Source organism: Podarcis gaigeae, assembly GCF_964106915.1.
Source record: "Podarcis gaigeae genome assembly, chromosome: 6".
Lineage (NCBI taxonomy): Eukaryota > Metazoa > Chordata > Lepidosauria > Squamata > Lacertidae > Podarcis > Podarcis gaigeae.
The window spans coordinates 10883117-11015664 of NC_139682.1; the positions used below are offsets into that span (position 1 = coordinate 10883117).

A 132548-nucleotide genomic window follows, 5' to 3' on the forward strand; every position below is an offset into this window, starting at 1 on the left:
CCTGCACCTCTGCCAATCTGAGGAAGGAGAGCACAGAGATCTTCACAGGCAGCTTTACGCTGCAGGCCAACCACACTATGACAAGGGCGGCACAAACAAATGTGACTTTGCAATGCAAAAGGACCACTATAGGAAGCTTCGGTGAGTTGTTTTGACCAAGAAACACACACCAATATCTGATTACAACTGACTTTAATCCATGTAAAGGTGTGTGTGGGGGGACAGAGATGTAAACAACATTAAGGATAGCATTGTGGCGGGTTGGACTAGATGGCCCTTGGGAGTCCCTTCCAGCTCTACAATTCTATGAAGTGACACCGAAAGAGGAATTGTACCCACCCCCAGATTTGGGGGTGAGGTACATTCCTTCAGTCTCTGCACTTTAAAGCCTATCTGCTACCCTTCTCCTTTCAACTTACTTTAGAAACAGGAGTTGTCTCCTTCAGAGAAATTCTTTACATGCAAAGTGGAGATCTTTCTCTCTCTAATAGCAACTTAAAAACTGGAAGGTATGACGACATGGCTGCGAGGTGAGCAGCCAGCTGCTCTCAGGACAGCATGAAATAAGGGGAAAAAAAACGTCTGCGAGGATCAATTATACTAGAGAACTTCCTAAATGGAAAGGCGGCGGCTTGACGTGGTGGGGGAAAAAAAGATTTCTTGCCGGCCTCGCAGAGAGAGTTAAGGAAGCGATTTGAAAAATAAAGGCGGGAGAGGAGGAGGGCGCTGATTTTGACACTGAAGAGGACTCTTTAAAAATATTTTTAACAATAGGGAGGGGGCGCATTTCAACTGGGGCGGGGAAGCCTATGCGTGTGTCTGCAAAACGGGGAGCCCCATGACAAGGATTGGGGGGTGTCGAGAGGATGTAAAGGCGCCGGGGGGGGGGGGAGAAGGTTCTCCCTCCCAGGTTGCCGTGTGAGAGATCTCAAACTCTGTTAGAAACCAAGGCTGAGGGAAAGAAAGAGCCGGCATGGCCAGGAAGCGAGCGCGGGCCCTTCTTCCCCCAAGGCCGAGACCTTCCGTCTCCTCAGCTAAGAGGCGAGGCGGGCGGGCTTCCCCGGCGGGACGAGGCCCTTCTCACCCACAGGCAGGCAGGCGGGCCGCCGCCGGGTCGAGCCCGGCCCTCGTCCTCTCCCCTCACCGCCGCCCCTTCCCGCGGGTGTATCGGTTACAGCAGCTGGCACAGGTGCGGCGGGGTTGCCCTTCAGACCCGCTCCGCCGAGGGAAACCTCAGGGGCGCAGGCAGGGAGGGAGGAAGAGCGGGAGCCGCCGCCGCCGCGGAACATGCAGCCATTTTGGGCTTCGCCAGACAAAGAACTGCGACGGCGGCTGCTCGCCTCTGAGGCGGCGGCGGCTGTCAACAGTGCCACCTCCGCCACGCTCGCAAACCCCTCTCCGCCAACCGCGCGCGCACCCGGCGCTCCTCCCTTCCCCCTCCTCCTACTCCTTCCCCCCAACCCCCTTCGCTAGGCCGCAGCCGGGCCCGCCGCCGCCCGTCCCCTTACTAAGCGCTCGCAGCCATTTGCCCGAGCTTTTATAGCGACCGGCCGTCCAATCGGGAGCCAGCGGAATCCCTCTCCGGCCGCTGATGTGATGCCTCGGCTGCCGGCCCGCCCCTCCCCTCTTCCCCCCTCCCTCGCGCGCATGCCCAGTGCGGGAAGGCCGGGGCGGGAGGGGAGCTGGGTGTATGTGTAAAATGAGTGAGTGAGGGAGAGAGGGGAGGGGTGGCGAGCGCGAGGAGGGCGGGGGGAGGGAGGAGTGAGCGAGGAGGAGGAGGAGGAGGAGGGGGGCCGGCAGGCGGTCGGTCGGGCGGGAGCCTCTCACAGGAACCCTCCAAAAAAAAGATGGCGGCGGGCTCGGATCTGCTGGATGAGGTTTTCCTGAACCCTGATGTGGACGAGAAGGTGGTGAGCGACCTGGTGGGCTCCCTGGAGTCTCAGCTGGCGGCCTCGAGCCACCACCACCAGCACCACAGGGCGCAGGAGCCCCTCAGGGCCGCTGGGGGGCTGCTGGGGAACCATGTTGTGAGCAGCAGCAGCAGTAGCAGCAGCCCGAGCCCGAGCCCTGGAGGAGTAGGAGGAGGTGGCGGCGGCGGAGGAGGAGGCGGAGGAGGAGGAGGAGGCGGCAGCAGCAGTGCTCATGTCCACACCGAGAGCCCCGGCAGCGGCACCGGCACCACCACCGGCGGAGGCAGCGGCAGCAGCAGCGCCGCCGCCGCCACCAGCGCCGCCAAGATGGGACTCAGTGGCCCCGAGATCACCAAGCCAGGTAACCTGGCGAGGCGACGGGGGGTGGGGGTGGGAAGGGGCTGCCCTCTTTCCTCAGGGGGCAGAGGGGGCTCCCCTTCTCCCCTCCCCTCTGCTGCCCCCCGTCCCCCCTACTCCTGCCTCTTCCCCCCTAAACCGGGACTGCTGGCTCCCCTCCTTGCTCTTTTCTCTTTCCTTTTCCTCTTTCCCATTCTCTCTCTTCTCCCCCCCCCCCCCAGTTGTTGTTATGATAGGAATTGGAGTGTGCAAGGGGGTGGCTGGGTGGAGAGGGTCGGGGGCGAGGGAGGCCTTCCTAGAATGCCAACCTCTCACCCTCCAACCCCCCCCCCCTCGCTCCCCTCCCCGCAACATACTATTTTTGGCTGGGACTGGCCTCCCCTCCCCCCCTTCCTACTACATCTAGAGTGGAAATGGATTATTAAGGGGTTTTGTTGTGGTTGTATATGTGTGTATGTATGGCAGTTCTCCTCTTTAACACCGTCTCCACCCCCCTCCTTTTTAATTATGTCATCCCTTCCCCCCCCCCACTTCAATCTACTGGTAGCTGGGGTATTTGGGGTGCTCCTGATTGATCATGAGGGGAGACCCTTGGCATTTGACTTCTGCGCCTCCCCCCTCCCCCCTACCCACTGCCTTGTCAAAGAAATAAGAAATTGTGTTGTTTACAGGGGAGATTCTCCCGTCCTCTCTCTCCCTCTCCCTCTGTATATATATATATATAATGCTCTTCTGGAGCTGTCTGAATTCTTCCTTGCCCTCCCCACTCTCTGTAGCTGAAGTGCAAGGATTTTTGTGTGGAGGGGGGGCATTGTTATTAATCATGACACCAGCTTCCCCTGAGAAGAGGAAGTGATGGGGGGACGTCGGGGTCAGGAACCCTTTTTAAATATACCTCTTTGCAAAGGCCGGTCTGTTTGGCTGCTTCTCCTTCCGTTGTCGTCGGGGTTATACCTCAACCTTTTGAGTCTCTTCTTTCTCCTTAAACAATATGCCAGGCTGTGTGGTTTGCTTCGAATCTGAGGACAAGCCCCTCTTGCCCGTGGGGTTGGGAGAGATGACAGCCCATCTGTGAATGTTTTCCCCTTTATAGCAAGACAGTGGACTGTGAGGGGTATCATAACATTTGGTCCTGTCTTTCACTGCATGGCTAGAGGAGCATTGTAAGGGAAAGAAAACAGTGCTTCTCTCCCCCTCCACCACCATGATTTACACTCCCCTCCCCCTCTATATATTTTTCCCTCGCTTTTGTGTGACTGAAATATTACAGGGATGCTGTTGCACGTAGGACTCCAGGTTAGTAAAGGGGGATCTTGGAGGAACAACCCTCTGGTAGCCCTGATTTGTGTGACGTTATCTATCTGATTACAGTCCTCCTACTTGTGTCTTTTAAATACGGGGCCTGTAAAGTCAGGGATGGTGTAACACATAATGCCAGACTTTGCTAGGGTCAGTGGGTTTTCTGGGTGCAAAAGAAGCATCTTTGCTAGTATTTGTTTTCCTTTGTAGGAACAGCAATCAAAGCAGCAGGGTTTAATGTGTGTATGTTTAAGAGGGAGGGTGAAGTCCTCTAACACTGCCTTGCAACCTATTGCCTTCTATCATCTCTCTGACAGCTGCTGTTCAGTCCCACTTTTCCACGTTGTTCCATTCAACAGGAAACATTTAGCCACTAGGTTTTCCTATAGCAGATGAGGGGATTGTATGGAGGGGGTTGAATCCTCTGGGCTGCCCCCTATTTACTTTTCTCTTTTTTCCTCCCTGCAACAGCTAGAGCAGGCTTGCAATAGAGTATTATCAAACACAGTGCTATAGTGTCCAGAGAAGGAAAAAGAAACACATAATCAATCCCCTTAGGAGCTGATTTCTTATTGTGTGTGTCATATATATATATGGCTTTGGTTAATTATTAAGTTTACCGTTTGTGGGGGGATGGGAACAGTGAGATGATTTTTTTTATTTTCCGCTCTGGAAATATTTTCACCTTTTTCATGTCATTCAATATAGAGAGTTTAAGACAAAGGAGAAGAGTCCCACTGTTTTAGCAGAGTTTGGCAGATGTTTTCTTCTTGGCTTCTCTAGTCAAAAGACTTCTTGGCTTCTCTCTTATTTTTGTATGTTCTTGTCATTTAATCGCCTTTGTTTTATTTGCAGGAGCTGGTGGAGTGCAAGGGAGTGTTATCAATCATAACGCCAGGTCCCAGGGTTCTACTTTGGACGGGACCACCACAACCAGCACCAGCACCACTGCACCTGTCCAAGGCGGATCTGAAGCTGCTGTCACCCCAGGGACCCTTAGCCAGGGTAAATCAGTGGTAATCAGCACCATGGCAACAGCTTTATCTACCAGGAATGGTAAAATTGGGACCACGACAGTGCAGACCTTGAATGGGAGTAACGTAGTGATGAATTCTCACGCTGCTTTCTCGGCCACGCCTGTAACGGCAAACCCTACCGTAATCCCTGCTGTCACCCCTCTTGTTAACAATGGACCTGGAAATGTGGGGAAAGTCAGTACCGTTAACGCCGTCTTGCCATCCGCTTCAAATACCGTCATCCAGACTTCTTTCCTTGGCACTGGGGTGTCCTCCGCCTCTTCGCCCTCCCCAACGGTGATCTCCTCACAGCAGCCCCCAAGTATTGGAGCTGGGGGACCAACTGTAGCATTGGTGAGGCCACCCATTCACACGGCGGGACCCTCTGTGGCTGCAGCCACCCAGAACGGGAGCAATACTGTGATCAATTCGACCATCAACGTGGGGAGTTTTCCTCCCGCGGCTGTCGCTACAGCCACCGTGGGGTCTGGTGTTTCCCTCCAGACCACCCTCGTGAACAGCCAGCCAGGTTCTGGGGTACCGGCTGCACCCACCACGCAGGTCATCAAATCGGAGTCTCCTAAAACTATTGTGCAGACGGTAACTCAACAGCAGACTCTGGCTGCTGGTGGCCAGCCCAGTACTACAGGGGGTAATATGATTATCGGGCAAACTATGCAAGCTGGCCTGCCCAATGTGGCCCCTAATCCTGGTGGGGTTCCTCCTGCGCCTCCAGGCACCCCCACAGGCCTAGCTAAGGGTGCTGCCAACACGGTGGCGCAGAGCCTACCAAGGACTCCGACGGCAACTACAAGCGGAATCAGAGCAACTTTGACTCCCACTGTTTTAGCACCTCGTCTGCCTCAGCCTCCTCAGAATCCAACAAATATTCAGAACTTTCAGTTGCCACCAGGTAAGGAAAGGCTTGAAGGAGTCCCCCCTCTTTCTTTTTCTGCGCTATTGGTGCCTATTGCTTAAAACGAACCAAATGTTCCGGATTTTACTGTAAATGCAGGGTTGGACAGATTGTACTGTGAAGGTCTCTTTGGACATTGAGTTACATGTTCTCTGTTCTGCATATTCCAATTAGTTGTTATTGGCATTATGCAGGTAGCTGTTCAGGAACCAGTTGATGGACATTTTGCAGCATCTGTGAAATAGAAATTTTTCTGGGTAGATTGCGCTGCTCTGATTGTATCTAGTCTGTTAGCAGCTTTTCTTTCAGGCTTTCCTCTGCCACCATGAGGGCTAGAAACACAACTTTGCTAAAAGAAGCAAAATCTGAGATTCTTTGGATTCCAGTAGAAGGCTTATGAGTTGCACAGCTTTAAATCATATTGATGTTTTCCCCAGAGTAGTACATTACATCCACATGGAGTTTGGTGTTTCAAAGGACCAGAGCATGCTGGTATTGAACCCTAGGAGAGAATCCACTGCTAGGTAAATTTTTACTTGAGCGTTAAGTGAGCAAAGCAGTAAACATGCAGTACAGCAAAGTGCTTTACTACTGTGCTAAGCGAAGGAGATATGTCCTAGCACCTTCCTACTTCTTCTCCTCTGTTTCAGCCTGCCACTGTTGTCACAGAAGCAGCAAAAAGCAAGTACAATTTGGGAGCAGATCTGCTTTCTTTTTTCTCTTGATTAAAATGACACAAAAATGCTGTGCTTATGGCCCTTGATGGTTTTTAAAACTGGCATGTCTGGAATAGCATTCCAGCCTCATTCTGTCCTCACATCACCCTGTTGTGAGTAGCGCTGAAGCACATGTAGTAGTTAAGATCATGTTTTGGTACTAAGAGGCAACGTGGGAAGGAGCTTCTCTGGTCCAAGACCTAATGCAAGGCTGGATTAATTTCATTCTGCTTTTCCTTCCTTATGATCCCAAAGTAGTATATCCTAAGGCTTCAATATCTTCAGTTTGTGACTTTAGTTGAGATGTTTTAAATAATTAGTAAAAATGGTGTGTCTAGCTTTCTCTTCTTACTGAGTATTACATGGGCAACATTCTCTTCCAGTTGTTGCCAGCCTTTCATAGTGATGCACCTTTTCCCTGACATTCTTTTGTGGTGTAGAAATATGACAGCAGTAATCTGAACTGGCTCTTTCAGACCTTTACACCTGTCAATTCCACCTGAATTCCACTTGCCTATGAGAATATGCAGATCTAATTGACACTTATAGTTGAATATTCGTATTCCCCCCCAAAAAGAATTTCTTATTGCAAGGTTGCCTTGCTACTGCACAAAGCACATCTAATTATTCCCCCCCCCCCTTATTGCTACCTAATGAAATCAATGCGGTCATGTGTTCTGTGTGCTTCATTTCAGTGGATCTCTGAGTAGCAAAGCCAATATGTTGGTTGAAACATACTTGGCGAACTGCTTAGATTGATATGTTTATCACATAAGAGAGACCAGCAGCCCTATTATATTGCTGTAGTGTACTTTTCTTCTACAGTAGCATTTTGTATGCAGCAGCTGATGCTCTTGCTCAGTTTACTGAAGGCTGCCTGTTAGATCCTCTATAGAGGCTGGCTAGATATTCAGAAAACTTAGGGTATTTGCATTGGACAGAAAGATACTGCATAGTAAGCTTAATTATGTCCACGGTTCAAGGCAGTCTTGAACTGTGCAAGAAAGCTTTCCACACCATGTAATTGCTGTTCTTCATTGCATTCTTAATTTGAAAGGGGGTGGGGGAGTATTCACTCTGCCTCTCCAAAAGTTCTGTCTTCGTTTTCTTTCACATTATAAATGGCTTGTATAGAACAAGGGTGCTTAGCTGCTAAAACAAGCAAAGTTCCATTCTGATAACAGAATTGCTGAGGTACAGTTTAGAAGGTAGGGAACATAGGAAGCTGCCTAGTACAGAGTCAGACCATTGGTCCATCTAGCTGAGTGTGGTCTACACTGACTGGCAGCAGCTCCAGGATTTCAGACAGGTGACGCTTGCAGCCCTACCTAGAGATTCAGGGGATCAATCCTGGGATACTCTCTATGTGAAGCAGACACTGTACCATGGTGCTATGGCCTGTCCCTGTTCCAGTCTTCCCAGTCAATGTGTTCCAGACCAAATGTATCCCTATATTTCTGGCCCCACACAAAACCAGATAAACCTGGGCCTTTGTATTGGGGATGAACAATGCATCATGAATGTATTGATTTTACTGCCACAAGATGTGAAGACGGCCACTAGGTTTCATAAGGCAGGTTTCATATACACAGGTTTTAGCCACGTGGTTCTGAATCTATATTCATTTTCATTTGTTTTACCTAGCCACTTTGATTAGTGCCTTTCAGAGGGGAAAAACAAGATATTTTTTTTTGGTACTGTATAAATTAAAAAACATGGGGACAAGAAACAGGGGGTGACTGCTATCTTCATCCCCAGCTCTGGGGGTGGAATCTAACTGACCACTGTTGGAAACAGATTGCTAGACTAAGTGGACCTTGGTGTGATCCAGTTGTGCTGCTATTATGTTCTCATGCCTGCTAAAGGCACAAACCCATTTTTCCTAAAAAGAGGGCGACTCTTTGAACATCACTTCATTTGACGTCATTTTCCTAGTTAGGAGTTGCAAACATATTGCAACAAATGCCCTCAAAACACAACAGCTTTTTCTTAACTGAAATCTTCAAGGGCAGGCCTTTGAAGCTTTGCTGAGGACTTTGCTGCCACTCTTTTTAGTTGCCTATTGAAATGTGAAAAGCTGCCACCGTGGGGCTAGTAGTGTTGCAGAAAGAAAATCTTATCTAAAAACAACTGTTGTGAATGATCACATGTACCTTTTCGATACATCCGTTTTGCGATTTTAAAAAGGCTGTCCATTTGCAAAAAATACACGTGCTCCAGATCATGACAAGTGTGGCTTGCTCTCTAGAAGATTTGGACTTGTGGTTACAGCAAAATCCAAAAGTGCCACGCCACGCCTGTCTTGTGGGAGGAAAATTATGACTTCAGTTCTATGCACGCTTACTTGGAAGTAAGCTCTATTGTACTCAATGGGTTTACTGCTGTATAAACACCCACAGGACCAGGCTGCAAATCACTGAGATGCAGTTCTTATACTGTACTCATGATTTTTATAGTGTAAAAAAATACTTTGTACGCATACCGTACAAAGAGGCAGTCAGTTTCATTGCTTAAATTATTTACAATATTTAATCATCACTTTTTAATGAAAATGCCCAAAGTGACATATAACCAAAGATTAGAATACAACAGTATGCGAGCACTTAAAAAGATAGAACCATTAAAAAGTTGCAATAAAACACAATTGCTGCTAAAAGTCAGATGGAATTAAGAAACCAAAATGTTTTTCAGCAACTGCCAAGAAGCATATTAACCCCAAACCCTACTCTGCTAAGCAAGAAGGCCCTAAAGTTTGGGGGCTTGCCCATAGCTCAGTGTCAGAGAGCATATGCTTTTCATGCCTAAGGTCCCAGGTTAAATTCTTTGTACTAACAGTTAAAATGTCTCAGGTGGAAGGGCTTTGAGTTTAGAAACTAATGTCGGAAATGGGTAATGGTGTTTTTTCTTCTTTGGTGCTTGTGCATGTGCAATCATGAAGGGGTATCCTGTTGTCTTTTAGAACCATAAGGGCTGATGTACTGAGAGAAAGAGAGAGAGAGGGGGGGGGATATGTAATGCAAGTTGCAGTATCAAGAGTCTATAGCAAGTTTGCTCCCAGGTAGAGGAATCTTCAGTATTTTATATATTTATTTGTTGCATTTAAATCCCACCTTTTCATCCAAGGAGCTCAAGGTGGTGTACTCTGTCCTTGTTTAATCGCCACAACAGCCCTGTGAGGTAGGTAAGGCTGAGGGGCAATGACTGGCCCAAGGCCGATTAGCAAGCAGTGTTAGAAACTCAGATATATCAGCTAGGCTCCAAAATAGCCCTTAAACCAAGGTTACGGTTGCCTAAGACGGCTCTAAAGTCTTATTTTTCAAATGATGGACTGATTGCGATTGATTATCTGTTAAGCATCTAGCTAGTTCAGATGACAACCTTGAGCTAGGTAAAGGGCTTTGAGAACTTAAAAAAAAAAAGAAAGGTCACTTGATCCAGGGACAGTCCACATATATATTGGCCTTTTCCTGCCTCTTTTTTCTTAATAGTGATAGCTGCTGCTCAGGCTGCACAGAAGGCATTTTGGTTCCTGAAATTCATTCCAATTATGCAGATAAAACATAATGGGGAGAAATCTACAGGATGCGGTATTTGTGTGTGAAAACACTCCTGATCCAGTGATCCCAAGGCATGCACCTCCAGATGATGGAACTGTCAGGAATCATCCTGGCATGTGGGCATCTTCACTTGGTCGCAAGTGGTTGATATCCAGGTGCAGAACATGCCTGGCTAATTTCGAACACTGCAAGTGAGGATTTGAACCCAGATCTCACATGTCCTAGTCTGATTCTCTGCTACCATTATAACATACTGTCTCTGGGGCATCTTCTGACATGGCAGTTTAGTGTGCTGAAAACAGAATTCCTTAGCCAGGTGCTCTTTTGATGTTTTGGACTACAATTCCCATCAGCCCCAGCCAGCATGAGCGGAGTTGTGGTTCAAATCCTTGGGAGGGGTACCAGGTTGAGGATGGCTAACCTGAAATCATAAATGGCATTTTAGATATGTGCATATTACCAAGCGGAGAGGCCCTCTTTAATGAGAACATGAATTATTACTAAGTTCCATATTGTGAAGCACCTGCTCCCAAGGAAGGCACTGAAAATCTAGCTGGAGTGGGATTCAGAAAAGGGGGAAATGTAGCTGTTTTGCCTACTTGCCTACTACAAGGTGCTTGCTAAGTGTAGCAGTGCTCGTTGATGTGGGAGATAATGGGCCCAGAACTACTTGGAGCTGAGTAGAGTGCATTGCAGGGTAGGTGGCACACTTCTTTTCCCCAAATGGAACAGGTACTTAAACATCCTGAAGAAATTATGGGCTGGGAAAACAACAATGCTGAGAACTTTTTTCACTAGTTGTCCAGAAAAACTGCATACTTAGGGTCCATGCACCCCCTCCCAAGGGCACGTCAAGCTAAGGGATACTAGCTACTAAGCACCAATAAATCTAAAAGGCAAATTGGAAGCTATTTCTGGAGGCTAGAAATTTTAAACTCCTAGAATACTATCCCTAGAGTAGATCCAGGTAGACAGAGATAAATCATACATATATAGAATAGTTCGTTTGTTTTCAAATGGCACCTCCCCTTTTGCTTGGAAAGATTCCCCCCCAACCCCCCCAGCTTTGTATATTTTTATCTTTACTACATCTTGAACTGTTGGATAGAATAGGCTTGTAGCTGAGATATTGTTTTCTTGGCGAGGTTGGGAGGTTTCATTTTGCTTTATATGGTACCTAAACTGGTCATGAGATCAGAACTGTCAGTTAGTGTGTGGTTTGTTTGAAGTCTCGCCTGGACCAGAGGATTTAGCTGATTGGCTCATGCTATTTGCATTTTGATTTATCAGAGCCTGGTGTGAAGTCTTGGTTCCTGTACATTGTGTGGTACACAATGTGGGTTCTGGGTTAATATTTGGAGTGGGCGGGATGGCTCTGTTTTGCAGATGAATTTTTATCTAATTCTGAATCTTGTAGGGGGTTGGACTTTCATTCTTTGCTGAGTTTTTGTGAAGTGCAAAACCGCAAGATACTTGGGGTGGCACATAATACTATAAATCTCTGGAGCTTCTGCATAATGCCTCACTTATGCAAGATATAGCCATAAATCTGCACAAAGCAGCGTTAAGGTTTTCTTTCTGAAAAAGCTGTCACTCACTTCTAGGGCTGTCTTTTGAGTGTCCTCTAGTCTCTTCTGAAAGTACAATAAGTTTAGGGACTTAAGTTCATTATTAACATAACAACTAACATTGCGCATATTCCACTGAAGAAAGCATTTCTTGAACTTCTTGAAGTAGCAAGAAATTCTGAAGGATTGGACCCTGAAATATTTTAACATGGGTCAGTGAAGTTAGCAGAATGTTTGTTTGTTCATTTTTATCAGGAGCGCTCATCTCCTACAGTAGTTGCCCCATGCAATTATATTTTCCCATCTTTCTGTCCCCGTTTATCACCATACCCTTGCCTCCTCCAATACTTATCATACCTAGGCCTCATTTAAAAGTGATTCCCAAAATAATAATGCAATCAGGGCACCAGCTGCTATGTATGCAGATTTGGCCTACAGGTGTTATTCCTGTCCGGATTGTGGATTCCTCTTGTGCTAGCACAGGGCATGTGTAGGTAAGGATGTGATGATCAACCCCACATTTCTTCCACGAAGCCTTTGACTTAACCCTCTTAGCCCATATTTAACCCCCAGTTGAAAAAATACCTACTGGTAAGTACATGTAATTGAATTTGTAGGTATTAATTTCTGTTTATTTTCTCTCTGTTCTTCCCTTCCCTCTCTGGTCTTAATCATTGTCAACACTGTAAGCTATATAGTTTCAAATTTGCCTTTTCCTCCCATTTATTCTGTAAAACATTGTTTGTGACTTTGTATATTATTATTAGCAGTCATTCTCTTCCCCGCCCCCCATAACGAATTAACAATCTTTAGCTCTTTTCTCCAAAAGAATTGGGGTTAGTTTTTAATATCAAATGCAGGTGTACGGAGAGATTAAGTACCTGGTCCCTTGGGCTGCAAGAGGTTTCATGCTATGGTCTAGCAGTTGTTAATATTTTAATCAACTCAGTGAAGCATTGGCTCCTAAAAAGTGGCTGCTATGTATTGAAGATATGTTTTCAGCCCCGAACAAAGAATGATTGTGAATATAATGGCTTTGGGGAGTTAGAGAAGAAAAGATTGTTAAAAGATTTGTCAGGTTACGCCAAGTAGAAACCCATTGTCTCATTTAGATGGCTTAAGTTGCATGGTGGAGTTCTGATGCACAAAAGGTATCGTGTTAAACAATGGTCCCAAACTGGAACATGCAAGAGAAAGTTCAGACTTTTTGTGAGAGAGGATTCTATGTGAACTGGGCACTTTCTATGGCTTCCTCAGCAGCACCTGTCTGTCTGTCTGTCTGTCTGTCTGTCTGTCTGTCTCTCTCCACCTAGCCAGGTCTTCCAACAGTCCTTGCCTCAACTGAATCACCAAACTGCTTCCACAGATTCTTCGATGTAAAGAACAATTTGTGTGTGCTTGGTATGGCAAGGGAAGCTATAAATATGGGCAAGGAAGTTATATTTTGTTTCTAGCAAACTGCAAGCAGCATCTCACTTGGTGAACCTTTTTAGTGGTTTCTCTTACACTCATTGCTCCCCACTCCCCAAGTCTTGCCACTTCCCTGAGAAATTAGATGATTGCTCCAGTACTGTATGCTATTTCTTGGACACTGTACTTAACATGTGCTTATGGGTGACACTGCCCTGGTTGCTGTTCATGCTATTCCTGGGTCACATGGAGGCTTCTGACCACGTGGTTCTTTCTAATGGCGTGTTAAGCAATATACAGGCGAGAATCTTTGTTCACACTGGACTCTGCAGGGGCACAACCATTAAAGAGATGCTGATCATGGTGTACCGTGCAGGAATGCATAAAGTGAGTCTAAGGTGCCCCTGCTGCATTTGTCTCTTGATAGTAGGAAGTCTATGACAGACTAGTGGTTGAATTAAATGAGAAATTGCAGGCCGTCAGCTGCCTGCCTCTAGCTTAAAGAGGGATCTGCAAGAAACACTTTGAGGTCAAATTAATATACCCCAAGCAGGAAATGCTATGCAAATAATTTGCATAAAAGTCCTTGTAGTTGGTTCTCTGGTAAGGTAAAGCTAAAGGGACCCCTGACTGTTAGGTCCAGTTTCGGACGACTGGAGTTGTGACACTCATCTTGATTTACTGGCCAAGGAAGCCAGCGTACAGTTTCCGGGTCATGTGGCCAGCATGGCTAAGCTGCTTCTGGCGAACCAGAGCAGCGCACAGAAATGCCATTTACCGTCCCGCCAGAGTGGTACCTATTTATCTACTTGCACTTTGATGTGCTTTCAAACTGCTAAGTTGGCAGGAGCAGGGACCGAGCAATGGGAGCTCACCCCATTGCGGGGATTCGAACCGCTGACCTTCTGATCGGCAAGCCCTAGGCTCTGTGGTTTAACCCACAGTTCCACCCGCATCCCTTTGGTTCTCTGGTAGATTTTACTTAAACCTCATGGTAGTAGTAGGCCTGGTTTGTAAAAGGTGTGGATCAAACAAGAGTGTGTGGGGGATAGCAATTTTCTCGACTCTATATTGAAGAGTTTAATTTTACACCACAGCTCATTGATTTCTGAAATGATGAGGCATGGTAATGTTTAAAGTGTAGCATGTTGGGTTTTGAAATTATTCCTATGATGCATGTTATTGGATCAATTGTCTTGGACGGAATGAGTGATGAGTTGTCAAGTTGCATAGAACTCTGCTTTTCTGATGTGCAGGAATATGTTGCTGTTCAGCTTCAGAAAAAGTGTGTCTCAGACAAGCAGTATAAAAGGTATTAGAACTCCTTTGAACCCTATTTGCTTTTCTGTGGGTACCATTCAGCAGTCATACTTATAATTGCCGTGTTTGGTTTGGTTAGCAAGCTGATACTTCAATCCCACATTTTCCTCAAGAGTGTTCAAAGTGGCATAGGTGATCTTCCCCTTTAATCTTGACAACAGCCCTGTGAGGTAGTTCAGGTCGAGAAAGTGACTGACCCTATGCCACTCAGAGTTTGGTGGTTGGGTAGGGGTTTGGGACTCGGTACCTTCCCAGTCCGAGCCTGATACTCTAACCACTGTGTGACACTGGCTCTCATCTTAAAAAAAGCAAAGCAAAGCAAATTGAGGTATTAAATTGTTGTTTCTAGAGGCCTGGAATTTGCTTAGTAAAATAATCTTTTTTAGTACTAGATTCACACTCTGAAAGACATGCAGATACACAAATTTACAAGCCAATCATTACCTCAGCAATATGGGGACTAGCATCCTTGTTGTGAGTATCCCACCTGCTGGCTATAACCTGAGGCAAAACTCAGTTGTGAGTTTGAGATCATTATAGAAGGACTTTTCCCAGTTCTGATCCAGCTAGGAGTGATCATCAATAGGGGCAGGGAAAAATCAAAAGGTGCGAAATCTGCTTCATGAAGATTCATCTTGTATCAAGCCCCCCCCCCCCCCCCCATTTCTAGGTTCTAAGTAATCGTTAGCTCTTCTGGAACTTATATACCAGAGGCGAACAACTTTTTCAGCATTCAGGCTTCTCAGAATTGTGCCTTAAGAGGATTGCAATTTGAGTATTTGCCAAACATTAGACTTTGCAAATCATTTTTATGATTGGATGTGTCAAGTTTTAGACATATTGCCCATATCATGAGCTATATTTGTTTAAGTGGGGCATAAATGGGAGGGCAGGAGAGAACCCTACCTGAGTAAAAATAATAATAATAGTGAGGTGTGGAAGGATTCAGAATGGCTTTGATGTGGCAGCTGTTATGCGAATTGCCTTTAAAACATTGTTGTGGTAGAAATTACAAGGTGTGAGAAGGGCAGCTTGTTTGTCTTGCCTGTCTGATACTTGGTACTTAACTCATGATGCTAAATAGTGCAGGACACTCTTTGGTTAAAGTGGAAGCTGGGCATACCTCTTGCAGGCAGGAGATTCTGCAGCACCTTGATGAGCATTCCTTGAAGAGGGTACAGGAAACCACCCATGCGATGCCCCTGACAGATGCTCCAGATCATCATCTGCCTGCAAGGAGCTACCCAGGTAGTGGAAAGACCACCAGCATTCCTAAGAGAGTGGCCACCTTTGGATGATCAAATCTCTGCTTATAAGTGCGAACATAATACACCTTTCACTCCCCACCTTGTTGTGTGAGTGGTTTTGCCTTTGAAGCAGGAAACTGTGATGATGAATGGTTTCTAAACAAGCCAGATTATACGAAGCCAAAAGGTTTAGAGTTGCTTTTAAGAAGCCGGCTTGTTTGGAAGCCATTAACTATTGCTCCTTTTTCAGATACGATGGGAAGCTATGGTCGATGGCAGCTTCCTGACATGTTTGCTTGTTCGTGCAAAGGGAAGAGTGAGGTGGGAGCAAAGGAGCTGGATTTTTATTAAGATGAGCTTTGATTGTCAGAACGTGGTCATTGCATCAGGTGTGGAGGTGCCCAGGGGGGAAAGAGGTTGGTAGCTAAAAGTCAGTATAATCCCAGGCATGCACCTGAAAATCCTGGTAATTTACCCTGACCTTTGCAGGATATTATTTACATTCATTGCTGTTCAGTGGTTTTGGTTCAGAAGTTGTCATCCTTTCTCAGAAAGAGATGCAGTACTGTATTAGCTGCATGAGTAAAAGGGCCACTAGGTGGTATTGTGAAGAGAATAGGAGAGGAGTTAACTTAATAGAAGTGGGTGTTTAAGTGAAATAAATTGCATGCGGGAGCAGGATCTTTGTGACATTATCATTAATTTCCCTAGGCCAGGGGTGCCCTCCAATGTGGTCAGGAGTAGTGTTAGAAACTCGGATATAAAAGCTAATTGCCAAATGGCACCTTTAACCTAAGTTACAGTAACCACAAGAGAATGTTTCGGTGCCTTTTTTTTTTTTTACAGTGAAATTTATTATTATTTCATTTCTATACTGCTTTATATTTTAAAGGGGAAAAAATCTCACAGCAGTTTACAACACATTAAAACATCAAATAAAACAATCTAGAATAAAACAAATTCAAGCTTCAAGGAAAATATTTCAGATCCTTCTCTAAGTGATATTTTGCTTTCCCCATATTTATTTACCTACCGTATTTTTTGCTCTATAAGACTCACTTTTTCCCTCCTAAAAAGTAAGGGGAAATGTGTGTGCGTCTTATGGAGAGAATGCAGGCTGCGCAGCTATCCCAGAAGCCAGAACAGCAAGAGGGATTGCTGCTTTCACTGCGCAGCGATCCCTCTTGCTGTTCTGGCTTCTGAGATTCAGAATATTTTTTTTCTTGTTTTCCTCCTCCAAAAACTAGGTGCATCTTGTGGTCTGGTGCGTCTTATAGAGTGAAAAATACGGTACTTAATTTTTATAGCTGGCCCCACAGCAGAAGTACTCAAGCCAGTGTGGTTGGATTGTCTGATTTAGGACCTGGTAGATCACAGTCCCCATTCAGTCATGAAGCTCACAGGGTGACCTTGGAGTCAGCTGCAGCCTTTTAACCTACCTTACAGGGTTGTTGTAGGGATTAACTGAGGAGTGGGGGGTGGTGAACCATGTACTCTTTGGAGAAAAAGGTGAGAAATAAATGCAATAAATAAGCTCTTCTGCTTACCTGCTTAAGAAAGCTGGAGGAGCAAGCCAGATGGAGATGTCAGTTGCCAACCTGACATTCAGAGATCTCCATGTGGTCGCAGTTGGACCTGTGCCAGTCGCAAAACGCACCTGACTAGTTTCTAACACTGGTACCACATTGTGTACCCCTGCTGTTTAGGTTATTTTGGCTGGGCAGGGAGGGCAAAATAGGCTTTATAGTATTCGGCTGTTTATGTAAATAACTACATTGGGCTCTTACAAACAGAATGGAAGTTATCTCTTTAGCCATGGTTAATATGCTTTTTATCATCTGCTGTCTTTGATACAAGTTTTCTCCACTTACAAAGACTCTCCTGAAGATCTCAGATATCGGGCAGGGATATAATTGATCAGGTGGTCCTTGAGATATCACGGACCCAAGTTGTTAAGGGCCCTTTAAATTAATGCAAAGAACGTTTAATCTGGCCTGGTGACATGTGCAGCCAGTGCAAAATTTTAAGCATCAGCATTTGCTTTTTAACTATAGTTAACAGAGGTGGAAGTGACACTTAAGGTGAGTAGGGAGAATTTGCCCTAGGTAGAAAGTATGCTGTACCGAGGACTACTCCCAGTCTCGTACCCAAAATGAAGAGATCAACTCTGTCATATAAAGGAAATGCATTTTAGGTTCATTAAAAATATGTCTTGATCACCACATATATTTTCAGAGTTACTGGAAGCTTAAACTAGCTGGTGTTTATGGTGTTTCCTGTTGCCCACCATAGAGAATCATAGAATTGTAGAGTTGGAAGGGACTCCAAGGGTCATCTAGTCCAACCCCCTGCAATGCAAGGATTTTGCCCACCGCCATCCCTGAGTGGGCTCGAACCGCCAACCTTCTGGCTAACAGCCACGCCAACACATTGCGCCACAGGAGGGCTGGATCAGATTTGCCTCCTTCTTGGTAAAACTATGCTAAAGTGCTTGACTTCCCTACCTGCAGGTTAAGTATGAAGTCTCTGTTTATATCAGATTCAGGTCTGGCAAGCTTTGTTCACAACAGCAGAATGGAAAATTTCAGTGTTAAGTGAAAGCTTTAACGTCTAAACAACTTGATGGCTCTAATCTGAGACTCCTGAGGGTTTTCAAAAAGGAAGGGCATCCCTCCCCCCCCCCCGCAAGCTTTGCTCATAGAGACTACAGCTTAAGATAGCACTTGAGTATCTGCTTAAACCCCCCTTTTAAGCAGCAGTACTGTGGGCATGTCACTTCTTAAAAGATGTATATGAATTCCTTTGTATACATATTAAGGATATACTATATTTGTTCCCATAAGTTTTCAATCGAGCTGGAAATGCCACTGATACATAATTTTTCTGCTTTGAAATATTTGTGAGCAAAGTTGCACCTATGCTGTGGATTTGCCTAATATGGATAAATAAAAGAGGGGTAAACAAATTACCAGCCTTTTATATTACCAATCCTTGGAGGTGCAAGCCGGGTGATGGTGGTGGGCAGGTGCAGGTGTTTTGCAGAGGGCGGCTTGCCTGCGAAGAAGATTCACCTTGGACTTTAATCCCACACACCACTTCCTGCATGCTGCCTGGGGTGCACAGGGCCTTCACCTAAGAGATAGAATCATAGCATTATAGAGTTGGAAGAGACCTTGAGGATCATCTAGTTAGTACAAGCCCCCGCAATGCAGGACTATGCAGCTGCGATCTTGTTGTTATCAGCACCACACTCTAACCAAGATGAGCTTACCTTTCCTGAATCATGAAGCATGAAGAAAGAGCACAGGATAAAAAAATTCAGCGCCCCCCAATTCATCCAAGACTTTATTTATCCAGGGGTGGGAGAGGGTTCAGCTCTTTATCAGGGGTCAGCAAACTTTTTCAGCAGAGGGCTGGTCCACTGTCCCTCAGACCTTGTGGGGGGGGCGGACTATATATATATATATATTTGGGGGGGAAATGAACGAATTCCTATGCCCCATAAATAACCCAGAGATGCATGTTAAATAAAAGCACACATTCTACTCATGTAAAAACACTAGGCAGGTCCTACAAATAACCCAGAGATGCCTTTTAAATAAAAGGACACATTCTACTCATGTAAAAACACACTGGTTCCCGGACTGTCTGCGGGCCGGATTGAGAAGGTGATTGGGCTGGATCTGGCCCCCGTGCCTTAGTTTGCCTAACCATGCTCTTTATTAATGATTGTATTTCCCTTCCTGCAGTGTGCATATACAGTGGTACCTCGGGTTAAGTACTTAATTCGTTCCGGAGGTTCATACTTAACCTGAAACTGTTTTTAACTTGAGGCACCACTTTAGCTAATGGGGCCTCCTGCTGCTGCTGCTGCTGCGCTGCCGGAGCACGATTTCTGAAGAAAAGTTCTAAACGTGAAGCACTATTTCTGGGTTAGCAGAGTCTGTAACCTGAAGCGTATGTAACCCAAGGTACCACTGTACTGGCAGTTTAAATAATCTGTCTCTTTGATGACTTGGTTGCACCTGCTTAATTACATTCATAGTCTAACTAAGACACATTCATGTACCCATTCATAGAGTTGTAGAGTTGGAAGGGAGGGACTAGCTAGGCACTCCTAGATGACCCCACGTGGGGTCATCTAGTCCAACCTCCTGCAATTCAGGAATCTTTTGTTCAATGTGGGGCTCGAACCCACAACCTTGAGATTAAGAGTCTCATTCTTTAGCGACTGAGATATCCTGAGTTCTTGCTTGCAAGTTCAAAACTACTAGTCTGCTGCCGGTGTCATTCTGGAAAGTTGCCTAGTTGTGTGTGGGTTACAAGTAGGGCTGTGGTGTACAAAATTTGCTATCTAATAAAACCTCAGCTTGTATTTTGAGGAATAGTGGTGGTTGAAGTCAAGTTTCTATGTCTTACGTGGTTGCACATAATACTTTCAAGTGTGAGTGGTATATTGTTATTATTACATTTATATTCCCCTTTTCCTCCAAGGAACTTAAGGTGGTTCACAATAACCCTGGGAGGTAACTAAAGATTGCAAGGCAGTGATTGGCTGAAAGTCACAGCCTTATCTTGCCAGGTAGTATGTGTATTGGTAAGCAGCTTTTGAGGGATTCAGACAAGGACTTTCCAGCCCATGAGCAGAGATCCCTTTTTAAGTGGAGATGAAAGTGCTCCACAGCTCTACCACTGAGTTTTGGACTTTCCCCCAACTTCCCATCTAGTCATGCGTGGACAGTATCCATATCGTCCAATGCCAACTAGAGATGTGAATACTCAGGGACACTTCATACTGCAATGTTTGGTTACAGCTCTGATGTGCCCTATTTTAAATACCAAGATTGAAAAATGACAACACGTTTCCCTGATTGTGATGATGATGATTATTATTCCACACTTCAGCTGAACATCACAGGGTGGTTTACAATATAAAAACACAAAAGTACGCAACACGATAACAACCAAAAACAATTACCCCCCCCCCCCCCAGTTTGAAAGGCCATAAATTGTTTTATTTAGCCAAAGGCCTGGGGGAAGAGGAATGTTTTTGCCTGGCACGTAAATATGTCGTAAGTACCTACAAGTAGAAATCCTCCGTTCTGTCATTCATGGGCTTCACTTCCAGTCCCCTAGTTCATTCTGCCTTTTTCCTTTTGCATCTTACATTCTTTCCCACCATGTTGTTAGTGTCCCAGATCTATGCAGCTGCGAGAGGGCTTTTTTAGTTCCACCTGTGCTGCTGTGTCAAGGAAACAGTAGTGCAACGAGATAGCAGTTCCTCCACCAACCTGAAAAGGTGATTGGAGGACGAGAGAGAAGCTGTGCAACTGCCACTGCAGTTTTCCCAGACAGTAGAATGAGCAGCTCTGTTCCTTGACTTTAAGGGCTGAAAGGAAGCTTTACATAGCATATAGGGACCATGGAGGTGAGGGAAAGGAAGGATAGAGGGGGAGAAAGAAGCAGCTCTCTGGGACTCTGGCAGTGCAGTCTCAGGCCTCTTCCAAGGAACTACTTGTGCCACTTTGTAGACAGGACAGTGGAAAGTTTTAGACATATGCTGAATTTATCTTTAAAAATCCCCTCTCTTCTCTGCATAGCTGTGGCTTGTCCCCAATGTATAGTCAAGGTCTCTCTTGCCCCATTTTCACGCAAGACATCAGAACACACTTGCTGTTCTCCAAGAAATGTGGCTTTTGTAAAGCCATATAGCGAGTGCCCTTGAAGCGCTTAGCTATTGACCTGAGTGCGCTGTAAGGAATTTGTTTATCTCTCTAGATGTAAATGGTATGCAAAATATTAATAGAACACTGAATATTGAAATGGCATTGCACTCCTAATATTCACCTACCAAAGTTTATTCTTCTTTAGACTCCACAGCTGCTCAGTGCTACTTGTGTCTCTGTCAAGTGTAATTGCTTTGAAAATAGCTTGCCCCATATTTTAAAGGCTTGACAGCTATGAAAGCAGCTCATTGCCATACAGTTCACCAGAAAGGTGTACTCCAGACATTAATCCTTCATTACAACAACCATAGTCCAGATTGTGTTAATTTAACTTAAAACCAACAACATTATAGTGGCAGCAAAATAAAAATAAACCACACAGTATAGTGGACAGAATGTATGATTTGGATACCAGAACTGGGAGACTTGGGTTCAAATCCCTGCTCAACCATGATGTTTGGCGGGTGATTTGAGGACAATCACTCTCTTTTGACATCCTTCACAGCGCTGTTGTGAAGATCATGGGATGATATTTGTGTAAGGTAACATGAGCTGCTTGAAAGAAAGAATACAAATATGAAATGTATATTGCAATTGACAATGTGAATTTGGGAGCCACAAGGCGACTTCTCTTTGGTACAACCAGTGGTCTTAATCCAGCAGGTTTGTACCTGGCTGCACCTGCATGTGTTGGGCAAGACCTTTCCATTTGGTTTCTGTACACCAAAACCACGCACCCACCTACCACCTTCCCCAAGTTTTTGGGAGTTTCTTTTAAAACTTGAGGAGGCAGAAGCAATTGCTTCTCATGCTGCTCAGAAAGGAAGGCTGCTGTTTAGAAACAATTAAAAAATGCTCCCCATGCAACACACCTGTAACTCTTTCTGCAGATTTTTTTAGTTGAGGCCAGGAAATTGAGGAGATTTCTTCCTAGTCCAAACAGGAATGATCCTCGTATGGTTCCTGTATTATGCGCAGAAGGTTGCTGCTGGAGCTGGAGAGGGAGGGCTGTTGTATTCAGCAGAAAGCATGTGCTGCAGGGTGGGTTCTGATCCAGGCATCACTCTGTGATGGGGGGTGAAATCGGATGTAGATATTTCTGTACATCTCTGGATTAGGGGTTGTTACCGAAGCACAGTTGTTGTCCAGCCTCAGCTGTTGTCTGGTGCCGTCAGCTGTTGCACTGTGAACACACGCAGGGTAAAAGTGAAACAACTGTGGTCAGCTAATCCAGAATATTGTGCTGGCATGTGTTGCAGCAGGAGCAGCAGCCACCATTGCAAGACACGTGCAGTTGTGTTATGCAGAACTGTCATGTATAGGTCTGAACTGACTGAACAGAGGCATGTTTCAGCATCCAAGAAGCACTTCTGCCAGCATAGCCCTGATTTACAGTTGTGCAACTGTACGCATTGTCAGATCTGACTCCTTTGCTTTCAAGGGCAGGATGAAGTAAAGGCCTGATTTGCATCTTGGCAAGAGCAGATCTCCTAGTTGTTCAGATGAATGAGCAAGTTTGATCCAGTAGCTTTATAGAGGTCAGTTGTATTGGTGCAAAGAGATTTCCTTGGTTGGTGTGGCTGGTCTCTGTAGGGCTAGAATCTCTGCTTGACAGCCCTCACGTCTTCCAAGAGTTGCTGTGGTCTTGAGTCCTGACAGCACCTAATATTTTGCAGCAGTCCTTCACAATATTTTTACAAGTAAATTTAAAGACCCCTGGACAGTTAAGTCCAGTCAAAGGCCTTTTTGATTGTCCTTAGTGTTAAACCCCAAATCTCGGAGAGGCTCCGGCCCAACAGGATCCATGTTTCTTCCAGCCAGACCTCCATATTTAAGAATAAAGCCTATGGGGTACTCCAAATCTTGTTTCATGTTCCTTTCAAGTCCAAATGTCCAAAAAGACCGGCAGAGAGGAATTGAGAGAGAATTAAGGGCCTCGGACGTGAGATCTCCAGGCTAAACAGAATATTTGAGAAATAAACGTTAAATTAACAAGTTACCTTTGTGTGTGTGTGTGTGTTCTTCACTCCCCTTCAAAACAGTGACCAGCATACATGCACCCTTTCAATGCAGTGACCAGCGTACATGCCCCTTACAATGTAGCGAGCGGGCGGGCGGGAAGGTGACATCGGGACGGTGTGTGACTAACGCACGCACCGCCCCCATGCGACGTCACAGCCAGTACAGCGCCCGCCACAGTGGGGAGTGTCGGGGCGCACAATGCGCCTCCTCCCCTCGCTAGTATCCGCCCCGGAGCCGCAGCAAAGGTGTAAAAGAGCCACATGCGGCTCCGGAGCCGCGGGTTGCAGACCCCTGCTCCAGGGGAAGGAGTTTCTGTGTTTTTCTGTCTGAGTCAACTGAAACTAGAAAGCTGCATGATGTAAATATTATTTAAGCTAGTTGAGGTCTGATGTAGAAATGTAGCTACAGTAAAGTCTGCAATCCTGTACCCACTTACTTATTTGGATGTTACTGCTGAGTTGACGTTTATCAGATTGTCCTGTGAGAGACTTGCTATGGTTTCACCTGTGAGAAGTAGTGTCTGCACTAATTCAGATTAATTAAATCTTAAACCAAGCACCCATTTTTTCCATGGAGGTTAGGCACTGAGTTCAAAAAGTCGAGAGGTATAGGGACAGCTTGTTTTATGTAATAAGATATAAACTGATATTATTCATTGGCCATGCTGAAACAATGTGGAAAAAGCATACTGTGTTAGAGACTGAATTTGTGGATGTTCATAATTACAAACTGGGAACTTGGAATAGTCATGTATCCAGCAAGGTCCATAGTTTGGTGATTGGGGCATGTGGTTAGAATGCAGAAGGTCCCGGGATCATTTGCATGCTTAAACGATCTTTGATAGCAAGACTGGGGAAGGAGTTAGTACTGGATGGAGGAAGATGAACCAGTGTGCCGACTTGGTATAAGAGAGTTTGTCTGCTCATATAAACACAGTTAGTCTTGCCCTAGGCAGACCTGCCAGGGATTCCATAACTTCTTGTTGGGCAACAACTTGTGTGGGATGGAAGCTGCATTTACACAAAAAGAGGAAAGGAGGGCACTGTTTACATATGCTTTTAACTTGGTGGTACTTTTTCTCTTGAAAGAGGGTCATTCTCATTGACATCAACTGAAGGTACCTCCAGTGAGCGAGCAGGGTCTCTGTACTGCAAACGGGTGCCTTTGGAAGAGACACTCTCATGTGACATTTACACGGACTAACAGTTCACATAGAAATATCCTGTTCCCACATACTCCTCTTTCAAGTGAGGCCAGGACAGGAGTTAAAACACACTAAAAGATTTTGTGACTAGGGCTTGAGTGTTATTTTAGCTGTAGAAGCTGTTTTCACAGCTGTGGAAGCCTTAAGTAGTGCTAATAAAGGCAAGACTACGAGATATGCATACCGTTGTCAGGAATTGACCCAGGCACCTGTAGTTTTTTAATAAGATTTAATAAGAGTATTATGTACTGTAGGCCTCCCCCACCGCACTATCTGCACTCTCTCTCAGGTTGCTGAATTTTTGGTCTACAATATAGAGAAGTGCCAACCTTAGTGAAGGCTCTAGTCCAGTGTTTCCCAACCTTGTGCCTCCAGATGTTTTTGGCCTACAACTCCCATCATCCCTAGCTAGCAAGACCAGTGGTCAGGGATGATGGGAGTTGTAGGCCAAAAACATCTGGAGGCACAAGGTTGGGAAACACTGCGTCTAGTGCGTGAGATTTGGGAACAGAAGAACATCGCTGGAAAAATGAAAAATACATCCACTTTATAGAGAATACATTTTCTGTTGTCATGTTACAATTATAATAGAAGTCTGAAAGTCTAAATACGTTTATGTTCAAAGAGAGTGTAGTGGGTTGTGTTTTTTGTTTTGTTTTTTACCACTTTCCATTGTAAAGTTGGCCTTGAACAATTATTTTGATGGCGATGATTTACTCACTTTAATTTTGAGGAGCATTCAAGTGCTTCTGGTCAGAACTGCTGCTTAGCAGCCATGCAGACTGGCGGCTTTGTTTTCTGCTAGTTTTTCATCTTGTGAAAGGCATTATTTTCATGACCTAGCATGGCTGTCCTATGCACAAGAAACAGGCTCCTTCTTTCAAAAGTGTGTATTGGACTTTGGAATGCCATCCCTGCCCTCTGCTAGTTGCTGACCAGGAACTTAGATCTTTTTGTGGACTGTTTGACCCAATAAAAGCAATTGGCATTCACTTTTAATAGATGACTTAGGGGTCTTTGCTAAAGTTAGCATGGGTTTTTTTTGTACCATTGCATCCCCACTCCCCAAAACCATACAACAGAAAAATTCCACTGCAGACCTAAAAGGAGAAGGATGATATGAAACAGAAACCAAATGACTGTGCAGTGAAATGTAATGTAATGTAATGTGCAATATTTCCAACTTCTTTAAAAGTCTGCAGTAAATATTATCATGAAAGAGAGCTTCATTTTCAGGTTAAAAACAAGAGGGGAAGAAGAGAGGGCCTTCATGGAAACATATGGAGCCAAGTGGAAGCAGCTAAAAAATTTAGAGGCTGAAGGAAGCCTAAAGTGAATAGGTATTATTCACAAATTGAACACATTACTGGTATATTTAATTGCTTTTTTTAAAAAAACTGTTTTGCAACTTGAGGAAGTAGAGTCTTGATTTTGGCACACACTTGCCACTTAGACTTAAATTGTCCAAAAATGTAAGCTGAAAACCTGCCCAAAGCTATGTGCTCTGCAGGTTCATTTTGAAACTTAAAGAATTACACATGCATAACCGTGCCTAGGATTTTAGCCATGGCAACCATGCAGAGTAACTGTTGGTCACCAGGAAAATTCTGCACCAGGATAAAGTAAAGGTGCCCGTACGGGCCAGTCTTGACAGACTCTAGGGTTGTGCACTCATCTCACTCTATAGGCCGGGGGCCAGCGCTGTCCGCAGACACTTCCGGGTCACATGGCCAGCGTGACAAGCTTGCATCTGGCGAGTCAGCGCAGCACACGGAATGCCGTTTACCTTCCCGCTGGTAAGCGGTCCCTATTTATCTACTTGCACCCGGAGGTGCTTTTGAACTGCTAGGCTGGCAGGCGCTGGGACCGAACGAAGGGAGCGCACCCTGCCGCGGGGATTCGAACCGCCGACCATGCGATCGGCAAGTCCTAGGCGTTGAGGTTTTACCCACAGCGCCACCCGTACCAGGATATTCATACTAAATAGGCCATAAGCAGCTAACTCATTCCACAGCCTGTGACTATCTTCAACCTGTCAAATTGTTGAACAGTCTTTTCCTGAGTAATTACATACATTTATTTGATGGACCACCATATACTTTATGTATCCAGTAGTTCACTGCTGTCTGCAGGACAGCTCCTCCTTCCATTCACAAGGATACCAGAAGTCTGCTCCACAGTAACTCAAAGCAGGACTTCCAGTGTGGCTGCCCATGTTCTGTGGAACAGCATTCATGTCTAGATACGACAAATGCCCACCACCCAGGAACAATATAATACATTTTTGTTCAGGCAAGCTTTCCGAGTAGAATTTGCCATGGTTGTCCGATTTATATTGCTTTGTAGTTAATTTTCTGGGTTTATTCCCCCCGCTTTAAACTGTTTTTAGCTGTTTCTATGTGGCAGGCAGTGTTAGAAACTCAGATACAGTGGTACCTCGGGTTAAGTACTTAATTCGTTCCAGAGGTCCGTACTTAACCTGAAACTGTTCTTAACCTGAAGCACCACTTTAGCTAATGGGGCCTCCCGCTGCCGCCGCACCGATTTCTCTTCTCACCCTGAAGCAAAGTTCTTAACCTGAAGCACTATTTCTTGGTTAGTAACCTGAAGCGTATGTTACCTGAGGTACCACTGTATAAGTTAGGCGCCAAATGTCTCCTTAAACCAAGGTTGCAGTCGCCAAAACGGAATACCTACTTGCCATTTTTGACTAAGACATCTTTAGGACATAATTTTCAAATAATGGACTGATCGGGGTGGATTATCTGTTAAGCATCTGGCTAGTTCAGAGGACAACCTTGAGCTAGGTCAAGAGATCTGAGAACTTAAAGAAGAAAAGTCACTTGATCCAGGGACAGTCCACATATATATTGGCTTCTTCCGACCTCTTTTTCTTAATGGCGACTGCTCCTTCTCAGGCTGCACAGAAAAATAAGATAAAATGTGTGAGAAAAGAACCACCCACTCTTCCCTCCTTTCCTCGGAGAAATGGCAGGATAGAAATTTTGTAAATATATACATAAATAATAAAATATGTGCACTGAAGCTCCCTCATCAAGACTGGTAGGTATATTGTTGTGGAGCTGAAGAATGCTGTGAATGCTAACTACCTTGAAAATATACCTCTAATGGAGAAACAGAAAACGATTAGGCTTGGGATAAATTGCTAAAATGTACAAGGCTTAAAATTGGTGGCAGGGAGATTGCTGCTTTTAGAAAAGTGCCCCCCCTTTCTCTTTACGTACATTTGGTTATACCAGTATAGGAAATCATGGTATGCTTATATACTTAAGTTTTGATCTCTACCCTCCCAACAGTCTTCTAATCTTCATCTCCATGGTGTATTGCAACCCACAGAAATTCAGAAGCTTAACATATTCATTATTCAATCGTGATGTTACTGAGACATGGTCAGAATCTTTCTGTTATTTGGGACTAGTATATGAGCATCAAACCACCATGAAAGCTAATATTTTAATGGCCAGCCTGCTCAAATGAAAATCACATCCACAGGGAAGTGGGAAAGGAGTTACGTTTTTATTGATGATGACAATCCTTGCTTTTTTTTCTGGCTTGAAACTTGGTATAAATAATTACGTTGGCTAGGATCCAAAGAATTGCACAACTAGTTCTGTGCGCTCAATGGGGGCTTGGGCTTGAATTTCTTGAATGGCAGTCTCCCCCTCTACCTCCCATGCCACAGAACGGGCCACTTTTGGAATCGAGGGGACTTTCCAAAGCCCCATGTGACCTGGAATTGAGGGCTGCAGATCCAAGAAAAAGTCAATATTACTCGGCATATCAAAGCCTATAGGGAGTTCTCCCCTTGCTCAGCTCTTGGCTTCTCGGGCCAACGTTGTTACAATGGGGCAGTATAGGTCCCTTCCTCCAGATTGAGTCTTCAGGTATCTTGTAGCTGAATATAAAAGTGCAATCTTGCCTGCGTTATTCAGAGTTTGTTCTCCTTCATGTGACTGCTGCTTGCCTTCAGGTAAGAGGCCTCTCTGGATATGGCATTGTAGACTAGGGATTGTGGGCCAGCAGGCTTGCCACCCTTACCCAAGGTAAGAGCCTGGGAGTGGGAAAGTTTGTTTTGGTGGTGGTCCTCCGAGCAAGCGACAGTGTTATAGTGAGACTACAGTCTTCCGTTCGACAGTGTGGGATGTGCTTACTTTTGGCTTATTATCCATGGCCCTAATCTCCCATCTGTATATTGTGATATTGAGCGATGGTGCTAGTTTGGGTGGGTAGCAGAGAGTTACGAAGATATAGTGTGCCAGTTTCAATGGCGTTGCGCAGATTCTAGGTGTTTTCTACTGCCAATCGGATTCAGTCAAATGTTATGGTGAAACAGAGCTGAGTGCTGCCCATGTTCTAATGACACCTTGCCCAAAATAAATAGCATTGAGGGTAAAATAGTGCCCTGCAGCGGGCCATAGCATAATTGTCAGGAGGCCAAAAAGCACTTTCCCAGTGACACTCTCTGGGCTCTGTCCTGTTGGTGGGAACAGCACAGAACCCCAATCCTCATTTCATGGAGCCAGTCTAGGAGGATAATAATAATAATAATATTAAATATTATTTATATTCCGCCCTCCCCAGCCGAAGCCGGGCTTAGAGTGGCTAAATCGCATACCATTCACAGCATTGGTGGAGATATAAGAATTTGGCGTTTAGAGAGTTTTAATTTTTTTAAAAAATGGAGAATACAAATTGAGCTAATTTTGTTTGTATTGTTGCCTAAATATTTCTTTTTGGTCTCTTCCCACCCTCATAGCAACAGCAAATACGAGGGAGTTTTGTTTACCACATAGATATCCAGCCTTTCTTTTGAGGAGCTCAGAGTAGTGCACATGGTTTATCCCCACAGCAACCCTGAGGTTGGACTGAGAGAAGGTGATTGGCCTAAGGCAGGGGTCTGCAACCTTTAAGACAAAAAGAGCCACTTGGACCCGTTTCCGAAGGGAAAAAAACTGGGAGCTGCAAAACTCGTCATTATAAAAATAACTTTTTTGTCACTTTTTTATTATTTCTTTGTTTGACCCCTCAGAATTACTCCTCCTCATAGAAATAAACGTTAAATTAACAAGTTACCTTTTTTTGTGCGTGTGTTCTTCACTCCCCTTCAAAACAGTGACCAGCGTACATGTCCCTTACAATGTAGCGGGCGGGCGGGAAGGTGACGTCGGGACGGTGCGTGACTAACGCATGCACCGCCCCCATGCGACGTCACAGCCAGTACAGCGCCCGCCACAGTGGGGAGTGTCGGGGCGCACAATGCGCCTCCTCCCCTTGCTAGTATCCGCCCCGGAGCCGCAGCAAAGGTGTAAAAGAGCCACATGCGGCTCCGGAGCCACGGGTTGCAGACCCCGGGCCTAAGGTCACCCAGATTGCCCCATGTCTGAAAAGGCATTTAAAACTGCTTCTCCCAGGTCCAGGATGATAGTCATTTGTCTACTTACCGAGGAGGAAGACTGTCCTTGTAGGTGTCTAATACTGAGGAAATTTTACAGTGCAATGAGGCATTTTCATCTTACCAGAAGCATTTGATAAGTGCAAACCATCGTTCCAACAATTGAGAGAAGCTGAAGAAGAAGAAAAGAAAAAGGAAGAACAAAAGGAAGTTATGCCACAGAGAAGTCATCAGGCATTGCAGACTCAAATTTGAGAGGACTGAGGAGCCATCCAATATTTTGGAAAGGGGGTGGGTTCTCCCCCCTCCCCCCTTTACCACTTCCTCCTGTAATTCTGATCTGGCTTGAGGTAAATATATGAACACTCTTGCATTGTCGTAAATGGCTTTTTGTTATTGTATTGTACTTATGTGCCACAAATGGTTTATGGTGATATGTATGGGCATTCGAGCTAGTACAAATTGCTGATGGCTAGTCATTTTTGTGAACTTGTAATTGGTTGCAGAAACAGGAATGAGTGGGGTGTGTGTGTAATAATCTATAGTTGCAGTACATTGGTGTTGTTGCCCAGCAAACTAAGATGCTGTGTGGACTGTTCTGGCATGTTTGATCACAGTGGGAATATGCTCAGAGACTTCAGTGTACTGCTGATGGACTTACAATGTCGAAAAGGCAAGTCTTCTTTTTCTAAGTCTAGCTTTGAACCTGATTGGCAGTGGAAAACGTTGAGCCAGGAGGGTATAACTTGGACTCTTTATTCACGAATCAGATCCCATAATAATGCACACTGTACATTGGACACCTCATCTGGGTCTGTCATAACCATGCTGTCCCGACTGTCACAAAGACAAGTGACTTTGTCCTCAGAGTGCCTTGCAGGCTTCTGAGAGAGAGGTCCAACATTGCTTTTGGCTGGGGTGAATGTTAGAAAAATCCTGTACCATTCAGAAAAACTGCTTGGTGGCTATTTGGGGACGGAATGGAGGCAAAAAAGTACAATTTCTTGTCATCTTTCTTAGGAGTTTGATTCCGTCTGTGTTCCAGATGTCCTCTGGCTTGTTTCATTATCCACAGCTCTCCAGAAAACCAAGGAGCAATGCAGGCTCCTCTGTGTTAGAGAGGGCCCTCAGGAGCAAAGATGTTCATAGCACAATACATCTTTCCAATCTGTTGATTCCAAAATTATATTTTGCTGTCATTTTTGGTTTCAGGCTTTCTGTTCTCCCAGGCATTTTAAAACTAGCAGTGTTCAAAGTTTTTAGTTCTTTTAAGCTGCCATGAATTCTCATTGGTTGGTGTTTTAGTCCTGTACTGCAGTTTTGTCATTTATTTATTTATCTAATTAATCTGTATGATGCCCTGCATCCAAAGATCTCAGGGCGGTTCACAGCATATTGGTTAATTGTCATATTTGTATTTTGGGAGCACAGCCGTGGGATATGATTTTTAGAAATAATACTAATAAATAAGAACATTTTGGCAAGGAGATAAAGCTTCTGGCTTGAAAGGCTATGCAAGATAAAGGGAGGCAGTCTTGTTTTGTGTTAGTAAATGTGCTTGTTGCGGGGGGGGGGGGGGAGAACTGTCAGAGGGTCAGAAATAGTACCTGGCCTCCTTTTCCTCAGCATTCGTTTTATGCAGTTTTTCTTCACTTACAGGAAGTGGCAGGTGTGTGACTGTCTTTCCAGGTGACATGGCATATTCTGTATTTCAGCTGTGCATCTAAAAATGTAACAAGGGAAGGTTGCAAGTGCCTGTTTACCAGTGTGTATATCATGAAGCTGAATAACCAGGGAACAATTTGTTTTAGAAAGTTGGGTTAACAAGTGGCCTCATCATTTATTTCATGTATTGCACATATTTTTCACTTTAGAGCAGGGGTTGAAAACCTGGTCCCTACCGCCCGCTAGTGGTGGGCGGTAGGGGATTCTATGGCACAAGCTGAATCCTCCTTCCATCGAGCACTGGTGGGCGGTAAGGAAACTTTACCATCAAGAAAAATGCATTAGTGGGCTGTAGGTATAAAACCTACATGCGGGTGTAGGACTTGCCGATCAGAAGGTCGGCTGTTCGAATCCCCGTGACAGGGTGAGCTCCCGTTGCTCGGTCCCTGCTCCTGCCAACCTAGCAGCTTGAAAGCACGTCAAAGTGCAAGTAGATAAATAGGTACCGCTCCGGTGGGAAGGTAAACGGCATTTCCGTGCGCTGCTCTGGTTCGCCAGAAGCGGCTTAGTCATGCTGGCCACATGACCCGGAAGCTGTCTGCGGACAAACACCGGCTCCCTTGGCCTATAGAGTGAGATGAGCACACAACCCCAGAGTTGGTCACGACTGGACCTAATGGTCAGGGGTACCTTTACCGTTACCTTTTAAGTATAAAAAGGTTGACTACCCCTGCTTTAGAGTGTTCAAAGTGCTTCACATATGAAGTATTGGTACATAAGTATTGACAAGTTGTTCAGCATCCAATCTGCTGGTTTTTCAATGCTCACTTTCCTCCCCATTAGCAGAGACCAGCTAGGCATAGTATGCAAAACTCTATGGCAACACTATCTGAGGTTTGTAGGTTCTCCTGTGTGGTCCATACCAACAGTCGCCACACCACACACAAATTGCTGAACCATCTTCAGCCTGACAAAGCAGTGCCCCAAGCGAAGCAAAGGGGCTTACCCGTGACTGCTGTTGTGAGTCACAGCATCAGCCCCTCTCCATTCCATTTAAATTAGCAGCTCAGTGCCCCCAGCTCCCAGCCCCTCTAGACAGTCCAGAAGGATGTTATGGTCGATGATGTCAAAAGCCTCTGAGATATCCAGCAGAACTAGGAAATAGCTCTCACCTTTGTCCCTAGCCCACCGGAGATCATCAACCAGCGCGACCAAGGCAGTTTCAGTCCCATGGTGAGGCCTGAATCCCGATTGGAAGGGATCCAAATGGTCCGTTTCCTCCAGGCGTCCCTGGAGTTGTTCAGCAACCACTCACTCAATCACCTTGCCCAAGAATGGAAGATTTGAGAACGGGCAATAGTTGGCCATATTGGCCGCATCTAAAGATGGTTTTTTAAGAAGCAGTTTGATAATTCATTTTCCCAGACTGTGTACTGCATTGCGGTGCTTCTGATAGCCACAGAAGCATATTTTTCTTCCTTCTGCTCTTCCCCTAATAAAAAGTATTAATCAGTATTGCAATTGTAGCATTTATCCTCTGGTTTGCCTGTCATTCTTCTCAGAACTTCCTGAGAAGTGGCTGTTGGGGAGGCTGCTGGGTATCAAATGGGCTGAGCTAAAGCTGCTGTTATTTATTTATTTATTTATTTATTTATTTATTTATTTATTTATTTCTCTGCAGCACTACCCTGCTTTGAGTTTACTTTCCGTTCTAAAATAAATCTTTGTTTTGTCACTTGGCTTGAGTTGCTTGGCTCATCGACGATCCTGATGTTCTATAACTGTGGGTGATCTCACGTACAAAAGTTGTCACAAGCCATAGAGATGGAAGTGGCTGTAGACTGCCAAATATTTTGGAAATGAATGTATATCCCCACACCCCTGAAAAATAATCAGCTTACTTGGGAAAAATAAGGGGGAAATACGAAGGAAAACACCATGAATGTTGGGTACAGAACTGGTAACCATCAGTTCACAAGTATGTTTCTCAGAGTCTTAAGAGACCTACCTTGCTGTTGTTGTTTCTTAGCAAGTCATAGTACAGTGGTACCTCGCAAGACGAATGCCTCGTAAGACGAAAAATGCGCAGGACGAAAGGGTTTTTTGTTTTTTGAGTTGCTTCGCAAGACGATTTTCCCTATGGGCTTGCTTTGCAAGACGAAAACGTCTTGCGAGTTTGTTTCCTTTTTCTTACAACCGTTAATACCCAGGGAATCCGCGCTCCGCAAGACGAAAAAATCGCAAGACGAAACAACTCGCAGAACGAATTAATTTCGTCTTGCGAGGCACCACTGTATCATAGGATTGTAAAGTTGGAAAGGGACCTGAGACTCTTCTAGCCTGCAATGCAGGAATCTCAACTAAAGCATCAATGACAGAGGGACACCCAACATTTGCTTCAAAACTTCCAAGGCAGGAAAGTTCGCAGCCTTCCGAGGGAGTCCGTTCCAATGTCAAACATGGAAAAATATGTATCTCTTAGAGGCCTTTCTGATGATGATCCTTGAGCCTAGCGCTGACCTTGTATGTGTAGATATGAGAACCAATTATCTCTTCTTTGTAATGAACGGTGGGCCATACATTGTAAATAAAACGAAAATAAGTAGCCAGTGATGGCTGAGTAAAACACTTGTTTTCGCAACTTTGTTTCTTTTTCAGATGTTGCTCTTGTAACATATTTTGGGGGAAATGATGAATGGAGGTGTTTGAGATATTGTCACAAGTGGCCTACAGCAAGTAAAATATGAGAATTGTGACAGAATGCAAACGTCTATAATTAAAATGAAGGACCATTCCTGACCAATTTGGGTAATTCTTTTTTAACGGTGAGGCTATAAATTGGCATTAATTCAGACTAAAGAACTAGGCTTTTAAAGTCTCCACTGTGTCTGCTTCATTCTAATGGAAAGAATCAATTTGATAACTAATTAAAAACGTTTTCTCTCTCTTATGCTTGCTTTAAAATGGAGCTGGGGTAGAAAGCTACTTTAGTGCTCACATCTTAAATTCAACAAATTTGTGACACGCATGGACATTACCTGAGACTTGGTTAAATGTGTTGCATTTTAAGCAATTACTAAATAGAACAAGCACTAAGTATGTCTCCTGGATGTTTCTTATTCAGAGTTAATAGGAACAAAAATGGATTTTTTTATTTGTTAGGGGGTGATATGTCTGGAAATTATTTTTGAGAATGGGGTGAACAGAGAAAACATTTGGGAACGGCAGCCTTAACGTTTTGATCTTACAACTGCATACTCAGAAGTCAGTTTTATTTGATTCCAGTGGCACTTGCTCCAAAGAAAGGTGTGGCCTAATATGCCTCAAACTGGATTCATAAATTTTATGACCCAGTCCTAAATATGTAAACTGAGACTTACGTCTGAGGTTCATGTGCACAGGACTCTGGCCCTAGAACTTCATCCGCACACTACATTTTAGTCAAAGAACAGAAAAAGTGTATGGCAAAAGATGTAGAGAGTCAATGTGACATGTTTTCAAACATTTATATAATATAGGGTACTCATCAAGGAAGGCAGGATTGGATGATCTGGTGGCTTGTGGTTTGTTCTTCATAATATGTGAAATAGCTCTTGCTGTCACTGAACTTGGTTCTGCTTAAAACCAAATAATTTGGATTAAAATAGTTAATCACTTGGACTGAAGCTTCTTTGTTTGGATGTGAAATATTATCTGGAGTAGACTTGCAGTTGCTTTTTATCAAGAAATTAAAGATTTATTACTTATACCCCCCATCTGGCTGGGCCTCCCAGCCCCTCTGGGTGGCTTCCAACAGGATATTAAAAACACAATAAAACATCAAACATTAAAAACTTCCCTAAACAGGGCTACCTTCAAATGTCTTCTAAAAGTCAGATAGTTGTTTATTTCCTTGACATCTGGTGGGAGGATGTTCCACAGGGCAGGCGCCACTACCGAGAAGGCCCTCTGCCTGGTTCCCTGTAACCTCACTTCTCACAGTGAGGGAATCTCCAGAAGGCCCTTGGCGCTGGACCTCAGTGTCCGGCTGAATGATGGGGGTGGAGACACTCCTTTCCTTTCCTTTCTAAAGCACATTGCAATCCTTTTGCGACGGGGTGGGGGGCAGCAGGAACCAGCGAAGTGAAGAGCTTAACTTTGGGGATGCATGTAGCAAATTCAGGTTCAGTTTTCCTTTTGGCCTTGAAGTTCACTGGATGCCTCTGAGCAGCCCTTTCTCTGCCCCACTTACCTTACGGGCTTGTGGTGAAAGTGAAATGAACGCCCCATGTCAGCTGCCCACGCAGTTTAGAAGAAGAGGGATACAGATTTGGCGAATAATAGTCTGAAAAATGAACAGTGATGGTTATCTGAGCAACTTCTCCTAGTGAGTTAGTTGAGTGCATTAGATCTGTTTGGCAATTTGCTGCAGGAATCTGCATGTGCTCAATGTTGGTAGCAATTAATAAATTCCTTGCTATATTATGTAAGGGGGGATTTGTGTGTGTATATACGTGCATATATTGTGTGTGTAGTGCTTTCCTTCTCTCTTTCTCCTGTTCCTAATTTCTGGACATAAAATGCATCAGCATCATTTAAGCTTGTTATGTTTGACCTTACCCTAACCTTAAGTCAGCCAGCCTGTCCTAGCAGTGACCCTTTGCCTTGATCCTATTTTACTTGTAACTCTCCACTTGCTCTTTGTTTCGCTTGGAGCCCATCCTAAATTTGGAAACCTTATGCCTGCGATTGGCTTGGCTGTTAACCCTTCTTCCCATTGTGGTTATGGAGATTACAGTGATCAAGATTGTTTCCAAGTACTTCATGGGCAAAATCACCCCCCTTCCCCAAAATGTAACAAGTGATATTTTGAGCACCAGAAGATGCCAACTTCTGTGTTGTGCAGTGCTCTTCAAAAGGCAGAATGTCAAGGCTGCAAATTTCATCATAGATATTGTATCTTACGCTGGAATTTAATTTAATGTCTCTTAGGGAGTGAAAGTTGCCTGAAAAACAGGGTACTAATGCATATAGCAATCTGCAGCTGCATAGAGAACAAGAGTTGTTAATAGGGGCATATGTTTTAAGTTTGGGACTATGGCATCATCAGCCACAGCAAGCATTATAGAAAGATACAGAACTGCAGTGATGGGAGCCTCTGGGGTTGCAAGATAGGCTTGGAGAGCTGCTTGGAGCATCTTGGCGCGTTACTTTTGGAGGAAGAGTGTCCAGTGCAAGCAAGTACATTGAACATGTATGGGGAGCACATTCACAAGAACATTTTACCCCTCCAAAATTTGAAGTTTTGTGGTGACTTCTCCACTTCAGAAATCATAGAATCATAGAATTGTAGAGTTGGAAGGGACCCTGAGGGTTATCTAGTCCAACTCCCTTATAGGGTTGTATGGTAAATTGTCCCTTATCTTGTGGGGCTAACATGGGACAATTTCCTGTGTCATATCACCACTGGTAAGGAATGCTAGTGATTTTTAAGCAGTGTAACCTGAAAATTGGCATTTTCTCTGTCTCCCTTTTCTGTGGAGTGCCCATATATGAAGAAGCAACTGTCAGTTGCTTCAGACGTCTTGCGAAGAATTATCTTTTTAACAAGGCTTTACGTGTTTTACACATTTGAATCCTGTGAATTTCTGTTTCTCCCCACTTCCATATGCTTTTATGTGTGTTTATACTTTTATTGGTTTTAGGTTGTGTTTTTCCCCCCCCTCATGTTTTAATGATATAATATTGAGGGTTTTTTTAGACTGTACACAGCTTTGAGTCTTTTGAAATATCAAGTGGCTTATAAATGCTTATAAGTAAATAGAATAGAAAAGGAGGATTTCCACAGTCAAACCTCCTTCTAAGGTAGATTATTATCTTTGAAACTTAATGTTTTTGTAACATATCCTTATATGGCAATAGCAGCCAGTCCTTTACAAGAAGTTTCAAACACTTTAAATTTAACATCATGATGAATTCATGTTCTATAATATTTTGAAGTGGGTAGCGGGTGCTGTAATTCTTAAAGTTATTAATGTAATTTTATAACATCAAGGTGTGTATGCCAGTTTATGTGTATCCTCCTCTTAATTCAGTGCAAGAAGAGCTTTGTTTTGACTTACAATATGATATTTTTGCCATATATGACTACCTCTCCATCCGTGCTCCAATGCAGCTGAACCATGTGGCAGCTTTGAAACAATTTTCAAAGAAGAATTGCTCACTATGTTGAAATTAAAGACAAATTTTAAATCCATTAGTTAAATGACCAGTAAATTTGGATTGCACTCTTAAGCATTTAAGTAATTGAAATAAGTATTGCAGCATCACTGTCTTTTTTACAGTACAGGCCTAAGCATGTTTGCTCAGAAGTAAGTTCCACTGAGTTAATTCACTACCCAGTATGCTTGCTGAGAATCATGGCCTAAACAATTTAGTATAATCTGGATCAAAGTACAGTAGTTGTTAGTGCATCTCACTACTCTGTTGCAGGCGTCTGACGCCCTTTCTCCGTGGCCTGAAATATGCATATTCTAGTTGTGAAATGTTTTTCAACCAGTAGTTTTCAGACTCCGTTCTGGGGAATCCAGGGGTTCTTCAGAGAAAAGATAATTTGTGAGCTTTGTTGTTTGCTGCTGTTGATCTTGGCAGGAATGCTAAAGGTGCGTTTCAGTTCACGCAGGGCAATGGTGAGCTCCAGGAGTCCCAGGCTGAATCTGCATGCACTGGAATATGCCCCATAATTCTTTGCAAGGTAGAGAAGTTTCATTGCTGACACTGAAGGTATCCTGAGCAGAAAAGGTGACATGGAAAGCTTGAAAGCTTGAAAAATACATCAGTCTAGGAGAGATGCTGAACCCTGAAGACTCTGCATTGATTTTATATGTCCTAGACATGTACTGTATTTTCGTATATGTTACTACAGTTTCTAACTGGAGGCATTTGTGTTTTCCTCTAGCCCTGCCAATTTCACTTTGGGAGAATTGATAATTCCTCTCTGAAGTCTTAGCATTGGTGACAGTTTTTTTGGTTTTTTTTTAAGTGCCACTTGATATGCATTTTCCAGAGCAGCAGGTGTTTGTTTTCCATTTTTGAGTATGCTGAAGATCTGTGCTGATTCAGTGTTTCGTTTTAGGCTTAATGAAGGCAAGAATATGACAGAGAAATGGGCAAAAAGTGTTTGTTTGCTGACTGTGTCATATTTATATGTTGGAATAAAAACATCAAATTCTGGGGATGGCAGGGGGCGCTAAAGTTTTTATAGTTAACGCTTGTGATTTGTTGTACTTGGTGAGCAGAATCTAGGAAAAGTTCGGCACTTCTAAATCCTACAGATTTCAATGGGATTCATTTAAGCATTTTTCCATTGAGACCAGTGTGTGACTTAAAAGTGGTTAACTTTGCCCTTTGTGACTTATAATTACTAATTAAAAGAGGGCAATTTTGATTTTTGCTGAGAAAGCTGCAGTGTATGCATATCATGATTAGAGAGAAAAACAAAATGATATTTGTTACCAATTAAACCTGGCCGTGGTTCAGTTTTCTTTCCTTCATTTTTCTAAAGATTCTGGTAAGCATATTCCAGAAAATCTAGTATATTAAGGCTGCAATCTTATGCACACTTACATGGGAGCCAACTCTATTGACCACAGTAGAATTTTATTGTCAATTACCAGTCTTGAAGATTTCAGAATTATTCCAGAAAAGAGTTAGGGGGAAGGTCATTCATTAGCCAAAGATCTTCCTTTATAACTACTTTTGCATGGAACACATGCTTTGTTGAAAATTATTCCCATTGGAGCTTTCTTTCTGTCATTCTTTTTTTTTAAATCAAGCCCTCATGGTTGCAGAGATATCCCCAAAGATATACTATGCATTGTTGGCATATTCTAAATGCTTAGGGCTTGAAGAGAAAGTAATATGAATCCTCCATTCAATGTTTTTCAAATATTTGTTTCTATAATGTTTCCCTGAGTTTCAAGTAGACCATCTGTAGCATTTGTACATTACACTTACTCAGTAGATGTTATAGTAAAACATCCCATTATTAGTGAATTTGCTTCATTTGCAGTCATTCAGCATGTTGAGCTCGGTATGTTAATTGCATGTCATGAGGTGAGGGGGGAACGTGATGCTGTGCCGAGTATGTTGCTTACCCCTAAATCAGTGGAAAATGCTTAAGGCTGCTGGTCAAACATTTCAACTTTATCAGAATATCTGCAAGGAACATAGCTAATGTTTCTGTATAGTCTGTGAAACTGATGGAGCTGATGGCTTTTTCTTTTGCTGACAAGTGAAGGCTAATACAAATTTGAAACCTCCCTTTACCAATGCATGGCTACCAGTTTCAGAATATTAACTCAGATGGAATGATTAATGCCACTTTTCTTTCTATTTGTTACCAATGATCAGCCTCTGATCAATGGATGAGCTAATGTCCTGGAGATTTTTTGTTAGCTAAGGCAGGTGTTGAATTTTGACGAGTATTTTTGTCGAGTAGAATGGGCTAGACGTCATTAGCTAAGTTACTTTCAGGGCTGGGGTGTATGTCTAGGTATGAATGGAGAAGATTTATGGTTAAATGATGTGGGTACTGCCAGAATCTAGAAGCAGGTGGGTAGGATTTAGGAGACATACAGTGGTACCTCGGTTTCGAACATCTCCGTTGACGAACGTGTCAGTTTTCGAACGCCATAAACCTGGAAGTACCGTATTTTTCTGTGTATAACACGCCCCCGTGTATAAGACGACCCCTATTTTTGGGGACTCAAATTTAAGAAAATGGGAGAAGTACAGTAAATGCTTCGGTTTTTGAACATGCCTCGGAAGTCGAACATGACACACGGCTTCCGTATTGAGTTTTCAGTTTTCAAACGTTTCAGAACTCGAATGGACTTCTGGAACGGATTACGTTCGAAAACCGAGGCACTACTGTATTTAGTCATTTAAGCACAAAATAAGAATCATGTTCCAAGAAAATCTGAATTATGTGACATGTATACATTATGCAAATTAAGAGCAATTGGGACTCATCCACACTGGAGTTTATTGTGGATTTGAAACTGCTTATTTATTTATTTTCCCCTGTGTCCACGCAAGGTCCTCATTGAACCCACACTTTACCTCTGCTAAATTCAGATTTTCCCAATCCATGGATAATCCAGCAAGGGAAGAAAACCCAGTATAAAATTTCATTTTGCCCCCTTGAAAAAAAATTGAGGAGCAAAACTAAACAGCCAAAGAAAGAAGCAATGCCTGTGGATGGTACTGGGGGATGATATGGATGATAATAATAAGAACACTCAACACGTTCTGATTAAGACCTTATCCAGGAATGTAGGAGCATAGTTTTCCTAGGAGGTTTGCCTTGTAAATGAGTCCACCAAACATACTAGCCTGCAAAGTTTTTTCACTAGCATCCTGATAGTTAGCAGAGGAAGGATGGAGAGCCCTGCTGTTCCTGCAGCAGCCCACCCCCTTTCTACGCTGTGGAATGGGCAGGGGGAATCTTGCTTGGTTTTTATGCTGAGCACAGAGGTGGGAGGAAGCATTCCAGCCCACTCACTTGCTTTCATGATGAAAATCCTTGTTGCCCGTCTGGCTACCAGGAGGCTGCTTAAATACGTTTATTTATAATCTGCCCTTCACTTGAAAGTCCAGGGCTGAAATATACGCAAAAATTAAACCATAATTAAACCATAAGATTGAAGCAGCCTGGAACAAAATGCAGACTTCAGTTACAGAATAGCTGGGAACGTCCCTTTCTGGGTCATCACCCTGTGATATTCTGTAGTGCCGTAACTAAAATTTCCCAGACCCACCTGAGTGATCTTATAGGTCTATACAGAGCTGAGCAGCACTTCTGGCGACCCAGCCCCATGGGCAGCTAGCTAGCCATTGTGGAAAGTAACAAGCTGGACTAGATAGGTCTTTGGTTTCAACTAGCAGGGCTCTTACGTTCTTCTACATCAAGAATATGGAGGTGTTCCGCAGGCTTATTCGAAAAGCTGAGTTTTAAAGGGGCTTGAAAGAGGTAAAGGAGGCGGCTGCACGAAGGCATTCTGGGAGGCAGTTTTAGATCTAAAAGCAGCAAGGACAAAAGATCGGGAGTTATTTGAGGGGAAAGAGACTTTTGAATGGCTGAAGGTCACGGGGAGAAGAGGCAGGTGGGTTTAAAGGTAAGAATGAGATGCTTGTTCAGGATTTTTGAGTGGACTGAAGAGTAGTGTAGGGATTTAAAGAGGGGCATCACATGGTCAGAGCCACAAGAAAGATGAATAATAATACCAAGTTAGGCAACTTATCCTGAGCTTGGTTGCATCTAGAAAGTAATGTTAGACTTTTAAAATTTGGGCAACTTCCTGTGGTCAGAGATAAAGAAGAGGTTCTCTGCTTTTTTAGTTGGGTGGTGTTCTTTCTGTGACTTTTGATGGATATTGCTATTGGCTGTGCTGATTATTGTAGAGACTCTCCAGGCCCCATGGAAGATAGCATAAAACTACCCTGTATTGCGTTATCTTTGTCCTCCATCTAACCCTGAACTGGCGGTTTGGGCTGATGGAAGCTCTCCAGAGACTTCCACCTTCCTTTAGTGCCTGAGATCCTTTGGTTGCGCACATGGAAGGATGAGTCCTGATCCTTTAAGTGCAAGGGAGCATTTAAGCAAGAGGGAGAAGCAGGGAGAACTCCTCTCTTTAATACGTTAGGTTAAAAATGCTTTTAAAAAGTGAAATTGGAGAGCCTCGTGATATATTCTTTGTCAGATATCTTGTTTCTCCCTTCGATGTAGATAACGCTTGTCAACAACACAAGCCACCCTTCTTCGCAGCCACGCTGAGCGTGTTTGTGCAGGCATGCTTAGACACTGGTTTATTACTCTGCACTTGATTATTTGTGGCTGAATGTGTGAACTGGCTCCATAGAAATTTTGCCTTGTTTTCTGAGGCGATGTGCAAATTCTGTCTGTTAAATAGGGCTAGTTCAGACATGCATGCTCATCACTTGCTCCAATTATTATGTGTGAATGGAGTGTGACGTATTTCTTTAGATGAGTTTCAGTGAATGAATGCTTCACTAACTGTGTTGGATTTGTTACATCCTAGCTCTGCCCAAAAGAACTGAGAACAGGTGTGAGTTTTGTTTTCAGCCCTTTCCCTACTGTAGCTGTTACAGCAGGTTAAGAGTGTAGATATGTGTGGTTAAGCAGGGATCGGCAGCTTTATTTGCCTCGTCCTTTTTATTTTTCTTTTGGGATGTAATTCAGCACTGCGCCGTCTGTTACAGATGCACTGGAGGCCAGTTATGGTTTTTATAACCACTTTTGTGACTAAATCTGTTATGGGAAATTAATTTAGAAGTTAGACAATTTGTGTTTCCTTTTCTGACGAAAACCTCTGTTTAATTGGTTGGTGGCTTTTAAGGCTGCCCTAATAGAGATTGAATTTAATAGTAGTTTTTTTCCTTCTGCTGTTGTTTTCACAAGTGAGTTACAGGGGAGAAGCTCAATGGCTTTTCTAGACAAGTAACTACATAAGTATGAAAACTCACACAGTGTCCTAAACAGAATGCTAGACTTGGACTAGGCAGACCTGCATTCAGATCTTCTGAAACACTCTAGGGAACTTCTGAGACATTCATTGTATCTCAACCTAGACTACCGCTTGTTAAAACGAGACAGCACCCATGTACACTTGTACTCCTTGGAGGAAGAGTGGTATACAAATGTAGTATGTTTCAAAAAAAAAAAAAAACAACCTCTGTCAGAAGCGAGCTAGCAGGAAATCACACTGCTGCTGCTGCCAGTGCTGGGCCCGGTGGGGGCATTGGCCTGGCTTTCCAAGGCGTGGGGTGAAATCCACCCCAGCGCCTAGCCGAGCATGGTCATCTGGTGCTGCTGACTTGCATCTGGTAAATAACTAAGTGCCTACTCAGAAGACAGCCACACTGAGTTCAGTGGGCCTTACTCCCAGGTAAGGGTGTGTGGGGCTACAGTATTTTATCTAGGCAGCCAGGGCTCCTCTGGATGACAAGATCTTTTTGCACCATCATTGAGGACCACTTGCTTTTTAAAATTCTCCCTGTGCGTCTTTTGGACTGTATCTGTAGATTTCCCCCTCTGTGTCAAATATCTGGGGTCAAATAAGTGTTGTTTACTTTTTATAATACATGGAGGATGGATCTGGCTCGGGAGGTTCTTGACTCTCTACACGAAAGGGCTGGGGATTGGATTTGGGCCCTTCTGCATGCAAGGCATGTACTGTGTCATTGGACCATGTCCCCCATTGTGCAGTCTGGTAATGGAAATACTCTTTGGTTAATTTGAGCTTAACTATCCTGGGAAAACAATTGCGGAATCTCATTGAAACTCTTTTCACTGAACAATGTCCCATGTTGCATCTTCATTGATCCCGCATGTGGAATGACTTCCTGTTTCCCAAGGCAATCCTGACGGGCACTTTCTTCCCTCCCTTTCAGGCATGGTTCTTGTGCGTAGCGAGAATGGCCAGCTACTGATGATCCCTCAACAAGCTTTGGCGCAAATGCAGGCCCATGCGCAGTCCCAGCCTCAAACCACCATGACTCCTCGCCCTGCCACCCCTACCAGTGCTTCTCCGGTCCAGATCTCGACTGTGCAGGTCAGTTCACTGAGAAACGTAAGTAAAATAAAATCTTAAATTTCCTTACATTTGAGGGTATCCAAGCTGGCTGCCTCCAGGTGTTTTCCCTTGACATGCCCTGCGTTGTATTCTGCGTGCCTGCAAAGTATGTCTGCGCTGGCTCTAGGTGGCAGGATTCTCAGTCCACTGAGAGACCCGCATTTACCCACCAGTCTTCCAGTGAAGCTTTTATTCCCGAAAACAAGCAGCTCCTAGTTATATCCTTTGCATGTGCTTCCCATCCTTAGAGCTTCACCCGCTGTGTTAAAAGCGCTCCAGGTTTCCATGTCCCAAAATCTCAAATTTCATAGCTGAAGCGAATGATCCAAATGTGGCAAATTTGCAAGGATTTGCTTAACATGCATACATAATATTGTTTGCATAGCTCGGTATTGCATTCAGCTTTTCATACTGTGAGCCAGTCGTAAAGGAAAGGGGAAAGAGTGTGTATCTGGAGACATGCATTTCCTGGCTGATAGTCGTGTCATGAAAACTCCCAGCGCCTTACGAGTGGAATTCCTGTCCAGAACTTTGTTTACGGCAAACACTTTCACTATGTCGAACCCTAAAGACTAGCAATGTTGCTTTCCTTCTTTATTTGTTTGCAAATTAAATCTGAGGCCTACTGCAGACTTTGTGCTTGGATATTGACCCACTTTTCTGTAGTTAGATGGAGATCGGTTTGTTAATTTCGTCCTCCGAATCACTCCTCTAAAAAAAATAATGTTGAAGTTAATGGTCTGAACATGAAATGTGCATGAATATAATTGGCTGCTGTGGTCAGAAGCAAGCATGGGACTTCAGGACTCCGACTGAGGCCGATGCTAGATGCTTCATGGGTGGTGCATGCAACTGTGTTATCAATGTGCTTTCTTTTGTTTGGTTTTCAAACAAAAAGAAAAGGCCGTAGGAAGTTGCATTTGGAAGTGGATGAATGGTAAAGAGGTGCTTGACCCTGTCCCTTCCACTGTGCTTTTTGCTCAGAATTGCCCCCTAGGTTAAGGCTACCAGATTTTTTTCAATGAATCTGGGGACCCTTTAATTAATTAATTAATTGATTGATTACTGCACGTTCGGGATGGTGATGCTGCAGCGATGGCAGTGACAGAGGGGTGGCCGCCACCTTGACCTCTACTGCCATGTTTCCTCTTCCTCCGAGGCTTCTAACTCCTTTCTCCATGAGCATGGGCAGCCCCTGAGTTGTTGGTTCTTTGGTGGTGGTGGTGGGGAAGCGGTGCATGGTGGGTCAGGCATGGAAGGCGGAGAAGGAGGGCTGAGAGCGGTGGCGGTGGCGGTGGTGAGGCTCCGGCAGTCCGATGCCTCCCTTCCCATTGGAGCAGCCCCTTTCCCATTCCTACTTGCGTGCAAGCAGGAGCGGGTGGGGATCCCTCAGCTGGGAAGCGAGGTTTCACACTGCCTTTCGGAGCAGCCCCATCCCAACTCCTACTTGTGTGCAAGCAGGAGGGGGCAGGGATCTCAGGCAGCGTGATGCTTCCCTTCCCAATCCCCTTCCTACTTGCATGCAAGCAGGAGGGGGCAGGGATCCCGCAGCTGGGAAGGGAGGCTTCTTGTTGCCTACCGTATTTTTCGCTCTATAAGACGCACCAGACCACAAGACGCACCTAGTTTTTGGAGGAGGAAAACAAGAAAAAAATATTCTGAATCTCAGAAGCCAGAACTGCAAGAGGGATTGCTGCGCAGCGAAAGCAGCAATCCCTCTTGCTGTTCTGGCTTCTGTGATAGCTGCGCAGCCTGCATTCGCTCCATAAGACGCACACACATTTCCCCTTACTTTTTAGGAGAGAAAAAGTGAGTCTTATAGAGCAAAAAATACAGTAACTGAGAGATCTCTGCCCCCTCCTGTGAAGCCTGCCTTCACAGCTCAGAGACCCCGCCCTGCTCCTTCTTGCACGCAAGTAGGAGTTGGGAGGTTGCTCTGATAGGCAGCATGAAGCCTCCCTTCACAGCATCTTCACTGATCAGAGTTTTATTTTTTCCCCCTGTGCTGTATTCAATACTTCTGTACGATTTTGTTTTTATTGTTTTGTAAGCAGCTCTGGGAATGCTAGCTGTGATATAAATTACAAAAATAAGCAGCCCTACCTGCTGCCCCCCACAGCTGCCTTTCAGTAAAAGAAAACAAAAACCCATTGGTGATTCTTAGCTTGGCCCTGAGCTTCAGGATTTTGTGCTGAGTGCCATCTGGGGTGTTCTAAGGCAAGCTGAAACCCCTGGCCTGAGTTTAGTGTTGCATGATTTCTGTTCACCTCTGGTTTTTTAAAATTCAGATTATGTGCTAGCAAACTCACACTCCTCAATTAACCTGCTCTTAGTTGTAGAAGTGTGCTTGCCTTAATTTCCATTTTTACAATCCACTCCAATTGCAGTATTTAAAAGTCTGGGTCATAACTTAAAAGTCTTTGGCCATAATTAAGGATATTGGATATGTGGCCATAGTTTAGGGATGGATAGATAGGGACTTAAAGTTGAAGCAAGGATGGGGAGGTGGGGCTACTTTAAGGATCTGAAAGTCTGGATTTGGATAATTAATCATTTTCTGATTCTACCTCAACTGTTTACTTAATACCTATTAGAACAATGCTGATTTAGTCTTAGAGCCATAACATTTTTATGCAAATTCAGACAAGTGAATTATAACCATGTGATTTTTTATTTTATTTTTTTAAAAACAATAAATTAAAGGAGGATTTTTTCCAGCAGAAAATCAGCCTTTATCTCAAGGTTTTTTATTAGAGGCTTGGAGACCTGACATACTGCTTTTGGAATTTTAATAATAAAATAGCCTAATTAATAATGCCAGTTATCAAGTTCAGACTTCCCTGAAGTTACATCCTGTACTCTGTTAATCTTCACAGTAACTTTTGATGAAGATCTAACTTGCCATATCAATGTTTGGATCAAGATAGTAAGAGAAGCCCTGTGACTTTTCTGTGATTCCAGCCCTATAGCCCACAGAATCATGTAGAACATTATCCAAAACTGGTTTGAAGTCCATATCATGATTCTGGTTGTGTGTGTGTGTGTGTGTGTGTGTGTGTGCATTCGTACTCGTGTGCTATGCAGAAATCACAATGTGGGGAAAACCATGAAGCCAGTCAATGCCTCTACATAGCTCTATCCTTATTTCAGACATTGTGATATATATGATGATTAGCTGGTGATATATCACAATGTTGAAAACCAGATATCGCCCAGCCCTAGTGGGTTATAAACCTGTTGGTTTAAAAACAAACAAACAAACAAACAAACAAACAAACAAACCCCATGAAAAATCTAGACTGGATCCAAAGTTATGATGATGTGCAGCTGAAACAACTCAAAGCTAAAACTATTCGGGACGAAGTACTGGGTGTGGATTTGCTTTAAAGAATGCAGAACTGAAGAAAGTGCCGGGACTTAAAATTTCAGCCCAACTTACCTTAGGTTGGATTCTTGGTTAAACTGGGCATGTTATCTATTTATATGTGGCTACTTCTCTGTGAATGTACCTGGGATTCTTTTTTGCAGGCTCCTGGAACGCCTATCATTGCGCGGCAGGTGGCTCCAACCACTATAATCAAGCAAGTGTCTCAGGCACAGACAACTGTACAGCCCACGACAACGCTACAGCGGCCCCCTGTAGTTCAGGTAAGGTTGCCAACATATGTTTGCTGGCTAATCCTAAAACAGAACATTGGCTGAGACCCAGGGTGGTGTTTGGGCGCTGTTCATTTAAATGAGAATAGATGATGGAGATGTAAAACTAAGTCACACTGGGGCCAGTGGGGCATTCTCCCAAGTAGGTGAGTGGACTCCATCAAACACGGTGGGGCTTACGTGTAGCTTGTAAAGAAAGAGTAAGTACAATAATAAGTGCAAACAGAAATTACTGAATAGTCCAGCCTTTACTGAGGTTTAAAAAGCTGGTGCATTCAAATGATAAAGTGTCTTAATTCAGAAGGGGTGTGGACTTTCTGCAGGAGCTGCACAACTAAAGCATTGCTGAAGATTCTTTACACCTCTTAAATTATGTCACAGGTGGTCCAGATTAGTACTTGTGGATAGTTATTCCAGCTACTTTAGACTTTTGGGAGTCAGCGGATAGGTGGAACCAGCAAAGAGTTTCTCTTTCTGTGACTATGCTTCTAAACATTTTCCCCTGATAACAGCTTTTAACTGTGCAATTTTTTCAGTGTGTTTTGATTTGGACCGATTCTTCCTTGACATGTTGACTGTGTGACTGATGTGGGATGCAAACCATAGTCTCCCCCCCCCCCCAAGATTTTACCCTCATGCTTGTTCTGTCTGCATGCACAGTGCCCTTATAATAATTGGGAGTGATGATTAAGAAGCAGAAGCAAAATAGATTTATTTCGCTGCACCACAAAGTCTGTAGCCCGTTTCATAGGTCCTGTGTTCTGCTGCCTTCTACCTTTTGCACCAAAAACACATGCTTTGTTTAATCAACTTCCAGTGTCTTGAATTCTGAATGCATAGGGCTTTGTGCCACCTGGTGGTTGTTTCATTTAACTGCGCCAGACGGGTGGCCAGAGCAAATGTCTCTCTTTTTTGGAGCCTGTTTTAACATCACTGTAAGGAGGATATTGCGTCTGATAAAATGCATCCTCCCTTCATTTGCAGCTCTGTATAATTGTCTAATATCTGTGTATCTTTGCAGCCTCAGATTGTTCTGGGCAATCCTGCACAAACGACAGCATTAGGAACAGCAACTGCTGTGCAGACTGGAACGTCTCAAAGGGCGGTGCAAGCAGCCGCAATAGCCTCAGCTGCGGCCACAGTAAGCTCCCAATGACTGTTTGTTGCAAGTCAAAAGCCAAATCTTGCCAGCTTCCAAGAGAGGAACCCATTAACTTACCACCAAGTGCTCAGTGTAGCGCATACTGACTACTTCGCTGGCACAGTATTGACACTCCAGTTTGTACCTTATGGGTATGAAACTGCTAAGTGAGGCGAATGTGCTGTGATCATGTAAATGTTTGTGGGAATTATGGTAAACTTTACTGTGCCACACACATGCTGTAAAACAAAATAAGTACAAGTTCTGCACCAAAATAACCTAATTTCTGTGTTGGGGGCAGCTGGATTAAAGGATATAAGCAATTTGCTTATTTTGATCTTAATTTGCACAATTTATTCTACTCCTAGTGGTGATGGGAGAGGCAAAGAACTGGGCAGGACACTGAAATCTAAGAATGATACAGCAATGGTGGAAAACTTGCTCAGCTTCTCCTTCTAGCTTCTAAGATTCAACAGGCATTGCCCCAGAAGCCATGAAACATATTTGTAGTAACAAGGGCCATAAACTTTCTTTAAGACAAAAACAAGGAAGCCAGGATCCTTGAGAATCTGGCATGTTTCCATTATCACATCATGTGTTTTTTATGCATGGGCACAGAATATCCACACCCCTGGCCAAATACAATTTGAATGGCAGTGTTGCCAATCGATAGGGTTGAAAGGGATTCTATAGTGTTCAGATTGAATTCAAATACATTTTTTTTTAAAAAAAAACCAACCCTCTCCCGTCTCACTTTCTTTTCTATCTTTCCCTTCAATAGGAAACCATGGAAAATGTGAAGAAATGCAAGAATTTTCTCTCCACGCTAATAAAACTGGCCTCTTCTGGAAAGCAGTCTTCTGAGACTGCCGCTAATGTGAAAGAACTAGTTCAGCACCTGCTGGTAAGACAGACACCGGTTTAGTTCAGATCCTCATCTGAAACATAGCTTGGGTGACTGAGAATGAGTCTCTCCCCTCTCCTTTGCATATAAGAGGAAGAGAATGAAAGCTTCTGATTTAAAATAAACCACAGTTCACATGTCGTCTAAAACACAAGGAACAGTGGTTTGTTCTAACTAAAATCAGTTAATAAGTCAGGATCTGAAACCATAGTTTAATCATTTGTTTTTAACAATTTCGGTTGGAACGAACCACTGTCCCTTGAGTTGAGGTGCGCCACAGAACCGCAATTTGTTCTAAAGCAAAACTTCCACATCCCTCCTTGCCATGTATGAAGGAGAAGATGGGGATGGAGGCCTTGGGAGCATGAGTCCTGCCATATCTCATCTCCAGTCCGCTGGATTGTCTGAACCAGGCCACAAACATACGGTTATGAAACGTAGTTTGAAAATAAAAGAGTAAAATGTTGACTTTCTATACTGTTAGGCGATACAAAGATTTGAAAAAACAATAGACATAAGATACTTTTCATGTGTTTACTCCTTTTGCTTAAGAAGAAAAGGGTTGTTTCTTTTAGAAGTATAGCATACAAGCATAGAATTGTAGCGTTGAAAGGGACCGTGAGGGTCATCTAGTCCAACCCCTTGCGATGTAAGAATCTTTTAGCCCAATGTAGGGCTCAAAGCCATGACCCTGAGATTAAGAGTCTCATACTCTACCAAAACTTGGATGCTGCCGTACTCCCAACTCATCCTTGACTATTTGCCATTCTGGTAGGGTCTGTTGGGAGTTGGGAGTTCAGCAACACTTGAGGACCGCAGGTTAGCTACCCCTGTTGTAATATCCGAAGAGCAAATTCTGAAGTAATGTACAAGGTGTTACGGATGCGACTCAGAACATCTATTTTTAGATATAAGGCCAATGAGCAGGGAAAGCTACAGAGAAACAACCTGCTTCTCCACAGCAACCTGTCATAATTTTCCAGTGTCTTATTGCTATCCATTCATTTAAAACATGTCATCTTTTTTTAAGGTGAATTAAGGAAATAATTTCAAAACATTAAAAAGATTGACTGCTTAAAATGAAAATATGGGAATTTTCCTCCCCACACCAACTTTTTTTTTATTACAACAGTCACATGTGTATGGAATAACAAAACTTAGGCAAGAAATACCCTAACAAGACAGAGTTCATTCATGTGAAATGAAAACCATAGAAGGCTTCAGTCATATGGATGTTCTCATTGCTCTCCAGTATTGAAAAACCACAGTATTGAAAAAGCAGAGGAATCAAAAACAATCCAGTCAAAATAACAGCTCTACCATTTGATGTAAACATACACTTTTTTGTGACTTTTTGAAATGATTAGCATTCTGCTTATGAGCATAGAAAATAAGAGCAATTCAAGTGTATTAAAAATGTATTTAAACTGAACTTGCTAGCAGATGTGTTATTTGTATTTTTATGTTGGATGAATATGTAGCATTCTTCTTGCAAAGTGCCTTAAATAAATTTACCCAGTTAAGTACAATGGTACCTTGGTTGTCAAACTCCATTCGACTCCCAGAATGGTTCAGAAACCAAGGTGTGGCTTCTGATTGGCTGCAGGAGCTTCCTGCACTCAATTGGAAGCCGTGTCATCATCATCATAATAATAATAATAATAATAATAATAATAATAATTTATTATTTGTACCCCGCCCATCTGGCTGGGTTTCCCCAGCCACTCTGGGCGGCTTCCAACAGAGATGAAAAATACACTAAAATGTCACATATTAAAAACTTCCCTGAACAGGGCTGCCTTCAGATGTCTTCTGAATGTCAGGTAGTTGTTTATCGCTTTGACATCTGATGGGAGGGCATTCCACAGGGCGTTCAGACGTTCAACTTCCAAAAAACGTTCGCAAACTGGAACATTCACTTCCAGGTTTGCGGCGTTCTGGAGCCAAAACGTCCGAGTACCAAGGCATTTGGCAACCAAGGTGCAACTGTATCTTGTTAATAAGATATGTCCTTCTTATACATTTAAATGGTTGAGGGCTTAATATCTGGAATTCATTATCTGGAAAATCTGAATCTGAATTTTATTCTTCAGGATGGAAAAATTGAAGCAGAAGATTTCACCAGCAGACTGTACCGGGAACTTAATTCTTCACCTCAACCTTACCTTGTGCCTTTCTTGAAGGTAACAACCTCTCTTCATTCTAGTTGCATCACTTGGCAGAGAAGCTTCTTGCCCTTCTCAGTAAAGAAGTGGGAAACACTTAAAAATTGGTACCAAATTAAAGTAATAAAGATGACTTGACTACAAGAACAAAAAAAATCTCTTTCTGTTCCTCCGTAAGAGGAATCACAGGGGAATTTTCTTGATGTAAAAACTATAGAGTGCAGCTGTGACAATATTCTGTATGCAGAATATTGAATTACTGTGTTCACACAATCACTGCTAGAAATCTGGTAGACCTGGTGAGATGATGTGTGATCCTGGGTATACACATGCATTCTTGCTCTCAGCATCCCTTCCTCCTAAAAAAAGGTGTATATGGAGGAACTATAGGAATTTAACATGTGTGAATCCCAAGTCATGTTGTATTGTGTGTGCAAGGTGTATGCAAACGTGCATTTTCAAGCTTGATATTATATCACTTGTTCTGATTTCCAACTAGCAATTATTGTGAAAAGCCCTGGGTATGTTGTGAACCGCCCTGGGACCTGCGGATGAATGGCAGTATAAAAATTTTAACAACAACAACAACAACAACAATAATAATAATAATAATAGGAAGAATAAGAATTCTGTGAGCCAGTTCCATTGGTTAACTATTAGCCAGCTCCATACTGTTGGCAACCAAGTCAGATGGGCAGGGTACAAATAAAATTTTTTTATTATTATTATTATTATTATTATTAATGCAGTATACTCTGCGTTTTTGTTTGGTTCCTGCTGATAATGTGGTAAAATCCACGGTATTTCCAGTCCGTCTTAGGGGATATGCACAGAAATGTCAGATTTTGCACTCATGAGGCCCTCCTTGTCTCAGACGTCAGTGCTTTGAGCATTCCTGTCAAGCCTGTGCAGTCAAGAGTTGCAGACTGCAGATTTTATTTCCTCTTCAAGGATGGGCTTTCCCCTGCTTTGAGGCAGATTCCCAAGTACTATTTTCATCCCAGGGTATTAAGAGGTACGCACAACTCGTAAGTTGCCTTTTGCACTTCTCACGCTGCACAGGCATCTTTACAACAACTCTGCAAGATGGGTCAGTATTATTACCTTCACTTGTCCCTGCAAATGGGGGCGTCAGTGTGGTCAATTCAGTAATTGAAATGAATTGGAAGGCAAAGCCGGCACAGTTTTGGGCGATTGATTTGCCCCTCTCATGAAATATTGTAGCCAGTTGTTCGCTCAGCTGGAGTATAGAGTTTACTGTTCCACAGAGAAAGTTTGCCCCCTTTGGACAAGTAAGTATTACAAATACAACCTAAGATTCCTTGTTTGATAGGGATTTTTATCTCTGGATAGCAAGGCTTGAGATAACTTCTGATTCTTGACTGTGTTCCTTGTCTAACAGTATGCTACACGGGGGTGTCACTCACCACAAACTACTGCACATTTCCGATGCCTCTAGGGATAACTGAAACTTGATGCTAATTTTTTGGGGTGTGTGTGTGATGCTTACACACACAGCAGTGTGACGTCACTTCCTCTTTTGTTCCCATAGCGGAGCTTACCTGCCTTGAGACAGCTGACTCCAGATTCGGCGGCTTTCATTCAGCAAAGCCAGCAGCAGCAGCCCACGACGCAGCCCACGACGGCCCTGACAGCGGTGATGCTGAGCGGCTCAGTTCAGCGTACAGCAGGAAAGACCCCTGCTACCGTCACAAGTACCTTGCAGCAGCCCGTCATCAGCCTAACGCAGCCGACGCAAGTTGGGGTTGGCAAACAAGGGCAGCCCACGCAGGTGGTGTGTAAACCAAAATGAATCAATCCTACACTTTACCTCCCAGAAAACCGAATCCTTTCCTTCCTAACACCAGTCAGCAATGGGCATAAACTGAACATAAAACCAGATATCTTGTCGATATTTCATGCATGTTTATCAGTTGGTACAAATGTGTGTTGCTGTGTAGTCAATGGTCTCCTTTTCCTTCCTCTCAGGAAAAGCGTATTCAGGAGGTGGGCATGTAAAGCATGTGTGCTTAACCCTCTCCCTACCCATTTTTCTGCTCCCAGCTGGATTTCAGCTGCAGGGAAAAATAGCTTTGGTGTGGAGGGAGGAGGGGCGAGAGTAATTCAGAATGGAAAAGCTGTAGATGTAGAAAGAGTCAGTGATTTCCACCCTGCCCCCCCCCCCAAAGCTGTTTCTCTGCTTCACATTCCCTTTACGCATACCTCCTTTTCCTTGATAAAGAAAAAGCTCTATCAAGGATATATATTACAAACTTTTGTGCAGTGGCCCTGAGCTGCATGACACAACTTCTATCCTTACCCTAGCAATCACTGTATGTTGTTGCTACCACAGCCTTTCTGAAAACAAAGATTTTATTGGCAGTAGGGACAGGAGAAATTAAAGGGAGGTCCTGCTTCGCATAGGCCAAAAGCAACTTCTTGGATTCATTTCTGCAAGATAGCCAGTAGCAGCAGGTAGCTTTTAAAAGTTCATGGAGAAAAGTTCTTCCAACTACAACAGTTAAAACTTGCGCGTTCAGAATCAGCATACAAATGATTTGCCAGAGGCTAGGGGCAAGCAGTAGGGGATAGCCATATCCATTGTACCATGATTGCAAGGTTCCTAGGAGCATTAGGCTGGCTACTGATAAGAGACCAAACAGTGCACTAAATGAATGGCAAGGCAGTTGTTGCGTATGTGCATTGATAACCTCTCCGAAAGAGGTTCTGTAAATGACAGTATTCTTTAGTTTGATTTTGCTAGTGTCTAATGATTCAAACCTGTATTGGATTTGACTACCCGCACTTGCCTGTCAGCATTCCTGCTCTTAGTTACTTGAATAACTAAGCTGTTTCTCTTCCTGTACTTGCAGCTGTGAGGATGGGCTATTGTTAAACCCACTGCTCCTGTACTGCAGGGGAATGGGGCTTTATGGCAAGATACACTCATGATCCACAAGGTGTATCTAAATTATGCATTAAATGGGGAGAGGCTTCTGACAACCTTGTATCCCAAAGTCTGGCAGAGCAACATCATCCACTAAAAATGAAATGGTTTTCATTCTTGAATAACTTTGGATAGGGCTGTAGTGTTTGTATAAAACAAGGGGCCACTCCAGGGCTGCATAAAACAAATATTTTATCGTGCATCTCTAGACCCTATTAGGTTGGTGTGGAAAATACCCTTTTCACATATGGCCTGCTTTAATTTGAGAGACTAGCAGCATGGTTAAAGGCAGTGCTATTTTTCTAGAAGAAGAGGTGCCAGAACTTACCATTAATGTCTTCCATGTTCTCTTATAATGGCAATGGCACCCACCTGAGAGGTGCTGGAATTGAGTACCAGTGAGTTCCTGCTGGGGAAAAAAACCCTGCTTAAAGGGTTCCAAAAGCTGTCAGTTGAATTGGCCTTCTTAGTCAACTGCAACTACTCTCAAACTTTTTATTCATTTCTTACGTTTCTCTGCCACCTTTTCCTCCAAGGAGCTCAAGGTCAGTGTTCGAAACTCCTATTGTTCTAGGCTCATTTTGCGACAGGGAATTTAATTAGCACGAGCAGTTTCTGAGTTCTGGGTGCAGTACTGCGCCTAAGATTTCAGATTATAACTGCAGAGTGGAAGGAAAGGAGGACCTTTTTCTGTCTGCCTGCTTCCAGCTAATATCTGAAGGCTGGAGAAGGGACCCTCTTAAGAATATTAGGGGGGTGGGCAAGGGAAGGACGAGGCCATATGAAAAATGGACATAATATTTTAGCTGCAATTCATTCATTTCCAGCTTTGTATTCATGTTATAAAAAAAGTGCACCTAGGCTTTCTTGTTCTTAGCTGGTTTATTGAAACGAATGTCTCTTCAAATGTTTTCAGGTTATTCAGCAGTCTCAAAAGCCAGGCACGTTGATCAGGCCACCACAGGTGACATTGACACAGACCCCTATGGTAGCCTTGCGGCCACCACACAACCGTATTATGCTTACTGCTCCTCAACAAATTCAGCTAAACCCACTTCAGACAGGTAAGAGAGAAGCATTCTTGTTATTTATTATAATGGGATTTTTTTTTTCATTTAAAAAAACAGCCGTCTGATGCTGTGTCATAACATTGCACTTGGAAAACAATGTTTTCAGTCACAGGGCCTCTTAATGTTACATGCTAGTTTTGGAGAAGTTTTTTTATCGGATTCTTGAAAGTCAGAAAACCTTCACAGGAAATATACATTCTTTCTGAGCTAGCATCTCCGCTAGCAGATTTATCAGGTCATGGGGCAGGACTATGCATACTCTATGCTTAACTCCCTCTCCTCTTAATTCTGCTTCAGGTAAAGACTTTGCACCATTCTGCTGGTTTTGGTGTCTTTGTGTGGATTCTGAATTACAGAGCATTTTTCTTGATTTCCTTTCCTTGCAGTCCCTGTGGTAAAACAGACAGTATTACCTGGAACCAAAGCTCTTTCTACACTATCAACTCAAGCAGCTGCTGCTCAAAAAAACAAACTCAAAGAACCTGGGGGAGGTTCATTTAGGTAAGTAATCCTGTGCATTAGTGCAAAGAGATTTGCAGGAGGGGGGTAGAATCCTGGAATTGACACCTGTCCCTGCGACAGATACTTTGTATTTGTGTGTGTGTGTTTTGGTTATGCTTTATGTTGCTTTCTCAGTAGCTGCAGATTTGCAGCACCCAGGGAATAAATACTGATCTTTTAAATATCTTCTTATCTGGATTAGCAAATATAGTAGGCTCATTCTGTCTTCCATGCTGAATTGCATTTTTGTATTTATTATACTGCCTAGTGTCTCTCAAATCTTTCTGGAATCCGGGCAGGCGGACTCCTATGCAACTTCTGAATGCTTCCCTCTATATCAGGGGTCAGCAGACTCTTTCAGCAGGGGGCTGGTCCACTGTCCCACAGACCATGTGGGGGGCCGGACTATATTTTGGGGGGAAAAATGAAAGAATTCCTATGCCCCACAAATAACCCAGAGATGCATTTTAAATAAAAGGACACATTCTGCTCATGTGAAAACACCAGGCAGGCCCCACAAATAACCCAGAGATTCATTTTAAATAAAAGGACACATTCTACTCATGTAAAAACATGCTAATTCCTGGACCATCCGTGGTCCGGATTTAGAAGGCGATTGGGCCGGATCTGGCCCCGGGGCCTTAGTTTGCCTACCTATACTCTATATGCCTCCCCATGTTTGATAGGTTAAAGCACAGAGATCCTCATGTGTAGACGCCTTCTGGCAGCCTACCTTGATGGACTAGGCTCTGTCAATTTGGGCAAAGGGGTTCAAAGAATGCTGGATCAGGACCTCTTGGTTTCTCTTTTCTTACATCTCCTCCCACTTCTGTGAGGCAGCAGCAAAGGGGGAAATCCTGGGAAGAACCTATTCTCTGGTGGGGGAGCAACGTATCCTGCCAACATACCTTTTAAAAAAGAGAAGGAGAGATGGAATGGTCTGAAAGCCCTTCCTGATTTTAGGGGCAACAAAGAGAGAAGAAACCCCAAGCGAGAGGGGAACCAAAGAGGCATTCTTCTTTTTTACTTCTCCATCTCAATACACCACTAATTTTCCCTCCCCACAGATATTAGGGGTGATGGAAGTGGTCTTCAGTTTCTACCAGGTGGCTTAAGTATGAGAGGGAATAGAGGAGCCCCTATCTTAAGTCTCCCATGAAAAGGTCGACTTACATGCATTGGGTATAAAATGCACAGCTGGAACCAGGGAGCAGCACATCTTGCTTATTCTTCTTTCCTGTGGGAAGGAAAGGGCAGTAGTACCAGCATACAGGAAGCTAGGCTTGACCTGGATATCCTTTATATTTAATTTTGTTGCTGGGCAACAGCACCCCCTGCTGGACCAGGAGAAGTCAATGAGCTGAACCACCCCATCTCTTCCTTGATTCCTGACCCCCAGTCTGTTATACCGTTTTCCCAACTGTCTCATTCCCTCTGCCCTACAGTTTGAGAACGGCTAATCTAGCCTGTGGATGCTGAGCTCTGTCACCTTCTGTCAGTGTCCACATAACATTCATGTTGTGGTTGTGGTTGTTGCATGTCCCCATGGACCAGAGCACGCCAAGCACTCTTGTCTTCCACTGCCTCCTGGAGTTTTGTCAAACTCACGTTGGTCGCTTTTGTAACACTATCCAAACATCTCGTCCTCTGTCGTCCCCTTCTCCTTGTGCCCTCAATCTTTCCCAACATCAGGGTCTTTTCCAGGGAGTCTTCTCTTCTCATGAGGTGGCCATAGGACTCTCAAGAGTCTCCTCCAGCACCATAATTCAAAAGCATCAATTCTTCAGCGATCAGTCTTTGTGGTAGCAATCATGTTGCCAGATCCCAAAACAATAGAGATTATGAACCGTGTTGAAAAAGCAATAAATGCTCTTCAGTGAATTATTTTTTAGAATCCCAATAATTCATGTAACCCATGACTCACTCCTTTACTCTAGCAGGATGCGTTAGAGGAAAAGTGATGCTATTCTTGTTGGCTTATAGGAAGAAGAAAAATTCAAAACCTCTGCATTTAGGGCAATACCTTTATTAGGTCAAACTGTTATAAAATAGCGTGCAAGCTTGCAAGTCCGGCATTCTTCATTGGGCTAGATGGTAAAGAAGGGAGGGGGAAAATAGTTAGCTGCTAATAAAGCTGATACTATACCTTGTCTCAAAGTTGAGTGTGAGGGAAGGCTCTGTGCAGATTTCACATTTTTGCCTGTTTGCCTGCATAGATGCAAACTCACAGCTTTACCACCAGCCAAATCTCTCTCTCCGCCCCTCTGATTTTCTCTCCCACCCACCACTTACCTTCTAACATAGCCTTTGCTAAGTTGCTGCCCTCCATAATTTTAGGCCATAACTCCCATCAGCACTGAAGGGAGTCGTAGTCCAAATTGATGATGGCAGATCTAGACTGATGATTCCTGCAGTGCTTGGACGTTTTGTGACATTTTACTTGGCCTATTGAAGGTGTAGCTCCTGTATGGATTTTAGAATGATACGTTAGGTTACCCCCTAGCTGAAAACCTAAAGTGTGTATTTTCTCATCAAATTTATAATCATGTTACTATCCATCTTCTGGATAGTAGACACTATCGAACACACAAATAGGCATTGCACACGCCCCCCCCGTTGTTGTTGTTGTTGTTGTTGTTGTTGTTGTTGTCATTATTATGGATTGTCTTTCATTCTCCCCCAGCCCCCCCCCCCCCAGTTTATTAATGGGAAAATCTACTGATGCATTAATGTCTTATTTGCATAAATTTGAACCATGCCTTTTGATTATTCATATTCGTTAAGGTTTCTTCCTTCGACAACAGTCTTTACTGATGTCAACAAATGTCCACATTTCATCTTTCAATGAAGTTCTGTAGTTTTGTTGGATTCAGCTTACTTTTCTTTGAGTTTTGATACTCTCAATATTTTACTGTGGGTTGGGTCCAGAGATATCCAAGAAGATCTCCTTTCATGCAGTGGGGCTTTCTCGAGTCTTCCGTCCAACTGCCATTCCCACTTGTCGAGGGAGTGCTGGAAGCCGCAGTGGGGAGAGTGCTCCTGTGCTTGAGTCCTGTGTGCTAGTTTTCCACAGGGATCTAGTTGGTCACTGTGAGAACAGGATGCGGGACTAGATAGACCATTGGCCTGATCCAGCAAGCTAGTCTTCCATTCTTAAGACCAGGCTTCCTCAAACTCGGCCCTCCAGATGTTTTGGGCCTACAACTCCCATGATCCCTAGCTAGCAGGTCAGGGATGATGGGAATTGTAGTTCCAAAACATCTGGAGGGCCGAGTTTGAGGAAGCCTGCTTAAGACCCTCTGGAATGTGATAAAATTGGGAGAGAGCCACAGTTGCCTTGCACCAAGTGGCAGTGTCTCAAAAAATATCCAGATTTGAGCCAATACAATCATGTTTAAATTCCGTATTGTTTTGCAAAATGCCCTTCACTTTGTTTTTGCTGCCCCTGCCCTCCCAGTATCTATTCAGCTGCTCATTGAATACAGTTCGCTGTTTTGCAAATTCCTGGCATTTTTGCAAATTTCCAGATTAAAAAAAAAATACTTCTTTTGAATCTACTGTTCCCTCTTTCTGAAGGGATGACGATGATATCAACGATGTCGCATCGATGGCAGGAGTTAATCTATCAGAAGAGAGTGCACGTATACTGGCCACGAATTCTGAGTTGGTGGGCACATTAACAAGGTCGTGTAAAGACGAAACCTTTCTTCTCCCGGCACCTTTGCAAAGAAGGATACTCGAAATAAGTGAGTTGCTGTGAATCTTGGCAGCATAATGGCCCGATTGGTGATACGAAGCGACTCCATCCTTTTATGGTTCCACGTGATGATGTTACTGGTCCAGCAGTGGCGGCCCATATTGAGCACAGCTTAGATGTGACACACAGATTCATTCTATTAAGCAAAAGTGGATAGAGAATGAGGGGTGGATGGGACAAAGGCAACAGTTGTCTATGTGCTATCTTTAAAGGCCACTGAGAGCCATCTGCATTAGGTACAGTGATTCGAAGACTCTTTTTATATAGTAGCTTTAAAAATATTCCCATGTTTTACACACCAGAAAAGTAGCTTCTGTGTTTCAGACATCCTGTTTTTTTTTTTTTTAAAAAAAACATGGACAACCTGATTTCAAGCTATCAGGAACTCAAATTGGCTACAGCTTCCCTGTGGAGGATATCAATATGGGATAACATGTATTTTACTGCTTCAACTTTGTGACTTGCCCTGTACAGAACAATTGCACCTAACAGGCAGCAAAGCAGAATGAATTTGTGCACACAAGTACAGACACACACCCACCCACACCATTTCCATTAGATGTTATGTCATAGCTGTGTATCAATCATCAGCTAAGCATAATTATCAGGCTTCTAGAGCAGGCTACCAAGTGTTCCTTCTGTCTTTCCCCTTCTAGCAAAAGTTATTGCTTGTTGTAAACAACTTTTCAAACTTGGAGAAATAGATTGTAATGCAGTGATTAGAGTTGTAGGCTTGAGCATAGGAGATCTAGGATTAAATTGCTGCATAGCCCTTTAAAAAAATCTGTAAGGTGCCTCGAGTCCTGTCAGGGAAAAAGGCGGGGTATAAATATAATACTAATAAATAATATTTGGTTAGGTCAGTCGCTAGATATTTGCCATCTCTAAAATGAGGGTCATAGTGTCCTTCCTCACACACCTCTTTTCCAAAAAGCAGCACAGTGAGATTCATGAAGCCCATTGCAAATAAAAGGAAATGAAATGAAACTAATTAATATCACTGTTAAGTAGTACACATACTTCAATAGGTGCACAATCCACTTGGTTAGGAAACCCAAAAACATTAGCTGTGTTGGTGCATAGTACTGTAGTAAATTGCTGAGCTTTGTTTGAGAAAAGCAGCTGCATGGGGCTCTTGGGTTGTAAGTCACATTATGTGAATGGTTTTGGGGGGCTTTTTGTGCATGCTTAGCCATCACTTGGGACCTGGGTGGCGCTGGGGATTAAACCACAGAGCCTAGGACTTGCCGATCAGAAGGTCAGTGGTTCAAATCCCCGCGACGGGGTGAGCTCCCGTTGCTCGGTCCCTGCTCCTGCCAACCTAGCAGTTCGAAAGCACAACTCTAACTTTTCCTTTAGGTAATCGGCATTTCTGTGTGCTGCTCTGGTTCACCAGAAGCGGCTTAGTCATGCTGGCCACATGACCCGGAAGCTGTACGCCGGCTCTCTCTGCCAATAAAGTGAGATGCGCGCCACAACCCCAGAGTCGGTCACGACTGGACCTAATGGTCAGGGGTTCCTTTACCTTTAGCCATCACTTTGGGGGCTGCAGTATCAGGTGGTGTTAAGTAGGTAGGAAAGGGCCATCACAGGTCAGACATCATGGGTAGAACTTTTGAATCACCATAAGCTCAGTGCTTTCCAGTGGAGTCGTTTCACACATTCAGTGGCAAGTCAACCAACAAGAAACCAAGTATTGTGATTCTTTACATGAACTCGGCTCTGAATTGGCAATGGCTGCTTAGGTTTCTTACTCTGCTTTTGTTGGAAACACAGGTAAGAAGCATGGAATAACGGAAATCCACCCCGATGTAGTTAGCTACGTATCGCACGCAACGCAACAAAGGTTACAAAACCTGGTTGAGAAGGTATCAGAGACCGCCCAGCAAAAGAATATGTCTTACAAGGTAAATAGTATTACCGACAGTGAGAAGGTTTGGCAACTTGTATTCTTTTGAGCTCTGGTTTAATGAGCTCATACGCAATCCCAGGAATTCTGTTTCTAGCCCGTGATTTACAGCTTTTGTAATAAATTGTTGTTGTTGTTGTTGTTGTTGTTGTTATTGTTATTTATACCCCGCCCATCTGGCTGGGCTTCCCCAGCCACTCTGGGCGGCTTCCAAAAAAATATTAAAATACTATAATACATCACACATTAAAAGCTTCCCTAAACAGCCTTCCTAGCAGCAGAGAACCTCATTGTGGTGAACAAAAGCAATCCAGGCCTGAAGAAATCAAGTGTGTCTTGTAGACACGGTCTTTGCTGTGACAATGGAGGCATTATGGGAATAAAGCAACAACAGAAATGTTTTTCCTCTTTAATAACTATGCCAGGGCTACTTCTTGGGACATAAAAGACTGTTGCATGGATGGGGGGAAAAGGAAAAGCTACTTTGGGTTATTGAAACCTGCTATCAAGTTAAATTCTTAAATTTCTTTTAAAGTTTGCATGCCTTTCATTAAATAGATAAATAAATGGGCAGATTTAAGCAATCGTTGGCTAGGTTTAGCTCCTGTTTGGTCCTTTTTTGTGGCAAATTCTTGCACTTTGAAATGAAACCAATGGAGGTGCTGTCAGGTATGATGACAAATCAGATATATTTATCTACTGCATTACGAAGAGGGCAGTGCAGGGTGGATAAAATTGGGGGAGGGTGATGATTATTCTGAATTTCCTTCTAAAGTTTATATTTATATACACACCCTGGTTTAATCCTGGCTTGAGGGAAAACCATTGTTTGATATATTCTGCAGAAATAGCAAATGAGAAGTGGAGGCTTCTAATCGCCTCCCCTCACATAGAAAGGAAGCAAGAAGGATAGGAGGGGAAACACAAGCCTCACAAACTCGTAATGAAAAGCCATGGTTTGTCATTCTGGGTGAAATGAATCTCTAGGGGATTTCTTTCTCACTGGCCAGCCAAATGACAGATTTTGTGTAAAACCTCCCACTGATGGATGTTCTTTTGACAGTTGTGTTGCCTTCAGCTTCATCCCCAAATTCTTACAGTTCCCTGAGTTGCAGGTGTATCACATGGTGCTGTTTTCAAAGCTTCATTAACTGAGCTGTTATAGTCTAAGAGGGAATAGAATGGGTGTGTTGTTTGGGGTGGCAGTTTTTAAAATTGCCTCATTTCTATATGCAAAATTGCCTGGTTAATATTGCCTCCTGTAGTCCTGCCCTCCCCTCTATTCTCTGGCCCCCCCTCCCTAATACTACAAGATGCTGAACAGTGGGACTCATTGCTGCTGGAATTACTCCATGGAAAGGATTGACTTGACTTAGGGCAAATATGAATGTAAAAAGCTATTAGCAGAGAAGGTCAAAATTGGACTTACTTATGGTTAGAGTATCCCTAAACTTAATTTGGCTGAACACTGGACTGGACAGGAGATTAGGCAATGGTTGTCTTGATATTCTGTGCCATTACATGCTTTCTCAAAATCCACCTCCAGCCATTATCAGACACAAAATAGAGGAACTGATGAACCGTTAGCCTGATCTACTGGCTGTCCTATTTCTTCCGCCTTAGACCAAGCTCAGGAAATGAAATGGTGTAATATATTAAAAGAAGGATAAGTATCAGATATTCTTGAGTTGACTTGACAGGTTTCCATCACCTAAAGAACTGGGCTTTTAGGGGAAAAGAACCTTTTTGAAAAAGGAAGCTGAAAATATCACTTGAATGTTAATAGACCCTGATGAGATCATAGAAAAGATTGTTGAATTAAAAAAAAAACAAAGCAACAACACGTTTTTAGCCAGCTGTATGAGTTTAAAGATTAACTTGCTGTTTGAAGACGACTAAGTGAACATATTGAGCTGTGTGTGTGTGTGTGTGTGTGTGTGTGAGTGTGTGATATATATATATTCTCTCTTTTAGCTGTGCAGTACAATTGCACCCCCCATTTTTTCCTAATGAAAACCATTTCACCACATTTTTTAGGATGATGAAAGATACGAACAAGCAAGTGATGTTCGGGCGCAGCTCAAATTCTTTGAACAACTTGATCAAATAGAAAAACAGCGGAAAGATGAACAAGAAAGGGAAATTCTAATGCGCGCAGCAAAGGCAAGTGCTTTGTTGTTGCTTTTCACCCCTAATAGATTGACAAGTGTTGCATTTGACATTGAAAGAGCCGCGGTTCTTTTGTTCTCCTGGATGTGAAATGAGACGGGAGGCTCTTCTCCTAACCCTAAATGCCACACAGTGTGATACTGCTCTTTTGCATGCTGTCTTTAGTCCAGAACCACAAAAGGACTGTATGTCGAGCTTCATCCACACAGTGCCCCCCACTTTTTGGGGGGGAGGGTGTGTCAGTGTCCATCATCATCCAGAAGCCACTCCCAGCAATTTTGGAAATCGCCCCCAGCAGCACTCTGGTAGAGCATGAGGCTCTTAATCTCATGGATTCGAGCCCCATATTACAAAAAAGATTCCTCCTGCGTTGCAGGGGGTTGGACATGGTTCCTTCCAACTCTACGATTCTGTGAAAACAGCTGGGGGATTCTGGTGTGGATGGGAATATCTCCTCAGGTCTAACCAGGCTCCTTGGATCCCAGCCTATAACTGTAACCTGGAAACTGAAGTGGAAAACGCTTTGTACTCCCTTGAACGGGGAGATTGAACCGAATAACATTTTGCACTCTCAATGATGGCTCAAAGAGAAGCAAAATGCCCTATGCAAATGCATTTTGTAAAACCAGGCACAAAAGGGGTAGCGTGGAACCTTCTGCTTTCTCCTTATGGAGGCGCAAATCCAGTGAGAGCTTTGCTGCTTGGTTTGAATCTGGACTGAGCCACGAAACTCCCTGGGAGACTTTAAGCCAGTCACCGTGGGTGATACCCAAGACTGCATTAGTAGAGTTCCACGTGCACCATGCAACTTCCTTGTCCTCTCCTTTCCCTGCGCTGCCCCCCAGATCGTCCTACAGCCCCCAGGAGCAGATTTTGTGGGTGTGCAGGACCTGCAGAGGAAGAGAAAGTTCCATCGCACAATTGGAAATTTTATGCATGTGTCTCAGCCCACAGGGTTGTTGTGAGGATAATCAATAATAATAGTATTTCCCCCAGCCACTCTGGGCGGCTCCCAACAGAATATTAAAAAGACGATAAAACATCAAACATTAAAAACTTCCCTAAACAGGGCTGCCTTCAGATGTCTTCTAAAAGTTAGTTGTTTATTTCCTTGACATCTGATGGGAGGGTGTTCTACAGGGCGGGCGCCACTACCGAGAAGGCCCTCTGCCTGGTTCCCTATAACCTCACTTCTCACAGTGAGGGAACCACCAGAAGGCCATTGGAGCTGGACCTCAGTGTCCAGGCTGAATGATGGTGGTAGAGATGCTCCTTCAGCGGATAACCCTCTGTATGCCACTTTTGGATCCTTCACGGAAGAGCCAAGATACAAGTGTGAAAAATAAGTAACTGCTAGACTTCATTGCTGTGTATAATGGAGAGGCCAGCAGCCTGTCTCCTACCCAAAGCGTGAGACCCATTGAATTCCACAATTTGCTAGGAGATCAGAATACCTATATTAGGTTCATTGGATCTGAAGTCCTCCGGACACCAGAAATCACCAAGGAATTATCAAGAGGAAGGGAAAAACCCTCCATTCAGACTCCTTTCTTTCTTAAATAGAACTAAGCCAGAGCTTGAGGTGGGTGCCTGGGTATTTGGCTGGATCCAGTCTGTTTCTTCCCCACTCTCCCAGCCACCAGTGTGGTAGCTCATCATCTTAAATTTGAAAATCTGAGCATGTGCTGGTGTTGGACTAGGACCTAGGAGACCAGGGTTCAAATCCCTACTTGGCCATGAAGCTCTGTGGGTGAAACTGGGCCAGTCAGTGCCTATAATCCTCAGCTTTCTCACCTACCTCACAGGGTCGTTGTGGAGATTAAATGGGGGGGACACACCATGTATACCACCTTGAGCTCCTTGGAGGATTAAGTGCGAGATAAATGCAATAACTAATAACTCATTAATCTATGTTTGGAATATAGTTAAAATACAAAACATATGTTATAGCCAAGAACACATTTTTAAAATGTCTCTGATTTATTCTCTTTTTTTCTTCTTACTTTGTCTCCCCCTCTCCTTCTCCCTGCTGCCACTTTGAAATTCTTCATCAACACAGTCTCGATCTAGACAAGAAGACCCAGAGCAGCTTAGGTTGAAACAGAAAGCCAAGGAGGTATGTTCTTTTCTCCAAACCGCCCATCGTATTTATCATCTCAGTGCTGCATTTGTTAGATTTTCACCTGCGTAATAATGACTGCGTTCCAAAACAAGCACAGGAGAGAGTAAAAACACAGAGAAAAACGGTGACTTTTTCTGTTTTGCCAAACACAGATGCAGCAACAGGAACTAGCACAAATGAGACAGAGGGATGCCAACTTGACTGCCTTGGCTGCAATAGGACCCAGAAAGAAGAGGAAAGTGGATTCCCCAGGCTCTGGATCAGGGACAGAGGTACAAGACTCCAACTCTGTTTGTACATCATTGGATCCTAGACTTCTGATAGCTCTGGTACAGTTTCAAACTAAACTGAAATTGGAAGCATATTTCCCTCTTGCCCAAAACAGATTTTCTTGTTGTGGGTGTAAGAGTTAGAATTAGCCACCCCAAGTTTAACAAAGCGTGCACCACCTATGCAAGTTGCAAGTCTCATTTCTGGTACACTTTCCTTCCCCACTGCTGCACATCTTTTAATTACCCTTGGGTGCCTTTTGCTATTTATCTTAAATTTCTTTTAAACCTATCTGCCATGTTCTTTCTTACAACTGTGTAAGTTCTGACAGGCGTAATATTTTAAGAGGCTTTGCTGTTAAGTTTATCTCAATGTCTTTGGACTGATAATTTCAAGATGTCTTGGAGCAGATTCTTCATCTGTCTTTTCTTAGTGGTGCAGAATGTGCAAAAAATAATAATCTTTCTTGATGTGAAACAGGATATAAAGTTGGCATTTTGTGTGTGAGATGTAACCTCTGGAATGCTTCATAATGGTTGTAGTTCCCTTAAACAAAGGGTTGGAGCCTCAATATATCTGATGTGCAATTCCAGATGCCTCACAGAAAACCTTTATTAATATAAAAGCAGATATCTCTGCCAATTTGTTTTCTTTATTGCTGTAGCAGCAGTGGAAGAAAATGGGCTTTGAAGTTCATCTTCTTCTGCATAGCTCTTGACAAAAATGATATTCATGTTGCAGGCTTTCCTGCGAATAGCAATTTGGATAACACTCATTGAAACAAGTTTCCATTTTCTCTTCTAACAGAGGCTTTAATTACAGGCAGAATTTGAGCAGATGCACTCATCTAGTTCTGTAGTGTGTATTAGTGGAACCTGTTGAATTCCTGCCTGGGGCAGAGCAGTTGGACAGTAGTAGACAGGGTGAGCTCCCGTTGCTTGGTCCCTGCTCCTGCCAACCTAGCAGTTCGAAAGCACGTCAAAGTGCAAGTAGATAAATAGGTACCGCTCCGGCAGGAAGGTAAACGATGTTTCCTTGCGCTGATCTGGTTCACCAGAAGCGGCTTAGTCATGCTGGCCACATGACCTGGAAGCTGTACGCTGGCTCCCTCGTCCAATAAAGCGAGATGAGCGCCGCAACCCCAGAGTTGTCCGCGACTGGACCTAATGGTCAGGGGTCCCTTTACCTTTACCTTTACCTTTACCTTTGCTTTTACCTTTACCTTTACCCCAAAGGCCAACAACATTTATTTTGGCACATGGGGTAGAAAATCCCATAAGCAGCTCTTTCCCCTCTCTGCAGTAAAATATACAACAGCAATGAATTAACTAAATTGTTGCCCAAAATCAGCTGCTTGAGGTAGTAGTCTCACTTTTTTTTTACAGTAGGACTGGCCCTGGTTGAAGGCACAAAATGAAAGTGCAGAAGCTGATAAACCTATCTAGACATATCTATGCAAAATTCCCCTTTTCTAGAAGCTGCAAGTTTTTTCTGGCGTGTGTTTATATTGTTACTAGTAAATATTTTATAAATCTTACATAGCTTTTATAAATCTGAAAAGCATTTACATAGGTTTTATAAATCCAATTGAGTCCAAACACCCATATCTAAAAGGGCACTGCAGTGAATTCCATGGGACTGTATCTGTGAAGTCCTGGGGAGAAGGGAATTGAGTTAAATCAAGCTCAAAGCTTACTTAATTTTAAAAACTTTAGTTGCGTTCTCAGCAGTAGTAGCACCTAGAAAGATGTGAAGTCCTGGGAATGCAATAAAATTATCATCACTCAAACTTGGAGCAGTGATCCAAAATAGCATTCATTGTGTCTAAGTTCATTAGGTGTGCTGAGCAAATTTAGAAGTAAGCTGTGTTCAGTTGGGCTTACTCCTTAGTTAAGTCTTTTTAGGATCGGAGTCTAAAACAACTTACTTCCAAACCTTACCAGTAAACTTGGTCTCAAACCCTATCAGTCAGAATTATTAATTATTATTATTATTATTATTATTATTATTATTATTATTATTATTATTACTATTACTATTACTATTACAACTACAATTTATATACCACCCTTTATCCAAAGATCCCAGGGCAGTGCACAACATTAAGAACATAATTTATGCAGCATAATAAAAAACAGAATACACAGCATAATAATAAAACAATCGTGATAACTGCCCCCCATATACATTTAATGGACCATAGATTATTTAATTGCCAAAGGCCTGGGTAAAGAAGAATGTTTAGTTTTTATTGAGCAATAGCACCTACTCCCTGATTAGAGGTGCAGAAGTGATCTTCTTTTCTAGTTCATTCAGGATCAGGGTTTCTGCCTACCATTAAAGAGAAGGACTTCAACATACCCATTGCGTCATTTTGGAAGTCTGTGTCCAGCTGCTCCATGCTGTAGTCCACAATCCAGTGGTGGGTGGTGCCAGGGGCAAAAATGGGTGGAGCAATGGGTGTGAAGCTTTCTTTCTTCGGTACAGTATAAATGGGAGGTTAATGTTCACACATCTCTCCATTCAGGCAAGCAAGAGTCTTAGCACAGTGCCAGCCAGGCAAAAGCAGCTGAGGACCCGGAGCAGTCTGGGGGAGGGAACATGGCTTAGCAAGAGTCTCAAAGGCCAGTCAGAGATTTCTGGAGGCTCCCCTTGGACCCTGGACTGGATGTTCCCCATACCTGAGTATGGCATTGGTCCCTCAAGTACATTGTATCATGAAGCCCTACCACAATTGTTCATCTCCAGGGGCAGGTCACTGCTAAGTGGACCTACATTGCTGTGTCTGAAAGCAGTTTCATTTAGTTCCTACATACAGTGGTACCTCGGGTTAAGTACTTAATTCATTCCGGAGGTCCGTTCTTAACCTGAAACTGTTCTTAACCTGAAGCACCACTTTAGCTAATGGGGCCTCCTGCTGCTGCCGCGCTGCCGGAGCACGATTTCTGTTCTCATCCTGAAGCAAAGTTCCTTACCCGAGGTACTATTTCTGGGTTAGCGGAGTCTGTAACTTGAAGTGTATGTAACCTGAGGTACCACTGTATTTATCTAAGGTAGATTTAAAATACTATGCGGGCTATTAGGATCACACACACACAAAGCTTCAGGCATACAGTAGAACCTCGTGTTACGTAACATCCTCCTTGCGAACGCTTCGGGTCATGAGCTCCGCTAACCCGGAAGTAGATGCTCCCGGTTGCGAAGTTTGCCCAGGGATGCGAGCGGAAGTGGCACGCCGGCAGCAGCGGGAGGCGCTATTAACAGAAGCGCGCCTCATGTTACAAGCGGTTTCGGCTTAAAAACGGACCTCCAGAACGAATTAAGTTCATAACCGGGGGTACCACAGTACACATGAACATTTGACTTCATATTCCCTTCAGTATATGGAATCTGCTTTTCATTCATTAGAAATTCTTGTTTGCATATCAGCAAACCGTGATAAATTTAGTTACCTTAGTTTAATCTGTTACTGGATAGCCAAATGTCCTAAATCGAAGCTTTTGTTTGCTTAATTTAGAACCAGCTGCTTTGGATCTAATTGACTCGCAGCTGTGCAGCTGCTGCTGGTGCAGTTGACATTTTTAACCTGAGCTCCCCTTGTCTCTCTCTTGGTGCATGTACACATGGTAGGGGCTTTTTTCTTGCAATTAAAGCAGTATTACCAAAACTGGTTCCGATCAGACTAGCGTGCTGATAATCCAAGGAATGTCGGACCTTAATAAGTCACCTGTAAGCAAAGCAAAAAAAGGAAAAGGGGAAAAAAAGCCAAGAAAATGTAATTGCACAATTAGCTTGTGGATATGATGTTCAATATCCGAGATGATGTCAAAAGCCCAGGTATTACCTGGACAAATTAATTTGTTGCTCTAAATGTGCAAATTCAGCTGTTTGAGCATTTCTGGGAAGCTTAAAAATATATTGTGACAAGATTGCCTGATTAGCTTAAAGGCTCGCATAATATACCTCATGGCATTCTTGGCCATGACCCAGTTTGACCCCACGAGTGACTAAGAGGTTCTTGCGCTATTCCTTCTCTCTGCCTCTCTTCACCGCACACTCCCTAGAGTTATTGAGAGGAGCCGTCAAACAGGATGCTCCTTCTCCATAGTTTTAGCTCATACGTGAGGAGGCAGCCCTTTAGTCGGTATTTGGGCAGATATATGCAATGTTTCTCAAGCCTTTTGGGCTTCGTTTCTACTTTTAAGCACGTTGCTTTCTGGAAGGGGGTGGTCCTGTCTAAAGCAAGGGGCTTGGAGTGAAGAATTTGGCAGGGATAGATTTGAGGTATGTGAGCCTTTGGTCACACTGTTAGACGAGGCTGCACATTGAAGAAGGAGGGGGCAGATGGATCGTGATCCTGGGGGCTGGAGTGGTGAATGAATGGGACCCTGTCCCTACAGTGTATCAGGAAAGGACGAGCTGAGAATCAAGAAGGTCAAAGAGTGGGAGGACAGTACCACTGTGCACTAAAAAAAATAAATCCTAATATTTTTCTCAAATATGACCCTGCTAAGGCAAATAGTACTAAACTGCAGCTGCTCAGCTTGTACAAACTGCAACTTCAACTTGTACACCAATTAGCAGTCTTTCCAGGTGGTATAATCTCCCTTGGTTCTTTTTCTTCTTTTTAATATAGAAAAATCAGAGCAGAGACAAATTCTCTGGTCTGTATATGCCACCTGCTGGTCTCAGCTCATTACTGCCTCTCCACATGCATTCCAAGACAATGAGGAGATGCTGCAAAACCTCCTGTCTCTTCCGATGCGATAACTCACTCCTATTCTTTGTGTTTGTTAAGTTGACTTGCCTTTTAGTAATTATTTTATGAAACAAAAGCTATGTGCTGCTTCTGTACTCTTAATCTGCGGATGAAGGGCGGTATGCAAATTCAATAAATAACGACAACTACTACAAGAACAACGGGACGCAGGTGGCGCTGTGGGTTAAAAACCTCAGCGCCTAGGACTTGCCGATCGAAAGGTCGGCGGTTCGAATCCCTGCGGCGGGGTGCGCTCCCGCTGCTCGGTCCCAGCGCCTGCCAACCTAGCAGTTCGAAAGCACCTCCGGGTGCAAGTAGATAAATAGGGACCGCTTACCAGCGGGAAGGTAAACGGCGTTTCCGTGTGCGGCTCTGGCTCGCCAGATGCAGCTTTGTCACGCTGGCCACGTGACCCGGAAGTGTCTCTGGACAGCGCTGGCCCCTGGCCTCTTAAGTGAGATGGGCGCACAACCCCAGAGTCTGTCAAGACTGGCCCGTACGGGCAGGGGTACCTTTACCTTTACCTTTACTACAAGAACAACTGCAACTGCAACTACAGCAACAACACAATATGAGAAGTGATGTAATCTTAGTATATGACTTCCAAAACTGTGCCATTATAGCCCCAGCTGTTCCTTTCACCCCCTTTTAAAAAATACAGAGCTTTTGCTAAATAGTATACTGTTAAACAAATTCGCCCTCAGTCATTGATAGTTATGTTTATTGTGGGTTGGAGCAGTTGCTCCTGCCTGACATATACCGTATTTTTCTGTGTATAGGATGCCCCCATGCGTCACAGAAGCCAAAAAGCATCTGCTCAGCAGCCAGCAAGTGCATGCACAATTGCCGCAGCATAAGCCAAGCCACAGCAGCCCTTGCCGTAGCCACCAATCACCCACCCAGTCGCCGCTGTCAATCTTCTGCTCACGGCTGCAACCAATCGCCCGTCTCCCTCTTTGCACTACTCATGTATAAGACGAGCCCCGATTTTGAACATTATTTTACAGTAAAAAAGTTTGTCTTATACACGGAAAAGTACAGTATTTGCAGAATGGTCATGCTCTTGGCCAGAAGGGCTGCGCTCATAAAAGGCTGTAAACATGGGGCGCCAACTATTTGAATAGTTTTTCATATCATAAGCTGGTCACTGAAGCTGGCTGTAAACTACCTAGCTTGGTTGAAAGTGTCCGGTTGGCTGCCCGGGATGTATAGAAGCTGAGATGTGGGTGGAGGCCAGGGACTGAGGGAATTTTTTGCACCTTCCCCAAACAACTGTTTGTGCCTCAAGCTCGCCTTGTGCTTTGTGGCTTTTACAAGCACATCTGCGTCGGCTTCGAATGGGCTGATATCTTACATCACAGGTTCAATGTCTTGCCACATCAATACATTCAGTTTATAATGCCAGTGATAGCGATAACCAGAGCTCCCCAGTCTCTGACCCTTAAATGACTCGGGCACTCAGCTTTTTACTGCCACTGTAAGATTTGCAAATCTTGGGCCCGCCACTCCCTATTGGCCTTTGCTTAGGCCAGCCTTCGCCAACATGGTATCCTTGAGATATTTTGGACTACAACTCTCATCAGCCCCAGCTTGAATATAGGCCTGACTTCTTTGGCAGCAGAAAGCTGAGACTCTTGCAGCGAGCCAGATATCTTCTGTTCTCTTCAAAGACCTCCTTCCTTGGAGGTTTCTAAGCAGAGGTTGAATTGACCATCTCTCACGGATGCTTTAGCTGAGGTTCCTGCATTGTAGGGGGTTGGACTAGATAAGGCATAGGCAAACTCGGCCCTCCAGATGTTTTGGGACTACAACTCCCATCATCCCTAGTTAACAGGCCCAGCGGTCAGGGATGATGGGAGTTGTAGTCCCAAAACATCTGGAGGACCGAGTTTGCCTATGCCTGGACTAGATGACCATTGGGTCTCTTCCAACTCTACAATTCTATGATTCTAAGTGCTATAGATGCACTCATAGGTAGGCCTTTGCTGGGCGATGACATCATGAAGCATTCTCACTATCGGGGTGGTGGCGAGGGGAATCATCCAGTAGTTGCAGGACTCCATTCTCTGAAGACCCAGAAATTGTTATGTGGCCTCATTTACCTTGTACATGATACTACAAGAATGAATGTTCAGTGCTTGTTAAAAAGACACCCCAGAGGATCGAAAATCACAGAATGTGCCTTAGTTTTCCTCCGGCTCCTGTGTGGATTCCGTGTTCCCATGATGCTTTGGGTGTCTGGGGACAGAAGTCCCATGGATAATGCTGCCCCCATGAGTGTGTCTTTATAATGACTTATGAAACAGATGTTGGTCCGCTGATGCTAAGGCAGACTAGCATCATTCTAAGAATGGTTCAGTTCTATGCCAGCAGGTATTTAATCTGTGCTGTTCATGTCTTTAGCTTTCTGCAAAATTGTATTAGCCTTTTACCTGTTGTCTCTATTCCCCACTTTATTTCTGTTTTAATGGTTTTAATTATTTCGCATCACTCTTTTTATTGTTACAAGCCACCTTGCACATCTCTCTTGATACACAAAGTTCAGGGTAGAAATTACTCCAGTAAAACAAACAAACAAACAAACAAATTGACCACTACTCAAGGTGGGATAAAAGGCCAGAGGTCTTCTAAAATGTTGATGGATGCTCACGCACCCTGGAGCCAGTCTGGTTTAATAGTATATAAAGTGTTGTTTGTTTTAGGTAGGGCCAAGCTGAAACCTGTCCATTTAGAGAGCCTTGAGCCAAGTCATTTGTATTACCATAAAAGTCATGCAGAGAGTCCTGCGGTCTAATCACTTTACTGGGTTGTTGTCAGGATAAGAAATGAAAGCTACTTTACTGAAAGGGGGGCTGCAGAAATGGCAAGGAACCTAGAAGGCATTTGCATAAGAGGCAGCAAACAGGAACTGCAGGTGGGAAGAACTAGCTATAATAACAACAACAACAGCAACATATTTATAAGCCACTCATCTGACTGAGTTGCTCCAGCACTCTGGGTGGCTTCCAACAAATTAAACACAGTAAAACATCAAATGTGAATAATAATAATAATAATAATAATAATAATAATAATAATAATAATATTTTTTAAAAATTTATATCCTGCCCTCCCCAGCCGAAGCCAGGCTCAGAGCGGCTAACAACAGTAAAAGTAACACAGTTTACATAAAATCACAATCAATTAATTGAAATACATTCTAAAATCAATTCATTCTAAATTCAATTCAGAATCATATTAATGGCAACCATTGGGCTAGAGTTCTATGAGTTAAAAACTCCCCTATCCAGTCCTTCCTTCAGGTGTCTTCTAAAAGTCAAGGATTGTTTATTTCCTTGACATCTGATGGGAGGGCATTCCACAGGGCAGGCACAACTACCTGTGTGCCTGTATGTTTCTGAGCACAATTCAAAGTGTGATGCTGACCTTTAAAGCCGTAAACAGCCTCAGCCCAGTATACCTGAAGGAGCGTCTCCACCCCCATCGTTCAGCTCTGACTTTTAGAAAACGTCTGAAGGCAGCCCTGTTTCGGGAAGTTTTTAATGTTTGATGTTTTGTTGCTTTTTTATATATATTCTGTTTGGAGCCACTCAGAGTGGCTGGGGAAACCTGCCAGATGGGCGGGGTATAAATAATAAATAAATCATCATCATCATCATCATCATCATCATCATACCAAGAGGGCCCTCTGCCTGGTTCATTGTAACCTCGGAACTTGGACCTCAGAGTATGGGCTGAACGATTGGGGTGGAGATGCTCCTTCGAGTATATAGGGCTGAGGCCATTTAAGCTTCCCATCCCTGAAATAGAGGGAACTTTCTAAGAGATTGTTGCTGTTGTTGTTTAGTCGTGTCTGACTCTTCGTGACCCCATGGACCACAGCACGCCAGGCACTCCTGTCTTCCACTGCCTCCCGCAGTTTGGTCAAACTCATGCTGGTAGCTTCGAGAACACTGTCCAGCCATCTCGTCCTCTGTCGTCCCATTCTCCTTGTGCCCTCCATCTTTCAAAACATCAGGGTCTTTTCCAGGGAATCTTCTCTTCTCATGAGGTGGCCAAAGTATTGGAGCCTCAGCTTCACAATCTGTCCTTCCAGTGAGCACTCAGGTCTGATTTCCTTCAGAATGGATCGGTTTGATCTTCTTGCAGTCCATGGGACTCTCAAGAGTCTCCTCCAGCACCATAGTTCAAAAGCATCAATTCTTCGGCGATCAGCCTTCTTTATGGTCCAGCTCTCACTTCCTTACATCACTACTGGGAAAACCATAGCATTAACTATACGGGCCTTTGTCGGCAAGGTAATGTCTCTGCTTTTTAAGATGCTGTCTAGGTTATTCAGCTATACTGCTAGCTCAGAGAACTAACCCATTGCCCTGTTCACACACACACTGTATTCCACACAGCTTCCGCCGCCACCGGCGCCAATGCTTCTCTGAAGGCTTGGAAAATAAACTAACTTCTCTTCTTTCCGTTTTCAGGGATCCAGCACGAGTGTGGCAGTGCCAGGCAGCTCTGGAGTCGGAACAGCCAGGCAGTTTACACGGCAAAGGATAACGCGGGTGAACCTCAGGGACCTCATATTATGTTTAGAAAATGAGCGAGAGACAAGCCATTCACTATTGCTATACAAAGCATTCCTTAAGTAAAAAAAGTGGAAAACATCAAGGTATTTTTGGCGGAGAAGACACCTGGGGACACTTTTTTTTATATATATTTGCAGATTACGCCTTTTTGTAACGAGCATATGGGATACTGTTTAAAAAAAACACCCACCCCATCAACAAAAGCATCACCACCACCACTCTGAGACAACCACCTCTTTACAAGGAACCGTTTTCTAGTCCCATTTATTATAAACTCTTTGGTGTAAGAGAGAGATCCCTTTCTTTGACAGTAAGGAGACTTGCAAAGGCCTGAGGAGTCGATAAGAGGACAATTTAAAGTTTAACTCATCTCTTTGATTGAGTGGCCTTCTTGCCAAACAAGCCATATTATAGAGACTGATGGAACCGTTTAGCAAATAACCAGCTACTCTGTGTCAGATCCTGTAGCAATTTCAACATTAATTGTGCATTTTAGTTCAGTTTTACTTAACAAGATCGATTATATAGGTATATGTCTACAGCAGATGACCTCATTTTATTTTAGCTTTTAAATGGAGTCAGTTAGCAAAGCGAACTGATTTTAATAAATATTTATCTTTTCCTGCCCAAAATTGTTCAGATCCTAGATTACACTTAATTTTAAGCGTAACCTCAATTCTTTTAATCTTGTTATTATCGCTTATTAGAGGCAACCCCCCACTCTGAAGGCCCACAAAGGAGGGTTACTTCTGAATGTTGTATCAGCATCTGTAAAAATAGAAAAAGAAAAAAAAGAAATGCATTTTATTTGCTATAGTTTGTAAAGCTGTAAAGTTTAAAACAAAAAATGGAAAAAGGAAAAAAAGAAAAAACCTTTTCAGCATAAATATATTTTACTTGCACTGTGTTTTTTAGCGAAAGTGAAAGCTTAGATTAAATAAAAATCAAAGTTGAGAGGAATCATCAAAAAAGACAGTTTCTCAGTGTGAAATCAAGTGTTGAAAAATGGTTGGTGTATTTTGTCAGTAAATGTACATAATTTTTGGCACATAACATTAAAAAAAATGGCTATGTAAACTATAATTATTTTGCTAAAAGACTGTATGCAAGCTATGGGCTTACTTTAAAGACGTCCAGAGCAAAATTCCCCTCTTTGTACCTATTTTTTTATTACAAATATACTAATTGGTTCTTTATATTTTCAGAGGTTATTGTATTAAATTGTCTATTGATAGTACTTTTATGACTGTAAATATGTCGGCTTTCTTTGTGTGAACTCTCATGTTAGATTTTAAGGGCAGGGGCCACCGTGAACACTTTTTGCGCAAATCCTGTTGAAACGAAGGGAGCTCTGCGACATGAACTGGCATTGCGTTTCAGCGGAGCCTTGTACGAGAAGTGTTTCCAGTGGATTGCACCTTAACTCTTTTTGTGTGTAAACTGAATGCTGATCAGTATTTTTATCAAACACCCTACAAACTGTTACACCTTTTTATTTCGTCTTTTAGGGAATAAAAATCCTGTCTTTCCATTTTATTTTCATGTAAATTTTGCACAGTTCCTTGTTCATATGTAAATATTTTACTTTCAGAAATGAAGTTTTTAATTGCTATTGTTTTATATAGGATTGAAAGAAAATTAACTCCTTTATTAAAAACAAATTTATCTGTATCTGTGTATGTATTTTTGCTCTATAAAAATACTTCTGTTTCTGGATTTATTTAATTTCTCCCCACCCCGTCCCTACACTGCTACCCCACTCCCTTTAAAAAAAAAATATTCGAAGAAATAACCTCTCTTGGTTTTAAGCAGTGTTGGGAAGATAACAATTCATCAGGGTGATCAGTGCCTGAAATAAAATTACAAACTGTATGCCAAGGAAATTCAGCTTCTGCACTTGGAATAAATTATGCTAGTTATATAAACCTGCAAATATGTACTTTGCCTTATCAGTTCTGCGTCTAAGATTCAGCTACTGTGGTATAGTGGTTAGAATACTGGATTTGGGAGAAGGGAAACGGGGTTCAAGTCCCTATATCAGCCTTTCTCAACTCCAGCTTGTAATCTGTAGACTGCATTTCCAGTTGAAGTTTCTGAATTTTAGAGCACATTTACAAAAGTCCAATTCAGATGTCATCGGAGCATGCAGTATTTGCTGTACTGCCTGGTCTTTGGGGATTTCTGGTTCCAAACAGCAGGCTGGGCATGGCTGCCCTGCTAAGCGACCTTGTGCCAGCCACGTTTTTCCAGCAGAATAGTTGGGGAAATATTTATGCCAACCTGAGCTCAGGGTGCAACGGAGGGAGATAAATCCAATAGGTAAGTTTGGCTGCTTGTTTATTTATATGATCAGGAAAGAGCGTGCAAGAGGAGGAGGGGGAGAGAAGCACGGAGATTGGATAGAAACACGTAGGCTTCAAGCAAAAGAAAAGAAAAGAAAAAGGCAGGGAAACAAATTATAATTCAGGGATTTAAAAAGCTGAATCCTGTGTCGGCTATGTAAATGAAGTACATTTGCAATGTATGCCAATTTTCCATAATTTTGGTGGATGTTGGAAGGATATAGTGCGATGGAAGGCCACCACCACCTGGGAAATGTGGCTTCTGATATTTTCCCAGGTACTACCTACATGATGGCAAGTTTACATTTATAGTTTTAGAAACTGTTGTTGTTTAGTCATGTCCGACTTCGTGACCCCATGGACCAGAGCATGCCAGGCACTTCTGTCCTCCACTGCCTCCTGCAGTTTGATCAAACTCATGCTGGTAGCTTCAAGAACACCATCCAACCATCTCAGCCTCTGTCGTCCCCTTCTCCTTGTGCCCTCCATCTTTCCCAACATCAGGGTCTTTTCCAGGGAGTCTTCTCTTCTCATGAGGTGGCCAAAGTATTGGAGCCTCAGCTTCACGATCTGTCCTTCCAGTGAGCACTCGGCTGATTTCCTTCAGAATGGATACGTTTGATCTTCTTGCAGTCCATGGGACTCTCAAGAGTCTCCTCCAGCACCATAATTCAAAAGCATCAATTCTTCGGCGATCAGCCTTCTTTATGGTCCAGGTCTCACTTCCATACATCACTACTGGGAAAACCATAGCTTTTACTATACGGACCTTTGTTGGCAAGGTGATGTCTCTACTTTTTAAGATGCTGTCTAGGTTTGTCATTGCTTTTCTCCCAAGAAGCAGGCATCTTTTAATTTCGTGACTGCTGTCACCATCTGCAGTGATCATGAAGCCCAAGAAAGTAAAACCTCTTACTGTCTTCATTTCTTCCCCTATTTCCCAGGAGGTGATGGGACCAGTGGCCAAGATCTTCGTTTTTTTGATGTTGAGCTTCAGACCATATTTTGCGCTCTCCTCTTTCACCCTCAATAAAAGGTTCTTTAATTCCTCCTCACTTTCTGCCATCAAGGTTCTGTCATCTGCATATCTGAGTTTTAGAAACTAGATACCTAAAAATACTAAAAGCTTTCTAGGACATTTTCAAGGATGCTGACCTTTGGCCTAATAATATAGCCTGGATAGCTCAGTTGGTTAGAGCATGGTACTGATAATGTCAAGGTTGCAGGTTTGATCCCCACATCTGCATATTCCTGCGTTGCAGAGAGCTGGACTTGGATGATCCTCAGGGTCCCTTCGACTCTACAGATCTGTGATTCTATGTGTTTGTGTGTACATATTTATTTCTGTGCTTCAATAAGTGTTGGGGAATACATACAAGTTCAGGGCAGAGGTACCTGACAGATGGGGATGAATAGCAAACCATATGATTGCTTGCATCTGAGCTCTGTAAGACTTTCTTCTGAGTAAACCAGTTGCTTGAAAGGAACTAGTTCTAATTCAAGTTCTAGTTCAAGCTTATCCTGCCCAAAAATGAACTAGTTCCTGTTCATGTTCGTTCTTTTACAAAACAGACTAGTTCAGTTCATGTTTGTCCAGTGAACATTTTAGTTCATAAAAAATTCATTCCTGGTAAAACAGTTTCAGCCTTCATAATTTTACAAGCTGCTGTGCAGAAGTGTAAGGTCCAAACACGTCCTTTAAAAAAAATTGTGCCAGATGTACAACTGTTAAAAGGACAAGACATCATTTTTCCTACAAGAGCATATCCCTTCAGCAAGGAAGAGACAGGAAATGCTTCACATTCCTTCTGAATTCTTAGCAGCAGTCATTAAGTGTCTTTGGTGACAACAGCATCAAGGGAAATATATATCTGTCTAATAAGGCCTAGAACATTGCCTTCACTTTTTGCTTTCTAACTTTATACAAGTCTGATTCATGCTTCTTTTTTAATGAAAGCTAAGATTGGGCTTCCTCCTTTGGTGGTGGAAGAAATTAATGCAAAGATGGACTAGAAATCATTCAAAGTTCTGCCCCAAAATGAACTTAGTTGCCAGATATACTAAAGGCAATTATTTTCATTTTTTTTAAAATTAGTTTTCCAATATTATTCCAACAATAGCCCCATTATAACAATGCCAATTCATATCTAATTAATACAATTATTAATACAAATTAATCAAATACCAGATTATATATTTTAGTTAAAGTGGCCCCGCCCCATGTGTTACATTTGATGGCTTTAGTTACTTGGTGGCTTTGCATGTCTTCAGACCCTACCCTGAGATGCACGGGATATCAGGTTATGCCAGGCATAGACAAAACTCCAGCCCTCCAGATGTTTGGTACTACAATTCCCATCATCCCTAGCTAACAGGACCAGTGGTCAGGGATGATGGGAATTGTAGTCCCAAACATCTGGAGGGCCGGAGTTTGCCTATGCCTGGGTTATGCAGAATGAGGGATGGGCTATATAGCTTGAAAGTAGAACACCTGTGTCACATGCAACAGGTAAATTCCCAGCACCTCCAGGTAGTTGCTTCCTGAAACCCTGGCAAGTCACTGCCAGTCCGTGACAATATTCAGCTAGATAGATGTGCTTTTCTGACTCAGTAGAAGACAGTTTCCTGTGCTTTTCCTTCCTTGCACAAGGAGACTGGAATAGATACAGGTGAGTGGTGCATGTTATAAAAGGAAAGGGAAAATATATAATTATGCATTTAAAAAAGCACAAATCCAGTGGTCTGTATATGCCATGTATATTCTTTTTAATGTACCTAAAACTGCTAGGCACTCTGTGAAATGGAATGAGGTAAAACAACATCTGCAGCTATGCTTATACTATGAAGTGAAGACACGGTAGGGAGGAAATTAAGGGGGGAAAGAGTCACTTGAATGTAAAAACAAATGAGAGTTGGATGTCACCTGGAAATTTTATTCCTATGATAGGGAGCTTCAACAGTAAAGAGATGCAGGCAGGGGGTGGAGAGAGCAATCATGGGTTTCAAAAGACAGCAAATTGACTATAAACCTGCTTATTTTGCTAATTCTTCTAGTAATCTCCCATGTGGCAAGAAGCCTCCAGTTGACTGTAGCAGCTTAAGGTTTCAACAGCTGCTACAATCACTGTTGGACAGCCCCATCTCCTCCCTCAGTGGTGATTTCCTGTAATAACACATTTACCTGTTCTTCTTCTGTAAGTTGTAAAGTCACAAAAGAATGGGAGAAAAGAAAGGAATAGGGGTGAGTTCAGTCAAAACAATAAACCACAAAATTTAGTAACTACTGTATTGTAGAATTCTGTATTCAGGCTTTCTAGCTCCCATGGCAGTGATGATAGCAGGATTTCTACTTTTGGGTGGGTGGGTAAGGGTTCCTTGTTGCTGTTTTTCTTTTCTTTTTTGTCTAGCAAGGCTGCTGCGCCTGTTCAATCTTCACTGATTTGAAAAATTTGTTCCCATGCCTTTTGAGGCTAAGAACTTCCAAGGTTAAATACAATTATGGGGAAAAAAGCATTTAAAGCAATATAGTGGTACCTTGGTTTAAGAACAGTTTAGTTTATGAACAACTTAGATTAAAAATGCTGCAAACCTGTAAGTAGGTGTTTTGGTTTGTGAACTTTACCTTGGAAGCAGAACATGTCCCGCTTCCTGTTGAGTGTGTTCCATTTGTAAATTGAGTCCCCCGCTGCTATGGGAAAGCACGCCTTGGTTTAAGAACGCTTTGGTTTAAGTACGGACTTCCGGAACGGATTAAGTTCGTAAACCAAGGTACCACTGTACTGGAACAACAGAACAGCAATAAAACAGCATGTTTAGCGCACAGCTGAACAATGCCAAAGACTGCATCTCAGGCAAATAAAAAGGCCTGTATCCAGCCATCCACTTTCAACATAAGCTATGGTTTTCCCAGTAGTGATGAATGGAAGTGAGAGCTGGACCATAAAGAAGGCTGATCACTGAAGAATTGGTGCTTTTGAATTATGGTTGAGCATGAGTTTGACCAAACTGCAGGAGGCAGTGGAAGACAGGAGTGCCTGGCATGCTCTGGTCCTTGGAGTCACAAAGAGTTGGACACGACTAAACGACTAAACAACAACAACAGTGCTAGGCAAGCAGGGGCGGAGGAAGGGGGGTCCGGTGGGGGCAGGACGCCCCGGGTGTCACCACTGAGGGGGGTGACAAAATGCCGGGTGGCACTCACCGTGGGGCCTGCAGTGGGCCTGAGCCATGCGTCCCTCCTGGGAGTGAAGCAGTGTCTTGGGCGCCTGCAGGCTCCACGCTGTCCAAATGGTCCGTCCGCTGACTCCCCCTCAGCTGTAGGGTGGCAGAGTGGGAGGAGAGCCAGTGTGGTGTAGTGGTTAAGAACGGTAGTCTCGTAACCTGGGGAACCAGGTTCGCGTCTCCGCTCCTCCACATGCAGCTGCTGGGTGACCTTGGGCCAGTCACACTTCTCTGAAGTCTCTCAGCCCCACTCACCTCACAGAGTGTTTGTTGTGGGGGAGGAAGGGAAAGGAGAATGTTAGCCGCTTTGAGACTCCTTAAAGGGAGTGAAAGGCGGGATATCAAATCCAAACTCTTCTTCTTCAGAGGCTCTGCGGAGCGTCCTGCCCTGGCTGGCCCCGCCCCTGGGCCCAGGGCACGTGCGCTGCCCTAGGTACCTAATTGGCTGGCTTGCTCCGTTACTGCAGGTGAGCCTCTCTAGGGAGGGCACACCCATGATGGGATGCCAAAACCCAGAAGACCCTTTTCTTCATTTCCACCCATTCAAACTCTTGATTGGGGAGCAGGGCACCTCAAATGACCATTTCAACAATTAGGTTTGTTAATGTGGGGTCAGAAGGTCCTTTAGAGTATGGAGATACGTCAGCTGTAGTTCTCCCTGTCTCTGCATCTCAGCAACTGCAGCTGTTAGGCTCTGGTAAAAGGTAAAGGTACCCCTGACTGTTAAGTCCAGTCGCAGACGGCTCTGGATTGTGTGCTCATCTCGCTCTATAGGCCGAGGGAGCCGGCGTTTGTCCGCAGACAGTTTTTCCGGGTCATTTGGCCAGCATGCCGAAGCCGCTTCTGGTGAACCAGAGCAGCGCACGGAAACACTGTTTACCTTCCCGCCAGAGCGATACCTATTTATCTACTTGCACTTTGATGTGCTTTCGAACTGCTAGGTTGGCAGGAGCAGGACCAAGCAACGGGAGCTCACCCCATCGCGGGGATTCGAACCGCTGACCTTCTGATCAGCAAACCCTAGGCTCTGTGGTTTAGACCACAGCGCCACCCGCGTCCCTATGTTAGGCTCTGGTACTGGTGTGCAAAGAGCTATAAAGCTCAGGACCAGGATGATAGTGCTGGCCATCTACTCTCGGGTTTCTGCAGCAGAGCTCCTTTTACTTTTTCCTGTATCTTTTACTTTTTTACAGCAGCAGCAGCAGCAGCAGCAGCAGCTGCTCTGTATATAGCTATATTTAGCTCTGTATATAGTTTGTATGATAGTTGTAGATAGAATAAAGAAGTTATTCTACAGAGCTGCTCTCCGAGTCGTTTATACTCTGCTGTACTCTGCTGTACTCTGCTGTGTGACGACTGTCTTCTTGTTGGAGTGAATCCGGTGCTCACAACTCTAAGCTGTGAGTCCACAGCACTTTGACCTGTTCCTGTGCAGAAGGCGGTCTCTGGAAGTGCTACCCAGCTCGCCTAGCCCAGTCGGGGCTGAAGTGGATGAGTCCAGTTGGTGGCACTGGCTCAAGGGCGATGCTGACAGGAATACCCAAAATTGAAGGGGTGGGCGATGGCCACACCTTGCCCTTCCACACACCAACAACACATTCCAATGCCTAACCGCCAAGGAAGTTGTGACGATTGCTACGAGGTAGGCGGAAAAAACCAAAAGGCCAATTTGCCAGTTGGAAAAAAAATCCTACCAGGCCCCCTGGGCAACCTGGGTGGCCAACCATAGGTCCATAGCAAGGGCAAGAGAAAGCTAAGCCCTAAAGGGAGCAGTGGGTGGGTGACTCGAGGCGAAAAGGTGAGCGCTATGGGCAGAATGGCTGGCGCAGCTGCATTTGAGCAGTAAATCACACCCCTACCAAGCCCCCAGTTGGGTGCTCAACCGGGGGCGTGGTGCGCCAGCCATGTGAGTGGGGCAGAGGGCAGAACACCCCCTGCATGATGCGGGAATCGTCTCCCACTCACAACACCTCCCTTCCGGAAGGAGGTGAGGCCTTGCGGCACCTGGAGCTTTTTAGTTTTGAAAAAGGTGAATAAGAGGTGTCATGATGGAAGCACATATATGTTCCCAGAATTATTATTATTTCATTTTAACGACTTCCTGCCAACTCCTCATGCCTTTAAATGTTCATTTGCTTAGCACACTATTTGATTCAGTTTCCTGTTACTAATTATCAGAAATATAGTATTTTCTTACACTTATCCACTATATCACAGAAGTTATTCAAAGGCTGCCACAGACATCATGTTATTACAGTAATCCTTAAGGTATTTTGTTTGTACATGCCCCATTTCCTAATGAAAGTTTGGTCAGTATAGTCTCTTACTTTTTCTGTTAATTTAGCCAACTCTACATACTCCATCAATTTATGTTGCCACTCCAACTTTGTCGGTACTTTTTCAGTTCATAGCTATTAATATTCTTGCAGTCACTGTGGCGTACAAGAATATTTCCCTTGCATTCTTGGATATATCAGAGCCCAGTATCCCCAAAAGGAAAGCCTCTGGTTTTTTTTAAATAAATGAAACCTTAAACATTCTTTTATGCTCCGTGTAAATTACATTCTAGAACTCCCTGATTTTCTTGCATGTCCACCACATGTGCAGCATTGAGCCTACTGCTTCTCCACATCTCCAGCATTTGCTTGAGACGCTTTTATACATTTTGGATAATTTTAATGGTGTCAGGTACCAGCGGTACTGCATCTTCATAAAAATGTTCCCTCAAGGTGTATTCTATTAAATCATAACCATAATATCATAATCTAACTACTTCTGTTACTCATAGCTAGGGTTGTCATATTTGACCCTTTTTGTTGTTGACCCTTTTGGGCAAATCACAAAAAAGAGACATTTTTGAGAAATGACACTGCCAACATGACTTGCCATACGTCTGGATTTTCCCACACATTTTGCCGATTTCCTACTGCTTCCAACTGCAGTATTCTGGGTATGTCCAGAAAATTATGCATGGCAACCCAATCCTAGCTCAAGTGCTGCTCACAAGTTCATCATTCTATAATGTTTCTTTAGATATTCCAGAAATGGCAACCATTCTTCCATAATCAAAACAAAACAAAAATTCCTTCCAGTAGCACCTTAAAGACCAACTAAGTCAGTTCTTGGTATGAGCTTTCGTGTGCATGCACACTTCTTCAGATAAACGCTCATCATTCGATTCTCTTCATTTTGCTGTTAGTTTTGCTAGTTCTCCACAGTCCATCATTTTACTTATCCATTCTTTTTTTGCTGGAATTTCATCTTCCTTCCATTTCTGCACATATAGAATCCTATAAACAACTTTAACCCAGAATTATTGTACAATGGGAACATAGGAAGCTGCCTAATGCCAAGTTGTTGCATCTCGTTCAGCATTGTCTACAATGGCAGGTGGCATCTCACCTGGGTTTCAGCTAGGACCCCTTCCCATCTCTGCCTGCAGTGGACCTTGGACCAGACAACAAGGGGATGCCCAGGAAGTCACAAAGGTGGTCTGAGGAGGTTGCATAGGAGGGGCCAGTGGGCAATGAAAAGGTTGTTGGTTTTTCTTTATCTTAAAGTGGTCAATGATGATACGCAGGAACAGGGTTGGTTAACTGAAGCTCACAGGTGTATGTTTTCAGTTTGACCTACTTAGCTGCACACCTGTGGTCTCCTGGAATCAGTGTGGTGTAGTGGTTAAGAGCAGTGGACTCGTAATCTGGGGAACCGGGTTCGCTTCCCCGCTCCTCCACATGCAGCTGCTGGGTGACCTTGGGCCAGTCACACTTCTCTGAAGTCTCTCAGCCTCACTCACCTCACAGAGTGCTTGTTCTGGGGGAGGAAGGGAAAGGAGATTGTTAGCTGCTTTGAGACTCCTTAGGGTAGTAATAAAGTGGCATATCAAATCCAAACTCCTCTTCTTGATTATTTGACTAATTAAAAGGGGAGTTTACTTTCTGCGGGGACGCAGGTGGCGCTGTGGGTTAAAGCCTCAGCGCCTAGGACTTGCCAATCGAAAGGTCGGCAGTTCGAATCCCTGCGGCGGGGTGCGCTCCCGCTGCTCGGTCCCAGCGCCTGCCAACCTAGCAGTTCGAAAGCACCTCCGGGTGCAAGTAGATAAATAGGGACCGCTTACCAGTGGGAAGGTAAACGGCGTTTCCGTGTGCGGCTCTGGCTCGCCAGATGCAGCTTTGTCACGCTGGCCACGTGACCCGGAAGTGTCTCCGGACAGCGCTGGCCCCCGGCCTCTTGAGTGAGATGGGCGCACCAACCCCAGAGTCTGTCAAGACTGGCCCGTACGGGCAGGGGTACCTTTACCTTTACCTTTACTTTCTGCACCGGATGCAGGGAGGGATGTGATAGGATAATTGATTATTTGAAACTGTATTTAAGTTGATTAAATGTTTTGTAAGCTGCTGGTGAGGAGGAGTGATGGCTTGCAGTGTTTGGCTGTTACGTTTTTGAAAATAAAACTAAGCGGACAGCCTTTTATTTCTAGTTCCAGTCGCTGTGTACACTCAGTGTTGGTGAAAAAGTCAAACAAAGGTGCCAAACAGGACTCTTAAAAAGGGCCTCCACAAACTCCCAGACCTATGGAAAAAGATTATTCCCTTCCTCCAGTTTATTCACTTCTGGGCCTACTTTCCAGAAAAGGGACTGAAGTGGTGGGATGTGAGTTGGACCAGGACCTGGGAGGACAAGATTAAAACCAGCACTTGGCCATGAAGCTCGCTGTGCGTCTTTGGGTCAATCATTGTCTCTCAGCCTTGCCTATCTCCCGAGGTCCTTGTGAGGATGACAAAGAGAAATGGAAAGCCAGGAGTACCATACTGAGCTCCTTAGAGGAAAAACGGGGATAAAAATGTATAGGGAGATGATGCCATTCTGCTTGTGTGTTTCTGATTCTAAAGGGATTTGGAGCTTAGGTTTGGAATCATACAGAAAAAGAAGCAAACCTAAAAACCAAAGGAGGAAAAAATCTGGGGCACAACCAGAATGTTCTGGCCCACAAACATTTGTTTTTATATGCAGGACCTTGGCAAATCCAATGTGTGGATGTCTTCTGGGACAACCTTGCCTAGTGGGTTGTGGGAAAGGTGAGCTTCTTCCAGAGAAAATGTGGCAACCTCATGTTAATATCAATTCAAGTAGCTGAGGAAGGAATTTCAAACTGACACTTCTGTATTTAGAAAAAGAGGAAGGTAATTGAAAACAAACAGGATACGTTTAAACAATCTCACTTTATCTGCTGGTGTTGGGGAATGGTGTAAGTTTTCTAAGTGGTATTGAAGCAGATTCTCTCTGGGTGTTTGCAGAAATAACTCAGCAAGATTTTAAGTTTAACAGTATCTTTACAAGATAAGAGAGTCTGCGTTATACTATCATCTCCTGGAAGTTTCCGCTGCTTTTGGACTGCAGGTGGTGCTATCAGCCTGCACATAAAAAAATAAGAGTAAGTGTACTCTGCATCAGAGTCCAAAAGTTATTTTTTCTCTATCAGTTACTCCCTGGCTCCCTTTTTGGTAAGAAACAGCTTTGCTGAAAAGGAAAGTTTGCCTAAAAAGGATATATGACAAACATTTCATCTGTGGTAACAGAGACTGGAACAGGAATGTTCAAAGTTTGATACTACCAGGGGAGACTTCAGCCAGAACGTTGTTTTCAAACAGTCATAAGAACATAAAAAGAACCCATCAAGTCCACAACCAGATGCCTATAGAGAGCCCACAAGCAGGACCTGGGGCAACAGCACACTTCCCACTTCTCATGCCCCCAGCAACTGTCTTCATATTGCCTCCAGCAGTGGAACAATGGAAGGGAAATAAACAAGAATAAACTACGCTAGCATCAAGTCTGGCACAACTTGCTCTCTGTTTTGGAGGAATGCTAAGGGGGACTGGGCAAGGTGTCTTCTTAGTCTTCTTTCTTCTTCTTTACTAAATTTCTATGCCACCCTCCATCCGAGGATCACAAGATGGTTTACAATATAAAAACAGCAAAATACATAACATAAAAAGGTAAAAGACCCCTGACAGTTAAGTACAGTTGCGAACGACTCATCTTGCTTTACTGGCCAAGGGAGCCAACGTTTGTCCGCAGACAGTTTTTCCGGGTCACGTGGCCAGCATGCCTAAGCCACTTCTGGCGAACCAGAGCAGCGCACGGAAATGCCGTTTACCTTCCCGCCAGAGTGGTACCTAATTATCTACTTGCACTTGATGTGCTTTCGAACTGCTAGGTTGGCAGGAGCTGGGACCAAGCAATGGGAGCTCACCCCGTTGCAGGGATTCGAACCGCCGACATTCTGATAAGCAAGGCCTAGGCTCAGGGGTTTAGACCACAGCGCCACCCACGTCCCAATACATAACATGGTAACAAACAAAAACAATAACTGCCCCCACTGTACTCCTACACTTTCTTTTTTGTCAAATCTTTTGTGTATTAATTTTTACATTGCCCATTTACATTTGAGCATTAAACATCAACATCATCATTTAGGGTTCCCCGAATCTTTCGACTCCCCTTCGCCCTTCCATGGTTTCCACTATCAATCTCTCCCCCCCCCCCCGCTTCTCTTATTTTCTCTATTTTTCTTAAACAATCCATTTTTTTTAATCATTATTATTAGTACATTACAAGTGTTACTCAAATCCTGCCAAAGTTTTTAGTTGTTTACAGCATTCTCTTAAATACAGTGTAAATTTTCCCCATTCCTTCTTAAAGTTTTTCTCTTCCTGGTTCCTGATATTCCCGGTCAATTTCGCCATTTTGGCGTAGTCCATCATCTTCATCAACCGTTCGTCTCTGGTCGGGAATTGATCTTCTTTCCATCTCTGGGCCAGTAGTATCCACGCTGCTGTTGTTGTATACATAAATAATCATTTTTGCTCCTTTGAGATCTCTGCACCTATAATTCCTAATAAAAAAGCTTCTGTTTTTTTCAGAAACATTACTTTAAACATTTTTTCCAACTCATTATAAATCATTTCCCAGAATGCCCTTGTTCCTCCTACACTCTCAAACTGCCCCCAAATCACCCTGGGCAAGAGTTTTGGAAGTGTCTGTGGCAATAGGGAATGGGAATATAACACTGGGTCTCCTTCTCTGAGGTTGGAGCTCTCTTTCTCCCCCATCCTAGAGAAGTAAATTCCATGCTTCCTATTGGTGCCAGGATGCCTTTCCGAGACTGTCCTGCTATAATTTTTTCTGATAATTGTAAGCTGCCTTGGGATTGCTCTCTGAGCCGAAGGACAGTGCAGCAAAAAGTTCAAATCGAGCAAAAGCCAGAGGATGCGAATGCAATATGTTAAAAGAGAGAATCCCAAGGCGATTGGAGCGAGGATCGTGTGGTCCTTCCTTCCACGGATGCCTTGCAGTTGAAAGGGAGAGCCATTTTCTCAGGGTTGCTTCCTGTGTTGTGTTTTTATTAAGGTGGGGAGTGGCTGCGGCAGATCAACTCTCTGCACCCGCAGGTGCGTTGCCTGAATGAGCGAGCCAAGTGTTAGCTTATTAGGTAACAAGAAAGCTTTGAACAGGCTCTTGTTAAAGCATCAGCATCAGCAACAAAGCAGAGGAGGTTGGAAAGACTGCTTGGAGAAATGATGTCTTAGCAGGTCGAAACAACTTGTGAAAGGAACAGCAGACTTTAAAGAAAATAATGATGCTACACATTCGGAGGAAGCGAAGGCAGTGAATAAAACATACCAAGTCTTGGTGTTGGAACAAGGCAGTATCCAAGGGAAGGGGCTGTAATAATCATGATCATAAACAAACTTGTCACATTCTGGTAAAAAGCTCTTAAGAACTTTAGAATCAAACAGGGACTCTCTTACTGCAGAAGATATTTGGGTTTCTTCTTTCATGCGGTGTAAACAATTGGGATTGTGGCTTGTTAAAGAGACATATATAAGGTTCTTAATTACCAAATGGGGAAATTGTGATAGCTGTCTTCACTTACACAAGGTAAAAAAAAATAAATGCAGATTGGTAGTATCACATTGATAGATTCTATTATTATGCCACAGTAAAATAAGAGCTTCAAAATTGGGTTTAGGACAAATTCCAGCTGAAGTTAAGCACCCCTTCCCCCACTGATTTTAATGGAAGACTTAAGCATCTGTTAATAAATGTGTATAACAACAACAACAACCTTCCTGAAAACAAATTGAAATCAGCACTCAGTAAAGAGAGAAAATAATATAATCGCCATGCAAGCTTTGTTCAAGCAAATAGGATGGCTGCTCAACAACAAAGATCATCTGGAGGAGCCCCTGCTTAGTTTCAGAAAGGTAGCAGCCTTCAGACCATACTAGGGGGCAATCCCGCAACCAAAGTTTCCTCAGACTTTTATTTCTTGCATTAAAAAAATTTAACACCCTACCCATCATGGGGGTCTGTGTCTCCAGCTACCCCACTCCTTGCCCTTGATAGTCTTATAAGTCATGGCAGGAAAGGGACCATGAGTAGAATAATAGAATCATAGAATTGTAGAGGACCCCAAGGGACGCCTAGTCCAACCCACAGTTGTCCCTGGATGGGCTCGAACCACCAACCTTTTGCTTAACAGCCAAATGCACTGACCCATTGCGCCACCCGTGGACTAACATCATGGGAGGCGTTCTAGGGCTAAGGTGAAACTGCGAAGCTCCCTCGTTATTTTTGCTACTGGATGCTGCAGTTTGATTACGTAATCTTGTTATATTTATAGTAGTTAAATGTGATTTTTTTTTGGTATGCTGTTATATTTGCTATGCTATGAAGTTGTTGCTGTTTTCTTTTTGCTCTGTTATTATGACATTGTTTTAATCGTGTTTGCTTAATGCACTCCCGTCTCTTTGTTACGATCCGTTTTGAGCCCGATTTTGCGTGTGTAAAAAGCGGCATACAAATAGAAGGCGCGCATGAGATTGAATCACCTTTTTTCCTCCTGAAGAAAAGCAAGCTGGCTGGATCTTCCGCAGCCTCCACATACTCTCCTGGCAACCAAAGACACCTTCACCCTTGTCATACCCTCGTTTCAAAAGGGCTCTGCTGAGAGGTAATCTTATTTGTAATATAATCAGTCTGTTTACTGGTTGGGGAAATATCATCAAGTATTACTTTAAGATACTTAGGGGATGTGACATACTCTCAAGTAGAAGCCACCCCTTTAGAATGTAAAGGTATTAGTTGGCTGGATTTGCTAATAGAAAAAACAAGCTACGGTTTTATCAAGTCTGACAGTGGGAGAGCAGTTTATTACGCTGGCTGATCACATACACTGTTTCAGAGAGGAAGGGTATTAGAGAGAGATGGCACATCATTAGCAGTAAGTAGAGGTGCGTTGCCATCTGCATACATAAATCACTCCCAGCCAACACGGAACATGATATTTCCTTCTCTTGGGAGTCAGAAAAGAGTGCAGGGGATATAGCACCAGGGGCAAGGCAGGTGGGTGGTAAGGGAGAGACTGGGGCAACAGCAAATGAGAAAAATGCATTTGGGAAACCTGCAAGTTATTTTCACACCTAGATCCAGCCCTGGTTGAATTTTAACACACAAATGAGGACACCTGCCTTTCCCAACCAGATGTTTAGGACGACAATTCCTATCAGCCCCAGCCAGCATGGTTGGCTCAAATTCCACAAACTGGGACTTCCCAGGTGGAACAAATCCCTTCTTTTGCCTTCTCCAAGGTGGTGGGTCCCTTCCAAGTCTATGCTTCTTTGAGATCTGGGCTTAGGATGTGAGGAAGTCCTCTCTTCTGAGGGCTTGGAGGCTGTGCACAGCACTAAAGAGGAGCAAATGGGGGCAGGTGTTCCCCACACAGACCAGCAGCTTGCTCCCCCCACCCATCTCTTCCATTGCCAGATCCATGCAATTACTTAAAGAAAGGCACTTTAAAACTAGGAGTGCCTCTGTGCCCTTCTTTACAAAGAACAGTCATCTATTTGCAGGTGTCCTCAGTTTTGAGGGCTGTCCAGTCTGGCTTAAAGAGGCAAGATTCAACAAAGGGGCCCTGGTAGCAGAAGTTAGTTTTAGGATATAGTCCATTCCACCTTTAGAACACCTTTAGTTGTTGTATGTCACATGTCTGTTTACTTCCAGCACAGTCTGCTGGCAACTTCCGTTGTATATAGCTTTCGCCTATGCTGTTTGCTTGGACACGAAGGGAAGCAGACATGTTTTCCTTTGTCCTGATGCTGAATAAACGCTTGTAAATATGCTTACATATGCCTCTGTCTGCTATTTCTGTTGCAAAGAGTTCTTCTCTCTGCTGGCTTGCGTGCTCAGTCTCTAAAGGTCTCTGAGGCTTGAGTCACAGTTTTGATGCTGTTCCAAGAACCGGAGTTCACCTGGCTGCCGGTCGGTGAACTATCTCCCTGATGCACCCCAACAGTTAGTGCAAGGACTTCTGCTAGTACAACAGGGATTTTCACTCCCTCCTCCAATGGCAGCCCCATGGCCCCCCATTGTCTTGGGGTGCATGTCAGGGAAGCCCTCAGAACCATGCACAGGGGGAGATCATTCTGCCTGGCAAGCTGAAATTCTTTTTGCTGGTGGAATGATCTCCTATGTTGGATTCCTCCCATGTAATGGCCACCAACCCAAGTCGATGGCCACCAACTTGGATTAGACAAATTCAGGGAGCGCAAGGCTATCAGTGCTACTAACTCTGATGCCAATACTTTGCCTGCTGGAAACGGCAAGAGAGGAGAGTGCTGCCACTGTGAGAACAGGATACTGGACTAGATCGGCCACTGGCCTGATCTAGGAGACTCTTCTCACATTCTTAGAAGGGGAGAACAAGGAGCCTTGAATTTTCCCATTAACTGTTAGCAGCACCTGATCAGAAGACGGAACAGGCACACAAGTGATGTGGCGTTTCCCCCAATATGGAGAGGTGTACCATTTTTCTACTCAAATTCTAGAAATTATTTCCAATTTGTGTCTACGCATTTAAATCACCATATATTTATTTTAAACATTTGTATGCCACTTCAGCCTTGAAACCTCTGAGCCATTCACATAAAGCACAACACATACAGTAGAATGGTTAGCAGAAGTCAGAAAAGCAAATGTCGTGCAAATTGGTGCCCTGTTATGTCTTCCTTTTTTGGCGATGCAATTCTTCTCTTCTTCTTTTTGGCACTGCATAATTGACCACCCTAATGATAACTGAAACATAAGCTGGAAGTAAGACTCTAAGTGAGCTCACTCTGGCAATTTAAAAGCAGCAACAAAATCGATAGGATTTGCAAAGCTTGTCGTCCTCTGAAATGCACTTTGCCGCTTCTGTGCCCATATATATGTATATTTCTGGTGCTGCCACTAGAAATATTTGGGAGAAACAGGTGGTGGGGCTGGTCCCCCAGGAATTGCCTTTCCTCCCATCTCTATTTCTCACCCATCAGACTTTGGTAACAGCAATACTAACGATTAAAAGGCTAGCTGAGAAGGTCTCACACTCTGAAGCAACCATTTGGCTGGACTTTGCAGACCTTTCGCTCTCCATCGTGTCTGATTTGTTAAAAAAAATAAATCAAAAAGAGACTTTGGGTTCAGAAAGCATGGCTGCGTGTTGGCTGAGAGACATTCCAAATTAGTATGCAGAATCAGAACAAGCCTCCCCCCCCCTCCAAACAAAGGAAAATGTTACAAATTTTCATGTCTGTTTGAGACATGAATCTTGATATATAAGGAATCCAGACTAAATGAATGAATAAAACTGTAGGCAACCATCACCATCATTTTTTAATTTTTGTTTGGGTAGACCTTGTAAGTGCAACTGTTTATAATAATAATAATAATAATAATTTATTATTTGTACCCCGCCCATCTGGCTGGGTTTCCCCAGCCACTCTGGGCGGCTTCCAACAGAGATGAAAAATACACTAAAATGTCACATATTAAAAACTTCCCTGAACAGGGCTGCCTTCAGATGTCTTCTGAATGTCAGGTAGTTGTTTATCGCTTTGACATCTGATGGGAGGGCATTCCACAGGGCGGGCGCCACTACCGAGAAGGCCCTCTGCCTGGTTCCCTGTAACTTGGCCTCTCGCAGTGAGGGAACCGCCAGAAGGCCCTCGGAACTGGACCTCAGTGTCCGGGCAGAACGATGGGGGAGGAGACGCTCCTTCAGATAGGCATCGGACAGAATTTACTTATTTATGGACACATCATCAATAGGTCTTTGTCTCTGATGTTTCAGAGGCAGCAGTGTAGCCAATCTGAATTGGCCAAAGCAAAGTTTATCAGATGTTTAATATAAGGATAAAGCAAAGCAAAGTACAGCACCAGATTTAGAGGGGTGCATGGAGTTCTCCACCCTAACACCCCCCAGGGCACTGAGTCAAAGGGGGCACACAATTGAGAAGATCCAAATTTTGGCCTTGCACAGGGCACCATATTACGAAAGATTACTATAGTCCACTTCTTTCTCTAGACACAATCTCAATACAAATTGAGCAGTTATCATTACAAAATATTCCCCCACCCCATGCTAATTGCTCTGAAGAGGATAATTCCTACTGAGATTATGGCTGCGGAAGAAGGTGCAAACCTCCCCCCCCCCCAGCACGCTGTAGTGTCAATGCCCCCGTCATGCCTATTTTTTTGTGTGGGGGAAACTCACAATATGATTGCTGCTCATGTCATTAATGCAACATGTGGTTAGGATCTACCTTAGTATTATTGTGATCATGCCTGTTTCAGATGGTGGTGCTGGAGGAGGAGGAGGACTAGGGCAGAGTGTCGTTTGCTCAAAGTCATCATTGCAAAGGTGAGGTTCGAAACAGGGACCCAGAGGTGGTTTTAGGGCAGTGTGACTGGTTCTCCACACTGGGCACCAAGCAGAGTGTCGTTTGCTCAAAGTCATCATTGCAAAGGTGAGGTTCGAAACAGGGACCCAGAGGTGGTTTTAGGGCAGTGTGACTGGTTCTCCACACTGGGCACCAAGCAGAGTGTCGTTTGCTCAAAGTCATCATTGCAAAGGTGAGGTTCGAAACAGGGACCCAGAGGTGGTTTTAGGGCAGTGTGACTGGTTCTCCACACTAGGCACCAAGACAAGAGAGTGCTTAGTAAGCACTTGGCCAACTATGGGAAGGAGTTGTCAAGTAGGTGATGCTTTCATTTGAAGGCAACATTTGAAATCAAGAAGACCCAAAGCATCTTGTGTTTGTGGCTGAGTTTTATGTTATTTTATTTGTTAAAAAAAAATCAATGTGTTAAATGTATGTGTATCTTAATGTTATTTTCTTTTAGGGTTAAACTCCCATGCAAAGAAATGGAAGAAGAAGAAGAAGAAGATGACAAAGAAGACGAAGAAGACGAAGAAACAGAGGAGGAGGATAAGTCTCTTTTGGACAGGATCATCATGGATCCTGTTCAGCAAGTGGATCCTCTTCTCCTTTTTACCGGCTATGCAAAACTCCAGTGCGGTTGAAATGTGCTAAAGAAGAACGTGTTAAATATGAGTCTGCAGCAAAAGGAGTAACTCAGCAGGGAGAATTTCTGCAAACCTGGAAGAATCGGCGTCTGCTCCTCTCTGACAGTTTTCTCCCTTGCCTGGTCAGCATTACGTTTTAAGAAGGTAGGTACATTCTGGCAGGTTTGACATATGGGTGGCGGTATGATTAAGAGTGGCAGCTTTGTCAAAATGTCAGTCTGGATGTGGTGGCTTTTGAGATGTGGGAGTTGGAAAGTGACAGACGGAGATAGAGAAGACAAAGGCGGCAGCAGCTATCTCGTAACTAAAATGCCCAGCACCATTCACTTTTAGAAACACCTCTGGGGGTGCTTTTTTAAAAAAAATGTTTTTTGGACTTGGGGAAGTGAGTTGTGAAAAGTTTGAACAAGATTTTCTTCCTCCAGTTTGAAAAAAACACCCTATCCCTTTCCTGGGTCTGGTGTTTCACTGCAGATACTATATATATATATGTGTGTGTGTGTGTGTGTGTGTGTGTGTGTGTGTGTGTGTGAAATAGGAGGAATAAGCTTCTGTAAAGCCCAGTGCCTCTTGGATGCAAGGAGGACCAAACTGAGAAAAACTGATGCATATACAGTGGTACCTTGGTTTAAGAACAGTTTGTTTATGAACAACTTGGATTAAGAACGCTGCAAACCCGGAAGTAGGTGTTTTGGTTTGTGAACCTTGCCTTGGAAGCAGAACATGTTCCGCTTCCTGTTGCGTGTGTTCCATTTGTAAACTGAGTCCCCCGCTGCTATGGAAAAGCATGCTTTGGTTTAAGAATGGACTTCCAGAACAGATTAAGTTCGTAAACTAAGGTTCCACTGTAATGAGGAAAGGTCACCACAAGTTAGGTCAGAAAGACAGTCTAGGAACCCCGGAGGTTCCCCTCTGCTTCTCTACTTTCTCCATATGCAAACCCACAAGACAAAGTGAATTTCATCCTACACCTTCTGACACTTATTTCATTTGAGACTTTAAAACATTTATTTAGCATGTGTAGCTTATTTAGCTGCGGGAATCTATGCCACTGTTTTAGTTATTTTTAACTGGTCTGTTTTAAAAGTGTGATCTAATGTTAGTCTTAGAGTAGACCACTGAAATCAATGCACTTACTTAAGTCTGCTGATTTTGATGGGTCTGTTCTGAGCAACATTAGCCGTGTTTAGCATCCTAATAAGTTTATCCTGTTGTCGTTTAGATTGCCTAATTTGCAGTCTGTTGAGAATCACATTCTGCATCATGTGTACTAGGTACCCAAAAGACAGCCTATAAGTAAGCGCATATCTAAGTAGCAAAGGAGTTATCACAGTCAATCTGCCCACAATGAGATAGCATGATTTGCCATGCTGCAGTTGTGTCATTCAGATTTTCTTTGGCCCCAAACTGAGCCCCTCACATGTAATTGGTTGTGTAGATAAGACTGTGAAATGGGAAGGGCTAGTATTTCAGTGTGTAAAAGAGCTCTGGGATACGTTAGGTAGGATAACAATTTTACGATGGATATAAACCCCCGTGCTTCAAGATAGAAGCCAAGCACTAACTGCTGGGGTCAAGAGGAAACATCTCCCTGGGGCATCTTAGCACATAATTGTCCATTACAGAAGTTTTACACCTTTCTTCCAAACTTGCCTGCACACTAGCTACTGATAAAGAAAAGGTTCTGCGGCAGACAGTAGACGGTCCACTGGTCTGGCCTAAGATGGGCCAAAAAAAGGAGAATATATGCATTATTCCCACCACAAAAAAGAAGTCAAAATATGGTGTAGATTTGCATAAAAAATTGCCTATGCTAATTTAGATGCCCGTTTAGAAATAATGACTACAACGCAATGCATCTCACCACATTCATGTATTCAATTTAGATTTCTGCTTGCTGTTCAAGCTATGATTCCAGGATGGTTTACAATGCATTAAAATGCACAAGAGCAGTACAAATACAATTTATGAAAGCAGGAAAAAAGAAGCAAAATCCCCAAAACCTGGGACAACTCTGGGACTTCCAACAAGGGCTCCTTGCTTTTTACTGGTCATTTTGTTGTTGTTGTTGTTTAGTCATTTAGTCATGTCCGACTCTTCATGACCCCATGGACCAGAGCACGCCAGGCACTCCTGTCTTCCACTGCCTCCCGCAGTTTGGTCAAACTCATGCTGGTAGCTTCGAGAACACTGTCCAGCCATCTCATCCTCTGTCATCCCCTTCTCCTTGTGCCCTCCATCTTTCCCAACATCAGGGTCTTTTCCAGGGAGTCTTCTCTTCTCATGAGGTGGCCAAAGTATTGGAGTCTCAGCTTCAGGATCTGTCCTTCCAGTGAGCACTCAGGGCTGATTTCCTTCAGAATGGATAGATTTGATCTTCTTGCAGTCCATGGGACTCTCAAGAGTCTCCTCCAGCACCAGAATTCAAAAGCATCAATTCTTCGGCGATCAGCCTTCTTTATGGTCCAGCTCTCACTTCCATACATCACTACTGGGAAAACCATAGCTTTAACTATATGGACCTTTGTTGGCATGGTGATGTCTCTGGTTTTTAAGATGCTGTCTAGGTTTGTCATTGCTTTTCTCCCAAGAATAACCCACCATAGCCAGGGCAAAAGGTCTGCCAGGCTAGCGTATTGAGAATGCTGCTTTATAGAAGTGAGTTATAAGTGACTTGAACCCACCAGGAGTGATGCCTCAGTGCCTTCTACATGCATTGTGTCAGGAAGGTTTTGACCGAGTCTCAAGCAAAGATGTGCTCTCCCATGCCCACATTCCCAGCATGTACACACTCCTGTCTCAGTGATGTCTATGCTGACTTGGTCATGTACACAGAATGGAAGATGGCAACATCCCCAAGGATGTGCTCTACAGGGAGCTGGCGTCAGGCACCAGACCTGCTGGCAGACCAACTATGTGTTACAAAGATGTCTGCAAATGTGATTTGAAAGCTGGCAACGTCAATGTGGGAATTCCTTGCTGATGACTGCAGTGCTTGGAGACAGACAGTCAGGTTGTGTATCCACAGCAGTGACTGGAGAAGAAATGATCACTGGGAGGAACTCAGAGAGAAGAAACATCAGGGTGCATGTCTAACAGTGAAACTGGAGGAGAATATATAAGAATAAGAATAAATGCCCCAGCTGCAACAAAACATGTCTCTCCCATATCAGTCTTTACAGCCACAGTAGGCACTGTAATTCCACCAATAGTTTGACTTTACTCCTGATGGCTCACTCCTCCATTGTTTCTTGAGATGAATGGATACCAACAACAACAGGCATGACAAAAATGTGAGCTCTGATCTTACTTCCAGGAACAATTGCGGGGGAAACTGATGAGGAGACATGTGAGTTTGTGTGGTGCAAATGCTAACTGATGATGGGCAATTTCGAGGCTCCTGCTCTCCCTCCTTATGGTTCATTATCTTCCCAAAATAAATAAATTCAAAAGTAGACAGGCTCTGGTGCTTCTGATAATCAGCTGTTCATTTTGCTCAATGTGCTTTGGAGAAATCTGCTTTGTCAGGAGCTGCAAAACCATTCAATTTATTAGTTTCAACAAATCGGGACCCATTAGGTCCAAACATTAACCATTTTTTCTTGAAGCATAATTCCATGGTTAACTCTAATCTCAAGGTGACACTCCCGCTCCCACTAGGATTTTGTTAATGTTTAGACCTAATGAATCCTGATTCGTCGAAGCTGAGAAACCAAATTGTTTTAAACTGAGCAAATATGTGCATTTTTATGCACATTAAAAACCCTAGGACTCGCATGACTTGACTGGAGAACTGCACTCCAAAATGAGTGCAACTGTCCAAGGATGGCTGCCATTTGAGCTGCGTATTATTTGAGAAAGTGTGAATTAGGTTGGTTTGCCTTTAAATGCGAACTCTTTTTGATTCTTCTCCATCCCTAACCCATCTTCTTCAGCAGTAAACATCATGCTTTAATTGGCCAAAGAAGCCACTTTGAGGAACAAGAAGGAAAAACAGAGAGAGGGAGGAAGAGAGGGAGATGGAGAGAAAACAAAACACAAGGCAGATTTTGTTATATAAAGGAGGACTTAGTTGAGATTCATGTTTCCAGAAAACTCTTGCTCTTCACTTTTTAATGAGATACAGTATGTGAGAAGCAAGGTTATGTGTGTGTGAGAGAGAGTGTGTGCGCACGAGGAAGAGAGAGGCATCTTCGTGAGGCTCCCACAAGTATTTCCTTAGCATGTTTAATTAAACAAATGGGAGCAAAAAGGAATTCCCCTTTCTCTCAGGCGCGGTGGTGTCCATGTTCCTTCTCTCTCAACAAGCTGCTAGACCCCTCTGGGAGAACAGCCTGAGGGCTCCCCGAGCAGAGCACAACTCTTTTTCTTGTAAAAGCCACAGATACTGCCTGCCTCATTGTGCAATGCGCCTCTGTGAGAAGTCTCTGTGGTCCTACACAAGAAACACAGCTGTCGTGGGGGTTCAGCAGTTTAGGCTGCAATCCTAATTCTATTTAAGGTAAAGGTAAAGGGACCCCTGACCATTAGGTCCAGTTGTGGCTGACTCTGGGGTTGCGGCACTCATCTTGCTTTATTGGCCGAGGGAGCCGGCGTACAGCTTCCGGGTCATGTGGCCAGCATGACTAAGCCACTTCTGGCGAACCAGAGCAGCGCACGGAAACACTGTTTACCTTCCCGCTGGAGTGGTACCTTTTTATCTACTTGCACTTTGATGTGCTTTCGAACTGTTGGTTGGCAGGAGCAGGGACCGAGCAATGGGAGCTCACCCCGTCGCGGGGATTCGAACTGCCGACCTTCTGATCAGCAAGTCCTAGGAAGCCAGGAGGACTCACTGTCAAGTAGACATGGGTAGAGGATTGTGTTCCAAGATCCTCAACTGTTGTGCCCTGTTGGGTTCTGCTGTAAAGTCTGAGGCCAGGCAAGGACAATCTCAGTGCCCTGCAATGTCCTGCATCTGTTGTTTTGTTGTTTATGTTTTGATTATATATATATTATGGTTTTTATGTTGATCTTTTCTGTGAACCGCCCTGAGACCTGAGATAGGGCGGTATATAAATTCAATAAATAATAATAATAATAGTAGTTGATATTCCTGCATTGCAGGGAATTGAACCAGATGACTCCCGGGTCCCTTCCAACTCTACAATTCTATGATAATTGTGGACTGTTTTTTTTCTGAGATGCGATGGAATCCCACCAGCAACCTTTCACTCAGCTCATTTCTAGGGAAAATTCCTGTGCATGCTGAAGGCGATAGCCTCAGAGAACTATGGAGAAGCAAATTTTGGTCAAGAACTGCTGGCTCATTGTTATGTACTGAAGTTCTCACCCTGGGCCAGCAGGGGGATACTGTCCACATATAGGTCCACATATGCAAATAAGGGATCGAAAGTGACGTTCAGTGATTGGATAGTTACAGAAAGTTGTTACAGTTACGTTGTAGTGGAGCTCTATATAAGCAGGCTGGCTGAACCCTTCAGTTCAGTTCTGTTCTGATCTGTGAATAAACACGAGCTGTTTGGAGAATCGCTGTGTCGTCTGATGTGTTCACCCACAACTCAACACTCATGTCTTTAAAAGGCCTGATTCTTTTGGGTGAGGTCCAGATTTTGCCATTCCAATTTCAAACACTTCCCCCCCTTCTGTCTGAACTAATTTCCCCCTTTGGATCACTCTGGATCCCATATTCATATTTTTCAGCTTTCTTGTTGAGTTTACAGGACCCTGTTCCTTCAATCCCTTCTTGGACTGGTAGTTATAAATCCCGTTCTTTCTTAATCTTGAAGTTATATAACTGGGAATTTAGTAGTTTTCTTTTAGCTAGTTTGTACTGGAGGAAGTTTCAAGAGGATACAATTTACGTCTTAGTAATATACATGATTTATTGGGTAATTATTTTTATTTGCCAATCCCATCTTGCTCTTTTCTGTTTAAACATCGCTTTTTTCATTTCATGTATACATTATTTTTATTCTTTATTCTGTTTGTTCTTATATTTACTGCTGAGTTTGTATATCTTCCTAATTTGCCTGCTTTCATATAAATAAATCTTTCCCACTTTCATTTTTGGCCCAGTCCGTTTTTGGTTGCCACCACTAGTTCCACGAGTCAAGCTCAACAGAGCTAAAATCAAGGACCTATTTGCACTGACCTCTTTATCTTATTTTATTTTATTTTATTTTATTTTATTTTATTTTATTTTATTTTATTTTATTTTATTTTATTTTATTTTATTTTATTTTATTTCATTTCATTTCATTTCATTTTATTTTATTTTTATTATTATTTATACCCCACTCATCTGGCTGGGCTTCCCCAGCCACTCTGGGTGGCTTTCAAAAAAATATTAAAATATTGTAATACATCAAACATTAAAAGCTTCCCTAAACAGGGCTGCCTTCAGATGTCTTCTAAAATTCTGGTAGTTGTTGTTCTCTTTGACATCTGGTGGGAGGGCGTTCCACAGGGCGGGTGCCACTACCGAGAAGGTCCTCTGCCTGGTTCCCTGTAACTTGGCTTCTCACGGGGAGGGAACCACCAGAAGGCCCTCGGATCTGGACCTATAACCCAGAGTTGAATTTTAAATAAAAGAACACCTTCTACTCATGTAAAAACACGCTGATTCCCGGACTGTCCACGGGCCGGACTGAGAAGGCAATTGGGCCACATCCAGCCCCCAGGCCTTAGGTTGCCTAACCCTGCACAAGACTCTGCAAATAAACAAGTTAATTGTGCAATGAAGTGCCCTGCTTGCGGGTTTTCCATGGGCAGGTGGCTGGCCGCTGTGACATTAGAATCCTGGTTGAGATGGGCCCCTGAGCTCATCATGTTCTTATGAACCAGGTCTATGCTTCCTGCCTTCCGCCACCTTTTGGATTCTTCTGTTTTCATCCCATTCCACCCCTCTCTCTTGCTCTCCTTCCTTGATGGTTTCCCATCATGCGTGGTTTTGGGGCTTCAGCTGTTAATGCAGAAATTTTCTGGAAACCAGTAAGGCCAAGATATGGAAAGCAGAGACTTCTTTACTAGACTCCAGCAGGGACACCAGTTTAAACTGTGGGAAGAAAAGAACGATGCATTGTGATCCCAACTGGCCTACATTTCTTTGCCATCCTTCGAAACATGGCTCACTGGAGACCGACACTTCAACCTTATCTGGGAAAATAAATAAACAAGCAAATAGATGCACTGAGTGAAACATACACCAGCCCAAACTCTCCTCTTGTCATTTTAATTGAATTGTGTCATCTTGGTTTAGTTTGATAAAGGGGGGGGGGAGTAATAATAATAATAGAGAGTTAATTAGCAGTTCACAAAACCTGTGGGCTGAGAACAGTCTGCCAGCCATAACAGGGACATCTCATGTAGATTACATTAATTTAGTAACAGTGGGTTGCCTTCCTTCCCGCAAATGTGGGAGGGAGAATAGCATAATAAACTATAATAGCCTGAGATGCAGATAGGGTTGTGACCAGGGAGGAGGTCAGCTGCATGAGAGCAGCCACCTGCATGTCAACAGCTCCTGATGGTTTCTCCTTGCCTTGGAGAAAGGTGAGGGCTGGCTTGGTTATGTGGGACCTTTTAAGAAAAAAATAATAAATTGAGATTCCTTGCTCCCACAAAATAAAGCTGAGCAGGTTGGAATGGGAGGGGAACACGGTCAAAGCTCCTGTAGCAGTGGAGACGAAGAATGGTCAAAAATGCCTACCCTTCAAGTGTCCCTGTTTTCCCGGGACATTCACAGAATTGCAGAAGCAACCCTGGCAATCTGGGATTGTCTCATTCTTCTCCTTCCAGTGCCACCATCTCTGAGCATGGGAGGAGCATGTTGTGCTGCTCGCAGCCACTGATTATAAAGGGAACCTTTGTGAAGCGGGACCCTCATGCTCAGGGGAGGCATTTCCTCGCCGGAGCAGAGGCATAGGGCATGCACGATGCTCTTGCTGGCTTTTCTCTGCTGCTGCCAAAACTGCCACCACCATCATGGCGGCATGAGGCACAATGCAGACAGAGGAAGCAAGCAAGCAAGGAGGGAAGAGAATGAGCAGTTGCCAGGTATGGGTTGTGGCAGGCGAGGCAGCCAGCTGACTTGCACATCATTTTGTGCCATGCTCCTGTGTGAACCAGCCAGCCAGCTGACACACGTCATGATTTTCTGCTGAAAAATATTGGAGGGTATCAGGGCCGGATTTAGGTTTGATGGGGCCCTAAGCTACTGAAGGTAATGGGGCCCTTTATATGTCCAGCTGTCCTTCCTCAACAACAAATCAACAATTTTTTTTGCTGTTTTTTGTGTTGAATATAAGCTACATGGTAATTTATGGACATAATAGATATCTGAAGCCATTTGCACATGCAGAATGTAGGCACCCTATATATAGAAATGAGCAAACCAGTGATATTTTAGGGAGCAGGCTAGCAGGCGGAGCCCATTGCTTACATCCTAGGAGCCTACACAACACAAAACACTGTTGCTGTATGTAGGTTTTATTTAATTTATTTTTTATCTTGTTGTTATTTAGACATTTAGTCGTGTCCCATGGACCAGAGCACGCCAGGCACTCCTATCTTCCACTGCCTCCTGCAGTTTGGTCAAACTCATGCTGGTAGCTTCGAGAACACTATCCAACCATCTTGTCCTCTGTCGTCCCCTTCTCCTTGTGCCCTCCATCTTTCCCAGGGAGTCTTCTCTTCTCATGAGGTGGCCAAAGTATTGGAGCCTCAGCTTCACGAGCTGTCCTTCCAGTGAGCACCCTTCATGGATCACTGCCTTGCCGTGGCGAAGGGGCTTGAATAACTCAGAGAAGCTATGAACTATGCCAAGCAGTGCACCCAAGATAAAGAGGTCATAGTGGAGAGTTTTGACCAAATGTGATCCACCTGGAGGAGGAACCGGCAAGCCACTCCAGTATCCCTGCCAAGAAAACTCCATGGATAAAGACAACAGGCATTTTTTATCTTATATTTTGGAAATGTACATCCAGTTTTTTCCCCTTTAATTTTTTTGGGGCCCCCCAAGAGAGTGGGGCCCTAAGCTATAGCTTGTTTAGCTTATACGTAAATCCGGCACTGGAGGGTATGAAAATGGGATTCTGAAAAAATTCAGAAGCACACCCACAGCCCTAAGTGGAATGCACAATGTCTCAAGAAACTGATACCCATTCACAGCTCTCATGAGGACCTCCAGGAAGTTGTTCACAGGAGAATGTGGCCTGTTCCTCACTCCTGTGTTACGGGGCTTGTGATCTAGCCAGCCCAAATTGTTTAGGCATGCTTTTCCAGCTTGTGAGCCACCACTTGGCTACCCCTGTTCTTGCAAAGTGTGTTTATTCTTGGTCTGTGTGCCTGGAGCCAGACCAAACACGACACCGTCAGATGTATATCAAACACAATTGCCGTACTAAAACCTCAAATTTACCGCCATGACATCGCCAAGCTAAAATTGTTTTGTGGATATTTTATTTCATTGGGACTTTGTCACTGCTAGCGTTATGATTTGGTGATGAATCCTGGCACCCTTTGTATTATGTCATTGGTTCTAAACTGTTAACACACACACACACACACACACACACAGCATGAGCGAAAGGGAGGCTTTTTGTTTTATTTTTATTTTAAAAAGCATTTTGGAGACCGAGAGAGGAAAAGAAAGGAATGATAGCAAAAGCAAAACAGACTGCTCCTGGCTGTAGAGAAAGATATGGAACAGATAGAAATCATAAGGGAATGTTAGAAGGATGTTGGAATGAACTTTTGTGGTTTTAGCAGTAATGTTACAAAGGAGTATGTAAAAATGGATTGTTAATAGGTGAGAATGTAAAGTTATAATATATTAAGATAAATTATTAAGATAAAAGCAAAAATGGAAAGGATTTGCTGAAATCGCTAATTGAACTAGAATACAAAAAAGGGAGGTGTGAGGAGGTCAGGGAAACAAGCAAATGAAAGACAAGACATGGAAAGGTTGATTTGTTTTTAATTGTTTTTACTTTTCTGTATTTTGTATTTTTTGCTTTTTTTCTTTTTTTTCTTATTCTTGTAACGTTTTTGAAACTTTAATAAATATTATTAAAAAAAAACCCCAGATAGAAATCATAAGAACTGGTTTTATCCAGCACAGGAATGGCAGAGGTAGAAGAGAGATGGTGGCCGAGGGGGGCGACACATAGTGTCATTTACCCCAAGCTGCACCCCCCCTTAGGGATCGCTGTGGAACTAGGCTTTGCATCCATTTTCTTTTGCAAGCTCATGGAGAGGGTGGGCGATATATTGATGTATCGTCCAAAACCTCTTCAAAGTCCCTATTGTGTTATTGGTTTCATAATTTTTGACCTGGCAATATATCGCAAATCATGATATACGTGTGTGGTGTGTTGTATGTGTGTGCTATGCAAAAATTATGATGCGGGAAAAACCAGGAAGCCAGCCAGTGCTCCATTGCGTGGCGAGTTCCCGCCTTCCCCGGGTGGAAATAAAGACACATGACACAAATATTTAGGTTAATGGGCAAAAAATGGCCACAACTTTATTGGTTACAGGAATGAGCGGTATTGGCTTAGGCATTGGTCCTAACTGACTATCCGGCTTCAGCCTGATTGCTTGAAGATCGGGAAGGGTTAACCGCCAGTAGGGGGAGTCCTGCTGATGCACATCAACTAGGAACTCCCCCGGGGTCACCGCTTGGGGGCGTGCCTTAGACCCTCAGCTCCATAGGCTTCGGACAGGGCCACGCCCCCCGGAATCCTTTACTGGACTACCCTTCGATATTCAGGGGAGGTGATGGCACTTCCTCCCCCCTTCATCTACATGACAATACCCCTACCAATGCCTAACCGCCAATGCCGAGGAAGTTGTGACGATTTGCTACGAGGGAGATGACAAAACCAAGTGGCTGGTGCCAATTTGCCAAGTGGAAAAAATTCCTACCAGGCCCCTTAACAGCGACCAACCGAGGTCCATAGCAAGGTCAAAAGGAAAACCTAAAGGGCGGGAGGGTGGGAAACCCGTTCAGCTGAGGAGGCAAAAGAGGGAGATCCCCGGCCGCGCCAGTGTGATATTGTGCAAGCCACGCCCTCCCTAGGCCAGCCAGCCAAGGGATGATGCGGCCGGTGATCCCCTCAATTGTGCAGAGGCTGAGAGCCAGCCCCTGCGCATGTGGAGAGGGCGTGAAGCCCGCAACTCCACCTCCTCTCGAGTTCAGAAGTGGTTTTGTGATAAATGAGTACAGTTATCCCTTGGAAGCCAAACAGAATCCATTCTGGAAGTTCATTTGACTTCCAAAATGTTCGGAAACCAAAGCACGGCTTCTGATTGGCTGCAGGCAGCTCCTGCAGCCAATCGGAAGCCACGGAAGCCCCATCGGACATTCGGCTTCCAAAAATAGTTCGCAAATCGGAACACTCACTTCTGGGTTTGCAGCATTTGGGAGCCAAAACTCAGAACTAAGCTGTTTGAAAACCAAGGTATATCTTGATGTTTAGCTGGTGATATATCATGAAGTTGAAAACCAGATATCACCCAGCCCTATGCATGGATGAGTTTAAGGCTTGTAGAGGTGCTGCGAAGGCAGCCATCTTTCCCTTCCTGATGACAGAAGATGGGGGCTTCCTTTGATAGCTTTGATTTAGATTCCATGGCCACAGATTTCAGGGATGTTCGCAAAGCCAGTTCCCATCCCTTCCTGCTCAAAAATTTTAAAAAGTGAAAAAAAGGATCTTGTCCACTACACCTTCCTTGCTTTTAGAATGAGCAGAAAGGAGAGCTTGCTGACAGACCACTCATTTCACAGTGTATCAAATTACAGCCATTCCTGGCTTTGTATCAAATGGCACCGAGATATCTGCTTATCTGTTCCAGGTGCCTGCCAGGACAGGAGCTGTTCCTTTTCAAACCATTCATAGCCACTTATTTTTGCAGGAGCTGTTCACAGCGCGCTTGTCATCACAAACTGGGCTGGCTTGTTTGGTGCAGCAAGAGGTTGCGCAGGAGAAGGCAGGGAGCGGGAAGGGGGAGCAGGCCTCCTGTCGCTGCTTCGAAGACGGATATTAAATCATATCCTTGGCAAAGTTTTTGCCCGCTGTTCGATGGCTTTTATGGAGACTGTGCACAAGCTGGTTCCGCTTGCCCATTGGTAAACTGAAGCATTTGTCCCAGGAAAGGAGCAGTAGAGGAAAAGGCCCCAGAGGATGGGGTCACTCAGTGTTTTTGGCATGAGTGTAAAACAGCATCCCTGCCAACCCAGAGCTCTTTGTGCTTCAGCCCACATCTGGAGCTCCCATTTGGAGTGTGTGGCTTTCCCTATTCACTTTAGAGAGCCAGCATGGTGTAGTGGTTAAGAGGGGTGGACTCGTAATCTGGTGAACTGGGTTCATTTCCCCGCTCCTCCACATGCAGCTGCTGGGTGACCTTGGGCCAGTCACACTTCTCTGAAGTCTCTCAGCCTCAATCACCTCACAGAGTGTTTGTTGTGGGGTAGGAAGGAAAAGGAGATTGTTAGCTGCTTTGAGACTCCTTAGGGTAGTGATAAAGCAGGATATCAAATCCAAACTCTTTTTCATTTTAATGGAGGAGGCAGCTCTGTTCATATGCCTCTTTGGGAACAGAGCAGAATGGTGGTGTTATAGGCCCATCACTGAATTCTCAGTTTTCCCCATTTTCTTTTAAGCGCACACTTCTAACCTTTCATGTTTTCAAATGGAAATACCTAACAGAAGTCTTAACAGAAGTATTGTGTCTCTTTGGATTGCTATGGTATTGGAGTACGTGTTGTTAATTCTTCACTTTTTTAGAGTAAATTTGCCTGAATATTTATATGAAGTTGGGGCCAAATTTCATGTTGTTGGCTAATACTTCTATTAGGTACTATGTTTTAGCAGACTTAAGAGGAAAAGCCACCTGGCACTCTTGACTCAGGAATTGCAGGTCTTAATTTTGGGTTCATGGGCACTTGTGCAAACTGGATAAATCGCTGCTGGATAAACACATAAACACATGCAAGCACCCAACACCCACTAACTCACCCTACCCATCAGCAAATTGGCTTGGGAAAAAGTTTTTGCTTTTCTCAGTGTGTGTGTGTGTGTGTGTGTGTGTGTGTGTGTGTGTAAGACAGACAGACAGACACACACACACACACACACACACACACACACCCCATGAGAAAAGCAAAAACATTTTTCCGAGCCTATTTGCTGATGGATGGGCTGAACAAATTAGGCCTGTAAAAAGACTTCTGTCGAAGCAAAACAAAGCATCTTTCAAGCCCAGCTGCATTGTGGAGCGGGCAGGACAGTGCTGGTACAAGGGGAAATCTGTCCAGGAGCACCCAAAGGTGCTGCATCGACAACCCATGCTTTTACTTCCTACTTAATAAGAAACAAACCTCCTCCTGCCTTTGATGTTCTGGCTGAAAAAGGAAAGGCTATGGACCAAATGAGAAACACTACATTCATTTCTAAAATGTTACTAAAATTACTATTTTATTTGCAGAAAACTCACTCAGTACATCAAATCACATCAAAGTAACTATGATGGCCAATTATATCCCTGTTGCTTATTGTTTGAAAGTTGTTTTGGGATTGATTGAATGGGAAAGTGGCATATAACTACAGCCAACCAATCAGTCTATCAAATCAAACGATCTTATAAAGTGGCAATTTCTGTTTCACATTAAGTTATGTTACCAACACCCACCCACCAGTCCTAGGTAGGTAATAAACACTCTTTGTGGGTCGTACATGATGGGAGCATGGGGAGAAAATCTGTTTGGCTTGGTACATCAGAAGTTGTGCAGGGGCTGCCTTGATGAAAAGCTCGCAGTCTCTGTGTGGCTCTGTGCTATATTTATCTGCAAAGCACTTTTGAGCTCAGACAAACCTCCAGTCTGTGGTTGCAGAATCAATACACTTTATTCATCACCTCTGGGCATGCCATCTTTTCTCTTATTAGCACTTGCCATTTGACAACCTAATTAAGGTCACCAATCAGCAAAAAAAAAAAAAAAAAAAAAAAAAGCTACTTAGAGAACTATTTTCTCCCTCCCCATTTTTAACCAGCAGAACTAATAACCTTGTAAGTTGCCAAATACTCTTCATTAGATCCTCCCCCTCTGGCAATGCTTCGTGACCTAGAAAAACAGGCAAAACAGAAGCTGGCTTTTATCACAATGGAGGTGGGTCTAAATGCCAGAAAATGTGATATTGCCTTTTTAATGAGCAGGTCTCACTGTTCTCCATGTTTACAAACCACTGAAAAGTGTCAGCGGGAAGTGAATCTTGTGTGTGACACAAACACCCCTACTTCATCTATCCATCTATCCATCTATCCATCTATCCATCTATCCATCTATCCATCCATCCATCTATCTATCCATCTATCATCTCCATCTCTAACACAGGCCTGCTTCTGTCAATATCTTCTCTCCTTGACTACACATACCTGGAACAAAATACACATGGATCACATATACAATATGAATTCCCCAAGGGGTGGAAATCATTATTAATACAATAGGAATAGCACATGTGTCCCCCCTTTTTTTTTGCCGTTCCATCACTACTTCTAAATACATGGAAATGCCTTCAGAGAAAGGATCAAGGCCCTGCTCACCTGTACTTGAACGGGAAGAAAGCAGAAAGCAATACGTTCATGCAAAACTCATATCTGATGTTAGTAACGTGACATTTGTTATTGAGAATGTGTGCACTAGAGTACAAGAAGCACAAAAAGTAGCCCAGTTCAGCTGAAAAGGCAGAGGCCACCCACTTCTTCTAAAATGTAGGAGCAAAAGTAATGAATTATCCATAAAGCTTGCATTCTCTCTTTCTGACTCTCACTTTAATAGTTTTTGCTGGCCTCTGTTCCTTGTCCCTTTGGGGCTTCATAGCATCACAGGAAGAAGCTACTGTATGAGATTTGTGGCTGGGATTGTTATTCACAGAATTGTAGCATAGGGAGGCTTGTCTAGTTCAAACCCTCTGCTATTCAGGAATCTCAACTAAAGCATCTATGGCAGATGGCCATCCAAGCTCTCCTTAAAAACCTCCAAGGAAAGAGAGTCCATCACCTTCCAAGGGAGTTGAACAGCTCTTACTGTCAGAAAGTTCTTCCTGATGTTTAGTTGTTATCTCCTTCCTTGTAACTTGAAACCACTGGTTGTGATTCAAGGACCCACCACCCGCTTGGGATAAGAAAGAAGAAGAAGAAGAAGAGTTTGGATTTGATACCCCGCCTTTCACTCCCTTTAAGGAGTCTCAAAGCGGCTAACAATCTCCTTTCCCTTCCTCCCCCACAACAAGCACTCTGTGAGGTGAGTGGGGCTGAGAGACTTCACAGAAGTGTGACTGGCCCAAGGTCACCCAACAGCTGTATGTGGAGGAGCGGAGATTCGAACCCGGTTCTCCAGATTACAAGACTACCTCTCTGGCGTGTGGTGTAGTGATTTCCAAAGACACATGGAAACAGTATATTAGGTTAATGGGCTAAAAAAGGCCGCAACTTTATTGATTGCAGCATCTGAGAGGTATTGGCTTAGGCATTGGATAAAACAACAGAGCGTGACTCCATCCCCTCAGGGAGGGGTGAGCCTAACAAGGGTTAAACACCAGTGAGAGGAGCCTGTTGATGCAAATACAACTGAAAGCTGCCCCTGATGTCACCGGGGGCCGTGCCATGGCCCTAGCCATCAGCAAGGGCGTAGGACAGGATCCACGACCGCTGGATTCATTTACCAGAATACCCTTAAAGTGGAGGGGTAGGCGATGGCCACACCCTGCCCTCCAATACACAAACATATTCCAATGCCTAACCTCCAATACCTAAAAGTTGTGACGATTTGCTACGAGGTAGGTGAAAAACCAAGTGGCCGGTGCCAATTTGCCAGTTGGATAAAAATTCCTACCAGGCCCCTTGGACAACCAAGGCAACCAAGCACAGGTCCATAGCAATGTCAAGAACCAAGCAATGAACTAAAGGGAGGGAGGGTGATCTGACGAAAACCAGCAGCGGAATGAAAGGGGAGTGCTGCCGCGGCCATGTTTGAACAGCAAAACCCCACCCCCAAGCCTCCACCTGATTGGTTGGCTATCTGGGGGCTAACTTGTGACCTTCTACATCCAAAATGTGTGCTCTGCTGCTGAACTTTGGCCCCTATGTTCAGTAGGCAATGGAGCAACTGCTTGCTATGGGTTCATGATGCAGCAACAATTTATGGACAGATTCAGGTAGGTATCTGTGTTGGTCTGATACAGTTGAAATACATAAGAAAATTAAAAAATTGTCCAGTAGCATCTTAGAGACTATAGGAAAACCACACCCATTGAGTCAATCACCCATCTCCTACTACCCTTCTGAGAAAAACCCTACCCTACCCTCCCACAATATATAAGGGCCTGGTGACTTCTGTTTCAGTGTATCTGAAGAAGTGTGCATGCACACGAAAGCTTATACCCAGAACAAACTTAGCTGGTCTCTAAGGTGCTACTGGGCAATTTTTTAATTTTTTAAAAATTTATGCATGGCAACTGAGGCCAGTCTGAGGCACCTGGGCTCTTCGATGAGGGCTAGATTTAATGTGAAGGAGGAGGACCATGAAAAAGCATGTCCTGTTGTTAAAAAAATGTTAATAGCAGCCATTTTGTGTGTGCATTTGTGCATGAACATGCATATTTATGTATGTGGGATAGAGGAGTTCAGATCCGGGTCACAGTTCCACAGGAGGGGAGTTAAGCCCTCTTGCACCAATTTCTTGAGGAACATTCCTATCTGAGGCTGCCATTTTGCAAAATATCAAAATATACAGGCTTCACAAAACTATTATTTTATTATTATTAGTTGTTAAATTTGTGTACCACCCGATACCCGCAGGTCTCAGGGCAGTTCACAGGATAACATCACAACATAAAAACATGAAATACACACTCAAAATAAAAACAAAATACCCCCCCTCCCCAATGTTTTTCCCATGAAGCAAAGGCCACCCCCTCTTCCCCTCACAAACCTACCATTCCCAGAGTTCCCTGGGAAGAGGGATTGGATGTTAATAAACTATTGTGAGAACTATAGCTCTCTGAGGGGAATGGGAGTTCCCAGAATTCTTTGAGGGTAGCCATGGCTGTCTAAAGCGACCATAAGTGCTTTAAATGCATTGTGCGAATTTGGCCTTAGATGCTCTAGAAAAAGAACTATGCTGCGGCAGCGACTTCAAAAGAAGAGGTCTGTTGATGGAATAGTTACTGAGATGAGTTTGGGCCATAAGCAAAAGCTGACAATGAGAAACAACATTTCTAGAAGAAGCCTGATATACTGACGCCTTTGCAAAGGGCTGGCCCCTGGAAAGTATGCTCCATACCTCCATGTGGCTGGTGCACAGCAACACTTGCACTTGCCCCCTTAATTTCTCCTATCTATCAACGCCCCCCCCCCCGACATAGGCACATACAGCAGGTGCTGCCAGCTTGTTACCCATGACACCAGGCCTGTTCTTTCCAATTATTATGATTTTTTTATATTAAAAAACTGAGATGGTTCCATCTTTCAGCACTGTGCTCCACTTCAACAGATGTCTCCGTTTTCGTGTGTGTTGGTGTTTGAAAATTACGCTCGCTGCGGCAAAAAAAACCCTCACATGGAACTTGTCAGAGCAACTCAACATGATCACAATAAAGTGCTGATTGCACTTCACGTTAGCTTCCCTCTGCCAGAGTCAAAGCTCTAGCAGAACCCTAGAGAGGCAGCAGACTGCAACTCCCCCCGCTTTGGGGGGGAAAAACCCCAATACCCTTCATTTTACCCTCTTGGCTTGCCTTTGATTTCATAGATTATTTCGGCCATTGGGCTGAAACTTGGCACAATTTCAGAAGAGTTTAATGCGGCGCATCTGAAGACACAGCGCAGGGAGTTTTGAAAGAGTCGTAGGGGCCTGGCACTGGATAGATCTTCCTCACTAGGGGACCAATCAGGAGGTCGTGGCTGGGATTGAGTGGTTTGTTGGCAGTGTCTTCTTCCCAGCGCTATATGTTTGTATATCTGGTTGCCGGGCTCCTCTCCTGCCAGGCTCAGCTGCACAGCCACACTGAACCCCACAGGGATGCCTCTCCCTCTGACTGCCAAGGTGATGCAATTGATTGTTGTATTATTGATCGCAGTGGATCTACTTGCCAACTGCAATCGCTCGTGAAAGTTTCATGGGACCTTCAGAGGAAGAATGTCTCGATCCGATTCTGGGGAGCGTTCGAGCACATGGCTTGCATTCCGAGGATCCCAGGTTCACTCCCTGGCCTCTCCGGGTCAGGCTGGGAGACACTGTCCTCTGAAACCCAAGAGAGATTTAGAACCTCAAAGCCAAAGTGAGAGCATTTGGGTCAAAATTAAGGGAGAGAAGAATAACAGGGACCTCATTGTGGGAGTTTACTATAGATCCCCAAGCCAAACGGAGGACATAGATGATGCCTTCCTGGAACAGATGTCCAAGCATGCAAAAGGAAGGGAGATAGTAGTAATGGGGGACTTCAATTACCCGGATATTTGTTGGATGTCAAACTCAGCCAAGAGCATAAGGTCAAACAGATTCCTCACTGGCCTTGCAGACAACTTCATTGTCCAGAAAAAGTGGGAGAAGCAACAAGAGGAACAGCCATTTTAGATCTGGTCCTAACCAATGTTGATGACCTGGTTAGTGGGGTAGAAGTGGAAGGATCATTAGGCGTGAGTGATCATGCTCTTCTGAAGTTTACTATACAGCGGAAAGGAGCAGCCAAGCATACTAGGACTCAATTTCTTGACTTTAAGAAAGCCGACTTCATAAAACTTAGGGAAGTGCTGGGTGAGATCCCATGGACAGTGATACTAAAAGGAAAGGGAGTTCATGATGGCTGGGAGTTTGTTAAGAGGGAGATAGTAAAAGCACAACTTCAGGCAATACCAATGAGACGGAAACATGGAAGGTGCCTAAAGAAGCCAGAGTGGCTATCTAAAGAACTTTTAACTGAGTTAAGATTAAAAAAAGATCTGTACAAAAAATGGAAAAGGGGGGAAACCACCAAAGAGGAATTCAAACAAATAGCCAGCACGTGTAGACACAAAGTCAGAAAAGCTAAAGCACAGAATGAACTCAGGCTTGCTAGAGAGGTTAAAAGCAACAAAAAAGGCTTTTATGGGTATGTTCGTAGCAAAAGAAAGAACAAAGAAACAGTGGGGTCACTCAGAGGAGAAGATGGTGAAATGCAAACAGGGGACATAGAAAGGGCTGAACTCCTCAATGCCTTCTTTGCCTCAGTCTTCTCCGATAAAGAAAACAATGCCCGACCTGAAGAATTTGGAGCAAATGATTCAGCAGAGGAAACACAGCCCAGAATAACTAAGGAAATAGTACAAGAATACTTGGCTAGTCTAGATGTATTCAAGTCTCCAGGGCCAGATGAACTGCATCCAAGAGTATTAAAAGAACTGGCAGATGTGATCTCAGAACCACTGGCAGTCATCTTTGAGAATTCCTGGAGAACAGGCAAAGTCCTGGCAGACTGGCAGAGGGCAAATGTTGTCCCTATTTTCAAAAAGGGGAAAAGAGAGGACCCAAATAATTACCGCCCAGTCAGTCTGACATCAATACCAGGGAAGATTCTGGAGCAGATCATTAAGCAAACAGTCTGTGAGCACCTAGAAAGGAATGCTGTGATCACCAATAGTCAACATGGATTTCTGAAAAATAAGTCATGTCAGACTAACCTGATCTCGTTTTTTTGATAGAATTACAAGCCTGGTAGATGAAGGGAATGCAGTGGATGTAGCCTACCTTGATTTCAGCAAGGCATTTGACAAGGTGCCCCATGATATTCTTGTAAAGAAGCTGGTAAAATGCGGTCTTGACTATGCTACCACTCAGTGGATTTGTAACTGGCTGACTGACCGAACCCAAAGGGTGCTCATCAATGGTTCCTCTTCATCCTGGAGAAGAGTGACTAGTGGGGTGCCACAGGGTTCTGTCTTGGGCCCGGTCTTATTCAACATCTTCATCAACGACTTGGATGATGGACTCAAGGGCATCCTGATCAAATTTGCAGATGACACCAAACTGGGAGGGGTGGCTAACACCCCAGAGGACAGGATCACACTTCAAAACGACCTTGACAGATTAGAGAACTGGGCCAAAACAAACAAGATGAATTTTAACAGGGAGAAATGTAAAGTATTGCACTTGGGCAAAAAAAATGAGAGGCACAAATACAAGATGGGTGACACCTGGCTTGAGAGCAGTACATGTGAAAAGGATCTAGGAGTCTTGGTTGACCACAAACTTGACATGAGCCAACAGTGTGACGCGGCAGCTAAAAAAGCCAATGCAATTCTGGGCTGCATCAATAGGAGTATAGCATCTAGATCAAGGGAAGTAATAGTGCCACTGTATTCTGCTCTGGTCAGACCTCACCTGGAGTACTCTGTCCAGTTCTGGGCACCACAGTTCAAGAAGGACACTGACAAACTGGAACGTGTCCAGAGGAGGGCAACCAAAATGGTCAAAGGCCTGGAAACGATGCCTTATGAGGAACGGCTAAGGGAGCTGGGCATGTTTAGCCTGGAGAAGAGGAGGTTAAGGGGTGATATGATAGCCATGTTCAAATATATAAAAGGATGTCACATAGAGGAGGGAGAAAGGTTGTTTTCTGCTGCTCCAGAGAAGCGGACACGGAGCAATGGATCCAAACTACAAGAAAGAAGATTCCACCTAAACATTAGGAAGAACTTCCTGACAGTAAGAGCTGTTTGACAGTGGAATATGCTGCCAAGGAGTGTGGTGGAGTCTCCTTCTTTGGAGGTCTTTAAGCAGAGGCTTGACAGCCATATGTCAGGAGTGCTCTGATGGTGTTTCCTGCTTGGCAGGGGGTTGGACTCGATGGCCCTTGTGGTCTCTTCCAACTCTATGATTCTATGATTCTAGAGGCATTGCCAGTCAGGATGGATGGAGACCTACCTGTGGCCATCGTAATGTTGTTAGACTCCAGCTCCCATCAGACCCAGCTAGGATGGCCACCAAGGATTATGGAATTGTTGCCTTCAGGTTCTGCTTGTGACCTTCTCGAAAACATATGGTTGGTACTGTGAGACCAAGGATTCCCTTTTTATTTTTATTTATTTATTGTGGCTTAGGGCCCTCGTATTTACGGGACCGCCTCTCCTGGTATGCCCCGCAGAGGACCTTAAGGTCCATGAATAATCATAGTTTAGAGGTCCCGGGCCCCAAGGAAGTCAGATTATCCTCCACCAGGGCCAGGGCCTTCTCAGTGATGGCTCCGACCTGGTGGAAGGCTCTGTCCAATGAGACCAGGGCCCTGCAGGATTTAACTTCCTTCTGCAGGGCCTGTAAGAGAGAGCTATTCCTCCTGGCTTTCAACTTGAACTTACCCTGATCTTTAATTCCCCTTCCATCCCTCCCCCTCCCCTTTTTATGAAGATTACCAGCTCCGGGATCCCACAGCTAATTCTCCCCTGGTCTCATCGCTGGCCCCAAAAGGACTAATTTAGCCAGCTAGCCCTGGTGATGAATTTCCCCCCTAAATTGATTTTTGAATTCTGAATTTATTGTTATTCATGTTTTATACTGTATTTTATGCTGTTTTCTGTTGCATCAATTAAGTGTTTTAAATTTGTTGTTAGCCGCCCTGAGCCTGGTTTTCTGAACCAGGAAGGGCAGGGTATAAATAAAAAATTATTATTATTATTATTATTAGGTTTTTATTTATACTTTTCAAATTTATACATTTCATTATTTTTACAATCAATTTAACATTTCAAAGCTTGACTTCCTTCCCCCTCTTTCTGCGGTTCCATAAATTAATTTTTTAAATATCTTCTGCATGTCCAAATTCATTTAACTTGCTCATTTAATTATCTACTGTAAATATACCGTATTTTTCGCCCCATAAGACGCACTTTTTCCCCTCCAAAAATGAAGGGGAAATCTGGGTGCGTCCTATGGGGCGAATGCAGGCTTTCGCTGAAGCTTGGAGAGCGAGAGGGGTGGGTGCGCACCGACCCCTCTCGCTCTCCAGGCTTCAGGAAGACATCCGCAGCCTGGGCAGCCCTGCAGGAGGTCAGGCAGGGTTGTCTAGGCTGCGGATAGCAGCCTGCTTCCTGGAGCGTCGGGCGCCCTGAAAGCAGAGTGCCCGGCGCTTCGGGGCGCATCCGCAGCCCGGGCAGCCCTGCAGGAGGTCCGGCAGGGCTGTCTAGGCTGCGGATAGCAGCCTGCTTCCCGGAGCGTCGGGTGCCCTGAAGCAGAGCGCCCCGCGCGCCGGACAGACATCCGCAGCATGGGGAGCCCTGCAGGGGTTCCCCGCAGGGCTCCCCACGCTGCGGATAGCAGCCTGCCGCCCGCCGGGCGGAGGACCCTGAAGCAGAGCGCCCCGCGCGCCGGACAGACATCCGGACAGACATCCACGCTGCGGATAGCAGCCTGCCGCCTGAGGCAGACATCGGCCAGCCCCACAAGCTCAGGGAGGTGCAGCGCCCTTCCTCGACCTGGTTTGGTTTCCCCGACCTGCTTTTGGGGGGAAAATAAAGGAAAATTTTTTTTCCTTTATTTCCCCCCCAAAAAACTAGGTGCGTCCTATGGCACGGAGCGTCCTATGGGACGAAAAATACGGTATACTCTTATAAAACTGCAGGTTATTACAGTAATCCTGCCAATGTTTTTATCTGTTTACAACTTATCTGTAAACATTCAATAAACCATTTCCATTCTTTTATAGAAAGTTTGTTATCTTGATTTCTTATTTTCCCAGTAAGTTTCGCCATTTCTGCATATTCCATAAGTTTTTATATCCATTCGCAGGAGTGCCCAAACCTTTTTCAAAGAGGGCCAGATCTGATGAAGTGAACATGCGTGAGGGCTGACCAAAGTTGTTGGCTTTTTTTATATAATAATATTTATTAAGGTTTCAAAGAAGTTACAGATGTGTTAAAAAAAAGGAAAGAAAAAAAGAGAAAAAAGGAACAAAAATTACAAAGTACAGAAAAATAAAAATAATTAAAAAATGAATCAGTCATTCCATATCCTATCTTTCATTTGCTTATTTCCCTGACCTCCTCACACCTCCCTTTTTTGTATTCTAATTCAGTAATTGTTTCAGCAAATCCTTTCCATTTTTGCTTTTTTTAAAAAGTTGTTGACTTTTTTAGGATTGAAGTTGGAGCTTTTTTTACAATTTTACCCCAAAGTTACTGAGTTTTTAAGGATTTTACCCCAGGACATATACTGCCATGGGGGCTGGATTAAATTGACCAGCGGGCTGAATTAGGCCCCCAAAATAGACTTTGGACATGCCAACTGTTTACTCGGACTTCCGCTTCTTTCCACTTTTGGGCAAGTAAATTCTTGCTGCTGTAGTAACATACATAAATAAATTTTGATACAATTTAGGTAGTTCTGTCCCTATAATTACGATACAATAATCTTTATTGTCATTGTCCCATACAGAACAACGAAATTGAAAAAATCTACATCAGACATCCCAAAACCAACAAGCCTGCTATCCCAGCTATCCCAGCCTGGTTAACCCCCTAAAAACTCTGATACCCCATAATTAAATTCAATATACTCACACAGAGACTACCTTACACTGCATTTAAAACCAAAATTGCATTTGGATAAAAACTGTTTCTCAGGCAACTAGTCCTAGTCTTTATAACCCTGTACCTTCTTCCAGAAGGCAGAAGCTGAAAGAGATCATTTCCGGGGTGTGCACTATCCTGCACTATCTCTGCAGCTTTCTTATGACACCTGGAAGCATAGATTTGATCCAAAGTAGGAAGAGTGCACCCAATTATTCTCTCCATAGTCTTTACAACCCTGGACAGCATTGTTTTTTCCCTGACCGTGCAGCCAAAAGAAAAACTTCTGGTTTTTTTAAAAAATAAAAGTTATTTGGAACATCCTTTTCAATTCATTATATATCATTTCCCAGTAAGCTCTAACCTTATCACAAGACCACCACATTGACCCTTGACCTCACCCAGCATGGCACTTCTCATGTTTTTACATTTCCAGACACCCCACTCACCATCCTGGCCAACCTCCTCTGCACATTCCCTAGCTGGCCAGTGTCCCTTTTTGAAAAAAGCATGGCACCCATAACAACAAAAGGTAGATTGTCTTCTAACCTGAGTCATGCCACTGCCCTGCAGAGGAACTGGTATCATTTCAGTGTGATCAATCTCTAACGTGCAGAGCTATGATCAACTGTCTGGCCCTGAACAATTATTGTCTATGGGAGAGAAACATAGTACAAGATCAATGTCTCCTGTTCTTGAAATAGAAACTTGGCTTCCCTTCTGCCTTTCTATAACAGCAGGAGAAATCATGACCCTAAGATAATGCCCTATTTCATGGACATTATCTCTGAAATTAGATTTGGCTGGTGCCAAGTAAAAGTACAGCTTGGAGCTCTGAAGCGATATGCATGGCTTTCGTTCCTTCTGTGGCAGGCACACAGTAACTAGAATATGTTAGCAATAGTGGCAAGAAAACAGGACCCCTGGAATGAACAGAACTAGCAGGAGAGGACAGGGTGGGCAGCCAGATATAAACATGTTTCTACTAATTCCCAGCTGAAGTTATTGGCACAGCTGCAAATGTAAACGATAGGCCTGTTGATACAAAGGTATTCTGTTACTTTGACACACTTCAATGCTGGGGCAGGGAACCTGGGGTCTTGGGGGCTGAATGCTCTCTGCTCTGTCAAATTCTCCACAGCTCATGCTCCTCACTGGCTTTTTTTCACCCCAGGTGTTTCTTTCTAGCTGGAATGTGTCCCTGAATTCTGATAATGTCTCTTGCTTGACTGGGTGGATGTGGAAGGGCACCTACCGGTAGTTAGGGAGACATTCATCAAGAAACAGGGAGAAGATTCGAGAACAGTTGTATATAAGTGGGAGTGGCACTCTGAGCATGCGCAGCTTCAGCTGGAAGGGCCGATAAATGGAGAACTTTCGTTTGTGCTTTTTGCAGACGACTGACCAATGCTGTCTGCAAACGGCTGTGTCATGAGTGCCGACAGATTGTGTCTGCCTGCGTCGTTGCTAAAGAGAAAGAGGGACTGAAACTTAAGTATGCCGTTACAGCTATTGCTATCATGATTGTAAATAGTGCTACTGTGATGCATTTATGACCAGTCAAGCAATAAACCCCTTGACTGAGTTGTGAGTGTTTCATCTCAAAGTGTAACTTCAGTTGCTGACCACTGCTTCCAGAAAATCTGCTAAATGGATGAAAGCTTCTAACGAGGTGCCTACACATGAGTATTCTCACGCAGCGAAAGATTGATGGACTGTGACCTTTAATACACCTAGCCTAGTGCACAAAGGTGAGATTTGCACCTGTGGCTCTGCTCACTTTTGTGCCTGATTCTGGCAACCAGCTGGGTGGCGTCCCTCGGAGGGTGGCCCAGAAGAGAAAGAAAAAGAGAAAGAAAAAGTTGCTCTTGGACTGAAAAAACTCTGAAAAAACGGTACCCCTACTTTAATGTCAGACTTCCATGTGAGAAAGAATCTTGTGCATTGAAACCACTTTCCCAAAAGACTGGACCTTTTCCTGATAAGGAAAGTGGTAGAATAATGCAATGGAGAGAGAGTGTGTGTGTGTGTGTGTGGGTAGCAATGCTTTGGTGCCATGCCATCTAACCACCCTGGAAAGAAATCAGAATGAATGCTCAATAAGTAGATACCCTGAAAATATATATATTTTCCTGGCTTTTTTCTGGCCCACGTATGACCAGTCTGGATAGTTGGCCTTGGTGAAATTTGACGTTTTCATCCCCAAAAAGTTTTTGATTTGAGTTTCTACTGAAATGAGGCAGCATTTTAATGTTCTATTCTAATCTTCTTTTTAAGCTGTATTTTAATCAATTTTTTTTATACCTGGTGTTAGCAGCCCTGAGCCTGGTCTTGGCTGGGGAGGGCGGGGTATAAATAAAACAACTTCTTCTTCTTCTTCTTCTTCTTCTTCTTCTTCTTCTTCTTCTTCTTCTTCATATCAGGGTTAATGCTCAGTAAGCAGATGGACTACAAGCCCCCCGAGTTGCCTCACAAGGAGCAAGCAGCAGCAGTTCTTTCTGGAGCAAAAGTACATAGCAAAACATTGGAAGTTTCATCATAGCAGATCAGATTATCTGCCCATGTCATGTGTCCTGAAGCATTGCCAGGCTCCAGGATGGAATGGCCGGCTGAGATGGACAAGGAGGGGAACAGGAGGATGACAGGAGGCTGAGACAGGAGAACAGGGGCTGGAGCAGGTGGGCACTTCTCTCTCTGCCAGGATATAGCAGGAAGTCTGGAATTAGGACTCCAACCACCCTTCTTCCATCGCATGGAGAGGAACAGAGCAATGGAATCTTGCAAGAGAAGCTGGGGGGAGCATCAACCCATCGCTATGGCAGAGGAACAATCTAGTCACCTCGTGGGGTCCCCATCACTGGGAACAGACTCATTCTCCCTGACGCAGCGATCACCTGCATGCCTGACAGTTTTGCAAGACACACAAAGCTGAGTGTGCCAACCTGTTGGGACAACCCTAATGCTTCTGCACAGTTCTCAACCCCTTGCCCTGATCTTGGACTCTAAGCTGGAACTGCTGCTGCTAGCCTAGTCTCATGTTTCACGTCACTCAGCTTGAGGATAGCAGTGCTGTGACTCACTACCAGCTGCTGAGCCTTCACCTCTACTCTCCCTCAATAAGGATCTCTTTCTTACTCTCAAGTAGGAGCCTTTGCCATTAAAGTCTGGGTTGGAGTCAGGGCAGTCCAGCATTGTCTCCTCTGATCAGCAGTGACTTTCCAGGGTGTAAGGCCTGGACATTTCCCAAAATCTGCTCTCTGATTTTGTAATAGGAGGTTCCAAAGATTGTACCTGAGTACCTACTACATCCAAAACATGTGCTCTAACCTTGAGCTATGTCTTTCCTAAGGGTGAGGTTAGCACCTCTAGAATTTGGGCACTGTCTGCGATTGCCTAGCTTGCTGGACTCACCCTGCTGCATTCTTCCCACGGGCTCCTCTCCTGTGCACACACATTCCCATCACTAGGGGGATTTTATGAGGCCATCTCATTTGGTATGCACTTGTCACATCCATAACTAGAGATGCGCAGTGACAGGCATCTTCCCTCTAATGGAGATCTGATGTTCTCTTTTGCAGCACTGCTTGATGGGCTTATATAATTCCATAAAATCAAAATGATTTTATATTATTAACTAGATGGGCCTTCGACAGGCTGCTTTAACCATGGATAAGTGAAAAGGAGATACAGTGGTGGGGGGGAGGGAAGTGTGAAGAGAGAGGAAAAGTTGGGGGCGGAAGCAAAAGAGGAAGGGAAAAAGAAAAACATAAGACCATAAGATGAGCCCTGCTGGATCAGGTCCCTGGTTCACCTAGTCTAGCATCTTGTTCTCACAGTGGTTGGCCAGATGCTTGTGGGAAGCCTGCAAGCTGGGCATGAGCAAAGCAGCAGCCAGGCTATGTGCAGCTTAGGGCTCATCCACAGTTACTTTTTGCCCCTTGCTTTCTAGGCACAAGTCCACTCCATGTCTGACCACTCCCCCCCCTCCAGCACTTTCCCTGGGAAAACCTGCTCTTTAATGCTGATTCGGAACAAACAGCAATTAAGATTTTCTGCAGATTCCCGTTTGCTCTGATTCAGCAGTAAAGAGCAGGGGTTTTGCCGGGAAAGTGCTGGAGAAACAGGAAAAGAAAAGAAAAAGTGCTCAGGCATAGATGTTTAAAAGGGCAGACTTGTGCCTTGAAAGCGTGAGGCAAAATGAAGTCTTGATGATCCCAAAGATTCAGAGGCACAATGCCTGACAGTGGTGGTAGAAACTGCATGAAAGACATTGATGGATGCAGAGAAACCCAGTCCACCTGCCTGCTCCTGATGAAAGGCCCATGAATGAAAATTGTCCTCGGTAGTCAGATCTCCTAATTTCTGCAACAATTTGAATTTTTTTAAAAAGACCGTCTGAAAATTCACCAGTATTTAGTATGAATTATTTCTATTAAACACATTTTTTTGGGGGTAGGGGCATGTTTAACACACATTTTCACAAAGCAATTGCCCTTAATATAACATATTTTTGGATGCTGTTTTCCACTAATGTCTGCATTCCCGTGCACATTTTCCTTGAAACATAATGCATTTTTGTAAACATGACCTGGCTAGAGAACTGCATTGAAAAATTTGGAGAAGGGTGAATTTCAAAAGAAGCCTGAATTTCAGTTCATGTCTTGTTTCAGAAAGTGAAATTAGGAATGTTCACCTTTAAATGCAAACTGAATGCAGTTTCCTCTCCACCCCTAAAACTGCATGTTGATGGACACAGAGGAGCCCAAATTCTGTGCTTGCTCCCTACAAAAGGTCACTGAGTGAAATCCATTCCCTCCAGCCACCTGAATCATGCTGGATTTTAGGCTGCTATCTGATGTGAGAACTTGCTCTTAAGTATTAGCTGTGATTACTATCCATAGTGTCAGATCCAGCCCAGCAGTGCCAACAAGACGGGAGTTTTTTGACATCAATTACTGTGGCTCTGTCTCCTCTCTGGGTTTCACAGCAGCCCACAGAGCACATTTCCAAGAAGCAGAGATTTGAATTGCCAGATGTTATGTAAAGCAGCACATTTCAAGGCAAGATGCCGAGTTGAATGACTGGCTCCCTTGCTCCAGAAGAAAGCAGTGGGCTTTAGTATATAGAAAAACATTATCATGTACAGGCAAGCCAGGCTCCTGGAACAGTTCGTGGAAGGCCAGAGATCCTGCTGTTTGTAATAAAAGACAATGTCTTTGGGGCTTTGTAGAGAAATGCACACTTGGTGAAGCTGATGTGGGAATCCAAGGGGTCTGGGAGCATTGCTGATGAAAGTCACCTCAGCAGATAACTGACAGCTCCTGAGATTTACTTCTGGCATAGAAGAACACCTAATTTATTTTAAGTTTTGATATCTCAGTTGCAGTGTACAGAAATGGAGAGTTTTGGGAATGGGGTGGGGTGAGGAGTCAGAAATGGACCTTCTCAGTTCAGAAATCCCCGAGCCACTGGGAGTTGAGCTCAGTCCCACTCTGAATTTTGCCCCAGCTCAAAATAGCTCAGTTCTAGCCTTCTTGCCAACCTATTTCCCACCTCCTCCTTTACCCATCCTTTCCTAAAAGCACTGGGCCATGGTTGTGGGTGGTGGAGGAGCGATGGGTTGAAGGATAATGGGTGCTGTGACTCAAGTTTAGTGCTGCTTCTAAGGTACAGATCACCAGCCTTTTTGGGTCCATGACTACATTTGCAAATTGGAAAAATCATTGTGAGCACCACACATGAGGACACATGCACACACGCACGCACATGCATGCATGCACGCACGCACACACACACACACACACACACTCCTCCCACCAACAATGAGGCACAAAAAAAGTGTTTTTGCTTTTCTTTCAAGTTGAATTGGGAAGGAGGCTGATTTTCCTGCAGAGTGAAGCTGGGAAGGGAAGAGTTAATATTCCCTGCCCAGCTGAAGTCTCCCAGAAGATCCAACAGCCACTACATCAACCATGCTAGAAAAGAACCTTTTGTTGGAGCCTAATTGCAGTGGGGGAGGGACCAATATCTTTATTTGTGAGGGGACCTAGTTGCTGGGAAGGGAAGAGTTAACCAAACATTGCTCTTTTCCATTGCAACTGAGATTTTTAAAAAAACATTCTGATGACTACTGTTTCAATTAAAATGTAGATTTCAGATGGTTGAAGTTTCTCTTTCTAAGAAACAAAACGAAATGAAAAACAAAACCAAACCTTATTGCCTTTCAATTTCTCTTGAGTTTTGTATTTAAATTAAAACTCTGCATGGGAGATATTCTCGACAAACTGCCTTGGGAGGAATGTAAATATGATCAAGCAATTAAGCCCATCAGCTTATAGGAATGATGCCGAACTGGTTGGCTAAGTTCTGAAGCCACAGCTATCTCCTTTGGAAGCCATGTCATCCATGATCCCTGACACTTCCCCCTTAAATCAAGTGTGGCCATGCTTGGTGGGACTGATGGGATTTGTAGTTCTGCAGGGGCCAGAGGTTCCCCACATCTGCCTTAGATGGTAGAATTGAAGGGTATGGCTTTAATCACCAGGGACTGGCATAGGAAACCAAGGAGCTGTTCTAGGTGCTGAAATTCTATAGGGCTGGAAGGAGGAAACCATCTATTGCCTGTCTAATGTAGGAGTTTGAAGCTATGGTTATCGGTGTAAATCATATTATGCCTACACTATAATGCCCGGACAGAGCTTTCTTTTTACATTGGTGTTGCCTGATAACTGATGGTGGACCAGTCCCTAATATGGACACTGTGCTGGCACAGGGAGGAATCACTGCTGAACTCAAGAGACCCCTGCCTTTCCATCCCTCCCCTGGTAATTGCAGGGACTGGGGCATCTGTGTGGATCTTCTGCATGGGATCTCAGGCTCCCTTTGACCCGGTGCAAATGGATCTTGAGGCTTGAGAGAGTTGAAATGGGGATGTTTCAGAAGATGAGCATGTGCCTCACAAGGCCTGTAGTGACCCAACACAGAGGGTTGTGGGTGGGGAGCATGTCTCTCTTGCGGGAATGGGTAACCTGTGGCCCTCTAGACCTTGTTGAACTACAACTCGCATCAGCCTCGGCTGGTATGGCCAATGGTAAAGGATAATGGGATGTACAGAGGCAGATTTAGGGGAGTGCGACTGGTTTGGTTGCACTGGACATTGGACCCTGGGAGTGCCATGGAGGTGCCATAACTATGCTGTCAAAAAGAAGGCAAGAGGTGGGGGTGTTGAATTTTCACATCACACAGGGTGCCAGTAAAATTTGAGGTGCAGCTTTTGATTAACTTTTAAATGTTATTTGCCATCTCACAGAAACGTTTTCCTAGACTGGTTCTTCAGATCATAGCATCTCCCTCTGAGGCACAAAGCACTAACTGAGTCTGTTTTAAAGCCTAGAGTGAATTTAATTGACTGGGGTGTGATTGACATGATCTGATTATTATTATTATTATTATTATTATTATTATTATTATTATTATTATTATTTAAGTTCACCTTGATGAACTACAATGCAGCAGAGGTGTATGTGTGAGAGTGTCGCCTTGTGTAGCCACAAGATACCCAAGGCAGAGTGCTGATCTGGCAATCTGCTGCTTCCATGGTCATTGATGGCCCAAACAAATTTGCCAAAGGAAAACTACAGCATCTGCTGAACAACTGAATGATGCCGTTTTGTTGCACAATTCTTAATGGCCTCAAACATTTGGTGAACTGCCTTGAACGGAGAGTGTCTGCAGCCTCCTCCAGCCAGGCACTGATGGGAATTGTGTGCTTGAAGAACAGAAACGAAAGCAAATTTATAATATATAATGTAATATGTGATATCCACTTTGACCTCTGTGCAAGGCAATTGCCTCCATAGCAGGGGAGATCTAATTAGAGTCATACGTTGGTAGACACCAATCTTTCCTGCTCCTCTTGCAAGTGTGGAGCTATCTATTACTCAGTGGGTACTCTAGTTCTGAGCAGCTGCTGTTTTTGTATTTTGTCTTAGTTTCTGCTTCATTATTGAGATGAGGCCTGTCTCCGTGCTGAAGGGTCCTTGTCCCCTGCAGATGGCACTGCGTGTGGGTGTAGCAGCACTCCTCCTGGCACACTCTCCTGTCATTGAAGATCAAGAACCTTGCCCTTGAGAATGGCCCAACACAGGGTTCAAGGATCAGACTTCATTTCAGACTGTGCACCATACATCACAATCCTACACATGTCTACTCAGAAGGAAGTTCAAATGAGTTTAATGAGACTTAGGACTTTGTAAAGATAAAGTGCTTTATATACATTATAACACTGTGACAACCAGATGGCGCTGTGGAGTCCCATCTTTTGCCAACGGGATTTCCCTGTATGACGTTTACATGCGTTTAACTGAATCACTTTTTTGACGTGTCTGGATTCAGTCTTATATGTATATGTAGCTTTACAGCACAATCTTATACTTGTTTGCTCAGGAGTATCCCATTGAGTCCATGAAGCCTACTCTCAGGTAGGTTGGTATAGGATTTCAGTCTTCATAAGCCTTTGAGCAGCCATCTCTTGGATCAGGCTTCAGCTGGTGGAATTAGTAACAGCAGCAGCAACAATACCCCACCCATGTTGCTGGGTTTCCCCAGCCACTCTGGGCAGCTTCCAGCAAAATATAAAAACATAATAAAACGTCAAACATTAGAAACTTCCCATTACAGTGCTGCCTTCAGATGTCTTCTAAAAGTTGTGTACAGTGGTACCTCGGGTTACAGATGCTTCAGGTTACAGACACTTCAAGTAACAGACTCCGCTAACCCAGAAATAGTACCTCGGGTTAAGAATGTTGCTTCAGGATGAGAACAGAAATCGCATGGTAGCAGCATGGCGGCAGTGGGAGGCCCCATTAACTAAAGTGGTACCTCAGGTTAAGAACAGTTTAAGGTTAAGAACGGACCTCCAGAACATGTTAAGTTCTTAACCCGAGGTACCACTGTAGTTGTTTATCTCCTTGACATCTGATGGGAGGGCATTCCACAGGGAGAGCACCTCTTCCGAGAAGGCCCTCTGCCTGGTTCCCTGTAACTTCACTTCTCGCAGTGAAGAGAACCATCAGAAGGCCCTTGGAGCTGGACCTCAGTGTCCGGGCTGAACGGTGAGGGTGGACACGCTCCATTATATCATAAGGTGAAATACAATGGATGGATGCAACTCTAATGCCACATTTTTGTTGCTTGAAGTAAAGCTCTTTTCTGAAAGGGATGCTTTCGTAAGGCTCGCCCCTTATAGTACTTTCCTTGAGCGAAGTATCCTGCAATAACATGGTCCTGCATTTTATATACTGCTTTAAGAAGAACAGTGTATCCAAACTATAGACCTGCAATGGAAAAAGACATCTCAGCCATCATCACCTTTATAGGAAATTGAGAGGACAGGCAGCTGAAAACTGAATTATATGGAGGTCTTAGCCGCACAAAAATAAATAAATGGTACAGCTAAAAATGGCATGGGCGTATGAAATTGTCCTGGGAGTGGTGATGGAAATATGTCCCTATCACTGGCTATTAGTAATGATTCCTATGGGAGGAAGGACGGGATAAAAATTCAATGAACAGCAACAGCTACTTCCAGGTTCAGAGGCAACAGGCAGTATTCGACAAACAAGTTGCACTAGGATTATCCCTAGCACAACTGGATCCACCCCTCCCATTCTCTTGCCCCTGCACTGCCCCTAAATCTGCCCCAGACGGTTGTGGGAAATGCCAGAGCAGATTTAGGTGTGCGTGGGAAGAGGAGATGGAGAAGCATTCCATTGCTCACGGAGAAAGCCTTGTGCCAACAGAATGTTCACCTTAAAGGTAAAGGTAAAGGGACCCCTGACCATTAGGTCCAGTCGTGACCGACTCTGGAGTTGCAGCGCTCATCTCTCTTTATTAGTCGAGGGAGCCGGCCTACAGCTTGCGGGTCACGTGGCCAGCATGACTAAGCTGCTTCTGACTAAGCTGCTTCTGGCATGACTAAGCTGCTTCTGACTAAGCAGCGCACAGAAACACCATTTACCTTCCCGCCGGAGCAGTACCTATTTATCTACTTGCACTTTGACATGCTTTGGAACGGCTAGGTTGGCAGGAGCAGGGACCGAGCAATGGGAGCTCACCCCATCGCAGGGATTCAAACCACCGACCTTCTGATCGGCAAGTCCTAGGCTCTGTGGTTTAACCCACAGCGCCACCCGTATCCCTTCAATGTTCACCTTAGTACTCCCTTAAATAAAACCCTCTGTATATTTGAACACCAGTTTTTGGAGGGAAACACTGTTTGTGGACTTCCCATAACTATCTGGCCAGACCCTGCGATGTGATCCAGCAAGGCTCTTCCTATGTTCTTATATCAGGTGTTTGTGGAGCTTTTTGTTTCCTTATTTAACCCCCCCCCCATTTTATAAAACTTTTGAGAGCTACATCCAATGATATATTATACATAATGCTGCCTTGAGTGCATGGATGTTAAATCTTGTTTTATACACTACTTTATATTAATATTGTATATTATGTATGGTACAATATATTTTTTTATCCTGCATTTCTTGCTTCTGTTTGCAAACAGCTGCAACTCTCTGACCCAGATTTTCATTTCCTTTCAAGGCTTTTAAACACAATGAAGAAAAATGTACAGTAAGTTAATTTTTCTCATGGGTGGAGAATATATATATATATGAATCTTTTCCCTCTTTCTTTGACAAACTTCACTTTCTTGAAACTTTAACATCACCGACATCCTGGATTTTCTTAGCAGAGAGGCAAGGCAACAGTTAACGAGATTGTCCTTTAGCTTCTGATGTCAGCAAACATTTGAGATTTTCATTGCATGCTTGGTTCAGTTTTCATTCTTTCCCAGTCAAATTTAGCAGCTGAAACTGCAGAGGCCTGGGCAAAATTGACTTTATGTATTCAAGATGTGTCAAGAAGAAGAGGCTAAAAGGTGGTGGCAGTGGAGTGAAAAAGTCAGCTTTATTTATTTTGCTGAATGGTAAACATATTTTATTTATGCATGCAGAGAACTGCTTGCCTGAGATTCTCCACACACCGCCCCCCCCACTACAAGCCCAGGCCTCAGCTGGGCTGACACCATGCACCAAACAGATTCTGTGTTTGGCTTATTTCCCCAAGAATGAAGCACTCTCAGAATTGACGGTAATACACAAACACACAAATATTCAAGACGCCTCTTGAATTAATGGGATGTGACAGGGATTAAACAATTAATAAGTATGATTAATTGATTATAAAGGCTTGAACTCGGGTTAAAACCTGCCCTCTTATTAATGGATAGCAAGCGAAGTCCATGGAACACTTTGAGCTTATCCATACTACAGAGTTGCAAGAAATGACCGTGTATAAGTTCTCCCCATATAGTTAAAGGTCCGTATAGTTAAAGCTATGGTTTTCCCAGTGGTGATGTATGGAAGTGAGAGCTGGACCATAAAGAAGGCTGATCACCAAAGAATTGATGCTTTTGAATTATGGTGCTGGAGGAAACTCTTGAGAGTCCCATGGACTGCAAGAACCATCCATTCTGAAGGAAATCAGCCCTGAGTGCTCACTGAGGACAGATCATGAAGCTGAGGCTCCAATACTTTGGCCACCTCATGAGAAGAGAAGACTCCCTGGAGAAGACCCCGATGTTGGGAAAGATGGAGGGCACAAGGAGAAGGGGACGACAGAGGACGAGATGGTGGGACAGTGTTCTCGAAGCTACAAACATGAGTTTGACCAAACTGCGGGAGGCAGTGTAAGACAGGAGTGCCTGGTGTGCTCTGGTCCTTGGGGTCATGAAGAGTCGGACACGACTAAACGACTAAACAACAACATGTTCTCCCCACACCAGTAAAAAGAAGTTTCAGTCTGAGCAAAACCATGCAACAACAGCCCTAAGTATATTCTTACACACCATTTTATGTATGTCTTGCTCTTAAAAAAGAAAAGTAACACTAGCTGGAAGTGTGCATTGATGTGCAAATTTTACCAGATCATTTTAATAATGGATAGTGCATCTTTTAAAGAGCCTCTTTTTGGTGGAACGGCATGCCACTTTGTGGAGTTGAAGTATTTTGCTGACTAGGAAGGGTCCCATAAATTTCCAAACGCGGCACTCATTCATCACCCATTTATAATTGCTAAAAATGATTGGTCTCCTCTTATGAAGACTCTATATTACGAACATCCCTTAGAAAGCTGCTACCTTTGATGTGCGCTTCAAAGGGAGACCATGCAACAGTCATGCTCACTTTGCAGGCAGTCGTGGGCCTACATTACAAATGCTTTCCATTAATCCCACATGCCATATTTTAAAAGATGCCGAAATTAACTGCTCATCTCTTTTCCTCCATTAGGTAGGGGAATAATCTGGCAAAATGGTTGCTAATGAGGCCTTTGCGCTGTGTGCAATATGAAAAAGCATTTCACGGAAATTAGGTTTCTCAGAGTAGCGTATTTATAATTAGTTGATTTCCTCTGTTTCGGAAAAAAACAACAACACATCACCCAAGTTGATCATTATGTCTCAGTTAACTAATTATTATTATTATTTTATATATTGCCATCAGTGTACATAGCACTGTATGCAGAAACACCAACAAAAGGCCAAGTGTCTGCTGGAAGTACCAGGCAGTCTAGATCAGGGTTTCCCAAACTTGGGTCTCCAGCTGTTGTTGCACTACAACTCCCATTGTCCTTAACTAGCAGGACCAGTGGTCAGGGATGATGGGAATTGTAGTCTAAAACAGCCAAGTTTTGGAAACACTGATCTGGGTTTTGGACTTTTTGTCAGAACGTTCTCAGAGGGTTAGAGTAGGGTCACATATGTCCACAGCCCTTAGCCTTAACACCGGCTCACCACAGGGTTGTGTGTTGAGTCCCCTGCTCTATACTCTCTATACGTATGATTGTACAGCCATTTATTCCAGCAACAAAATCATCAAGTTTGCTGATGACACTACGGTGGTGGGGCTCATTTCAGGAGGGGATGAGTCCGCCTATCGGGACGAGGTGGAGCGGCTTTGTGCTTGGTGTGGAGAGAAC

The 132548-nt window shown here is 43.9% G+C and overlaps 1 protein-coding gene across 3 annotated transcripts; it reads left to right on the plus strand.

Annotated features, from left to right (window-relative positions):
- Positions 1–1764: 1764 nt before the first annotated feature.
- On the plus strand, positions 1765–77606 carry TAF4 (TATA-box binding protein associated factor 4). 3 transcript variants are annotated; one of them, XM_083744151.1, is made up of 16 exons: positions 1765–2271; positions 4422–5495; positions 43800–43978; positions 47510–47629; positions 48660–48779; positions 49561–49683; positions 51777–51866; positions 53401–53643; positions 55712–55859; positions 56252–56366; positions 59943–60112; positions 61900–62030; positions 64070–64195; positions 66261–66317; positions 66476–66595; positions 75831–77606. In XM_083744151.1, exons 1-16 carry the CDS (start codon positions 1848–1850, stop codon positions 75996–75998), a joined length of 3408 nt encoding a protein of 1135 aa, XP_083600277.1. In that variant the 5' UTR covers positions 1765–1847; the 3' UTR covers positions 75999–77606. The 3 variants fall into 3 exon arrangements, with proteins under 3 accessions (XP_083600277.1, XP_083600278.1, XP_083600279.1); XM_083744152.1 differs by having other exon boundaries at positions 1778–2271; positions 43800–43960; XM_083744153.1 differs by lacking the exon at positions 1765–2271 and having other exon boundaries at positions 4425–5495.
- Positions 77607–132548: the final 54942 nt, after the last annotated feature.

What these genes read in the sequence shown, in the direction of transcription:
- TAF4 (XM_083744151.1), top strand. Translation starts at nt 1,848, where the DNA reads ATGGCGGCGGGCTCGGATCTGCTGGATGAGGTTTTCCTGAACCCTGAT. An exon ending in CCTGGGGGAGGTTCATTTAG is followed by an intron (nt 56,367 to 59,942) that starts GTAAGTAATCCT and finishes CTCTTTCTGAAG; the next exon opens with GGATGACGATGATATCAACG. An exon ending in AAAAGAATATGTCTTACAAG is followed by an intron (nt 62,031 to 64,069) that starts GTAAATAGTATT and finishes CACATTTTTTAG; the next exon opens with GATGATGAAAGATACGAACA.